This window comes from Anguilla rostrata, chromosome 4 (genome assembly GCF_018555375.3).
Source record: "Anguilla rostrata isolate EN2019 chromosome 4, ASM1855537v3, whole genome shotgun sequence".
Lineage (NCBI taxonomy): Eukaryota > Metazoa > Chordata > Actinopteri > Anguilliformes > Anguillidae > Anguilla > Anguilla rostrata.
The window spans coordinates 24216811-24339422 of NC_057936.1; the positions used below are offsets into that span (position 1 = coordinate 24216811).

At 43.2% G+C, this 122612-nt stretch overlaps 8 protein-coding genes across 14 annotated transcripts; 2 read left to right on the forward strand and 6 right to left on the reverse strand.

Moving 5' to 3' along the window:
- The first annotated feature begins 9245 nt into the window (after window positions 1–9245).
- On the forward strand, window positions 9246–12018 carry klf2a (Kruppel like factor 2a). Its single transcript, XM_064331638.1, has 3 exons — window positions 9246–9659; window positions 9925–10843; window positions 11050–12018. The coding sequence occupies exons 1-3, from the start codon at window positions 9582–9584 to the stop codon at window positions 11223–11225; spliced, it is 1173 nt and encodes a 390-aa protein (XP_064187708.1). The 5' UTR covers window positions 9246–9581; the 3' UTR covers window positions 11226–12018.
- A 5084-nt stretch (window positions 12019–17102) lies between these two features.
- On the reverse strand, window positions 17103–61054 carry eps15l1a (epidermal growth factor receptor pathway substrate 15-like 1a). Of its 6 annotated transcripts, none has more exons than XM_064331640.1 (25): window positions 60955–61054; window positions 55424–55465; window positions 54131–54220; window positions 53568–53615; window positions 53377–53472; window positions 53174–53239; window positions 52785–52910; window positions 52439–52498; window positions 51184–51426; window positions 49797–49951; window positions 49285–49441; window positions 46836–46898; window positions 44678–44763; window positions 43281–43353; window positions 42426–42587; window positions 41904–42101; window positions 37146–37310; window positions 35208–35313; window positions 34363–34413; window positions 33551–33690; window positions 33377–33437; window positions 28589–28671; window positions 27498–27588; window positions 23977–24182; window positions 17103–19787 (listed from the first exon to the last, which is right to left on the reverse strand). In XM_064331640.1, the coding sequence occupies exons 1-25, from the start codon at window positions 60979–60981 to the stop codon at window positions 19641–19643; spliced, it is 2742 nt and encodes a 913-aa protein (XP_064187710.1). In that variant the 5' UTR covers window positions 60982–61054; the 3' UTR covers window positions 17103–19640. The 6 variants fall into 6 exon arrangements, 5 of the variants coding, with proteins under 5 accessions (XP_064187710.1, XP_064187709.1, XP_064187711.1 ...); XM_064331639.1 differs by having other exon boundaries at window positions 49797–49954; XM_064331642.1 differs by having other exon boundaries at window positions 19644–19787; window positions 24024–24182; window positions 49797–49954.
- An 815-nt stretch (window positions 61055–61869) lies between these two features.
- On the reverse strand, window positions 61870–71397 carry rad23ab (RAD23 homolog A, nucleotide excision repair protein b). Its single transcript, XM_064331644.1, has 10 exons — window positions 71118–71397; window positions 69547–69628; window positions 69360–69439; window positions 68782–69161; window positions 68231–68277; window positions 68007–68134; window positions 66980–67091; window positions 66396–66556; window positions 65233–65379; window positions 61870–65089 (listed from the first exon to the last, which is right to left on the reverse strand). The coding sequence occupies exons 1-10, from the start codon at window positions 71184–71186 to the stop codon at window positions 64976–64978; spliced, it is 1320 nt and encodes a 439-aa protein (XP_064187714.1). The 5' UTR covers window positions 71187–71397; the 3' UTR covers window positions 61870–64975.
- A 227-nt stretch (window positions 71398–71624) lies between these two features.
- Window positions 71625–77355, reverse strand: calr3a (calreticulin 3a). Its single transcript, XM_064331646.1, has 9 exons — window positions 77143–77355; window positions 76066–76167; window positions 75525–75728; window positions 75260–75354; window positions 74626–74835; window positions 73832–73945; window positions 73540–73683; window positions 73339–73431; window positions 71625–73074 (listed from the first exon to the last, which is right to left on the reverse strand). Exons 1-9 carry the CDS (start codon window positions 77231–77233, stop codon window positions 72850–72852), a joined length of 1278 nt encoding a protein of 425 aa, XP_064187716.1. The 5' UTR covers window positions 77234–77355; the 3' UTR covers window positions 71625–72849.
- A 1974-nt stretch (window positions 77356–79329) lies between these two features.
- Window positions 79330–81165, reverse strand: chmp2a (charged multivesicular body protein 2A). Its single transcript, XM_064331649.1, has one exon. It carries the CDS (start codon window positions 80992–80994, stop codon window positions 80332–80334), a length of 663 nt encoding a protein of 220 aa, XP_064187719.1. The 5' UTR covers window positions 80995–81165; the 3' UTR covers window positions 79330–80331.
- On the forward strand, window positions 81157–85318 carry c4h19orf44 (chromosome 4 C19orf44 homolog). Of its 2 annotated transcripts, XM_064331648.1 has the most exons (9): window positions 81157–81271; window positions 81590–81721; window positions 81924–82601; window positions 82885–83239; window positions 83328–83407; window positions 83498–83966; window positions 84060–84149; window positions 84675–84841; window positions 85003–85318. In XM_064331648.1, the coding sequence occupies exons 2-9, from the start codon at window positions 81611–81613 to the stop codon at window positions 85090–85092; spliced, it is 2040 nt and encodes a 679-aa protein (XP_064187718.1). In that variant the 5' UTR covers window positions 81157–81271; window positions 81590–81610; the 3' UTR covers window positions 85093–85318. The 2 variants fall into 2 exon arrangements, with proteins under 2 accessions (XP_064187718.1, XP_064187717.1); XM_064331647.1 differs by lacking the exon at window positions 81157–81271 and having other exon boundaries at window positions 81284–81721.
- An 832-nt stretch (window positions 85319–86150) lies between these two features.
- cherp (calcium homeostasis endoplasmic reticulum protein) lies at window positions 86151–96925 on the reverse strand. The gene is given in 20 exon segments (XM_064331650.1): window positions 86151–86587; window positions 86912–87097; window positions 87243–87337; window positions 87508–87618; window positions 87730–87876; window positions 87978–88064; window positions 88404–88537; window positions 88953–89194; window positions 90819–90841; window positions 90843–90951; window positions 90954–91182; window positions 91735–91898; window positions 92253–92556; window positions 92954–93065; window positions 93337–93488; window positions 93592–93729; window positions 94157–94320; window positions 95495–95533; window positions 95870–96043; window positions 96759–96925. Coding segments are annotated over 20 exon segments (2673 nt in total). The 5' UTR covers window positions 96784–96925; the 3' UTR covers window positions 86151–86549.
- Window positions 96926–101601: 4676 nt separating this feature from the next.
- Window positions 101602–113387, reverse strand: rx1 (retinal homeobox gene 1). The gene is made up of 4 exons (XM_064331651.1): window positions 113095–113387; window positions 110343–110844; window positions 106762–107012; window positions 101602–106242 (listed from the first exon to the last, which is right to left on the reverse strand). The coding sequence occupies exons 2-4, from the start codon at window positions 110632–110634 to the stop codon at window positions 105799–105801; spliced, it is 987 nt and encodes a 328-aa protein (XP_064187721.1). The 5' UTR covers window positions 110635–110844; window positions 113095–113387; the 3' UTR covers window positions 101602–105798.
- Between the last annotated feature and the right edge of the window lie 9225 nt (window positions 113388–122612).

Below are 122612 nucleotides of genomic sequence, written 5' to 3' on the forward strand. Positions count from 1 at the left end.
AAATGCTTATTCACAAAGAACTCCTTGAAAAGCAGGCGACAATTGCCTTGATTGATCAAACAATGTTTACCAAATTCTTATCAAATTTCATTTTTAAGAATTTTGAAAAAATTATAAAGAAAATTCCAACTAACTTAAAAATCCATTCAATTATATTTAACATCTCTAAGGCTGGCCTTGTGGTCTTTAAAAAGCTTACTCGTATTAACATTCTTGATTGTTGCTGTCTATGTAATTAGAATGTCATTTCTTTATGGATGTGTGTGCATATGGAAACGTCTGTGTACATGTTTCAGAGTGCTGTACGTGTACAAGCTTGCCGGTGTCAGTAAGACTCACCAATCAGCAGATGATGCCATGTTATGTAACTGTTGTACCATCATTATGCACTGTATAGGGACTCATTATATAACAAGAGCAAATTAAATAATTCAGATAGAAAAAAGATTAGCTGAATTCCATTTTTATTGTAATTTCTATTTGTAATTATTTCCCATCCGACAATGGAAACAGTGACTGCTTTTTCATTTACATGACACATAATCCAGGACACATAACAAAGCATGTGACGTAAAGCAATCTCACAACACTTTCTGCTGGTGGAGGAAAAACACAGAATAGAGTTTGCCAGAAAAAAAATTAAAATGCACACACAGGCAGGTAGCGTGTGAGCAGTCTGTGGCAGCTGCTAAGAATCCTCAGTGACATTCAGGTTACTCTTAAAACAAGGTCTGGAAGAGGCCCAGACCTTTGAAACCCATTTTGTCAGAGTCTGTGCATGTGCCAACCTTACTGTTTTTTTTTAATTTATTACCCCCACATTTTTTTCTGTCGCTTTTTTTTTTTTCCTTCCTTAGGAGCCTGGCCATCTCTGTGCTATCGCTCGCTGACTCCCTTTGAATGGCCCGCGTGTGAGCAGGAAAGGGAGCCAAGCTTGCTTCCTGAGCAACTCGGAGAGGAAACGTTGTAATAAGCACGGAGTGTGTGGTTAAAAATAACCTGGGTATAAAAGCCCCGAGCAGGATCCCACTCACTCTCAAACTCTCACTCGCTCAGGCCCAGGCAGGGCCTCTCTCCCGCTCCCTCCCGCTCCCTCCCTCTCCCCCTCTTCCCAGCACACAGAGGGGGGAGAGCTCGGCCTTCCTGCTGCCCAGAAAGAGCAGGTGTTTCCAGCCGACTTAACGCAGCCACATAATGCGAATCGCACTGCGCTAACTCATCCAAAACAGGCACTGACTTTCTGAGAGGAAAAGATAACTGCTTTAACCAAAGAAAATACGCACTGCAAACAAAAACGTATGTGAAATAAACCAAGCATTGGAACACTGATTGCAATCAAATTGTGGAAAGTTTTGATGGGGGTTTTGAAGAAAACCAGTGAGCTTTCAACATTGTTTTTCCCGTAGACCTTTTTACATTAATCCCATTGTGCCTTGAAAACAACCATGCTTTAAACATCATATGAAGCCTACCACTGATCTGGAGCTAACTCATGAACATTGTGAATTACAACTTTATTAGAAGGAATGAAAAAATAAAATATATAATTAACATCAAAGAAGTCAAGGTGACCATTCCATAAACTGAAGTGTCTTCAGTCTTTTTTATTTATTTATTTATTTATTTTGTTGGATACAGTGAATACACTGTTCTTAAGTGAAAATAAAAAAGTCATTATACTTGGTGCCATTGACACTGTGGCTGATGGTTTCAATCAACTGTGATATTCAAAGACATGAAAGTGTTGTTTTTTCTTCACAAACACAGTTTGGCAAGTTAATTTGTCAAACTATGTTCATCCAGAAAAAATAAACACTCTTACACTCCGTATTGTAAATCACAGTGAAGGAATGTTGATTGAATCCAGGCTCATGATTTCAAATTAATGTTTGAAAATGCTTTTTCGCCATATTTGTCCTGCAAACAAAGAGCACGAGAGACTTTCGAGGCAAAACAAATACCGTTCACCAGATTTATTACCTGACAGAAATCTCCCTCAAGTATTTTACTCTGTGAAGCTGTAGCACACCTGTGTGCTCTGTGATATCATCACTGGCAGTTCCATTTTTCTGCAAATAAACCAATCAATCAAAGCATTGATTGCCCCCTTAAAATGTACAGTCAGAATATAATATTTTGGAATTACAGGTTACAAACGGGTGACATAGCAGTGCAGTGAATAGCACTGTTGCTTTACAGTAAGAAGGTCCACCATTCTTTGTGGACTTTGCATGCTCTCCATGTGTCCACATGTGTTTCCTCCCACAGTCCAAAGGCATGCATGTCAGGCTATTTGGCGGTATGAGTGTGAGTGAATGGTGTGTGCGCTTGTGATGGATTGCCCAATGCATGCTGGGATAGGCTCCAGCCTCCCCTGTGACCCTCACCAGAAAGAAGTTGGTTATTGGATGGATGGATGCATGTCAACTCTTCCACACTATCCATACTCTTTTCAGACTATTGCAAAATAACTGAGCAGTTGTTGTGTAACATCTTCCATTTAAAATGTCTCGTCAACAGTTCTCTGGAAGTATGATTACACATAACACCACCTGTCACTGGCCAACAAAATTAAGTTTACATGTTCTTACGCTGACATTTTCATACTGATTTCCTGAACAGGGCGGTGTGTGGGTGGCAGAATAAAAAATATTAAAGGCAGAAAAGTAACAATTTTTCGTTTGGATATTTAATTTTTACAATAACAAGGATGACAACAACAAATAAATAAAAATATATCATGTAAGATTTGCCTCACTGACGTATGTTCCAAAGCCCACGCAGAGTTTGAAATGTGCAGATGCCTCACTCCAGCCGAGAGCAAAGACCAAGGACCTAGGTTGCACCTATCTCCCACTGGGGACTGTGCTGACATCACACCACCCCTGGCCAATGGGAACCTGCGCAGGCACCAACATGGCTGTGACCTCACGCGGAGACAATCCCACCTCAAGACTTTGCTTATACAAGACATGCACAGGGAACCCCAGTGAGGAGGCTGCTGTCTTTGGTCTGAACACATGCCCAGAAATACGGAGACAATTACTGGTGCGTGCTGCGAGAACACATGCAGGTGGTTATGATAGAGGATATGCTCTTTCACTGTAACGAGACACATCATTTCAAAACAAGGAGAACTGGGATTTGTTCCATTTGCAGTATATTTCTTCCACATTGTATCAGTGAGCTGGGCTATGGTGATATGTTGCGCTATGAAATTTAAATAACCCTGGCTCTTAAGCGTATACTTTCTCCAATTTCAGATACTTATGGCCAACTGGGAAACAAAGTACAGCATACTATCAGTTATAAACTATTTAAAAAAATACTAAACCTAGATGTTACACTATATATGGAATATACAATATTTTATATTAGAAAATGATTTGAATAAAATAAACCATTTGTAGGGTTTTGACTGGGTTTCTGACTAGCGAAAGGTACTGTTTCCTCTAGTATAAGATAGGACATGCCAGACAGATAGCATAAAAGATCAAGTTCATCATCCATGCAGTCACGTTATCACTACTCAATTCATTTATACTAAAACTAAATATAAAACTGTTTTCCACAAAAGTGAAACATACTCAGGTCTTGTAGACATGCCTTTCAGATTTTTCTTTCATCACATCATCTGTAAAGAAAAAAATTTGATTTTAAAAAATATATATACATTATGTAAAAATATATTTTACATAAGAATTCTGGGGGGAAAAAAAGCAGTATTGCCCAGAAACATACTACCTAAGTGGTAAAAAAATAATAATAAAAAAATGAAGTAAAAAAGGCTAAGAGAACAGACTATTGTATCAGCTAATAGATACTGAGGCAGGAACTATCATGCAACATCTTCAATCTACACAAGCCTAATGACATACAACGGGAGGTGAGTTTGAAACCCCTACGGAATTACTAAGAGCAATTCTATGAGCAAATAAAATGAAGTGTTTGATTGTAAGTACCATTGTGTTTGTGCTCTGTTCTTTGTCCTTTTTTCATTTTCACTTACTGATAAAAAAAATTAAGTAAAAAGGCTAAGAGAACAGACTATTGTATCAGCTAATAGATACTGAGGCAGGAACTATCATGCAACATCTTCAATCTACACAAGCCTAATGACATACAACGGGAGGTGAGTTTGAAACCCCTACGGAATTACTAAGAGCAATTCTATGAGCAAATAAAATGAAGTGTTTGATTGTAAGTACCATTGTGTTTGTGCTCTGTTCTTTGTCCTTTTTTTCATTTTCACTTACTGATAATAAAAAAATTAAGTAAAAAAGGCTAAGAGAACAGACTATTGTATCAGCTAATAGATACTGAGGCAGGAACTATCATGCAACATCTTCAATCTACACAAGCCTAATGACATACAACGGGAGGTGAGTTTGAAACCCCTACGGAATTACTAAGAGCAATTCTATGAGCAAATAAAATGAAGTGTTTGATTGTAAGTACCATTGTGTTTGTGCTCTGTTCTTTGTCCTTTTTTTCATTTTCACTTACTGATAAAACTAATGCTGAGAAAACACCAGACAGGACAACAGCTCCCATGCAAATGTCAGACTTGTATGTATATAATTCTATTTTTTCAATACTAACAAATAGAATTATATACATTCTCTAAAGATTTAGGCTACACTCCAAATGGCTGCTTCAAACCCAAACTTGAAATATACTGTGTCAAAGCTGTACAATATATTTACTCAGGCTTTAAAACCACATCAGAATAGATAATGCGAGTTGTGTTGTGGCAAGACTAAAATATAATCAGTAAAACTCTGCATTGATTTTTTCAAGGTTGTCAACAGTGTATCTTAAATGTGCTTCAAAGAAAATGGCAATAAAATAAAATAAAACAATACAGCACTATACATCATTAAACAACATCTGTTTGTGGGGCCTGGAGAATTTCTGGAGAGCAATCAGAACATAAATTGGAGTAAAATAAGTGATTTGTTAAGCATTAAAAAATTGTAGATACATGACTCAGGAACCACAAAGTGACTGGAATTCCATTGATCATCAAAGAACAACATATCAAGACACATTAAAACATATAAGATACAAAAACATTGCTGGAAATTAAATTACATAAACAAAGGAAAGCATTTGGTTATGTGCCTAATTTGCTTTAAAGATGACTATACACTGGTTTAGAATCTTTTGAAGATTTGTCAGATGTAAAGTTAAAAAGCATGGCCTATCAATGAGGCTTTTTTTTAATGTCCCCAGCATTAGGAAACATATCGGACGTTCCGTTTTCAAGAGTTCACTGCATCCCACAGACTGGAGACAATGGCTGGCAAGTGAAAACTCCACTCACGTCACAATGCTGATTCATCCAGCAAAGGGAAGTGGACTCATGGTATTCCTGAACACACTCTTTCACTGATCGCGGGTGACAAGTGAGGTCTGAGGGTTGGGGGTTCAGGTGTGCCAACGTATCCAGGCACAGTTCCGCCAGGTATCCAGGAAACTCCAGGGACCCTTCCCTCCTCTACATAAAATCTTTGCGGCACACGACAGTCACACTAGGGTCACAGTGGTCTCTAATTAGGCTGCAATGAGGCCCTACTCTTGCTCCATACAAGTTAAAGACAGCAGTTAAACTTTAGTAAATTACTGACCATTTTTTTAAAAAGGCCTATTTTCACCCACATTCAGAACAAAATTCTTATGCTGTACGATTGCCTGTTGTGGATTAGAAACATGTTCTGTTGAAATTCCCAAAGATTGTTGAATGTTTTTTTTTTTTTAAATGCCAGCATCAAATGACTGTGACTATGTATTTCAAATACATATTTATCTAGACGCATTTCATAGTCATTACTTTAAAGTGTGTCCAGGTAAAGGGGAAAAAGACTAGTCAGAGGAGAACAGACATCACTTTTTGTTTTTGTCAAGTGTTGTCAAAGTATAAGTAATTCAGTCATTTGGAAAGCAAATACACCATCTAATTGAACAAAAAATATGAACTACATTCCAAGAATTGTATTAGCCCCTTCCTTTCAATTCTAAATTATGGCACTGTTATTATTTCTTCACAAGGACCGATCCTTCATGCAAATAGCTTTAAGATATGGTCAGGCCCTCAGACTTCATTCTGGAGGAGTTACTGAGCTCAAAGTAAATACAACTAATTAACATTTACATGTTTAACCCCAGGGAGTTTCTCTTGTTTTTATAAATGGGCTTTGGCTTTTAAATTTATCTGCACTGAGGCCTGTGGATAGATTTGTATGTTCGTATGAACATTATCCTCCAGTGTAAACCGTTCACTGATATAATGATCTTTTAACTGATATTTGATGTGTTAGATAGGCTCACTTTTATAATAATTTGGGGTTCCATGAGTGTGAAACAGTAACTTTCACCTCTCTTGGTGTCTAATTGAAGTTTTGATATTAAAAACTGAACACCACAATAATGCTGAAACACTGATGAATTATTGAAATTATCATCAATGTCAGTTATACATTTAATAATAAAAATTGAAAAAAAAGTGCTAATGAATTACAAAGAACAGCAAGAATGACGAAACACATAATCAAATGGCGTTCAAGGCGTCTAATCAAATATTACCATGGGAAAAGTTCATTTCATTCCAAGATTACAGAAGGCCATAGAGAACACGGGAAAGATGCACAAAGTAAGACTTGTGTACTGGCAGCATTATAATATCACAGGTGCACAGACAACTCAAACCACAAAATCTGATCCATAATAATGATCCAGTGAATTACAACACCAGGGCAATACATTCCATAGAATATTACGCTTTTATGAACAAAACATTACTGATTGGGAGTAACTAAAAACTTTCTGTTAAGCATGATACAGAGAACACGCTCAGACAAATAGTGCTTCAGGAGTAACTTAAAGGGCCATAATAAATAGCTGGTGCAGAAACTTGTCTCCTTGGTTCCTGGAATGAATTACTGCCTAAATATCAGTTGCCTGTTTAACTTTAGCCACCTATGGGAAATTGCACTAAATCAATAGATTAATACTATAACAACCGGGGCACACACTGATATACAGTGGACAGCCATTAATGGCATTTTAATTGGGATGAAATTCATAACAATAAATAGATAAAACAATGGAGTTTGTTGGTGTATATTTAATCATTACCACAGATAAAAACTTTTATAGCCTCGGAACTACCATTTTTGGTAAGGGGATTGGGAAAGCAAAGATTAAACATTTTATTGGCCTCCAACAGCTAACAGCCGCCTTGTTTGTTGGAATTTATGATTAAGCAACACTGACAGCCATAATAAGGACTTCAGGCACACCACACAAAAGACCACATACTCACTCTCTCTCTCTCTCTCTCTCTCTCTCTCTCTCTCTCGCACACACACGGAAAAGTGCTTAATATGGGTTGGTCATGTCTAACATCTTAATTGTCAAAAGAGGCCTGCATTCATCATTACATCACTTCTGATTTTAATGAAATGACATATAGAACTGACTTAAATGACATTTACAGATTGGTTCTGACTGTTACAGTACTTAAAAATAAACATTTCTTGGGAACAACACTGAGACTGAATGAGGTTGTGTCATAAACGATAAGGATGGGGCCTGTTAAACAAAACACTTTCACAATGTAACTATGCTTCTGACATGTGTAATAGGGCAGCATGGTTGTTGTGTAAATACAGTTAAAAAGTAAATTTGAATTATTCTTTAAAAATGCTTTCCTTTGAAATAATTTAATAATCCATGCTTTTAAAACTAAAAAATAGGACATTTTAAATTAAAATATTTACACATTCACTGAAGTTATTTAAAAGGCATTGTCAAATTATGTCAAATGTGTCCAATAGTAGTCTGTTACTCCCATCATTTCAGGACTCGTGTATTCATTCCCTAATAGGTCTATGTGTGAAGCTATTATAAAAACTTATCCAGAACTGCTCCACTACATCTGTGAATTTCCCAGTCCTGCGACCTCTCTACGAAACGTTTTAAATCTATTGCCCTGAAACCAATATGAATGCGTTGGACAATTAGAGAAACCTCTTTATTCCGCGTTGCGATTTGCACATGAATGTGGACTCAAAACAGAAGTTAAATACTTCTATAGCACGTGCTCTGGACCGCGTTTGAAGCACCCTGTATGTCAAGATACATTAGGCCTACCTGGCGCCTGGTGGCTGCAAGGTTTTGAAAAGCCTGCTGTGCGCAGTCAATGGTTTTTATAATGCGTATAGAATCAATGAAAAGTGGTTGCATCTCAAGAAGAACGAGTTTTAAATGGTTAGTCCTGTTTTTACATTTTGACATTCCTACATAACGTTGTTACAATGGCTTCACCCTGACACAACAAAGACAAAATAAACTGCTGCAAATCATAACAGCATTGTTGTTTCCGATTTATTTAATTTATTTTAACTTACTGGTGGTCCTTGAAACAGTCTGCCTAATCAAAAACATTTTGCAGTAACTATATCTATCTTTCTTCAGGTTAAGTTATTTTTTGCAGAACATTACTGCACATAACATTTCTGTAATTTTTTTTTTACTATTGTAAGACACCGCGGCTGACGTTAAAAAAATGTCGTTGTGTTCGGTATTCACTTAAGAATAAATAAGTTCCTTAGTTACCAAATGCCTTTCAGTCAAAACATTAGCCTACTTCTGTTGTAAATTCCATACATCTTTGACGTAAAGAAAACTGTCATTGGCCGACAGCCATACGTTTCTACCGTGACAATCGACGTTGCAAATTATATTATTATATATTTATTATTATATGTTGTAATCATTATATGTTACAATTGTAAGCATTCCCAGCGTGTATAGGCTACCCACGTTAACTATGCCTAAGTGGCTGTATGATCATCATAACCTATTCGTGTAGAGATAACAATTAGAATAGCCCCATAATCACTGCAATTAAAAACGGAGTGCGGTTAGATTTTTCATGTTTCTCCGTCGGATTTGTAAGCTACTATTATATGAATTAATATACAGCGCATATTACTTTGTACAGACGAAATAAAACATGGTTTATTTTCTCTATATACTCCCTTGATCTATATTGAAAGTCTTGTTAAAACTTGTCCTATGTAGCCTCTCTCACTCTCTCTCTTTCTGAGTGTGTGTGAGTGTGCGTGCGTGTGCTTGGCAGATTTTTTTCTAAAAGGGGTGGTTCAACGCGTCATCTATTTTAATTGCTGCTGGCTTGAGCCTCTAAGTTCCAACGCTTTAAGAAGCCCGGGTGAGTGTACAAGCGAGAGCACAGAGAACTGCATTAAGAAGCCCTTTATATACCAGGGCTAAATTTAGGGACGAGTGGTGGTATCCTGGACGTATTTCCTCCGCTTCTACAATTGGTCAAGCCTTTCAGCTACAATATTTATAAGGTTGGATCTCCTACCAATCAAACTTGCACATGACTTTGAAACACTAGAAGAGAAACATAAGAGAAGAGAACCCTTAGCTTTACTACTTGAGAGTTTCTCGCTAGGAGTAAGGAGGTCTCGACGTACGCCGAATATACAATTATATTTGAAAAGATCAGAACAGTTTTAACGAAAGGAGATAATCATTTGCCCTGACAACGTATGGAAATGGCCTTAAGCGGGACCATTTTACCATCGATTTCTACGTTCGCGAACCAAAATGAGAAAAGTTGGGAACACGTAAGTACATTTTTCGAAACTTTCTTGTTTTCGTTGCTGGTTTTGGTGAATGGGACTAATGTTTATATTGTTATTTCTTTGTTTCAGTTCTTTCGTTAGACTAAATATTTGCATTTTATTTAGGCTAATTGGTGCATTGCTTAACTGTCCGACAGACCATCTCTCAAAGGCACACATGCTCGTACAATTTAGCGTAATGTGGTAGCAGAATTTGATTAATTATTGTCATTGTTTTCTAACATGTTATCTTTGTATTTGTTTATAGAGGTGGAAAAACGAAATGGACAAGTCCGTGCATTCCAGCTGCTCCGTGCTTGATAACTGCTCCGGCAGAAAGGACGACGAGGATCTCGGCAATTATCTAGATCTGGAGTTTATTCTTGCTAACACCACCGGCTCGGAAATCCTTACAGCGCACGGAATAGAGTACAGGTCTTCGGAGCAAAGCAACATGTACCAGTCGACTATGCCCCCGACTACGTATTCGGTGCCCGAACAGAACAATCCACCTCCGCCGTACAGCACCAGTCTCATGGCAGAGCTGCTGAGAGCAGAACTTGACAACGGTTACTGCATGTCCAGCAACAACATCCAGGGGAGATTCCACGTGAGCTCTTCGGCTTTCACAAGTCAGGACTTTGTAGACAGCGTCAAAGTCGAATCACCCATGGACAGTTATGGACCAGTAATGGGCATGGTTCCTCAGAGTTGCCCAAAAATCAAACAGGAGGGCAACGTTTCCTGCATGATGTCTTTCGAGCAGCCAAGGCTTGCGAATTCCCCGCAGGCAGCGGGGAACATGACACCGCCGCTCAGCCCAGACGACCTCATGAGTTCCGACTGCCAGTCTCAGATGTGTCGCTCCATGGCGTTCCCGCAGAATTATCACTCCGCCGCGGGATTCCCCCATCCTCACCCACCTCCGCCCTCTCAGATGCAGCTCCCCTACCAGAGCGCGCACCAGTTTGGTTTATACGAAGATGGACTTGGTATGCAGCCTACGACACAGAGAGTACTGCTCACACCACCGTCTTCTCCGCTCGAGATGCTGGACAACAAGCCGAAGAGAGGTCGCCGGTCCTGGCCAAGGAAGCGGACGGCTACGCACACCTGCACTTTCGCGGGATGCGGCAAAACATACACGAAGAGTTCGCACTTAAAAGCGCACCACCGTACGCACACGGGTAAGAAGCGCTCTATACCACTATTTAAGTTTATTATTATTATTATTATTATTACTACTATTTAACGATAAGTCATTGTGGGTGTCATTTAATTTCGTATAATCGATAGGCTACAAGTAACATGTAGGTTACGACGCGCTTTAGACATAAGCAGACATAATGACAAACAGGTGAACTAATGATTTATTTGTCTTTTTTAAATGTAGGTGAGAAGCCTTACCATTGCAGCTGGGAAGGTTGTGGTTGGAAGTTCGCAAGGTCCGACGAATTGACCCGCCACTTCCGCAAGCACACTGGTCATCGTCCATTCCAGTGCCACCTGTGCGAGCGCGCCTTCTCCAGGTCTGACCACCTGGCTCTTCATATGAAGCGACACATGTGAGGACACACATACGACTATGGACTATGCAACCAAAACAAAAAGAAAATCTCGGAAGATGTTTTCTTAAATATATTATTGTTATTATTGCTTCTATTTAAATGTTTTTTTAAAGCAGGTAAAGACAAAAAATACGATTTTACTTGATACTTTTATATATCAATATTTTTAAAATAACGTAGCTGGTACTACTTTGGTTTTGACAAAGATATTTTGTAAAAGGCTTCTGAATAGCATTACAGAGTGTTTGTTTTGGGGAAAACACAGCAACTGCCAGGCTGGCCCTCACGCATATGACGCAACTGGAACAAGACATTAAACATCTAATGAGCATTGCTTAAAATGATGTATTTTATTTTTCACAATAGTGCCTTTCTAATCCACACGTATCTTATGAATGCCATATTGTCTATGGGCTAAAAATTGACAGGTTTATATTTGGTAAAATTGTAAACAGCACATGAGTTTAAGCTTTAAAGACAATGTTTTGTACTTAAAACTGCCTTTCTGCCCAAAGAGGCATGGATTGAATGTTCAGCATATGTTTTTATGTATTGAATATGATATGAAGTCAGGGTCAGGTGAATCTGAAATAGGTTTTGCCATACAAAAACAGTGTCTTAAAGGTGAATATACAAAACTGTTTTAGCTAGTTCCAAGTTACACTATTGATACAGGGCTAGATGTCTTGTGTATTGAAACTGTTTTGAAACCAAAAATTATATTATGACGTGTACATATGTTGTATAATGTAAATATGTATTTTAATGTACATATTAAACTAAATTGAATGATATGTTTGGCTCCAGTTTCACATTTTTACATTGATGTTTTTATTATATATTCTTTTTTTTTTACCTGACTTGTTTTGCTTATAATGAAAGCCACCTAAATGTAAACCCTGCCACACTGTTGCAGTCAGTTCTGTTTTATGGGTCACTTTGATGCACATTGGACAAGTGCTCTCTGTATTTTAGCCACACACAGAAAACATTCAGCATTAGGCTATTCTAAGCCATAGAAAACCCTGGGCCTTAAGTTTCCTTGTTGATAAGGCTAAAAGTTGCCATTTCAAAGACCAGATCAAGCTTGTGGACTTAGCATTATTATTTAAAGTATAATGTTTTCCAGCTGCAAGAGGAAAACTGCCAGTAGCCTGTGGCTCCTGCCTTTAAATATAAACATTACATTTACATAATTATAGGGACTGAATATAGATATGTCTGGACATGGGGGCACATCACTACAGTAAAGAAGAACCCTACTTCCAAAAGAAAACACTGTATGAGACAATAATGGGAAGTTTGGTTAAGGAGAGAGGTGATAGAGGGGGTGACAAAATGAGAGGATTTAAAATTTTACTGAGTGATGTGCTTGATCCTAAAAAAAAAGGATTGATGGCTGAATTAATTTTCTACGTTCCCCATTTACATGAGTGGGGAGGAAGGGGGGGGTTTGTGGGTGGCACTAAGGGTTTCAGCAAAACCTCATTTTCACAGTAAGTTTTAATGAGCCCATTTTAAAACGTGGATATGAGTTACATTCACTCTGCAGAGCTAAATGCAGGAGATTGAAAGGTAAAGCAAACAATCAATCCAAATTTAAATGAAACGGACACATGTCAAAGTGTGTTCATACATCTGTTCGGTAATTATGAGCAAACCCAGGCACGACTAACTGTAACATAGTGATATATAAAACGTTTTTAAAAATGCCATTTTTTTCCATCATAGCTAGCTACTGAGCTTTTGATTGACTGTGATCCTGCCTGTGAGCAAACCACTGATACATTCATAGTCAAAATGACACAAAAATGCAGATCTAGCAAAGCATTGTCCCAGTACGATCTCTTAATAAGGGACACCTTTGTCAGTGCATTTGGGTCTCGAGTGTATTTCCTCACAATACAGTGGCAGCGCCTTGAGAAGAAACGACTTTTCACTGTGTTGTGTGTCTAATTATTCCATTTAGCTTTGTGTGTGAAAACAGGCAGTCTGAGCCCAAGGGACATCTTAATAGCTTGGAACAAACAGTACCATCATTCGCTTATCGTGTTCACCATCTCTTTTTATGAAAAATAAGGAAATAAATATCAGCTATTTATAGCACAATCAGTCATGTGAAAAATCAAACGTTCTCATTTCACTTTTTTTGTCTTACTATAATAATAACAACTTTTACTAGCAAGTGTTGAGGACGTGAACCGTGACTTACAGGTCAAAAACTGTGCACTCACTGTATTTATGACTATAGAAAGAACGGCAGCTCCTAAGAGCACGGAGACTTGCCTTACACATTGCTTTGCTTATGCAAATGTTGTTAAAGGAATTTCTTAAAGGAATGTACTGCTCCCCACTGGTAACATTTTGTTTTGTTCCTTACAACTTGCATCTACAGCAAAAGATTATTCATTCTAATTACATAAATTTATTTATTTTCATTAACAATATGCTAAAGTGCAAATTTGCTTTCTTTTCCAGAAGTCTAAAACAAGTTTAATAATTTTAGATTTGTCTCCCTAACTGTGTGTTATTTCTCTGTGAATCGTCGGCAAGCTTTCTCTGCTTTGTTAGTATGCATTAAGAAGGACAGCGTCAGATACCCTAAAGGATTATTTTTGTAACACCTCTCTATACAAAGTCAAAGTTAAATTGGCTCTGTGCCACAGGAAGCAGAAACCTCACATAGGAAGATAGAAGGCAAGATCCTTTTTAGAACCGTAAGACATGAAAGGTAGTTTTACTTTATTCAAATGAAAGTAGGTTGTAAGAAACTTTCCACAGTATGCTTAGACAGACAAGTTTTAATTTACACTTCAGCATAATGCACTTTGTTTTCGATCACAATGCTCTACACTACGGCTGCAGCCCACCCCAGTGCTAAGCCTTTCCACACCGTCCTCCCCAGCCTCAATTACTTCACTGTATCTGTCCAAATAACTATATTTCATCAACGTACAAAGGTATTTTTGTGGGCTTTGCAAGGCATGTAAATGCCCTGGTGTCCAAAGCAAACACCTAATATCGGGCACCAAACCAATTTGTGTGCACACGCTCACACAACAAAAGGGCCGATCTTGTAATGGAGTAATCAAACTTTCAGCGTTCAGTTTGGATATGAATTCTTTCACTCCCCAAATCTGCATTATCTGGGCTTCCGTTCCGGGAGAAGCTCAGCTCTCCGGGGACCACAAAGCAAGAACAGGGAGAGCCTTGATAATAGACTAAACTTTGTTACTCAAAAACCGCAAACCTGGAGATAATGGCTTTTTTCCCCACCTCCCTTAGGGGTTAAGTGCTGTAATGTCAACTTGGACAAAGCATGTAAAAGTTTTATATGGAATTCCTCAAAGTGGAAGACAGCAAATTGAGTCAGAATAAATGAAAAGAAGATCAAAGGGGTTGCGTATGTTGACTGTAGATGTCAATCACAGCGGTATCATAAACCATACAAACTGCAGCACACAGGAATTAACCCTTTGAAGAGTAGGTTTTTTGGAAAGTTTTTTCAATGTTAAGTCAGTGTTACAGAACTCTACTGCTTTCAATTACCAGTAGTGATGGTTACATCAGCATTAGAATGTTCATGACATATTTGTGATCTTACACATTAAAGGGTTAATACTCACATTTCAGACCTATACCATCTTCTCCTCGTCCCAATGCCAGTCAGCATAATTTAATAACATTTAATCTTCCCTCTCAAAGACAAAATTATGTGCATAATGTGTATGTCAAATAATAATACTGGGGAGAGAATCTATTTGACCTGAAATATGTTAGAAACATGGCTATGATATAATGGTATTTCTGATTTTTTCATTCTTTTTTCAAGTGCAGATGTGTTGGGTATAATATTACGTTCTACCCCAAAACAAACACACAATAAAAATCCTTGGGAATTTCAGATAACTTCAGAGCAAACTGCCCAGCAAATTCTGCATACAAATTAAAATCATTCCGTCTTTACAGACATCGGACTTGGCCTGATCAGACCCAAGAGCCTGATATGAAGTCAACATGTACCTACACCTAGGCACAAGAGGTCATGCATCTTTTTGTCTGGTGCAGACGGAATCCCATGGAATGAGCATGCCATCTACTGGATTGATCCTGGAACAGAACAACACAGGCTTTCAAAAAGAGCCTTTCAAATCTGGTTCAATAAACTGGCACACAGAAAATTTGATCTTTCCACCCAACAGGCTCAGAAAGAGAGGTCCATCTGGATGAATATATCCAGCTTTCTTATTTTGACAGTACTTTTGGAAAACAGCCATTCATCATCAGTACCACAGTATCCCAGGAGTAGTATTAATCAGCATAACGGTCCACTCCCTCGCACAGCCGATTAAATACACAAAGCCCAGTTCACCCAGTTGAGCGTTCTTCAGGACCAGATATCTTGCATATTACGCATGGCATATTGGTTATAAATGATGTTTTTTCACTAGTGCTTTTGTGACCAGTTTTGGAACAAAAAAGCATGTGCCGCCTCCCCGGGCGCAAAGTTGTTTTTTTTTTTTCGCGAGAGGCCACAAGCTTGTGCAGATGATACCGTTACCTTAGACAGTGACAGATACGACCTCCTCTCCTGGATCACTGTGTACACACGTGTAGAGAGCACGTCACTCCACTCCGCCCGACAGGTTGCTTAAAGGGAACAGCCTGAAGCCCCTGTGGAGTTTCGTGTTTAGACGAGATATCCTATCCTTACCAGGAATTTGGAAAAGGGCGCAGCGGAATGAGCCGCTGGATGAAAACACTGCGGAGTCAGTGCGCGGTACGGCGACACCCGCGCGGCTGGAAAGATAACCCGTGTTTTGAAACACTGAAAGTATCTGTTCGTTTATTTGTTCGCTTGGCAATGGCGGCAAAGTTCAGACACCTTATTCCCTTTAATAAGAAGACTGTGGGAAAATGTGCACACATTGAAAAATTGACATTAAAGGCCCAATTTGTGAGATCAACATAGCTGCACGTCTCTCTGACCCATATTCTCCCTTCACCAACGATGGCCATTTCATTTCTGCACTAATATTAACATAAGGTAAATATAAACTTACCTAGGAATTTCCTGTTATTTCAGACGGGGACAATTAACATTCTGAACGCGGGATTGCTCTGGTTTCATGCAGCACGTTAAGAGATGAGGTCTGTTGACTCAAAATTATTATTTTTTCACTTGCAGCTGCATCCTTGAAATATAGACTGCTGCTATCCACAGCACATTTCCTGGTCTGGTCTGGTCTGGTCTTTTGGCTGGTGTCGCGCATGGGTGGTGATCAATGCGCGTCTTGTTTGAGGCAAGACCGTGCTTACAAGTTTGTGGGCAGCTGGACTCTAAATGAAGGGTCAATGTGAACTTCTACTCACCTCAGTGTGAACAGTATCTTCATTTAATGAATCATTTTTGTCGCTTTGCTTTTGCCTTTTTTGCTGACCAATGCGAAATGATTACTGTAACACATAATTTGAACTGTCATGATAATGGTCTCTTTCTGGATATAAAAAAAAATCTACTCTAGATACATGCATATTGTGCAATCTGCTACAGGAAACCAGTTAAATTAGCTCAGCAGTAACGGTCCACCCACTCACAGTATAATCACTTTACAAAGGCATGAAATATTGAAAACAACAGGCCAAAAAAACCTTTTATGATGACTTATCATACACTGTTCTTTATATCCACAAGCTCTGCAACACATCAGTACAACAGAACTAAGCAGTTCCAGAGCCAAACATGGATGCATGTCATTTTCTAGGCTGTGATACAACAGGATTTCAACCTCCAATTGCAGACTCGCCATTTCTAAGTGAAGGGACACCAAAAATCTAGAAGAGTTCCACAGTAACAAACTAGACAGATGAGAAAACCCAAAATGTCACCTTGCTTTTATTATATTAAACAATAACCATGTACAGAGGATTAAAATTCTAAAGAAACCCAAGCTTTTAATTATTATAATCATTTGAAAAGTTAAGTTACACATCTGTTTTTATTTCCCACTTTTTATAAGGACAAATATAACACGTAAAATATACACAATCTGTATACACCTTATGCGTTGCGGTATGACACGTTTATTTGCTGTTTGTTCTGGACTAGAGGGGAGGCCTAAGGTGAGAGAGGGGAGAGGAATGCAGTAAGCTTCAGATTTCACCTGCAGTCGAACCCCCTGAACAAAGCTCAGAACAAAGTAACAAGGATAAACATTGTGCGTTTGGAAGAAATAAACCTCTCAACGTACGTCAACGTAAACAGTCAAAGAAATTAAAAAATGTATGGTGGTGGGAGGCTGGAGGGGGAGTTTAAAAGTGAAATTATAATTTAAAAAATGTAACTACGCTAAGTTCTGCAGCTATCCTTCAACGCATACACCTTAAAACAACTATTGCACAATGGAAGTACCAAAAACGAAAGAGGAAAAAGTCATATCTGCAGGAAACTCATAACAGTTTGTTATGGGGGGGGGGGTGTTGCAACAACCGAAACCCAAACTGCCTCTCCGTGTTCTGAAACCGGGAGAGGGGCAACACAGGGACATGACACAGTGCCACCTGAGCGTAGGGTCCCCCCTTTTCTGACCCAGGGGCCCTTCAGACTTTAAGGCAGGGTCAGACCAGGAGGGGCAGAAGCAGGGTTGCAGATATGAGGGGGCCACTAGGACACATTGGGGGGGGGGGGGGGGGGGGGGACTTCCAATGTATTTTGTCCTGGGCCTGTGAATCTATAGCTGCAGCTCTGGGTAGACGGCATTCACTGACTGAGAGCACAGAGGGGCTATGCCGGCGTTCGGTACTGTAGGCATCCTCTTGTGATTAAAACACCACAAGCAGATATTAACAACAGGCCACAGGCGAGGAGCAGACCACAGGTAAACGTAGCTATGTACAAATGCTGGGGGGGGGGGGGGGGAATGGTAGGAGTACCTGCACATGTCATTTATTATCTTTTAGTTTTGACAGCAATCGGAAAAACCCAGTTATGTAACCAAAAACAGCGGGAAGAGATTGTGGGCCACCATTACACCAAAGCAGCACACCGAAATTATGCTGTGCTATTCATACATCAGAGAAAAAATAGACCCCCCCCCCCTTCTGAAACTCAGGTGTTAAAACATTTTTTTATTTTTTTTAATCTACAATTTCACTAGATCACACATGGCTCAGGAAAGCTGCAATATTTCTCTTTTCTTATTTGAACAGCATGTAAAATGCATGGGTGGGTACACAATGGTCAGATATATATTTTTAGGGTCAACATACTACCTGGCCACAATCAGAAAAGGTATAGCGGGAAAAAACCATGACACATAACACTGGGGCAAACATCTAAATTTCACTCTTCAATGTTTTAAAGGAAATCACCTTTGCAAATTTCTACCTTCCATCAAAATTAAAAGTTTCAACCCAGGTTAAATGGCAACACGAATGGAAACCACAGCCCTCGATGTGCGAAGCAGTACCATTCGCTACAACTTTGAGTGACGCACAAATCGAGCTGGCCAATGAAATGGGATCTGGGTGCACGCGGTTATTTGACAAAAGGAAAAAAAAAAAAAAACCCTTCAATAAATCTGCAAACAGTTTCAAACGATAACGGTTTACAGGAAACACAGATCTACAGTGCAGTCGGTAAACGTTTAGAACTCAATATTCAAATGCAGCTACTCAATGTGATTATTAAGAGCAAAGTGTGTAACATCTGAGGGACGTACTCAAAATCATAAGAGTCCGCAGCTTGTGCTTGTCGTAAGTATGTTAGCCTGTCAGACTGGGACCACCAACTTGACATGGAAAATATATATATAAAAATGTAAACTTTCTCCTCTGTATTAAAAAAATGATACTTTCTAAAAAGAATATACGATTTTCAAGCTAAAATAAAGGAAAAACAGTGTTTAGCTTTAAAACGTTAAAACGCTCGAAAAATCGTCTGTTCGCCCAGGTCCGTTTCCTTTTGTTCGTTAAACATACCGGAGTACCTCGAATCTGTGTGGGAAACCACATGCTACTCTGCGTGTCACACACAACCTTCCAGAACCCTCCAGAAACGGTTCATCTGCACGACGATGGCTCTGAACAAGCGTACAAAGATTTTTCTTTTTCTCCTTCAGCCCCTCGGCATGCCCGAAAAAGCATTCTCTACCTCACCTACTGCCTGTAGACACATCCTCCGCTGGTTTCTGACACACAAATTCATTAAATAATACATCAGTCAGCCCCTATAGTACAGTTTATACAGTGCATGTACAGTTAATAACTTCATTGACAAACCACAGATTCCTCTCTCTCTCCTATACATGAAATAAAATAAAATGGGGGGGGGGGGGGCACAGGGGAGTGCGGCTTCGTTTGAAAATGGATACATATGAACAGTCCCGCGACGGCGGTGGCGGGGGGGGGGGAGCGGTCACGCGTTGGACATCTCGGCCTTGCTGAGGGCGATGGCCAGCTCCAGGTCCTCCTGCTCCTGCTGCCGGAGCCTCTTGAGCCGGTCCCTCTCCGCCCTCTCGCTCTCCCGCTTGGCCCACTCTAGCTGCTGTGCCTCATTTCCAAACTGGGGGAGAGAGACCCACGCTTTACGGAGGCCGCCGCGGGCGAATGCACAGAACCCCCCACCCCGTCCACACCCCCCTGCCAGAGCACGCTGACCCCGCCCCCTGCCAGGCTGAGCACTGTGCCACTGTCCTACACAGTACCCACAGCACCTGCTGGCACAACCGTAAAGTTAAAGGTGGCGTTAGGGCTAATGATGCTCCAGCTGCTTTCAATAAGTGCAATGCATCCTTTCTTTTTTGCTACCACCTGAACCACAGCATTACGAAGAATTCTAAGAGCATTTGTAATGTGCTTAGGTGGACTCCAGGAAGAGTAGCTACTGTTCTAACAGCAGCTAATGGAGATCTAAATAAACTACATCTACGGCACATATTCACATTGTTATTATGGCGTTTATATTCGGCAGGCATCTCACAAGTACAAAGTGCCACCTTGGACCTAGCGTTAAATCCTGTCTGGTACAGACGGCAAAAATGGCTTGAGGAAGCCCAAAGTTTAAATGAATTATTTCCCGTGTGAATGTTAAAGAGAATGCAGAAGAGATTTTACACTTTCATAAGGAATGACACTACACATCCTACTTTAAACAAGGACAAAGGACATTTATGAGGACTGTAAAAACAAATCCAAATTATCTTTCTTGTTTACATAAAACCAAACACCAAAAAAAACCCAAAGAAAGGGGCAAAATAAAATCAATAAATTACTTTCAATCAGCTGTATATAATATAGAAACTCTTGATATTAAACATGTACAGCTAAATTGACTTTGCTTCTGATTAAAATATTTGACAGAAATTGAAAACAAATTAGGAGAAAGAGGAACTTGTTAGACGCTCTTAAGTGAGAGTTAAATTAGTAGGTATTGACACACGTGCATACAAAAAAAAACAAGGACCCCATTTGCAGCTCATAATTTCATGAGCATAGATCAGACATAGATTTTATGAGCACACATACAAGAGATCAGACCTCATTGAGTAGAACGTTTCATCTGACAGAAACACCAACAAAAATCATTTGCATCATTTTGCTTACATTTTCTAAAAATTGTCCCACAAATAATGACAAATCAACCCTGAAGACATTCAATATTAAGAGCAATTTATTTAATGGTGAAGCCGTTACACTTGGTGCAACCATATCAGAACTATGTACCAAAGTTAGTTAGTTTTAGCAAGGATAAACATGCTACAGTGCCCAAAACATGGCGTGAGCATTTTATTTAAAAAAACATTCATAAACAGGGGACCTGTCTGATGTATCCCAGCAGACAGTTAAAATAAAGCTTTGGTCTGAAAGTTGGGGAACAATGTGTACTGAGTGGCCAAGAAAGTACATAGGACCTCCATGTTTGCACACAAAGGCAGGATTTAATTTGACTTTAACATTAAACAATCTTACCTTAATGTGTGCTGTTCCTGTGAGAAAAACAAATTATAATCCAAAACAAAAAAAAAGGAAATAAAAAGTACTATCGCCAGAACCCCCACAAATCAGCTATGTAACACTGGAGAACATCAAGGATAATATAAATACACCACACGCAGGAATGAACAAATGGCCAAAGCAGGGTGACTTTTTGTCACAAATGAAACGGAAAACAGAACGGGCAAAATCACAGTGATGAAAGGATATGGTAACATGCATGAATGGAAATGAATGGAAAATGTTGCCACATGGAGAAGTGGAGACAAGGTGTCCACACGTCTCTAGGGGGACACCACACATAGAGGGCACAGACACGTCCACCGTGCATGCAGGACAGATCCACCCGCACTAAATGGGAGGGATTTGCTTAACCGTTCTGGAGTACGCGGGAGTGAGCTTCCGGGAGGTTCTGGAACGTTCTTCACTGTCACAAGCAGACCTGGCGCTCAGTGTCGGCGCACGTAAAGACTGAGACGATGCCAGGACGCGGTCACGTACGAGTTCTATAAATGACGGTGTGTTTATTCTCTTCTCCACCCAATCCAAAGTTTGAGGAAAAGGAGGGTTTTGGTGACCACCATTTTCCACACACTCATCAACACTTCTTGATATCCCTTTCAGTTAAGCGACAAATCAAAAATATTTTTTTAAATTTGTAAATAATTCCAAACATTAGTACATATTAACTCAATTCTAGTGTTAAAGGAGAGCTCTGATAAAAAACAAAAATAAACCCAACGGGCTGCATACATGCACTAGCAATTAGCATTTATCTAAACCATGCCCACATCCACCCAACACCCCTCCAAGTGTGAACAAAAAAAAAGGTTAATAAAACCTAGCAGAGTGATGAAGACAGGGCTTAGTTCTGGACTTGGACAGGAGTCCACAACAGTGTGGGATACAAAGCTTAAAACAAAAAAATAAAACAGAGCTTTCCTTTACTCAAATTGTCTTCAAGGGTAAAACTAAAACAAGCACTAATTTTTTTAAAGTTTTCAGTACATTACTGTACATTTTAAACCAAAAGAAACTGAACCACCTCAGTAAAGTCTTCTATCTTTTTTTGACCAAATTGACAGTCGGTGGAACCTTCCGTCCTTCCTGACCAGCGTTAAAGCCAGAGTTCAGTAACAGTAAAGCAAGACCCGTGCCCCGCACACCATCCCCAACACCACAGGAGCAAGACAGAGGAAACGGAGGGGGGCGGCCGTACGGGACACGACAGGAGGAGCGGGGGAGGGGGTGTTTGAAGGGCTGTGCTTTTTAATGACACCGGAACGCACACCAATGACATGCTCTGTAAACCCAGGACTGAGAGCTGAGTAGTGATACTGCTGCTACCAATGTAAACAAGTCGCCAGGCCGTCGGCTTTGAGCTCTCTCTCCAAACCCACAGAGATAGCAGTCCCGCCCCCTCCGCCACCCAGCCCCAACTCAATCCTTCCGGTAATCTAAACGCAATTTAGCCTGCATCCAGCAGGTGTGGCCCAAACCAGCTCTTCAGAGACAGTGCTGGTTGGGGGGGGGCAGGCTGAGAGAGGAGGGAATTTAGCGCTCCCTTTGTACAAACATGCCAGAGGATTTCCACCCAGGTTCAGTGCCTCTGAAGACAGGTGCTGCTACCTATGCAGCTAGGGACGATACTTAAAATCATCGCTTGGCGAGGGACTAAGGGGAAACCCTTTTTTTGAGTTTCCCTTTCCCACAGTCGCGTTAGCTCTAAAAATGAAAAGACACAGTGACTCAGCTGAACTGACACTAACAGTTTGAGAGAGTCAGACCAGGTCCTCAGTGCTAATCTGAGAACCTGAGAAATGTGACAGAAAATGAGCGGGTAGACGCTGCCCGTGTGGTTTGGAGATGAGGCCCATAGGAGCAGCCAGGCTTGTTTGACACTGTCCCGTAAGCACCCACTAATTGCTGGAAAATGCTTCAGCGATTGCCCAAATCCCATTCTCGCACCGTCAATGGAGCAAAATGACCTTAATTTAGCTTAACTTCCATTAACAAAAATTAATACCAGATTGAGCCAAACCTGCTTTAGGATCTAGTTAAACATTACAGCTTAGAGCGAAACATAGGGGGATAAAGACTATTGCTTTTTTATTTCCACAACTGCAAATGTATCTTAAACACACCAATTACAGCCAGGCTATTGAATTCTAGCACTGGATGTTGGACTGAGCCTTTCAAAATGCAGTCACATCTGAAAGGAATCACAGAAAGTCATTCTGCAGTGTTCTCGTAATAAACTGCACTTCCATTGTTCTTATGAGCACTTATGTCGCCCTTTAAGAAGATCCGGTTTAAAATGTCGACAGGTAATGGACCTGGCAACGACACACTCTGGGAACTCGGTCTGAAAGCGACATTTTGACCAGCTGTTAGCTCATAACGGTCCCCTCCTGTACTGAACAGGCTACTATTCATCAGACCACAAGCAGCTACCTGACAGGCAGCAAGAAAAAGTATGTGGCTGAACTTCCCAACAATGGTCCGCCCAGGCTGATGTTTGGCTACATTTTTGTATTATTTTTTCAGTGTGCTCAATGTGTCGAGAGGAATCATGGGTAATTCATTAACAGCAATGTCTGGAGCATGGGAGTGGCCAGAATGAGGCGCAGCAAAGAGGTACAGAAGCCGGTGGTGCGATCTGCCGTCCGTCTCTCAGTAAAAAAAGTCACGATTAACTGTAAGCAGAAAGCAAAAAAGGGGTGGACTGGACAGAGAGAGTATCACTGAACTCAACTTACAGAGCTGAAGTCTGCAAAACCCAAGGAAGAGTCTTTAGAGGCTTTACTTGAGGAGGAAGGGGCGAAGGGGTCTTTGCCGCTGAAGGGGTCCCCGAATCCCTTTTTGCTCTGGAAGGGGTCACCGGTGTCTGTGCCGAACGGCTGGAAAGGATCGCTGGGCTTGGCCGAGTCGCCCAGCCCAGCCAGGTTCACTGGAGTGCTCTTACCTACAAAATCCACAAATACACTCAATTATTTCCCTTTCAAAGAAAAGCTAATGGAATAAACCAGCTTCCACACGATAGAGGAAAGGTTTAAAAATCTATTTTCACAAAGCAATGATAGGCAATTTAAATACTTAACATATATAAGCCAGAGTTTTTCTGGCTATCGGTTTAGTTTGTTACATTTTTTCTGCATATGTCTATCTAGTCAAATTTTATTTGTTTATTTTATCATCTTTTCCTCAGGCCGTAACCTCTGGCTAAAGACAGAGCCGTGTCATGACCGGCATTGTCAGAGTGGCTTGCGGTGGTTTCAAAGTCACAGCGAGCACTTGCAACTCCCATGAGGCACCAAAACCAGAAATGCAACAAATCAACCAGCAAACCAACTCTTGCTGAAACTGCTCCGCCCTAATCAAACCGCCTGGTGCACAAGACAAAGATAGGCTAAAACGGAATAATAAACAAACAACAAACACCACATTCAAGGAAGCCACGTCTGGCTTACCAGCAACAGTAAGGTGTGGGGAACATTTTAAAACATTAGATGTTTGTAACGTTCACATCAGGGGACTGATATTACATTCTAACTGCAGCCTTTGAAAACTTGCTTTAATAACGAGAGGCCCCAAGTGTTTCATGGTTAAATGATGGTTTTGTTGTTATTATAAGCAGGTCAAGGGTTCATCTGAGTGATCTTTCCCACAGTGAAGTGTTTTCAGCCCATGAGTGGAGATTGCACCGCACAGAGAAAATAAAAAAAATAAGTTTCCTAGGTATCTTAAAATATAGTGATGTTTATGTTCTAAAGAAAAAAAATTAAAGAGACTTCAAGGAGATGGCACTAGGTATCCGTGGGAAAGTCACACCGATAGCCTATCGTTGATAAGGTGCTAACCGCACTGCTAGCATGGCTGTCATTTATACACGCTCTTACCAGATTAGCGTTTCACAGCCCAGCGGCTCAGGCAGAGGCAATCAGTTTCTCTCTTTCGGGTAAACAGTGCGGGCCACCGCAACCATGGGCTCCACCCAAGCCCAAAATATCTACATAAAGCACATCCTCTATCTAGCATGCGCAAGCAGGAGGAAAGAGCTGATGAGAAGCCTAGATTATCGGCCAAACGCATCTACCCCATTTAAATAACCTCCATCGCGCAGGGAAAACAAAGCCCTCGCCGTTAGATTATTTAGGGGCACAATGGGCACGCTTTATTCTTTCCTGCCTGCATTAAGGAACGCAGAGGGAATACTTGAGCCCGGTGCTGCCAATGTTCCGTGCTGGCAGGTGGTTCGAGTTTCCATGACTCAAACAGCGCTGCTCGCTTGTGTGCGCTAACTGGGGAAGCGGCGCAGAATGGCCAGCGGTGCCGCGAGGTCGCAGCGAGCGGCCTGCCCGCGTCAGCGTGGCGCTGCGCGGCTGACCAACCGCCCCACGGGCGTGCATGTGCCCCACGCCCGCGCGCAGCTCTGCCTCTTCTCCGAAAAAAACCTGCCTTCCTGTTTTTCTGCGCTCGCTCCTCCGGCACCCAGGGTTAAAAGTTTAGAAAAGAAAAGCAGTGGCTGACAAACCAAGGTGGCCAGGGCAACGCCGGGGTGAAGAGAGCGAACAGAGAGTCAAGAGAAGTGCAGAGAGAAACCGCGCTGCGTGCCACAGGAAGTGGGGAGGGGCGGGGGGGGGGGGGGGGGGCACCAGCATCCCCGGGAGGAGAAGAGAAGCGCGGAGCATCTCTGCCTTCCCGCTGCCCTCAATTCAGCACGCGCGCGGCTTCCTGCCCCGGGTCCCCAGCGCTGACCGTCATCAGGGAAACCGCCACCGCTGCGCTCCCCGCTGACAGAGCGCAGAGGCCCCTGCAGGCACAGCTCTGCTCAGGGTCCCTATGTGGCTTTCACCTCCCTCTCACTTTGAAGAGCAGGTTTTTTTTCTCTCCAAAATTCTAAGTCACTGTTCTAGAACTCCACAGCTTTCAATCACCAGTAGTGATTGTTACACCAGCATTAGAAGGTTCAGTTAAGAACATTCCTATCTCCTTTTTGTGATCAAGGGCTATGGTACTGAAGTGTGCTTTCGTTTAATTCGCATTAGTCTGCTTTAAATTAATCATGCCAGGTTTTAAGATCCATATAATGTGAAAAACGAAACCATCTCAAAGAACTGCAGGCTGCAACTCCGTTACACTTTAGCAAAGTGCTCTCATGCAGCCACAACGCAGCTCTAACTCAAAAACACCTTCCCCACCCGCAAACAAGTTGAACTTTGAGCCATTTCCGTATTAAACGTATTAAAATGGTAAGAGCTCTAGAGCTGTCCAACTGAAACAACTGTACTGTGTACTCAAGTCAGAAAGTGCACTGAAGGCTCAGCACTAACCGAAAATCCAGTACACTGTGTGAGTGTGGCAGATATGCTGACCGTGCCAAAGTTCTCACAGTGAAATCGCACTATTCTGAAGCAAATGATGCAACCTTATCTACAACCATGCATCTTTCCTGTTGACAGCTTTCAAAGAAGGCCAGAGAGCAGCAACAATGTGCCTCCACGCCCTTTTACTGGCAGCAGGGCAAGAAAAGGAGGGTTAAGCAGCTGCTGCCGCGCACTGCGTGCGCCGCCGGCATCTGCCGTGCACTGCGTGCGCATACAGGCCCTCAGGCAAGGTGCTGCTTCACACCGGCGCCCGTGCACGGAAGCCGCGTGAAGACACTGCCGTGCCGCCATGTTAGAACCCAGCGGCTCACTCCCAGCTCACAGCAGGGCCGAGGAGCTGGACTTACTCTGCCGCCCTCGCCGTTTCGCTACAAACACAATACAAATGTGACACAGTTTACACAGAGCCATACTACTAGAGTGCAAATACTACTTCAGTGTACGCTGCAATTTACAGGGATGAGAAAATGCGGCCAGAGCACCGCATGAAAATGACAATGTCTGGCGAAGAATCTACTATGATTAGTCAGACATGGTTTTTCAGAAATCATGTGCTGTAATTAAGGAACAATATGCATACTGACATACACACAAAAACAAGGTCCTCAAAAATATGTTGAAAGCAAAGCATGTGTATTTGAGTTTGAGCACACAGTAAAGAGATCGGAAATATGCCTACTCGCCATCACACAAAATATCTTTTTCAAAACACAGACGCATACACACACACACGCATGCACGCGCGCGCGCACGCACACACACACACACACACACACACAAAACTAGCTGATGTACAGAAACTCTAATGGCGTATTTGGGCGATGGACGCAAATGGCACCTCCTGGGAAGGGCGCTTGGGAGGCGAGGCGGGGTTCTCACGGGACGGCGCTTACCGCTGGGAGGTTTGGGTCGGGGCGGGACGCTCTTCTTGGGCGGCAGGGCCGGCGTGTCCTGCTTTCGGTTGAAGGGGTCCTCGGGAAAGCCCTGTTCACACAAGAGGCGGCACGGACAGACCACATGAGAGGGACGGAACCGCCACGGTGTCGTCGTCGCCGCGGCGACTTTCACACCGCCGCTCGAACTCGGGCGGGGCTCTGGGGTCGAGGGTTACCACCAGTACCGCAGGCAAGATGAAAGGTGAAAAATCCTCAGTGCTGAGATGGGAACCTCCACACAACCAAAGTGTGAGAAAAAGTGCCCTCACCCTGGTACATGCAAAACACATTTCAAAAAGCCTACGAACCCATAAACTGACTGGTACGTAAGGTTCCCAAGCCTTTCATTCGTCTGTAGGAATCCAGCACTGTCCACACTGAGGAGGGAGAGCTTGCTTTTAACAAGTCAGCAAGTTATCATGGCCCAGAATTAGGCTTTTCTAAGTGTCTCTCGAACCGCTGCTGCCCCACCCGCACCTCCTCTGTACGACACTACACTATAGGCTACACAGTACTACAGGAGAGCTACTGCCAAAAGGAATGCTAATGACAGGATACACATTTCTAACTGACAAAACTGGTAGCCTGTATCCAACTGGTGTATTTTGGGTAAGAACTAAAGCAGCCGTAACCCGAGAAACCAACACAAGCACCTCAGGAGTACCCAAAGGGAAATCCTTTGAATAATACAAAAGCGCAATAGTGAAATGGGTGTGGCTTCCTTGCTAAGTAGGGCCCCTATTGTGTAGCGTGCACTTCGCTCAGTGCTCATTTACACAGCTGGGTCTGGAACAACTTTCTTGTCTGAGATGACAAAAGTAGCACCCTGTGAAAGACATGAACCTGAAATCTCCTGATTATAAGTCGAGTTCCCCAAGTACCACGCTACACTGCTCTACCCGGAAGGGCTGAGCAGGTCAGCTGCATGGTGCCTCTTTCAGAGCATACGGGCACCTGGTTGCTGTAAAGCACTCCGGTGTGATGCGTTTTTTCCACAGGTGAAATGCCTCGTTTTGTTTTTACCTAGCGGGGTGGGGGTGGAATCTTACCTTTGACATTTGGCTGAAATCCGCAAATCCGCTGTTGCTGCCAAAGGAGCTGCTTCCGAAAGGGTCTAGTGTTCCGAAGAGATCTGCAAAACAGCCCAGCATGACATGGTCATGGAAACCAACCACGGCCTTGTTAAAACAACACGCCAACTCAATACCGAGCTGTTCTTGCCTTCCAAAGAATGGAGGTACTATGAGAAGCGTGTGGCCTGACTATCCCGTATCCCGGTTTCCATGACTTCACAGGCTCCCAGAAAGCACAGGGCTTTTGTGGTCTAACATAAAATGTTTGTGTGCAACTGATTAGCCAATTAAATGCTTGAAAGACCTTTAGCTTCAGAATCCCTCCACTGGAGAACTGCTCTTTGCAAAAATGTGTTCACACACACTAGCTTATGTGACATCACTTTGGGGGCGTGGGGAGATCAATGACCGTAACAAAGTATGATTGTGAAGAATGTAGCCATCAAGCAGTCCATTTATAAAGCCTTCTGCGTAGTGTGGCTCACACATTTACACTCAGCTGTCATTCAAGTAATAAAAAAGTTAGCCCAAGGCTCAACTCCTGAAGCTAACCTTCACAGCGAACCTACTGTTCAGGCAAGGACAGGGATTTCAGCATTGCATGGAGCGCTCTGTTTCTTACGTAGCGAAGCAATTTCCTGGAAAAAACGCAAGTATTCCAGCGTAATACTGGAGAATAAACACGCGATTGAGAATAGCTCCACTGACTAAAAGATTCCATTGCTCAGGGTGTATTTCAGGTACTGCATCCACGGGCGGCCATCTCTGAGTTCGCTTGGCCACAATGCAGTGCTTGTTTTCACTGTGCCTATTTATAGACGGCACGTAGTTACCTACGTAAGAAGCCATCTAAATATAGAATTTACAAACCTTATAAAAACATTAAGCCAAAACCAAAAAAGTTCTGTTCTAGTTTCTCAAAAAATAATAATTTCACCCATTTAAAAAATAAAAAACTAGTCATTAAAAATAGTCATTTTCCGAGATGCATGCAACTCCTGAAGGTCTTGAGGAATTTACTTTTTAATGTACTTTATTAAAAAAATTTTTTTGTGTTTTGTGTTCCACAGAAATTTCTTTAATAATGGTTTCAAGAACAAAATTTTATTTTAATGTACGTCAACTCATTTTAATTTAAAGAATCATTGTGTTTTATACAGAAATTCCTTTGATGTGGTTTTTGTAACAAAATGATATTCAAATCGAACCCTGTGAACACACACAGACATACACACACACACCCACAGTGCATTCACTTCTGTTCAGAGAAGGGACAGGGACTTCTCACTTTCTCACGCTGACATGTGAAAGTTCCTGAGAGGCAGCTGAGAGCAGAGCTCACACACATGGGAACCCTCCTCACAGCTTCTCACAGCTTCTCACCATCTCTGCTTCTCACACCTCCTCGACCCGCGCCACGGAAACACCGGGCCCTGGAGGAGTGACCGTAAAAACAGTCCGCGTCCGCACCGCGGGGGAGGGGCCGGGCTAAGCCACGCCTCCCCACGAGGGCACCGGGTTGAGAGCCAGCTTCAGCAGGGCAATAACTAGGGCTGCATATCCAATCACGGTTTTTAAAGCGTAATAAGAATACCCGCCCCCATGGGGCACACAGGTGATCTTTGTCTTTTTTTCTCTTTAATCGTACCTGATGCGGTAGTAACAGGGTTCATACACTTTTTCACCAATGATTTTCAATGACTTTTCCATGAATTCTCCACAACCTTTAACTGAATTTCCATGACTAAAACAAATGACTTTATCTCAGCAGGACGATTTAAAATTATTTATTGTAACAGCTCCAACTACCCTGTACCCTCCAACAGACCCTGAATGGTCTTGATATCTGGGTAGAGGAGCACAAAATGAAACTCAACCCAAAGAAATGTCACCCACATGAGGCATCCACCCGCCCTGCCGACTCTCTCCATTGACCAGAACATCCTGGAAGTCTGTGACACTGTCAAGGTTCTGGGGGTCACCATCCAGAGTAATTTGCGTTGGGACAGTCAGGTGGACCACATGCTGACCTCAGCGAACAGGAAGCTTTTTGCTCTGCGTCGCCTGAAGAAATTTGGTGTCCGAGACCCAGAACTGGTTTCCATCTACACAGGCTACGTACGCCCGGTGCTGGAGTATGCCCCGTCTGGCACAGTTCCCTGACTACAGACCAGGCTAAAAGGCTGGAAAGCACGCAGAAACGGGCTTGTTAAATCATACTTGGCCAGAGGTACTCAGGGTACCCAGAGGCTCTCTGCACTCTCGGATTGTTCACTCTATCAGAGAGACGCACTCAACTGTGTCTTGGCTTTGCCAGAAAGCTGCTAAAGTCCAACTTCAGTGACTGGCTACCCCCCCCCCCCCCCCTCAGGGAGGAGCTCACAGGTCGTCAGACAAGGAATTCAAACCAACTGGCCATCCCAAGATGTCGAACTGAGAGATACAGGAGATCACCAATCCCCTATATGTGCAGACTCCTAAATGACAGCGGATTTTTAATTTAAATTTAGGATACGAGATTAGATCTCAGCTTAGATAATTGCTATATTTAAAAAATTTTGTCTACTTAGTATTGATGTTTTATTGTAACAGCAAAATAATTCAGTGTTTTTAATGACAACTGTCTTTATGAACCTGTAATAATGCTGAAAGGTCAATAAATAAATAAATAACACTAAGTAAAATTAGGTCTGCATCTGAAACATATGGTGCCTCTCAAAAACAAATAAACACCAGACAGACACACTTAGATAAATTCTCTCATATTTTAATTCGAATAGTTTAACATTTTTGTCAATGTCTCAAACAGGGCTCGAAATTGCGACCATTTTGGTCGCATATGCTCCCGAAATTTAATCTGTGCGATCTCGAAATATAATTGGGAGCATTTGTGCGAGTGCAAATAATTGTTCTGGTGCGACCTTTTTTTTCTTTTTCTTTTTATTTTTCCAGGCGAACGTCTCTTTCTCTGTACATTCGCTATTTAGTACACTCAGAATGTCCCTTGTGAGCTGACGGTGACCCTCCTAACCAATCGCGAGCTTGACATTCTTACCTTTAATGCTGATTTTAAATTGGTTAATATTAGCCTTCAATCACTCCCTTTCGCTGCACTCCACTGTCACGCGACACAGAGAGTTAACGCGTTAACTAATGTTACCTGAAGTTTATGTTCAATTTATTAGCGTTATCGAAAGCTGAAAAGTTGAAGCGGACGTTTTGTGTAGCGACCCGGTTGGAACAGCTAATTTCTCCGCTGCAGTTTACTGGCGGTTGATTTAATTAGCGGTATTAATGTGACGAGAAGCGCTTTGTCGTTTGAATGCATAACACGCAATTCCATGAAGAGTGAAGAGTCGACACATTTTATGCGTGACAGTTTAACTGTTACTTGTAAACCGTACTGTTATATTGTTGTTTTTTATTAATAAAAAATCTATTGCATATATTGTTGGTGCTCCTTACATTTCGGTGGGTGTTCCTAAGTTTTTGAAGTTGGGAGCACCAGTGCTAACAAGTAAAAAAGTTAATTTCGAGCCCTGATACATTACTGAAGCTGCACTTCCCTGGCATATTGTCGGCACAGTAGGGCCTACGTTTACTAACTGCTACATCAGCAGAGGCGTGCCTGTAAACAGACTGAGCCGGACCGAATTAACTTCTCACACCACCAAAATACCGCGAAGGTTACGTGCCAATTTACGTTTTATTACTATACATACTATTTTTATGATTGGATTAATTAGTAATTATATTTGATGCAACTTTAGCTATATTTCCATTACTTTTCAAAAAATATTATTTTCCATAACTTTTCCAGGGCCTGGAAATTGCATTTTAAATTTCAATGACTTTTCCAGGTTTTTCATGACCGTACGAACCCTGTAGTAAACAACCAAACAGCAGAGGCCCTGTGAAATGCTTCCGGGGAGAAAAAAAAAATCACTGATATCTGTTGGGTATTCATAAGACAGCAAATCAGCAGCAAGGCTGTACAGCTTCTATGTGATCATGTGACTTTCTTCAATCATATAGAAGCTGCAAGGTCTTAGCACCCAATAGATATCAGTAATGTTTCTTCACGGTAGCATTTTGCATGGCCTCTGACGTTTGGTCGTTCACTACCGCATCAGGGAAAAGGAAAGACAAAAGATCACCTGCACACCACATGGCGGCGGTTATTCTTATTACGCTTTTAAGAAAACTGCAATTTGATTTATTGCGCAGCCCTGGAAATAACATGAACGTAACGGGCCACCGAGCGTGTACACGGACCCCTGGCTGGGGGCGACGTGCGCAGCCTGAGCGTACCTGCGTGGCTCCTAGCCTTTAGCGTACCTGCGTGGCTCCTAGTCAGAGCGCATCAGCGCGACTCCTAGCCTTTAGCGTACCCGCGCGGCTCTTATCCATTAGCATACCCGCGTGGCTCCTAGCCTTGAGCATACCTGCGCGGCTCCTAGCCTTGAGCATACCTGCACGGCTCCTATCGTTTAGCGTACCTGCGCGGCTCCTAGCCTGAGCGTACCTGCGTGGCTCCTAGCCTGAGCGTACCTGCCCGGCTCCTAGCCTTGAGCATACCTGCACGGCTCCTATCGTTTAGCGTACCTGCGCGGCTCCTAGCCTGAGCGTACCTGCGTGGCTCCTATCCATTAGCATACCCGCGCGGCTCCTAGCCTGAGCGTACCTGCCCGGCTCCTAGCCTGAGCGTACCTGCCCGGCTCCTAGCCTTGAGCATACCTGCACGGCTCCTATCGTTTAGCGTACCTGGGCCTTTTGGCTTCGGGCTGGTGGAGGTGAAGGGTTCGCTGCCGCTAAAGTGGCTGGGCTGAAAGAGAGAGAAAGAGATGGGGTCACAAACGCAGGGCCAGAAGAGTGCGCCAGTCAGAGTGCACACTCAAACCCGAGAGGCTAGCGGGGCTCGCAGCGCTCCTGCGTCACCTTGGAGGGGAGCGTGGCGCTCTTATTGAAGAGGTCCGGGGATGTGAAGGGATCGGCCTTGCCCGTCTTTTTGAAGAAGTCTTCCGAGGACGACGTCCTGAACGGGTCACTCTCCTTGAAAGGGTCTCCACCAAAAGGGTCTGGGGAAGAGAGGGGAGTAAAATGTCTGGCAGAGGCGCCACCTCGTCCCACACAGGACCCCGTCAAGTGCCCCACCCACTTCAGCACCCAGCGAGGGCTTCTGTAAACTGTCAATCCATGATCGCACACTTTCGAGGACAGCCTCCACCTCAGCGCGATTCAGGGGGAAGCCCGATGCTCTTTTAATGCCTCAACATAAAATACCAGTAATTTCCGGAACATTCTCAGCTTCTACACGCCTGATGATACACACAGACTACAATGTGGCAGTCAATGAGGAGCTGGGGTTCAAAGTATCGCAGATATTTCCTTGGGCCATTAGACTTGACACGTTTTAATTTCTACAGGTACGATTCAAGCGCCTGCTTCTGAAACAGCTGCTGAGCTCTCACATGCGAAACAGCCACGGTTCACTGTTCAAAGTCCAGGAAACAGATAGTCACACAACACAGCTGAGAGCAGTCAAGCTCCTGGGCACAAGCTGCACTGAACCTCATCACTGAGATCGCGGGGCTCAGTGTGGCATGCGAATCGCACAGATCCAAACTGAAACAGCTGGGCTGACTATTTAAGCACTCACATTTAAATAATGATCGGTGCTAGCCACTCGCAGTTTAAACTTCCACTGCGTCTTAAACGGGGCTTTGAAAGTAACGGCTGGCTTCGAGTACCTGCGGTGGTAGGCGGCTGCTTCGTGAAAGGATCGTTCTGGAAAGGGTCACCTAGACAGGAAGAGGACAAGGGCGGGGGGGGAGGAGGAGGCGGGGGAGGAAAAGACATCAGTGAAAACAGATCTCCTGCAGACACTGCAGGTACCCAGCGCGTGCTCACCAAGAACAAGCACAATTCAGAGAAGTCACAAGGTCCTGACCCGTTTCAATGCAACGTACAGCAACAAGCATACATTCAGCAGTCCCCAGTGATGTGTGTGTGCGCGTGTGTGTGTGTGGAGCCAAATGTTCCTACTGCCATGGCTAGTGACAGGTGGGGAAGTTAAGGGTCGGGGCGTGAGAAAGTTGTGTGGGAGAAGCCACCAGCAGATCAGAACCTCCACAAAAGCACACGTACCCTAGAGTCAAATGTGGTTTTAACACCCACAGCACCGCCACGGCACACGTGCACACAGGTTTAGCGTACAAAACAGGTTCAGAAAAAGTGGGTCTGTCCTGGAAGAGTGATTGCGGGTGTATGGTCATGTGACATTCACAAGCTCACCGTGGATGATGAATGAGGAACTAAAACAAGCCCTCGCACCATCGCCCGACTCTGCAGTTTCCCCCTGAGTTACAGTTAGGTGCAGCAGCCGTGCACGCGCTGGCAACGTGGAAGAGTCTGTATGAGTGCCATTCATTCTGCATCCTCGCCTAGGGTTAACCTAGGAACGACGCAGCAGCGACTGCAGGCATAGACGTAATGAAGTTGAACGGTGTTAAACTGTGAACTTGAGCAGAGTTTGAGGGGGGGGGGGGCGCAGAGGCCTCTGCTGAGGTCGGCCATTAAGGGGAAGGATGCGTACCTTTGAAGGGGTCTGTCTTGAAGGGGTCTTCGGAGTGGAAGGGGTCAGTGTGCAGGTCCTGCGGGGTGCTGTTAAACACGGGCGTCTTCGCCTTGAAGGGGTCCTCCTGAGGGGGGGGGGGGGGCGGGTTTCCAGTAGTCAGTCTCGTCTGCGTCAGCAAGTACCTCATTAACTGCACCCAACTGCCTGTCTTTCACTTCTCATTGAGTCAGACGTGGGCTTTGACAGCCTGCGCCTTGATTTATTTTACTTTCCATAAATGCTTTCTCTTTAAAAAAAGAAATTCTGCTGATTTCAGTGCCCGCCAGCTCGAGCTGACGCGGAGGAATGCGAGCTCGGCCCGAAAGAGCGAACCCCCAGAAGGAAGCCCGCCATTCAGACCGGAGCAGCGCCAGCGCCGCGAGGCTAGCGTGCCGCGAGGCTTACGTTTCGTTTTAATAGCGCGCGCGGGGCAGCCCACATCCTCCATAACGCCATCTGCGCTCCTGCAGGCCGGGGTCCCAGCGGCACTCAGCTGTTCCTAATGAACCCCCGGTCCGCAGGAAAGCCCGCCTCGTGTCCCGTGAGGTGTTGGGTTTCCCCCCCCACCCCTCCCCACCCCCCCGTGCCACACGGCAGGCAACGGCTCTTTCTAAGAAAAACGCCGCGTGTTATGTTTTAATAACCGACGCCTCCTTTCGGCTCGGGGTCCGTCGCCTGACCCCGTTTTGCCGTGACACGGAGTTCTGTGAAGAATTAAGGAGCGTGACAGGGCCCCGCGAGACGGTCCCCCTCGCCCCGCTCAGGTACGGCAGCACGTGGAATAACACGGGGGCGGCCTGCTAAAATAACAGCACCCAAGCACATCTGAGCCCCACAGCTCAATTAGCCACGAGCCAAGTAGGGCACGACCGCAACCCAAGATCGAAATACCGAAACCTGCACGCGCTGCACTTCCAACCCTTTACACGTTTTCAGGGAAGTAAAAGTCGAGGTCTTTCATATGGTCACAATCTCCGTCTTCGTGATTCGCTCGTTGCTTAATCTGCATTTCTTGAAATCCCTTAGGCTACAAAGCAGAACAAAGCAGAACATTTCCAAACCCCTTGGTAAGCTCTGCTGCCTTCCTCCTTTCCTCTTAATTCAGAGTATTGGCCATTAAATCAACACTTCTAATTTGACTCCTTTTCGTTTGATTAATCTGAGGGTCTCCTCCAGGTGTTGGCCTTGAAATCAGCCTGTGTATTTCACTCTGCAATCTACCAGTAATAAATTTCACTCCATGACAACAAACAGAGGAATTCCCAAATGGCAGATGTCTTGCAGGGGTGCTATAAACACCTTCAGGCTTACAGGAGGATGGTATGTTCTTCAGCTTTCAGTTTGACTCAAACCTCTGTTCATTACATATGAGAAAGGAATTTGGGATGAATATTTATAGTCATATTTCAACATTTACCTGGCAGCTCTTATCCAGTGCGTCTTACAGATTACATTTTTTTAAATACGTTCATAGAGCTGGACTGAAGTAATTCAGGTGCAGCATTTTGCTGAAGGGAACAGAATCCACTATATTTGTACTTCAAGTCAAATTCCCTAACCATTATACAACACTGTCGCCCAAAATCCAGGGATTTCAGCAAGGGGTCCAGGGACCAAGTGGGTCCTGGAAGGTACTGAGGGGGTCCCTGGCCAGACTCGATATGCAATGGCTGTATATACATTTGGGAAAATATTTCAAAATATAAAACTTTTTTTTTCTTTAAATAAACCTTTTTAACTTATAAAGAGGGGTCCTCTGGATGCCTTTGAGCCGAGGTGGGGGGGGGGGGTCCATGTATCAGAAAAGGTTGAGAACCCCAGCCCTAAATATAAAATGGCATTGCACAAGCACAGACACTGAATGCCCTTATTGTGAGAACAGCAGGAAGCCTGCCGGAGCAGACAGCCACCCCTCACCATGGCGCCGAAGCCGCCGTTCTCCCGGTCGGGGAAGCCCTCGCTCATGTCGGCCAGGTTGGTCATGCTCCCGCCGTGGGTGCCGTTCAGCGTGCTGTTGTACTGCTCGATGCTCTTGCTCATCTCCTGCTGGTTGTCCTGGATCTGGGACAGCTTGCTGCGGGCCTGCAATGACAAGAGGGAGTAGCATTTCAGCGCTACCCAGCACACTCAGAGGGGGTAGCATTTCAGCGCTACCCAGCACACTCAGAGGGGGTAGCATTTCAGCGCTACCCAGCACACTCAGAGGGGGTAGCATTTCAGCGCTACCCAGCACACTCAGAGGGGGAAGCATTTTAGCGCTACCCAGCACACTCAGAGGGGGAAGCATTTCAGCGCTACCCAGCACACTCAGAGGGGGAAGCATTTTAGCACTTCCCAGCACACTCAGAGGGGGAAGCATTTTAGTGCTAGTACGGCGCCCGGCACTGAAGTACGGCTAGTACACCAAACGCGCATGTGCAACTCTCCTCAGAAAGGGAACACGAATCGACACACTGCCACTAAGCCATTAAATCAAATCACTTTACGTGCACTTTCATTCACTTAGCAAATGCTCTTACCCTGAGCAATTTACAACGTAGAGTACACAAGAGCATCCTCCTTATTTCTGAGTTAGAGGGCCAAAGCTGGTGAATAACAGTTAGGCCTGAAAGTTACCACAGCTGCCAGCGCCCTTAATAGGGCAGTCCTGATAATCCCCCCTGCTTCTGTTCTAATTCTTACCTGAGACTTTTAATGGTGTGTGGGCATGTGTGTGTGCGCATGTGTGAAGGTAAGTGGTCATGGGAATTTCAAATACCTTTATTTTTGAGCGCTCTGTATTTTTCCCGTTTTTCTCCACTGAAAAAGGGTCCTTGCTCTTAATGTTTGAACTGTGGCTGACCCACAGACACTTTAAAAAAAAAGATCTAAATTAAGCACGGTCTGCGAGGTTAAGGAATGACCCTTCTACAGTCGCCTCTACAAACAGACCCCTATATGCAGACAAAACCTGATCTCTGCAGGAGCTGCTGCACGTTACCAAACGCCATTTCAGTTTCCTGCAGTGTAGGTTTCATTGAGGCCGGTAATAACAACAGGTCTCCTCAGCAATGAAAAGAAACTAAAACAGAGGAGGAAAAAAAAACTAAAAGTTGTGAAAAGTGGTCACAAAAGTGTACGATGAGTAGAAACCAGCCAGCTCAGCAATGTGACAATGCAGCTCCTTTCCTGTGTCAAATAAGCTACGCTTCCAAAAAACACCGCCAACTGCACACGTACTTATCAGAAACAGGCTATGAAGCGTCCTCAGTTTATGTGGCCGTTGACGGTGACGGTGCATGTTACACGCGGAAATGACTGAGCTTACTGGTAACCAAAGCTCTTCAACGCAGGTTTAAAACATAAAATGGTCCATAATATTTGAACCATTCGGAAATCGTAAATGGAGGAAGCGTGTGATTGGGTGTGTATTTTAATACAGTTTAAATGCATTTAACATTCCCACATCTGTTTACTGGACAATGGACTTTCAAGCATGCATGTCTGTTTAAAATCTGAAAAAGGACATTTCAATCTTCTGTTAGCTCACTAGCTCATCAAAAAACGGTACCAGTGCTAGCTCGTTGAAATGTAGCCAATATCTCCAGATAGAGTCGATCGTTAAAGCAAACCTGCCAACATTAGCAAGGAGAAACTTGTCTACTATAGTGAAGAACAGGCACCATGTGCTACAATAGCACAGCTCAAAATACAATTTCTGTGCAATCAAATGTTGGCTTCGGACTTAGCCTGGGGTGCTCTTTTGGGCTGTAGAACCCCGCGCTTGCAGTCGTATTTTGCGTATTTCGCGATCGCTCACACGCTCATCCCCATCTACGATTAACCGTTACAAGTAAGGTTGAGCGGAAATACTTACATACTGACGGGAAATTTCAAGCCAAAAATACCCAGAATTACAGTAATCAAGGTCCATTCCTCCCTCCTAACTGCTCCTTCGTTTTAATGTTATAAATAAAATCGCCACTTTCCACATTAGCGACAAACCACGCCGTTCTTTATTAGTGAAAGCTGGGCTTTATTCAGTGAGGGTTTGTGATTGAGCCACACACCATCTAAGCCTCAGTTATTTATCTTGGCTTGTCCACCGCTCATGACTTCACTGCAGTGCCAGGGCTGGCCCTGAGCCCCCTTTCAACAAAAATGCGTAGCCGTTCTCACAAAACCCCTTTTGTGACGTGGACTGGACTGATGTTGCAACAAATTTCTGAAATCAAACGGTGAGAAAAGCGGAGGTAGCGAAGCGTGAGCGCTCATACAGAAACTGCCACACCCAGCAGTGAGAGACAAGGGCACACTATGCAGCGGAACGGCACGCGGGGACGCTGCGCTCGCCGCTTTGTATTCAAATGGAAAAACCCCCCAGACCACCTACTATCCACCGCTGTCATAACAATCAGAAAAAGACCTTGTGCTGACGCTACTGAAATCGCATCGGCAAAAAAACATTTTAACACGTACGCGAAAGGCGGTTGTAAAACTTTTAAGTTTGCAAATGTTACTGTAAGTTACCTTAATTCGAACCTATTTTTAATTTTATGTCTGTTTTAGTTCATTTCAAGGCGCAAAACAGTATTTTAAACATTTGACACCAAGCACACTGGCTTGCTCACTGTCAGGTGCTAATCAGGAGTCTCCCTCTAGTGGTTGTAAGTGAAATGTCGGAACGTTCCAAAACTGAACGCCCTACATGAACTATAAACTGCATCTGACACACAATGACTGGACGTGCTTGTTTAAAAGTAGAATCTATTGTTTCTCCATCACCAATTCCAAGAAATTGTTTTTGATTGGGGGGAAAAAAACTACCCTATTGTCTGTAAAATCTGTTCTATACCCTATTATGTACTACAGATTTGCCTCTGGATAAAATTATTCATAATGCATCCAACTGTCACAACTCCAAACATCAAGCTGTAAAAAGGCTTGTGATGTTTCTTCAAAATAAGGACAAGAGTCACCGACGGTTACCCATTTTTAAAAAATGTTAAACAAACAAAAGAAACTTCCAAATAAGTCAGTGGTTTGAAAAACAACAAATCTGAAGAGTTCAAATATTCAGTGCCTCTAGCGAGGCTGGCTTCTGATTGGACAGCGGCGAGTTCTCTCTGATCCTTCGCACCTGTCACATTTTCCTGCCCCTTCATCTTGATGGGGGCATCCTGTGCTGCCTGCCGTAGTCGGGGCAGGTGAGCGCCACGAGTGTTAACCACACCGCTCGCATCTCCGCTGCAGAGGCGGGCGCGGCTCCGCCGGCGACCGCAGCCCGCCCGGCCCCTTCCGCCAGCGTCATACCGAAACTGTTTTTGTTTACCGTTTTCTGACTGTTGTTGAGCGAGGGCTCGGAGCGCGACCCGGCCGCGCGCACCGTGGCACGTGGCGGCGGTTGAACGACCTCGGGCTCCTGCCGTCATACAGAGAGAGTCGTGGTCAGCGCGCGTTTCGCTCAGAGGCACACGCCTGTCCTCGAGAAACTCAACTGGGACAACCGTCTTCCAGATTTAAATCACGCCCGAGAGAAATCCTAACCGCCGTGGGGTCCCACCCACTCCAGCCAGAGCGCACACTTCATCTCTCTGTACTTCTTTTGTGCTTCTGCCCTTTTTTCTCCCCTACCTAGAATGCCTGACTGTACTCCTCAGCAGACGGGTGTGCGCTCTCCTCCGAAACAGCCCTCAGCTGCCGCCGATCGCAGGGGTCATCGAGCGCGTCGGGCTGGCGGGCTCGAGTCGAAGGGAGACGCTTCGCGGGCGGCTCGACGGGCAGACTCGCGTGCGCCCGGACGAGCAGCAGGGGGTGCTGCAGCGGGGCGAGACACCGCTATCCTGGCTGACAGGAACCCTCCCTTCGCTGGACGATGCTAGACCTGATTGTGCGTCGCCACGCAGGGCTGTCAGCCAGTCAGTACTGGCACAGACCGGATTTAATACCAGAGCAAGTTGAACTATGCGGTTGTTCCCTGCACTTGGACCGGTACTTCTCTCTAGGGGTTTCGTCATACTTGTTCCTGGTTATGGTTATACACTTTGTTGTACGTCGCTCTGGATAAGAGCGTCTGCCAAATGCCTGTAATGTAATGTAATGAGCACAGGTAAGCGCTAGAACAAGGCCTCGTCACAATGGGCCAGCTTGCAGCTCCTATTCTCTACTCTGACAGATCCCTCGTCTCATTTCTGCTACCATTCTCTCTAGCTTAAATATTCACGGGCCGGCCAGTGATGGATGACCCCCCCACCCCAATAGCCAGGTTCCTCTATTTCATCCCACTGAGGAGCTTTTTCCTAGCTTGAGTGTTTTATTTTCTTACCGCAGTTCTTTGTTGTTTTGTTCTTTAACCTCACTCCTCGCTTTTTGGGGCCTGGCCAAATTTCGCGTTTTGTTTGCTCGGTAAAGCGCCCTTGTGACAGTGTCTCTGTATAAATTGTTGCACAAATAAGACTGAACTGAACAGAATCAATTTAACCCTACATCTACCGCATGTGACAGTGTGACCTGCCTGCCTGCGCGCTGGAAGACGCGGCGCTCATAAGCACCATTTCCCCGGTAAGGTCCACCCGACGCCCCTGGTCACCCGGAGCAGCAGGTCTACACCCCGGACGCAGACCAGGTCCACCCCCAGAGCGGGGCCCGCAGAGTCCAGCCCCCCGGACGCCAGCGCCAGGTCCAGGCCAGCCCTACCTGGTTGATCTCGTCCTGGGTGGCCTTGAGGGACTTGATGATGGTCTCCAGCTGGACCTTGCCGGCCTGGATGCTCTGCTCCAGCTGGGTCTCCTCCTGCTGCAGCCGGTTGAGGTCGGCCTTGGCCCGGCTCAGCTCCTCCTCCTGGCCCTGCAGGTCCGACTCCTGCGAGTGGATCTGGCTCTGCAGCGTGGCGATCTGCAGGCGCAGAGACACGCGCGTTCACAAGGACGTGGTGCACAACGGAAAAATTTACCTCAAAAATTACACAACAAACCTGCTCTACCTTTTTTTTTTGCGCCAATCACTGGTGATGTTATTTGTTTTGTGCGCTAAAAGGTTTTGCACATGCTAGCTAAAGGTCTTAGTAAATCAGGCCCTGAATGTGCAGTCATTTCAGAACTGTGTGCATTTGGTCATAATCCTACATAGCCACACAAACAGCAGCATACTAATCTGCCCATTAACAGCATGCTGGAGAGTCAGTCACGCATGCGGGCTCCACAGCGCCCCCTGCCTCACCATGTGGGACTCCTCCTGGCACTTTTGCCGCACGTCGTTCAGCATGTCCTCCAGCTTGGCCTTCTGCTGGTCCATCTCCTCCAGCCGGTCCTGGGCATCCTGCTTCTGCGCCTCCAGCTCCTGCAGGCTGCTGGTCTCCCGGTCCAGGTCATTCTGCAGCTCCTGCAGTCAGGCGGGCCAGGGAGACGTACGCCATTAACATTAATGCAGCGCCAGCGTTCGCTGCCTGCACACTGAGCCCTGAAACCAGACGGCCATGGCGCCTGCGTACTGCACCGTACTGCTAATGATGGAAGGCCGCCCCTGTCACTCCCCACAGTGACTTTAAGCCACTTGTGACGCACCTCCTGTATGTCGTGAGCCTACAGCTGTGTCCAAATCCGCTGACTTGCCTGCTATTGAGTATACAAGGCGTGTACAGGCTGTAGGCAGCTTGCATACTCAACAGTAGGCAAGTGAGCTGATTCAGACACGGCCTATGATTTTGGGAGTTGAGAATTCCTTCGTGAAATTCTGTAAGAAAGATTTTTCGCTGAAACGTACAGCAGGGATACTGAAATCCGGCCCTCAAGATCAGCGTACTGCTGGTTTCTTTTATACCTGAAAGGTAATTAATCAAATAATGCCAATGATTGGCCAGAGATTTAACCTGCCCTGGGTTTAAATCAGTCCTGATTAGAGGAGAAGAGCAAAAACCAGCAGCAGTACTGGCCTGATTAGACCAGGGCCTGATTAGAGCATGCCTGACGTAGGGAGTCATTCCCAAGCGATTGTGCCACTCAGTGCAGCAGTGTCAATTCAGCATCCCGCTACGAAATGAGTCGACGCACTCCCAGCGAGAACCGATTCACTGACCTGAACCTCGCTCGACTTGTGCCTGATCGCCTCCTCTTTTTCTCTGATGTCTTGCTCCAGCGTGTATTTCTCCCTGTTCCCAAAGAAAACGAGAAGCGCGTTCAAATTCACGCAATGGAAAATGACCTCCCGGCCCCCTCCACAAAGAAACCCCCCCCACAAACCCCCACCCCAACACAAACGCAAGAAAGGACATCAACGGCGAGACATGGGAGAGAGGGTTACCTGAGCGTGCTCCAGTGTGTGAGAGCGAGTGTGCTGAGGCAGCGTGGGGAGCAAGCGACGAAAACAAGAGATTTATAAAATACACACAGAAAAGGAAACCCCAGAGGCCTCACAACGAGGGGGGGGGGAGGGGGTCCCCCAAAAACCCCCCGAGAGCCGCTCGCGGCCGCCTGGAAAATTCACTGTTACCTTTCTGTTCCTTTGAAGTGTGCATTTTATCACCAGCTCTCCGCTAAGCTCCACACATCTACAACCGTTATAGAGGGAAACGCGCCCACTTGTGGGGGTTCACTGTAACTGCAACGGCAAATGACTTTCAAGGCAAGGCAATTGCCGTACGCCCTTAAGATAACTGAAACCCAGTACACAAAGTATTAAAACAGTCAATAAAAGTTTAATAACATTTTGGTTGTGTTTGATTATGAGTGCAAAAACTGCAAATGTGGAATGTGTAAGTATGACAGCTTTCAGAGCAACGGTGACAGTATCTATGATACTGACCAGAAAAGTATAATCCTGCAGGTTGTTCATGAAGATGGTGCTTAATTGCAACAGGCTGAGTCCAAGCCACAGTCCTCTAATTTTAAACGGTTAATGCAAGGGGTATATGCGCGTTATAACTTCTATCTGTCAAACACTGCTCAGACCAGGTGACGTTATGGTTTGGTACAGCCTCCAAACACTGTAAATTCTACTCGCCCTTTGAATTAAATGCTAGTTCCCCTTAGAGATGCTTCCTCATTTTGGATCAAGACTTGTTTCCGTAGAAGTGACATGCAAACTCATTTACAACTAGTTCCCATGGGACTTACATAACTAAGTGAGGACTTTATTTGAATGTTCCACTGTTGCCTATAAATGAAAACAGCTAAAGCAATGTTTCCCTCCAAAACAGTGTCAATGTTAAATAAGGAGTGCACTATTTTTGCATACATATTAGCAGCAAGTAATGTGCATTATTTTTAGATTTAAAACCACGATGGTTCAACTGACAGGTAAATTGTATCAGGTAAAGTGACAGGTAAGCAGACACTCGAAGAGTTACCCATCACATATACAAATACCACATATACCTTAAATCTAAACCTTCAAAGAAAATCTCCTCAGCCAGTGAGAAATAAAAGCAAAATAAAATAAAAAGACAGGGCGCACATCACGTGTGACAGCGTTACCTCTGCAGCTGTGCGATCTCCTGGCTGATGTCATCCAGTTCTTTGATTCCAGTGAATTCCCCAGACCCTACAGAGCTGCTGCTGTCCTGTGGGCAGACAGTAGAGGACGCTGTCAGCCACGCCAATGGAGGAGAGACGTATTCCAAAGGGACAAGAGCCCAACACGACCACACAAGGGCAGGGCAAAGAAGAAAAAAACACTACCACAGAGGGGTCGGCCACTGCACAGTAACAGGGTTTCTGCGTACACCTCCACATCAAATATAACCAGGAATGATACGAGCACGCCACCGTTTACAGCACTGACTGGGTATTTCCACAAATGCTTTTCAACTTGGGACTTGTCAATTAAGCGGTAAAGGCATTTGTTAAACATTCATTTACATACCCACAACTTGAACATTACTGCCTGATACATTCATTTGGAACACAAACATCAGCAGCATTAAAAATTCAAATAAAGGAAAAAAAAAAAAAAAAGACATACTGAGTAAACCGTATTTGAGGCACTAGGAATAATGGTATCTGCTATGGAAATCACCTTGTTCATTTTGCCAAAGAGGTGGGACAGCTATATAAATGCGCATACGAAGGCAATGTAAGTCACCTTTTTCCCTTTGAAAAATATTCAGCAACCAGGCAGACGGACAGTGCTTTTAAAGGGAGAGGACTATGACAACTTTGCATGTGGTATTCAAGGTTTCCAAATCAGGGTAATCAATATGGCAGTGTTTTACCTCAAACACTATGTGGGTGTTTCATTGAGGATGAAATTGCAATCACTGCCAGGGAAACAAGTCAGCCTTTATGTATTATACTTATTACATTATTTTTGCTTTTAAATGTTGACAAAAGACTTGAGGACAAATCATTTTGTAATCAGATAGACATAAAAAACACACAACTGAAATAACATAAAATGTTAACATCGCATTTAAATGTTCCATTCTTTCAAACGGCTGTTAGCCTCCCTCTAAAGTGCCATTTTCCTCTGCAGTCTTCAAAATAGCCAATAAAATGAGACAAATCTGCAATGAGATTAGATCTGTCGAGTGTTTCTGTAGTGTTCAAACAGATATATACGAACATAAACAAACAGCGAGTCACTTACTGCACACAGGGAAAAATCACAAGAGCAAGAATAAGTTAAAACCATCTTTCACAATGCAGAAATGAAACGTTAGTTAAGCTGGCTAAACTACAGCCAACTACAGCCGATCAGTGAAATTTATCACTGAGTTTTCAAAGAGTGACCACCCACACCACAGTTAGCAGAAAAAATTACTTAATAAAAATAGAAAATAATTTTACATCCATGACTGCTTTTAACTGTTAATGTTGGTAAAAAAACAGTTTAGAACTGAGGAAATGACTTTAATGTTTCAACTTTAAGAACAGAGATGCTTCAAGGCAAACGTTAGTGTTACAGCTCTTAACTGGTAAAAAATTATACAAGACATTTATACACCGCTGTATAAATGTGGTAAGTTATTTTATCCTCTGCACACCGTTACGGGCAATGCCGACGGTGACGGTGCAACACTTTCTCATATGAAACAGGGTGGGGGTACTTAAGAGCAGGGATGGGTGATATATCACAAACTGTAATTTTCGAATGCAATAACGGTCGTAGCCACCGTGTAGTTTATTACCTTCCTATTTGCTGTTTTCTCTCTAATTATACCTGATGCAGTAGTAAACAACCATGCTTCAGAGGCCACTTGAAATTCTGAAAAAATGTCACCACTGTTAGCCATTGGGTGACCATAAGAGAGCCAATCAGCAGCAAGGCCTTGCAGCTCCATGTAATCAACAAAACCACATCACAAGATAACATGGAAGCTGTACGACCTTGGTGCTCTTTGGTGGTCTTATCAACATCCAGTAGATAACGGTGGTTATGTTTTTTTTATCCAAAAGCATTTCATGCAGCCTCTTCAGTTTGGTTGTTTACCAACCGCTTCAGGTATAACTGAAAAGAAAAAAACAAAAGGAAATGTAACGCACCATATGGTGGCTACGACCATTCTTGCATTCGATAATCATCCTCGCGATACATCGTCCATGCCTAATTAAGAGGCCTGCAATCAAGACTGTATGAGGGATGAAGCAATGGCTGGAAATACCGTGTAATGACATGAAGGACTTAGTTACTCACACGGCGCATTTCAGTTAGTGCAGCCATTTCAGATCCTACTGGAGTCATATACCCTGACAGGCTCTATGGAGAAAGATGGTTAACCGAGAACAAGACATGAGACAAGTATACAAGGCAGGAAATTACAGAAGCGCACACAATGACTATACAGAGAGAGAGAGAGAGGGAGGGAGAAGGAGACAGGGAGAGGGAGAGGGAGGGATTGAGGGGGAGAGAGAGAGAGACAGAGAGAGGTGATAACATTCAGTCAATAAGGCCAGACAATGTTTTAAATGATCGCATGAATACTCAGAACACGAAGATCAAACAAGCCATTTTGAAACTCAATTACACTGAGTGTTGAGTGTCATCAACCTCAATTTGAATTCATTCACACAGCTTAACTGAAATTTCCCGGAGAGTAAGATGTGGATCAGCGAAAGTCATAAATAATGCAGGTGACGTCAGGCCTAGAGTGAGACAGTATAGAGTACTTCCTCCTCTGCACCATCACAGTAGACACTAAAGGGTAGATGCAGTGTAAGATTCCCAAAATGGACACAAAAATCCTTTAAGAAGCTAAATGGGATTCACAAAATGGGCCAAATTCACAATTAAGAACAGTTTAATTGAGCTGTTGCCTTTTTAACCTTTAATTCTTACATTTTACATTCAATGACCTTCAAGGCCACACATGCTACAACATGGAGGGAGGCAACCCAGGTTAATCTAGTATTCCATTTAATTCACTAAAACCTGCATTAATTATGAGATGCATTTGCAATGGCGGACATTTGAAGAGCTTATAAATTCACGGACGATTTCATCTGCGGAAGATTGGGCAGTCGATTGAAAGTAGACGGCCTGAACGGCGGCCAGCATTCACCGCAGAGAGAAACAGACGCTGTCAATAGATGTACAGCTTATGCAAGACAGGCCTCACACAGTGTGCCCCCCTTTCAGCAGGGAGTTACTGGGGAGTTGGAGGGGGTTGAATAATTGGTTCAGGGGTCATGCAGCAATGAAAGAGGACCTGGAGCCCTGGGGGGGGGGGAACGGGGGGGGGACTGTCCCAGTCAGCACCTGAGAAACGTCCTGAAGCACCACCGCTCTGGATGTGACCGGTAGAGCCCTGTCCACCAGTCGCAGCCCAGGCACACTTAGTGCCACGCCAGACGGTGCCCAGCATGTTCTACGTGCCATTAAGACAGACCAGGCGACATTCTACCTCTGTGAACGGGCAGGATGTGCGGGATGCAGACAACCGCCACACAAGTGCCCTGCACCAGAGCACAATCACCAGGAAAACCTCAAAGGAATTTTGCAAAGATATTTGGAAATTTTATGTTGGCTCTGCATAAATCTCAGGGAACGGGTCAGTAAATGGTAGTTGATAGGGAACACATTTATGCTGCAAGAACCTTCGGACACCTGTGCTTGGCATTTCACAGTGGTTAGCATTTCACATTAAGGGAATCCACCCCATGAGCATAAGCTTTGCACGTAATCCTACGGAATAGTAAAGTCGAAAGGCAGGGAGGAGTATTATGCTTATGCCAGTCCAATATCCAGCACATACAGAAAAGTTTGTGAGGGATCCACTGACAGCAGCTTGGGTTTGACACAAATGTGAATAAAACTTAACTTCTAATCTTTCATCAATTGTACATGCATCTAAACACAATACTACAATTAGGATATGCAACACCGCAAATTAAAGAACTACCATAAGGTTTGTACTGAGGTGGTTTTGGGGCTGGTTTGTACTGAGGCAGTTTTGGGGCAGGTCTGTACTGAGGCAGTTTTGGGGCAGGTCTGTACTGAGGCAGTTTTGGGGCAGGTCTGTACTGAGGCAGTTTTGGGGCTGGTTTGTACTGAGGTGGTTTTGGGGCTGGTTTGTACTGAGGCAGTTCTGGGGCAGGTCTGTACTGGGGTGGTTTTGGGGCTGGTTTGTACTGAGGCAGTTTTGGGGCAGGTCTGTACTGAGGCAGTTTTGGGGCTGGTTTGTACTGAGGCGGTTTTGGGGCTGTAAGCTGGTTTGTACTGAGGTGGTTTTAGGGCTGGTCTGTACTGAGGCAGTTTTGGGGCTGGTTTGTACTGAGGTGTTTTTGGGGCTGGTTTGTACTGAGGCAGTTTTGTGGCTGTAAGCTGGTTTGTACTGAGGTGGTTTTGGGGCTGGTCTGTACTGAGGCAGTTTTGGGGCTGTAAGCTGGTTTGTACTGAGGTGGTTTTGGGGCTGGTTTGTACTGAGGTGGTTTTGGGGCTGGTTTGTACTGAGGTGTTTTTGGGGCTGGTTTGTACTGAGGTGTTTTTGGGGCTGGTTTGTACTGAGGCAGTTTTGTGGCTGTAAGCTGGTTTGTACTGAGGTGGTTTTGGGGCTGGTTTGTACTGAGGTGGTTTTGGGGCGGGTTTGTACTGAGGTGGTTTTGGGGCTGTAAGCTGGCTTGGATGAGGAAGGCAGGATACTCACAGGAACAGGGGTGCCCCGCTCTGATGGGGGGATCATTTCGGGGGTCAGTGCTTGGGGAGGGTCCACTCCTTTGCTGACTTTCTGCTGGATGAAGTACATGGCCAGAGAGAACTGCTCCCTGGTCAGCTTCCCAATCTGCCTGGTATCAGCTAGCGCCCTGGAGTGGACACAACCACAGACACATCGAAATGTACAGACACATATACCTAACATTTAACACGAGCACCAGACACATAATGTCAACCATTCCAACATTTAACACAACAGCACATCTACAGACACATGACCACATATGCCGGTACAGACACGATTACTCACACATTATTCACCAGCACAACAGTCAAAATGCGCTTAACACACGCACACAGAACTCCTAGCAAGTGTATATGCATGCCAGGGTCAGTGTGTAAGCGATTACTTGCAGCCAGTCATGAGTTTCCCGGTACCCAGGGCAAACAGGGTTAAACGGCAGGGCTGGTCAGGCCCCACAGTCACGGCTGAGGCTCTCTCACCATATATGAGCAAGCAGGTTCTGAGGAAGTCCCGAGTGCATGAAGATATCTTTCACTTCCTGGCCGCTGACGAAGCCGTCCAGGTCGGCGTCCGTCTTCAGGAAGATGTCGTCGTAGCGCCCCCTGTCTGCCACCGGGACCACCCAGTTCACAGACTGCTGAGAGACGCAGGGCGGACCACAGAAAAGAGGCGAGAAGCTTTCAGGCTAAGCTAGAGGACGCAACGCTTTTTTCATTTTATTACTTTTTATTTATCCTTCATTATTACAGGTAGTGTCATTCAGATCAAGACCTGCAAATAAAACATGCATAAAAAACTTAAGTACAAGTACATGCATTCAGAAAATCCATGTAGAACACCAACATTTTCTAAGAGATTCTAATTTCAAAGCTTTCTTTTGCAATTCATTCCATCTGTGAAGGGCATAGTACTGAAAGTTTTGCCCAGCACAGTGTTTACATGAGTGTTTGTGTGTGGCGCATACAAATGCTCATTATGCTGACAATCATTGTACCAATAGCCTTGAAATATCTGGAACTGAACAAACATATTTTCGCAAGAACAAACAGCGCCGTCTCTTAGATGGAACACGTCAAATCTCTACCTCCATCAAGAGTTCAACACCCAGGAGGAGATGAGAGGCAGGAGATTAGCATTCACAAGCAGAAGGCAGAAAATATTGCAGTCCTCTTTTTGCTGGGTTGCTGCAGGGGGATTATTCAACCTAAGCTCTAAGAAATTTTCAATAAAGTCGACCGGCAAATCACACCGAAGAATCACACGGCTCCACTGAGCAGTCAGGAAATGAGCAGGCCCGACCTCGCATGCCTCCGTACAACCTCACAGAGGATTCACCTGCACACCGCAAAGGTGTTTCAATATCCTTGCCGGTACATTTCCATGCATTTCCATATTCTATGCTGCAACCAACGGCTCAGGAGATAAGCCACCAGGAACGGTGTGGAAACAGCAGAAGAGAAAGGCTCCGTGCTGAAGTCTTACTGAAAAGGGGAGTCTGGCTTCATTTCAACAGATAACGCGTCCAAAAAGACACATCAATAAGGGCAATTAAACTGACAAAAGCAACATGCATTAAGATTCCGTGCCTAATGTGACACAGGGAACGGATTCTGATGTACCTGTGTGAATTTGAGCAATGAGTGTGTGTTTATTGTACAGAGAACCTCTGCGGACTACAATGTGTGTGTGTGAGGTACCCATGTGGATTTGAGCGTGCATTTTTTTTTGGGGTGGAGTGGGGGGTTGCGTACCTGTGTGGATTTGAGTGTATGTTCAGGGGGGAGATAGCGTACCTGTGTGGATTTGAGTGTGTGTTTGGGGGGGGGCGTACCTGTGAGGATTTGAGTGTGTGTTCGGGGGGCATACCTGTGAGGATTTGAGCGAGTGTTTGGGGGACAGGCTCCCGGCGCTGTTCAGGGAGTTCATGCTCCCGTGGGACGGGGTGGAGCGCAGGCTGTCCTTGGGGGGCGGGGGGCTGGCGGGGAGCACGGGGACCGACCCGGGCAGGACACCCACAGACTTCTTCCTCTTGGAGGGGGGGATGAGGGAGGAGGGCAGGACAGAGGGCACAGGCTCCTTCTCCAGGGCGCGGTACACCAGGTGCATGGCCTGGAGGGCAGAGGAGAGAGACAGCACAGAGATCACACCACACCGCTACTGACAGACGAATGCAGCACTGAGCACACATCAACCAATCACAGTCCAGTTTTACCAAGATTCCGTCACAATACACTTCACAGTACACTCTGGCATAATGAGGGTTACCTTGGTAACATGAATGTTTGTGCTGATGATGAGACAATGAACACAAGTTGGGAATCACTAGTAAACAGTGTCACACACAACGAGATGTGCCTTTCCATCATTACACCCTCAGCTGCACTGCTTACTCATAACCCCTCACTTTTATGAGACACTTGTTTTGCATAATAATCCCTCTGTCAGAGACACAGACAGCCCTCCACCTTTCATTCCATTACATTACAGGCATTTAGCAGATGCTCTTATCCAGAGCGACTTACACAACTTTACAAACTTTCCCTTAATGCATGTTAGAAAGGCAAGGGCATTGCCAAAATTGCACATATAAAAATGTTATCTGCACCGTCTAAGGCTGCTTGTAAATAACATGCACGTACGAGTGAGCATGGCCCCTTCGATACAGACAGGTAGCTCGGTGGTTGTCCCACTTTATTTTCTTCACACATCTCTGACTCCCCTCCTCTCCGATAATGTGGTGTCACAACATTTAGGTACATGACCATACAGTCAGCCCTTTAAGGTGTACAATCACAAATATGTGATTGTAATGTTCTTACTGGAACGGAACGTTCTAATGCTGATGTAACAATCACTGCTGGTAACTGAAAGCAATGGAGTTCTAGAACACTGCCTTAGAATTTTCAAAAAAACATTCCAGAAATCCTACTCTTCAAAGGGTTAATACTTAATTACTCCACAGCATTTATGGGATTCCAGAGGAAAACTATACCGCAATATAGTGCAACAATGCAACTATAATGCCACAACTGCACAGCATAGCACAACCACATGCATATGTGTTCAATCAACATTCGTAGTGAGACTATGGGACTATGGGTGTGTCGGCCAGAAAAGTTACCACAGCAAATTCATCTTTGTCCAAGTGTCCATCTTTATCTATGTCGCTGAGGTCCCAAACCTGCGTTATTTAAATAAGAACAAATGATTAATAGTGCATTCTTTAACATGAATGGATATCAGATGCACATATTTTTTATTCCATGTAGGAGACCAGTGTACGTAACATGCCTTTAATTACACACCTGTCATACATTATTCAACAATCCCAAGTGCACCCAGGGGAGAAAAAAATCTAAAATCAATAATAAAATGTTTTATTTTGCCCATTAAAATTATAAATGCATAATGCCTCTCTGTTCTGCCTGGGTAGGTTATTCCACAGGTTTGGCACTCTCCCCACTTACCCTTCCTAAAACATCCAGAGGTAGTTTGGAGTTTATTAGCACCGGTTTGACTTTCTCACCAGATAGGAGTCCATTCACCGGTGCCAGACTTTCAAAAATCCCATCAAACTTCCCTTTTTCTTCCGGCTACAAGGGCAAGAATTAACAACGGAGAAACAAAAGAAAGGTTAGTCAACCTAAAACTTCTGGAAAAAAAAAAACAATGTAGAATTTAGATACTAGTGTACAAGATTACCATGGAAGAACTGCGCTTAAAATATCGCCTCAATTATAGTGCTGCATTCAAGGAACAATTTTCCCATTTAAAGAAGAAGTGTTTTTTTAACAAAACGCTGCTGTCCCAGAAGAAGGCAAACCCAACACACGGTGTGACAGCAGAAAGCACTCACCCTCACAGCCCAATGGGAATCGCTCGTAGATGAAGTCACACTGAGTGACGGGCTGCTAGTGTCCATCTGCAAGAGCGGAAAAACAGGAAACGATTCTACCACTAAGCGGAGAGCAATTACAGTCAATGGAACAGAGAGCGGTAGAGACCGTTCTGAGGAGGTGTAGTGTGGCATGGAGGGGAGGGCTAAGGGGCGGGACTCACGAATTTTGGGGGCGGTACGGTCAGGCTCAGGCTGGAGAGACTGACGTCTTGACCGTTCTGTGCACACGCCACCAGCCTCAACGCCACATAGAAGCCCTGGGGGAGCACAAGCAGAGCAGGACTTAAGAGTTCAGCAGCACGCGTGGGGGGGGGGGGGCAACGCCATCGCACAAAACAGGACGACGTTCTACCTGTTTATCCAGGAAACCCTTCCCATCTGGATCTGCCAGGTCCCAAATCTGAGAAACAAAAGCAAACGGCCAACAAAACATCAGCTTAACATAATTTATCATATTTAACCAGGATAAAAAAGGATTAACTTTGCTTCAGTATAATTAAAATATTCAAAGTGGCAGAAATGCCTAATTCTTAAAAGATATGGGCAACCTTTTAAAAAAACAGCAAAGTGTCTATATACAACCCAGAATATGAGCTGTGAACGAGGAGAAGACCAAACATTCAGACGCCTGTTGATTTCCAGACTGCCAATATTTCACTCCTATATTTATTATTTGAGTTTTGTCTAATTACGTCAGACGATTAATGTCTGTCTGGAACATTAGTCTCTGTATTGTCTCTGTTATTTCCATTTCCCATCTCATTTCCCAATCAATGCTTTATCTCCTGCACCGGAAAGCACTCCGAACTGCAGTCACTTGTACGTAAAGTGTTACATAAATAATGCTTTGCTTGATTTGATCACTCTGTCCTCCATCTGGCCCAGCCCCACCGGTCCTGCCCCACGGCCACTCACCTTCCCCAGGGTGATGTCAGGGAGGCCCGACTTCTTCAGGAAGAGGGCGGCTTCGGTGGGGCCCACTCTCCCCGTGTTCCCGGGGTCCACCTGCGAGGGGGACACAGAGCACCCGTCACTCGTCGCCGAGCAGCCTCGCGACGGGCCCTCCTCTTCCTCCTCTTCCGTCTCCTGCGCGCGCCGCGTCACGGGTCGGCGGTGAGGGGTGAACGGGCCCCGGTTAGGGCGGCTGCGGGTCGTGCGGTTCAGCCTGGTGTCTCTGGTGTCGCCCGGCGAAACCGCCTCCCGGGCGCCTCTAACGCGCTGACGCACACTGTCCTGAGCCCTGCCCCCCCCCCCCCACCACAGCGCCTGCACGCACCACGGCTACTGACCCAGAACACAGCCTCTTCAAAACAGAGATAACTATGACAAAAGACCGAATGCTAAATAAATATTTGTGTGAAGGTACTAAAGATGTACTTGTATGCTGACAGTTATTTAGCCTCACAGTAACTGAAGTATACTCAAGAGATACTGAGCTGCTGGTAGAGACTGTTGTGGTCGGTGCTCATTATTACCATGTTATATAGTGAGTCAACTGTGAGCTGTGATCACAGGACTACCACCGTCCACAGTGTGCATAAGCAATGCCTTTGCAAAGGAGAAGGCAAAAGTAAGATGTAAGTAAGGTGTGTGTGCTCAGTGACCAAGATACTAGAGATACAGTAAAATCCCTGTGAACTCATTTTTTCAAAATCAAACATATTGCAGCTGAAATAGGGGAAGTTGCCCGATTCGTTTCTGATTAGCAAAGCATGTTTCCTGTCCCCAGTCACAGCTGTCCCCCCACCCCCGCCACAGCCTGACGGGAAGATTAGGGCAGGACGGGCAGAGTGAGCGTCTGACTCAGCCCTGCTGCCCTGCTGCCCTGACAACACACTAATCACACACAGGGATTAACAGCATGCTCTCACTGGGCACACCTTATGGCCCTGCGCACACACGTATATACACAAATGCGCACACACACACACACAAACACACACACACATACAGATGCACTGCACACACACATACATACATACACACATATACAGATGCACTGCACACACACATACGCGCACACATGCACTGTACACCCACACACACAGGCAAAGGCACAGGAACACACACACAAACGTGCACACACACGCACGCACATGCACATATAACTGCACACAAGCACACAAACACAGAGACACACACAAATGCACATGCGGGCACAAGCACAAACAACAGACAGACACTTGGGGTTGAGGAACCGGGCCTTACCTGTCTGTAATAGTTCTCATACACAGGGTTCCCACTTGCTAACTGGAGGGAGGAAACAAAAGAGTTATTAACATCACACAAATGAATACCAGCACAAGGGAAAGAAAGAAAAGGTGGCTGAAAAAAAGCTCATGGCAACACAGATTAAAGAGACAGATCTGAAACCATGGCCTGCTCGTGCTCAATGGCTGTGATGACAGAGAGGCGTGGTAACTGGAGTAACTGGAGAACCCTGGCAGGGGTGGAAGCTCCAAGCCCTGCTGAGGGCTTTGGTGCTGAGTGCTGTGTAGGCCGTGTCTGGCTACGAGCACGGATAACAGCCACAGGAGCCTCTGCGGGGGGCTCATCACCAGCAGGGCGAAGGCAGGCAACAGTGGGGGGGGGGGGGGGTGTGAGGGGGGGCACGGCACCTCTGTTGAGCGCACATCGCTCCGTTCTCCAGACTGGCTTTATTCACCAGTCGGCAGAAGTGTATCTCCAAGTTGGGTTTAATAGGGGAAGGTGGGGGTGACACTTATTTCAGTGAGCTGTGCTGTTGGAAACAGAAGCTGTAAGATCCAACAGAAGCCAGCGGATGGTTCCGGAGGAGTCAGTGGCCCACCTCGGCTCACCTGCTTAACACAAGCTTCATACCCACAGTCAGGCCTAAAGCTGGATGGAATTCATACTTAACCCTTGGGTTCTCTTTACTTATTAGCACCTGTGAAACTGTTAGCCAAGGTTGAATATACCCAGGTTATTATTGGGATTTTAAAGCAATTTAATATAATAAAGCAATATAAACTATATATATGGCTAATGACTGTCACTTCAACTATTTCACATTTAAAGTGTCATTAAATTTTTAATAGATAAGATTTATATAAATCAACTGTAATGAAGGCACAGTGTGCACAAATGTTTATCAGTGGAAAAATACAGGTTTTAACCTCTAACAAGATTTTCATGCAGTAGATCATTGATATTTATTGTTTTGAATGAACATTCTGAATTATTTTTCAACTTTATCTTATCATATTCAAAGAAACCAGACAGGCAAAAAAGACAAAGCCAATACATATGAACAATACATAGACACAAATATAGAAAAATAAAAAATAACCAAATTTACACTCAGGTTGGGAAAGAAATGTCTCAAAAGTGGTATTCCTCTATTACTGAAAGTTTAAAACGGGTTAACATGACCAGAACCGAACACAAAGGATAAAGCCCCAACTGGAAGACTCAGTCTGTAGGCCAGTCCGCTTGTCCACGAACACGCCACAGAGGTGCTAACATTGCTCTTCACATCCCATACAAATGCCTCCTTGGATTTAGCATAACCCCACTGAAAGAAAGACTACCAACGAATGCATTATGACGGCAAGCAGGGCTCTACAAGTGCTCCAATTTCACGAGCATTCGCTCCTGAAATTTGATGTGTGCCAACTGGAAAAATAACTTAGGAGCACATCTACTATTTGGGATGCATTAGTGTGCTCCTGAATTTTTCAACTGAGGAGCCCATGTTCTCTTTGGAAAAGATGTTAGAATAGAGCCCTGACAAGCCACCTGAAATAACCATCTTCAAATGCTGAACTACTATCCCCAGATAACTCCAATTACATTACTTTGTTCATCCACTATCACTCTCCCCAGTTTCTACCAAAAATATCCCCAACTGTATTTGCAGTCTAGTTCCATCATTGTAACATCCCCTGGCCATTTGGCAGGGTATATATAGGGAGAGTACATCAGGACAAACCAGCACACGTGTCCTCAAACACATCTAACCATCTACTGCCTCTTCTCAAGCTGCAATCTATCAGCTAAGCAGCACAGCAATCACAAGCTCTCTGTCAGGAACATGGTCACCCAGCAATGTTCAGTCATATGCAGTGCAATAAGGGAAGTCACATCTGTATCATCGATCCGTCTCAGACAGCTCTTCATTCCTCTCAATGAAAGCAACTACACCAGACAAGGGGCCCTGGGCCAAGCTGACAGGATGGCACCATTCCCTATGCAGCGCTTAAGATACAAGGAAAGACGACAGAGAGGAAATATGGTGCATCGTTACATCGGCAAATCGGTCTCAACCTGCTCAAAGCATACCGAACGGGTCATAAATCCCAATAAATATCTGTACACAACTTAACACAAAACAAATCTAAGAGCACGTCCATTTTAAAACAATATAGATATATGACTGCATTTATACTACACTGGTTAGTTCTGTCACCAGCCCAAAGCAGGAAAAGCACTACAGCATTCAACAAATTTCATCAGACAAACCGGTCTCTTTACACAGCCAAGGGGCGTAGGCTGCAGACCACAATTTACAGACAAATCATCATGATTTATGGTGTGGGCTACCTACAACATGCTCAAAATATTTTTTCAGATTCTTTATTGAACTTTCAAAAAGCCTGAAATAGGCCAAGATGGTGATATTCCTGTCCAAACTCAGGTATCATTAAAATCCCTTTAAATGTTTTACAAACTGAGAAGCAGTTAAAAACAAGGTAATTTTCTTGAAGCACACATCAAAGTAAAACATGATTAAACTGAAATAGGCATAAATTACTCGCACTGAAAATGATTTGATAGTTCCAACAATAAAAGGCCTGGTCAGTGACACAAATATACATTTTGAATGCACAAAAAAGTGGAGAGAAGAATAAGTCATATCTGGTAAACACATACTAGGGCCCTATATGTCACCATTCTTTGTAATATTAAAGTAAGAACAAAGTCAACAAATAACAACATTACAGCCATCAATGACGATTTACTTAAGTTATGTACACTAATAAACAACTGATATGGATTTTTCTACCACCATGTATTTTTGGTATATATTTCCAATTGAAATACACATTCTGAACACAAAAAGGTCACTGCAAAAAAGAACCTCGCCCACAGCTAATAGTTTCCCCGAGCAGATCAAAAGGGCCGGCAGTGTTTATTCCTCATAGGACGCCGATTCCACCAAAGGTCACAGCCCAACAGTGGCAGGCTCAAACCCTACTGCCAGAGATGCCCTCTTACCCTCTGACAGACAACAGCCTGAGCCAGTCAGTCAACCAGAGCAACACTAAGCAGGGCGCTACGCTAACCTTTTTTTCCAAGGAACACACGCTCCTAAGTAGAAAGAATTGTAATGCATGCACGCAAATGCATCCCAATTAGTAGATGTGCTGCTAAATCATTTTTCCAGTTAGCAGACATACATTTTCAGGAGCGAATGCTATTAAAGTAGGGAGCACTGTAAAATCCTGATAAGGATTTTTCACAAACCTGTGGCATGCACACATTCCTTTGTGTTAGCCTGCAGGGCGGGTGTTTCCTCAGCCACCGGCCTGCCGCTGACTGGCTTCATCTGCCAGACCGCTATCTTATCCCAATGTTACTTAGCAAGTCAGCATGAGTGGCCAATCCAGAGAGTTCATGTGCATAAGCAATAAGACATCCAAGACAATGGCCACATATACCCAACATGCAAGCCCCATCAGGTTATAGGAGCATCTGATGTGACAGACCTCGTTTTCCCACATCAGATAACTGGCTGAGGGGGAAAACAAAACTATTTTCCAGGCTTGAATAAAAACCACAGCACCATGGAGCCCTGCTGACTCATCTCATCAAAAACAGAAACTAGCCAGTAGTGATATAAATCTGACATTTATCACACACAATATGGCGCTGTGGATGTAAAATGAAAAGTTTGACCTCGGAGCCACAGCATGAAACACGTGCTGAATACAGATGCCCAAAAATAAATGGCACATCTGAACAGCTTTTTGCCTTCAATAAACGTGACAAGAGTTAAGCTAAAGAACCACACGTCACAAACTTGCTCAGTATACAATCATGAAACACTCATTCAAGGTCTGTCTGAGGAGCAAGGTCTCCCAACTACAGTAACAGAGATAATATTGCATTACATGTACATATAGCACACAGGAAAATATGCCTAAAATCCGCCTCCAATGGGTCTCCTTGTCTGTATTGTATGTTTGTATAAACGTTAGATTTGACTGGAACATAGTGGATTCGCCCGGTGTACAGGGAGGAAATGAGTCGATTTTAAAGCCGATATGACCGCTCCCAACTGTGGCCGAGGAATACAACCGGTCAAGTGCCATGTTGGCTATATGATATGCAAGTATAGGTTGTGCAGGTCATTCCGCACAGATAAGTCAGCAATGATGAAAAAGCAACCGCTGATTATCCAATCACGTTACCATCACCAATACAGCAGTGTCTGAACGATAACATGTCTACACAGATTATATGCAATATGCACAGCAATTAGCATTAGTCCTGCGGGTGTCCTCTAATTAGGCAGTTAGCTACTGCCTCCCGTAACAGCACGGGACTGCTATGTGTTGGTACCTGCTTTGACACGTGTCTCTAACTTACTAGTTTATCCTGCTACTGCTGGAAGTTTGCAATTCATTGACCAGCAATCGCATGGAAGCACAGCAGTTACAGTTGCCTACGACAGAAAACTACTTTCGGGCTCCCTACTCATAGCTAACTATCGGAAGATTAAAATAAACTGCGATACAAGTATAAGTGATTGTATGAAAATTGTTTGAGGAAAAATTAATTATAATCCGTTAATCAATGCTATACAAGACGCTCCGACTTTACGCGGTCCACGTAGCAGCAAACCATAGTCTAAACAGATCAGAAAGCCATCGCCATCAAGTAGCTGGCTAGCTAGTGTAGGTAGCTAAATAAACAATTTGCTAAGTTAGCTAACATACCCTATCCAAGCCATGCTAAGTAGAGGGTACCGGCACCATCAACGACTCTCACCGTTAGTATATCTTTCTTTTTTTGACAATCATGCCGAGCTCTGACTCGTCAACCTCATTCACATATCTGCAGCTTAGCATGGATCTATGTCAGCAGGCAGATAAATTCAACGCTGGCTAGTTAGCTACCAATCAAACCAATGATTTATTTATTAACATTATCAGAAGCTATCTCGCTAGCCAAATGGGGGAGGGGGTTAGACTGGGGAAATCAGACTGCACTGCAGATGTAGCTAGCTAGCTGACGAGTTAGCTAGCTACAAATAAGATTTTAGCTAGCTAGCTAACATTAATGTTCTCTATCCGTTAGCAATCTAGCTAGAAGCTAACCAATACACTTGTAATTATCCAAGTAAGGCAAATTATCGTTAGCTAAAATTTGTGCTTTGTTGCAATTTTATTTTACGAAATAAAACGAGCCATCTCCACTATGCATTTCACCTCTCTAACTAATAACGTTAGGACAGCTAGCAAGCAACACATTAAGTCAGTCAGTAATGAGGTACCGTTAGCTTGCCCGCTACATAGCCGCTACGTTAGGCCTTGCCCCTTCCAATCTACTCAACCTTAACAGCGCAGGGTCGTGAGATTTCCATACACTCAAAATGTAACGCAGTTCCCAAATAGTTAATAACAGCTTAGGACCCCTGCCATTTCGTATCTGTTGACTGCCCGTCTGTTTTCAAATAATGCAGTGACCAAATAGACAATTGTTTCTGAAGATACCTGAGTGAGAGATGTGAGCGCTGCCATCTTCCCTGTTGCTGCGGGAGCGCGCACACCGTTTCAGTGGAAACACGCCTCCAACTAAACGGGAACACGCAAGATGCAGAGGACAATTTTCAGTTGGGGTTTATTATGTATTATGTATACGCGCTGCATTGAGTCGAGCGATGATTTACCTCGAACGTGCATGCATCATTTTACTGTGGTGCATTTGAGTGTGGGGACCGTAAGTCCTATATTATACTCAAAATGATCAACTCAGATTATACGTAATGTATATGAAATGTCGTCATTCTTATGCAGTAGTAAATATTGCAGTATGGTTTGCACACTTATGTGACTACCTGTTCATTTAAAATTATCAATATAAATAACCCGTCGTTTTTGCATACTGATTCATATGCTAGGATACTTTTATTGTTACTGTGGAAACAACTTTCATGCAAATAATGTTTCATATAGCGTTTATCTGTGAGGTTAAAAAAATGCATGGGCGGAATTAAACATGGTCTTGTATCTGACATTGTGTATTACCCAAATCTGTCCAACTGTATTCATTTACAGGACTTCAGCGCCGTTGTGTGGACAGCTTCAGCAGTGCGAGTCATTTTGACAGATCGAATTATCTACCTACCACAACGAAATGAAATGCAATAGAAAGATTATTCATTACAAATGAATATAAGATATGTAATTACAGACCACTTCAATAACGTCTAACACCACCTGATTTTTTCAAATGAATTTTCAACTGCCATTTGTTACTGCCGATAATTTCCCATTCTCAGTGTAGACACCATCCGATGTGACTTACAGAATTCCAAGTGGCCCTCCTGTCTCATAATTACACTGTCCATTTTGACCAAAGCACCAAAGTAAGTATAGTAACAAAGAAAACCACTAAACAGCCTCATCTGAAAGCTTTGTAAAAGCTATTTATTGTACATAATGCTGAAACAATGAAACCCAGAAACATTCAGCAATCTGAGCCTTTGGGAAGTGATGCAATTAAGGCTGAAACATGACGTTGTTGCTTAATTTTATTTCAAAAAGGCCAAAGGGAAACAAAAAAAAGTTTAAATCAAGTAACATACAGAAATAAAAATTTAATGAAGACATCACCAATGTGATATTTAAAATGGCTTCTACAGCATGCTGACTCAACAGGAGCCCTAAGAACCCATGCAGCTCTACCATCTTCCGAAGTAACATTCCTCACTTGAAAGTGCCATCTTTACATTATATTACACCAATATCACTGGGGGAGAATGTAACTTACTTATTACTGCCAAGGATCAAACCACATTATGTAATGCAACTGAGCATCTGCTTTTTTAATTCAACCTGCCTGTACCAGACCCAGTATTTCCCCAAACATACTCTGAAACGTGTTGACACTAAACTGCATAATTAGAAATCAAAGTGCATCACCTCTTAATCAGCCGGTCAGCAATCTGTAGTCCTGGAAAGAATTGCAATCAAAAATTAAACTAAAAAAAAAAAAAAAACTAAATTATAAGGCATGTTGGATATAAATTGCAGGATACAGGAGAGGGGATGGGAGTGGCTCATAAATGTCTAGACAACACAGTTCAAATCACATGCAAGTTGTGTTATGAGGAGCAGGGGAAATGTACTTAATGTGGTTGTGAGCCATATGCACCACTGCCATTTTAGTTGTAAAATGTCTACTACTGTGGTTCATTTTGGTATCCAAAAAACATTAACAATGCAAAATAAATTTACAGTATAAGTGCAATTCCTCACACCAGAAGATCATTTTCAGAGCTTTGAGAGTCTCAATGACAGAATTTATATATATATTTTTTTATCTCAGAGCCCTCCAGACAACAAAGTTTTGGACTGCATATATGATACAAATACACAAACAATAGTACAGTAGTTTACAATCCTGGTTTAGTAGTTTTATAATTATATTTCTGTGAGACATCCTCACAAGATTTTGCTCAAATATTGGAGAAATTTGCATGATGCCATTACTGAAATGAACAGATTGCACTACCTCAGTAATTTCAATAGGTTCACAATTTTTTTTTTTTTTTTGGTTTGCCACTTCAAAATAAAAAATTTAATTCTATGACCATCTAGTTGCACAATTCGACTAAATACAAAACCTGCACACTAACCAACTGGAAAGGATACAGCCCAGATTCAGCACATTTTTATCAAGAATGTTGTGCAAGCATGTTTACCTAAATAATATAAGGTCTAGCAAAAATGTTAATTTTATGAAGCCATTTTGTCCAATAGCAGGTTTGTACGCAGTAGGTTTGTAAGAATAACTAGCAGGTCGGTCAGGTTTGCTTTACTTCCAGAATGATAAATGAAATGTCCTTGGAGGAAGGGGGTTAGATCCAAACTCAAATTATATAAACACACAATGCATTTAAGATTCTTTGGGTTAAAGTTTCATCAGTTTCATGCATTACAAACATTATTCATTACAACCTAGCTCAGCTTCATTATGACTCTGCTTTCATTTCAAAGCCAGATTTTTTTAACGTAACCCCTAATGGTGTACTTTCAGCACAGTGAAGCACAAGTCAGTTGAGTCAAAAGAATGAAAAGAGGAAAAATACTCTAGTGTGCAATTCAAATGGCTCTTTGATGGTACAGCAGTAAAACTCATATTTCCTTTCATGTGTAGTGTCACAAAAATAAAAGGCAGGAGCATACTTGAGTTCTAATATCGTAGACTATCTGCGTAGGTAGTTATAAGCCCATGTAATTCCTAAACTATGCATTTGCTCTGTGCTTTTTTAAAAACCCCATCAATGCCTGTTTTTTTTTTGTTTTGTTTTTTTTGCTTTTGCCTTCCGAGCTGCCAAATAAATACATGCATCAATAAAACTTTTTTTTAACGCGTCGATATAATTTTCCAAGGAACCTTGGGAAAAAATCTGCACAAGTACTTCAGTAAAGGAGCAGCACACATACCTAATGCCTCGGCCAGAGGTGGTCAGCCCAGGTCCTGGAGAGCTGTAGGGTCTGCTGGTTTTTGTTTTCACCTTAAATATTACAACGTATGCAGACCCAAGAAACCCGGTGAGGTATGTTAACTGGGTAATCAACTGCTTTAATTAAGTACCAAGTAAACCAAAACCAGCAGACCCAATGGCTCTCCAGGACCTGGTATGGCCACCTCTAGGCTAACCAAATCACACTGCTCCATATATCATCCAGAGGGATCACAGAACAAACTAAAATAATACCAACACTTTGCATAAGTCAAAACACACAGCATGTAAGCCTCAGCAACATGGTAAAGTGACTGGAAAAGCTAAAGCTCTGTCATCATTCAAACCCTGGCTGCTTCAGATATCCACTGATACCTTGCAATAAATAACCCTGTATATCTATCTTCTTTTCATATAGAATTAGGAAGTGTTTTACGGTAAATGCAATGAGTGGTTGGAATCGATACAAATTGCGAATGTACGCAGACCAAACAGCACCCACTGCCGGCCATACAAATACTGTACTTGTACGCTTGTCCAAAGTACGATTGTCAGTCCTCTGCCGATTCTTTATTTTGTTTGTTTTTTTGTGTTCATAATGTGGGCGCTGCTTTCCTGCAGGGGCAGAGCATAGCCCAAACACAAACCACAAACATACGAAACAAACCTGCACGTTGCTAGTTGTTTGGGGACGTAGAAAGGAAAAGTGATTAAAGAGAAAATAAACTGCCACTGTAAATCTAAAGACACACACGCACACGCACGCACACACAGCACAAGCAGCGGGTACAGCAGCAGTGTAACAGAGCGCACAGCGAGCGATGAACCCTCTCAGAGGGATGGGACAGGCGCCGCTCACGCTGAAGAATACTTTTGCCATGGCTTTGTCCAGTGAATGGCATTCCGAAAGGACCAGCCACGTTTTGTAAACCCTTCCCAGCCCTTGCAATACACACACAGTTCTCTCCTCTCGTCTCTCCTCCAGTGATCTCCTCCTCCTCCTCCTCATCCTCCTCCTCTTCCTCCTCCTCTTGGTGCATAAATCACTCGTCGTCAAAATTTTGCTGAAGCAGGAAGTTAGCAGCGAGATTCTCGTTCTTCTCACACGCAAAATAGGCTTGAATCACCAGTCCTTCTGGAAATCCCAAGGCTTTTAACTACAATGCAGAGAGAAAAGACAAGGAAATTCAATGCAACTGCACATAATTACTTCTATGTGCAATTCTGTAAGCTCACGCTTTTTAAAAAACTGCATCTTTGCTCTGATGGGTGTGTTTATTCATGATAATAGTAGTGGTACCCTTTCGATGGCCTCTTTCTCTTGTGGAGTAACCTGGATGTAGTTTGTCTGTGATGCTCCCTGGCCCTCTGCTTCTTCCCCTCCCACCTCCCCACCGTGGGGTTCATTCAGCATCTGCACAAATCGCTCCTGGTGCTGGGTGATTTGCTGCAACAAAAAAAAAAAAACTTTATTCAATTATACTGTGCCACCGCTCAAATCCCACAAATGGGGTTAAAATGCACACTGCTGCCCAGTGGTCATTTATCCTAAAATTCAACAAGTTGACTTGAGGCTTCTGATGGCTCTTTTCAGGTATATGAACGGGCCCCACAATCTGGTAGGTATCGAGCGCCCTGCAGCCCCACAGGGGGGTATACAATTGGCACGGACATTGCACAGGGTTTCAGCCAATCGGGGTTAAAGAACTAGCGACCCCTGCTGGTCGATCAGGCACCCAGGTCCACTGTTGAGCTGCACCATGAAGCGTCTTCCTCCAAATCATGTCAGTGCGAGCCCGACTTCTGAACTGTGGTGTGATAACAAGCAGCAGCTGACATCACATGCTTCAGAGGAGAGAACATGCCCGTCTGTGCTCTCCCAAATCGATAGCAGAGGCTGTAGCGCTGAGCACTGATGAATACAACTGGGCATTCCAAATTGGGGGGAAATGAGGGAAAACCCATCAAAAAACAACAACTAGTGTAGCTGTACGGCTCACAACAAATATACATTTTATTTTAACCAAGTTAAAGATGTGGTTTATAGTTGAATCAGTCAAGAGAATAATGACTAGGGTACAAGACCTCTGCTCAAAAATATATTTGGGGAAATAAATATATTGGGTGGCAAAATGGTTTAAAATCCAAATATAATAAGTTTGATTGTGAGCCTGTGCACACAGCTTTAACTTAAAAAAAGGTTTTCAATAACATAGGAGCTATACGAGTCTGGCTGTACTACCTACTTCCAAGGACAAGCTACTGAGGACAAGCAATCTCTTTATAGGAACCTCAGGCATGGTTAAAGGCAACGATGTAAGTTGGTAATAAAATACCAGGTCTTATTAGCAGGCTTGTGAGCACTACCGAGTGAGAGTGGGGATTCGGCCCTCGAGAGGCTCTGGATAAGGCTGGAGGCGGTGACTGGTGCATCTCTTACTCAGCCCCCCCCCCCCGACTTGCCTGGAGCAGCTGGGGGTTGTCTCTGCCTAGCTGCTGGAGCAGAGCGGGCAGGAGCGCCGGGTTCTGCTGGATGATCTGTCGCATCTGCTGGAACTGCGGCTGGTTCCTCAGGAACTCGAGGGGGTTCCCAGACGCCGGCGATGAGGTGGAGGACACCGTGCCTGGTTCCACCAAAAGATAGCACGCTTCACAAAGAGCCTCGTGCACGGGGCACTGGCTATTCTCCACCCCCAGAGCCAAAAACAACAGTGGGAATACTCCCGTGCTCTTAGGCCATTACAGAGGCACTTTCTTCCAGAGAAACAGAAACTTTACAGCTAAAGATAAAGGAGTTGGTAATAACATGGCAAAATGTAATAACATTGTAATGTTAAGTGCCAATTATCCAAACATCTCTGAGAGCAGCTAATTGCACAGAATCTAAGAACAAAGTAGCAATTACACTCAAAGTAAATGGTATCGGTGTTGTAAAATGCAACCAAGACGTCAAAGGTGAGAAAGTGGTGAGCTTTTAGTTGGGGGAAAGAAAGAGGTGTTAAGGAAGGAAGACTGCTGGAGGATGGGAGCGAGGGCGGGATGCTCACTGCTGGCTGCTGGAGGGGGCTGGGGGCCTTCTGTAACAGGAGCAGGGGGGTTCGTCGCTGGAGGGGGGCGGGCTACCTCCCGGGGGGGCAGGTCGGGCTCAGCAGGAATCCCCTGGTAACACATAAAGCAAACATGCAGGTTTTAAGCCTGACCTTTAAAATGGTATCACACATGGTGAGAACAGAAGCTGAAAATCAGATTTAAAAAATGAACATGGCATTGTTAAATAACTTTTTATTATTTCTATTAATTTATTATTAGTTATTTTTCGATTCAAAATGCCCAATCCTAACCAGACCACTGCAACAACACCCACAGGAGGGCGCTCTAGCCCACAAACCCACCAAAACGCACATAGCTGTCCAATCTTCTTTTTTCCACTCAGCAATCTGCAAGCCGAGCCATGCAATTACTGCTGCAGAGGACAGTGCAGACAGTGCAGGCAGCTCGCTGGTACCCATGCCACCAGAGGAGGCACTATTGAGTGATGGAGGCTGGGAATTCCTTTCCTACCAACACCTCCACCCCCAAACAATGCTCAGTTTGTTAAAAAAAAAATTTAATTAATTTAAATAAACACATAAATCTTGTGATTAAATTCACAACATTTGTAAGTTTGTTGCCAATCTGTGGGGTTGCCATTTAAATTTTCACATGACACTAGGTTGACTTAAATGTCTGTAACTACTGTCTGTAATGTCTGTCTACTGTCTTGCGTAACTTTGTAACTTTGTGTTTTACGTCAGGCCCCCTTGTGCAAGAGATAATTAATTTAATTGGGGTTTTCCTGGTTAAATAAATGTTTAATAAACAAATATGTTGTGGCGATTTCTCCATTTTCTGAATCCCAATTGTACCCTCTACAGTGAAGCTACTTATCACCTTTCCTCAACTCTCAATTTCCCATAAAATACCTGGGATTAGCAATCAATATCATATCAAAAAAATGAACACATTTTATGCATACAGTTCCAGTTTAAACAGTCACCAGCACATAAAAACTACATTTAGTCACACAACTCTCACCATGAGAAGGTACTCCACTGCTCTGTCAGGGTTATTGTAGCTTGCTCGTAGCGCTGCAATGACTTGTTCTCTTTCATACCCCATAGACATTATTTCCGTCACCAAGTTCTCATAAGCCTGCCCTGTAACTGATCAAAGGAATGGACACAAAATCAACAGTTAAATCCCAATAATACAAGATTGTACAGTGTACCATTGGACAGATGAATGGGAAAATCTCATACCCAGTATCGATGCCGCTTCTTCTAAAAGGCTCAGGTCATCTACAATGCTGAAAGAGAAATGGAGAAAGAATAAATAAAAACTAAAGCAAATATACAGCGCTGAAATTTCTGATCCACCATGTGTCGCGTGCAGCACCCCTCCTTCCAGGGGCAATGTGACTTCTCACATCTCATTGCTCTGTGGTTTATATTTAAAGTTTAATTAGGATGGAGTTGGCTGTTATCAGCAGCACACTTAACAGCAGGAATACTCAAATCTGGCACTCAGTGCCAGTCATACTGCTGGTTTTCATTCTTCCTCCGTCATCAGAGACCGATTTAGACCCAAGTAATCAACGGAGTGAAATCTGTGGTCAATCAGTGACAATAATCAATTACCCATTTGTTAATAAAATAAAACCAACAGTAAAAGTGGTCTTGAGGGCCAGATTTGAGCATTACTGCTTTACTGCATGGCTAAAATTGTGCATGTTGTGTTGTGAACAAAAAAAAGCAAAATCCATAAAAGCTGGACACGCTGATTTATGAAAGGAATATTTTTTGTTCTGTACCTGGAGGAGGAGAGGGCTGGTGGTGTGGCCAGTGGTTGTTCCTGAGGCTCCTCCTGGGGCTTGTCCTCTGCAGGAGTATCTGGGAGGGTGGGGGCGGACAGTGCTGGAGCAGCGCCCCCTGCTGGCGCTGCTGGTGGAGTGGAGGCCTCAGGCCCGGTTTCAACAGCAGGACGCTCTTCTGATGATGTGGGGGTGGGGGCAGGGGTGGGGGCAGTTGCTGGAGCAGGGACAGAGGTAGGAGCTGGAGCAGGGGTGGTTGTCGTAGCAGGGGCGGAGGAGGGAGCAGGGGCGGCAGGAGCTACGTCAGGTAGTGGCGCACTGACCGCAGCAGGAGGCGGAGCCACCTGCGCAGGAGGCTGTGCAGGTGCTGCTGGTTTTGCCTTTAAGAAAACAAGAAAAGACACCACTAGCCACAACAAACAAAAAAGTACACCTCTCTGCATTCACTGTAAGAATAAATCTGAGAAATATTCATACATTTCACAAATTGCAAGGTAATCTGTAAATAAAATTGCATATCTGTATTTGGGCCATGACCAATAAAAATACTAATGTTCCTTCATTCAAGAAATGCCTACCTTTGATACCATAACCACGACAAAATTCTTCTCATCTATTTTGTATTCTTTTAAGGGTATGTCATCATTTAAGATTTTGCCTGGGGGGATAGAAGAAAGACAACAACCACGTCAAAATATAGAGACTTAAGCCTTGAACGAAGATAGCCAATCAGAGAAAAGGAGATATCCGGACAATGTCTCTAACCTGCATAGATAAGCTTCTGCCCTGAGGCTGGATATGTGTCCGGTCCCTTCTCTGCCTCAATCTTCTCCTTCAGGGCTTTCACCTGTGAGTAAAACAAAAGAACAGCTACCTGCAGGTGCACTTCTCTGGAGACAGTACCACTCTGACCCTCACTTTGGCGTCAGGTATGCTTTTCCCATTTTTTGCCAAGCTGCACCTTACGTGCGAACAATCATTTACTACGTGGAAACCGCACAAATAAGAGGACAGAAAGACATGGGGGGCCGTTATCATGTGAATGATTTAGTGTCATTGGAAAGTGTATTTTAACAGTCTATTTTTAACAGGAATTCAGGCAGCACCAGCTTAGTTGTTAGGAGCCTGATTTCCAGCAGGCTTCTGAGGGAGTGATATTTATTTTGCCCTCTCGCTGCTAGTGGTCTCAGTGAAGTGTGATCACCGGCACTCAGGACTTGCTGATAATCATTATGCCATTACAGCAGGAAAATGCAATATAGGGCTGTCACACTGTTTACACCTCTATATCTGGGACATCGTGTATGCTGGTAGGAACACGGATTCACAGCTGCACACCGTCAAAAACAATGAAGACGTCAAAGGCTATAAATGGACCAAAAACTACTGATACTTTTCCAGCTGTGGTACTTATCAAAGCAAGGACAGGCAATAAATTCCTTCATACACACTTGACAAAATTGACCATACAACTTAAAATAACCATTCTTTTATATATACATTAGGGAGTTGAAAATTGTCCACTTACATGATTTTAAAAAAAATCAACTGCAATAACACAATGTATGCTCTACTTTGCTTTGTTACGTTTTCAAGTTGTCAAGACAAACTAAAGAATAACTGTCATTGACAGTTTAACTAACCATCCGAGTTAAAACGTGGTTTCGTATGTATCAATGTAAACTACCATTTAAATCCAATGGAAACACTGACGTTCCTAATATTTTTAAGGGAAGTTCGCTAATGTTAGCTAATTTAACATATGCCTTAGTCAACTACAATAGTAACGTTACACGTTAAAAAAAATACTATAATCTAACTACAAATAAATAGCACAGGATATTTAGCACTCATTAACCTCGTTGTTTTTAAACTGATCAGCAACCACAAATGCTAACTTAGCAGCTGTTACTTTTATTGCTAAACATTTGCTAGCAAATTGAGTTTCATATCAGAAATGATCTATATCTAGCTACTAAGCTAAAATGTCACGGGTGAAGCTAACCCACTTCCCCCCGTTTTTTTTTTTTTTTGGCAGGTGTGTTTAGCTGAAATACAGAATCTGACTTAAGAAAATTGTCCAGACAAGGCTCAAATTATATTGCACTGTCATTCATAGGCAAACATAAGGAAACCCATATTTACATCACGCAAATCGCGCGTGTTCCTTCTTAGCAATCTGTTACTGTCACACATTTGAAAACACAACACCATTTAAAATAGCATCGCCCCCCTTCCCCTTCCCAACAAGTTGCCTACGCCAAGGCCCCGGCTTTTCCCAGCCCTCTCCCCCGGCCTCCAGCGTATTTACTTGGGCTTAACTTCCGATGACTTACCGTAAGCTCTTCGTCTATCTGTATCTTAAACGTTTGCTGTTGGAGAGTTTTTAGCGTGATCGTCAACATCTTCAACAGAAAGATAAATATTGATAAGCTTTCAGAAACGTGCACACAGCTCCTTCGCTGTTACCGTTACCACGGCGCCCCGTTGTGTGACTCAGCTTTCTAACTAGAAGATAGTGAACCGTAGTCAGACGCCATCTACTTGCTGCCTGAGACAAGACATGGACAGAGAAGCGAATACTGGTAGGCGTGCTGTGTTTTTTCATTCATCGTCAGCTGATTTCACCCAAACGTTGCGCTTACTCAATTGGCATGTGTTATTCCAAAGAGAGTAGTCCGTATTTTTGTATCTGACCCCTCATTTTAATAAACCGAAACACATCCTGTTTGCAAGCCGCAAAGCTTCTATGCCATGGTTATTCATTACAGTTTTATCATGAGTCAGAAATTCATCCTTAGTGACTTAAGATTACATAATCAAGGAAAAGAAAATACACAGTATGATTTATACACACTTAATTTTAATTAAATTTAGCTATTATTTATCACTTTCTTGTTGCAGAACAAAAAAAAAAAAAAAATGAAATGTATGACCATTGTGCTGTTTGGGGGTGGGGTTCCGTCTCATGTCCAAGCTAGAATGCATAACTTACCATCTGTAAAACTGTAACCGTGAATTATATTTATTTAAACTACATTCAAATACTCTATTGGTCACAAAAAATAGGCATCAGACCCGATCAAGGAATGAAAATTTATATATATAAAAATTTACAGACAATGAAAACAAAGTACTTCACACAGTGTGCCAAGTAAAAACCTTATCCATCCCACAGGCCCAAAGACATTCATAGCCATGGCCGATTTCAAGACCCGTAAAGGGAAACTAATCTCATGAACATAAAACAAGAAATAAAAAATATTTAAAATTTTGGGGATTAGTCATGTAAGAAAACAAATGATTCCATATATACAAAATTGGAAGGAATGATTCATAGAGAACCAGTCCCTCACTCAGTGAATCAGTACTTTGTGTGAAGGTCTTGAGTCCTCATAATCTTTATTAAAAAGCCTTGGATTTTTCACATGGTAAAGACTAGCTCCGACAGAGTTTCTGGGAACGGCTGCAACAAACTGAACTGGCAATGTTCATTTAATGTCCTGCTAGCTCATTTACTAAAATGGACTGTGGTATGGAGGAAAAAGTTCAACATTTGCAAATCGATGGGCTTGACTTCTGCACTCTGTCAACAGATAATGGTTTTGAGTAATCTCAATCTACGATCTGCCACCTGCAGCCACCAACACACATGCTGGTGAAAACAGACGAGCCTCAGCTCTGAAACCAGGGCAGTTTTTATTGATGGCAGCAGTCATGCAGAGGATAATGGAAAAGCAGAAACAGCAGCACTGACATGACTCTTTAAATTTCAGGACACCCCAAGGCCTTTGGAGGAGGACAAAGCACTGGTTTAAAAAAAATAAAAAAGACAAATCACTTCAACTCACCGACTCCCACCCTCCCAGCCTGAATGTAATTTGTATAAATCAATAAAAAATACCAACATTCTGTACCCTACCCTATGCCTTCCCTTTAAAAAAAAAAAATTTGACTGCCACAGGAAGGGGCCACATCCAAATAACATTAGTCAAAGTGTGGATGCACAGCAATTGTTCCCCTGGATAAGAGAAAATGCCACTGAAGCTCCCCTCTGTCTAGGCTATTTTAGAGTTCATCTTTTACTTCTTTGGGTGAAAGTTCATCTTCCTCATCTTCCGTTGGACTGGGCTCTTCAGTTGTATCCTCTTCCTCTCCCTCTCCCTCCTCCTCCTCCTCATCTTCCCCTTCATCGTCATCGTCATCATCATCTTCATCCTTCTTACTCTTCTCCTCTTCTGTCTGTTTCCTCTCTTCTTCCTCTTGTTTCTCTTTCATTTTCTTTTCTGGCTCCTGTAATAAGAGTAACATAAAAAATATGAGGTACAGAACACGTTTATCAAATCAATCTAAAACATACTTACGGAGCACTGGGCAAAAGTGTGATTATAGTTTGATGTACCAGTGTTTTTTCTTCTCAGCCTCTAACCTGATCCATTCTAAGGACCTGACACACATCAAAAACTCTGGTTTACTTGGCTAATGTATTATCTGAAAGTGTATGGTGATCAACATGCGTAAAATAACCGTATACACCTAATAATGAAAACAAAATACCTTGGTAGCTCCCCATGTCTCAGTTCCAAACTCTTCTGCAGTTTTTACATCATCAGTGATGAGGAAATTGTCAAAGATGGTGCCAGACTTCACCTAAAGATAAACCAACAATATTAAGGACCAGCATTGGCAGCACTAGGTCTTAACCTCATCACACAGTAACCATTCCAGTAAGATTCTCATTCAGTGAATTGAACGCACTTGCCACAGGTCCAGTCCCAATACTCCAATGCTGTCAAACTTGTAAATGGAGGAATCGGGTGTGTACTCGGGGTTATCAATTTCAGGATGGACCCAAACTCCTTTGTAGTTGGGATTATCAATCTGTTTCGGTCTCCACTCCCCCTGCAAAAACAAAATAGTCAAAATGTAAGTGCAACATAGTATTCAGATTTATTATAGAAGGCCAAATAGAACACCACCCCTCCCCCACCTGATCTTCCCACAGCTGGTATAAAAACGGTTCAGGGGTAAAATGGCTCCCACTCCTTACCTTGTACTCTGGATTAGGGATCATGGGTGGCTCCCATTCACCATCCATTTCCTCATCCCAGTCGTCAGGCTTTTTGGCATCAGGATCCGGAATGTTCTCTGGCTTGTCCCAGTCCTACAAGTGAATATGGAGAGTTACCTGGCACTTGTGTTCAGAGACAATAAGCACTGTGCTGCAATAAGGCCCTTATGTAACACAAGAGTGGCCACAATACAAAAAGAGCCAGCAGGTGATATTACCCACTGCAAAAACAAAAACGGCCTACCAACTGTAACACATGGTTGTGCAACACCAGCCCTCAAGGTCAAATTTAAAACCCACATGCAAATGCCAAGTTAGTCACTAAGTTCAATAAAGGGTTGGAGTCTGGGAGAGAATTATTGCTTTAAGCGCAAGTTTGTGACAGGTTAGAATTATATAAAACTGACTACTATGAGGATTTATAAATCTGAAATTTGACAACGGGCTGCTGCATATGAAAATGGATTTAGGCCAATTATCATGTTAAAGATTTAAACTCGTTCCTTTTCAAGCTCACAAACCACTGCTGTATTTAAAAGTCCAGGTTTCCATGTACTGGTAATTATAATCTGTTAACCAGTTATATCATTATGGTATACCCCTCTGGGTAATATAACCTGTTAAATGGATGTAATGGATATGGTTTATAGTATACATAAACACTGCAAATGGTTTACTGTCCTAAATGACTACATATTTATTTTTAATTTCACTGAGATATTAAAGTAAAAGCTGAGCTGGCTGTTGAAAATAAAGACAGTGCTCAATCTGACCTCTGGTCTGCTGTCCTCAGGGTCATCAATTTTGGCACGGTCATCCCAGTCCTCTGGCTTCTTTGCCTCTGGGTCTTTGATCGTTTTTGAGGGCAAAAAGTCCCAGTCTTCCTCCAGGGACCCCGACTCCACCTTCTCATTGTCAATTTTGACCTCATAGGTTTGGTCAGGTTGCAGGATGAGAGTGTAAAGGTGTGTCATCTCATCATCCTGAGTGTAACAGATTAGAACCCCAAATATCAGAACAAGGCCACACACAGTGTACACATACACAATGAACACACAACAGCGAGCACACACATACATACACAGCGAGCACACACACACACACAGCAAGCACACGCACACACACAGCGCACGCACAAATACAATGTGCACACACACACGCACAGGGAGCGCACACATACACAGAGAGCACGCACACACACAGCAAGCATACACACACAGCGCATGCACACAGCGAGTAAACACACTGCGCAGGCACACAGTGCAAACACCACAGTGCGCGCGCACACGCACACATTGCACAAAACATACACACACACACACACACACACACACACACACATAGTGTGCACACACAGCGCTCAGTGTGCACACACATACACAGCGCACACATCTCTTCTGTACTTGCCTTGCACTTGATTTCCTTCTTTATGAGATGATTCTTGCCTTTGTAGTTAAAGATGACGTGAACCTTCTTTGTGCTGTAGCCACAGATATCAGGCCCTGTGTAAAAGCAGGGACAGTCACTGAATTTACTTGCATTTAACAAGGTAACTCCAAAAGTGACGAGAGCAATTAGTTCCATTACCATTCTTTTTTAAATGTTCAGAAGTAGCACCCCAGCCAATGACTTAAACTGAAAAAATAGAAATGATATAAACGTGGATGCTTACCAAACATGATGTAGTACTGGGAGTCTCCATGCATGTCAGCCTGATCCAAGTCTGCAGGGAAGACCTTGACATACCCACCCCCGCAGTCAATCTTCTGTTCATGTTTGACAGTGAACTGGATCACAAGCGGCTTGCCTTCATTACTGAAAGGCTCAAAGCGGGAAGAAACAGCGTAGAATCGGGCATCCTGGCTGGTTTGGAGACCTAAAGAATAGCCAAATAATGAAGAAAATATTACCTTTTCTTACAACAACACTCATAACACAATGACATTTATGTTTCAACAGATTCCACCAGGACTCTTATTTTCCTGTAAGAGGACATCAGTTTTTCCTCACTTTCATTCCTGGCCCTCATTTCCATCAGCTCCTTGCATAATCTGGGGTGCAATTTGAAAGCAATTTGAATTATACAAAACTGAAAGGCGAGTATGGTCAATCTCCTTTTCACTTAAAACAAAGATTAAAACAGGCTTTTAAAAACTGTTGTTCAGTGGAGCCATATTTCTAAACTGCAGTTTATGAGCAGCTCCAATCCTTACCTTTATCTTTCTCAGCATCCCCAAAGAACTTTCCAGAGGTCAGTTTCCACTTCCCGTAGTCTGATTTGTGTTTGGATTCCAGCCAGCGACTGCTCCATGCATCTGAAAACAGGATTAATATTGATACAAGGCCTTTCAATCGTACAAGGTCATGGCCTCCCGTGAACAATCATATACAATCATACACGGCTACAGGAGAGGTGGCAAGAAATCAGGCTATCCTTAAAAAGGTCCTACAGAAGACAGGGCCCAACTTAGTTGCATTTTGAAACCAAAAGGGCAGAAATATGACTTAAACCAAGAAACAACTCAGAAACGGCCTTCATATGTTTCATATTTGGGATGAAAAATATCAACATCGCAATACAGAATGTAGCTGAATTAAATGGACAATCTGAAACACACACACACATACATACATATTCAATCAAAAAGAATGAACAGATGTGATTACAATGCATGTTTCAACAGGCAGGACACAGAGGCAAATACAAAGTGCCCAATTTGTCCTATATTCGTTGGCCAAGTTATTGCATTTTTAAACCTATATTATACACCATAGCAATGAGGGAGCTAGTACATTATACAAATAATATTTTCAGATAAACCGACGAATATTTTACTCCTTGAAAACAGAAGTTTATTTCAGTTCAGGTTATATCATCATCGGATAATTTCGCTAGTCTTTGTGTCTAGTCTAAACCTAAAAACCCCCCAGTGCCTCACCTGCGCTTCTAGAAAACTGCTCCTGTTTCTTGCTTACATTTGTGAACATACGTTTGGCTACTTACTACTACAAGGTTTGAGTACATACAATAATAGAACATTAACGAAGGAATTATATGAGAAACTGCCAGCTAATGCATTAAACGTTAACTGGAATGCAAAATGACTACAAATAATCTACTGTAAATACTGTACATTACGTAGCCTGTGCATTTACGAAAATAATAGAAGGGGGGAAATACACACAGCGCATAAGATACTGAAATTATCACGTTTTTCCGTCCGTACAGTAAGCTCGCTAACTAATATTTTAATTAGCTCTCTAGCTAATCAGCAAGACTAGCAACTTACCTCCATCGAGAAATTGTTCTTTAAAGTAAACGGTAGCGTCGGCAGAGAATCCGGCTAAAAGTACCGCAAATAATGCTACAGCTACCTGCATATTTGCCTTAGTTTAATCTTCGGGTTGTCTATTCGACCCCCTGATTAGTACCTTTGATTTTCAATGCTAGGAGTAGGAAGCAAGTCGGCAATGTGCGAATTTTTTATTGCTATTCCTGAACAGATGGCCGTCGCTCATTGGACTTTCCCTTGACCAATGAAAGGAGACCACGAGTTCTTCCTAGGAAGTGCTCGGATTACATTGTAAGAACCATAGAACGCGGAAAAGACAGTAGCAAGTGTATATCAACAATTGTTTTTCTAGGACTGTCAATGGTAGCCAGGCCCAAAATCGCCTGGTGTTGTCTGTAAGATAATGATGAAATTCATTAAAAATGTTATGAAAGTGAGCATGAAAAATGCCAGTGAGGAAAGTAAATATTTATGGGATGGTGATTTTCTCCATGTTTAACTCTACGAATTGAATCTTCCAGAGTGCCACACCCTGTTAAGAAAGGAAAGTAACATTTAATGAGTCGCCCTGACGAAGGCTGTGTGAAGCCGAAACATGTTGCTGTAGTTTTTAAATGTTTCTATATTAACTAGCCCCTCATTAAATGCTTTTTATTCTAATAAGAGTGCCTTGGACTTGCTGTACTCATTTAATGAGTCCATTTGATATCCGGTTGATGTGAATAATAATACCAGTCCACAACTGTATTGATTGAATTAACATTTGGTTAGCATATGTTTATATTACCAGTGTATCACTGTAACTAAATTTGAGGGATCTTTTTGCATTTGAATTACACACCCATAACTACAATGGTAGTGGCATGTCTAGTCTAGTACACTGCAGGGAACTAGTATAAAGATTATGCTCCCTTATCTGATTTTTATGCTCTTAAAATGTTATACTTTTGCACTTCTGTTGTCCTGTAGTCATTTTCTGAGGTCTGCCAAGTGCCATTGTAAGCAAATGTGAATTGTAATATTCACTCATTACATTACATTACAGGCATTTGGCAGACGCTCTTATCCAGAGCGACGTACAACAAAGTGTATAACCATAACCAGGAACAAGTATGACGAAACCCCTAGAGAGAAGTACCGGTCCAAGTGCAGGGAACAACCACATAGTTCAACTTGGACCCTGAAGGTTAAACTGATTAACACTAACACAACGAGAACGGCAACAACGCAGTCTATGGAAAAAATACAAGCAGTAGTTTAGACAGTTAATGCACCTAAGTCATCTACGAAACAGCTGTCTAGTTACAACCCTAAGCTTACAGTCTTTACAGGGGGGTAGGGAGGGATGGGGAGAGGTGCAGCCTGAAGAGGTGAGTCTTCAGTCGTCGTTTGAAATGGGTGACTTAAAACATGACTTAAAAAATTGTTGATTGTGCATTGTGATTTACCATCCTGTCAACAGTTGGAATTTGAGCATTTTACAACCTACAAGGCCAAAATGGTAAAATGGCTTAACTTAACATACTAACTAGATTTCCTTCAGCAATGTAGCTATCTCTTGTTAGGTATACAGTTGTGGTACAATACATTGTCAATAGCAATTCATTTGATTTACTGTGTAATCACTGCTATCAAAATAATTTACTGTGAAGGGTACCCACGTGTGACATGGACAATCCTGTGTCAATTCAGTATGGCAAGACTGGTGTAAGAAACCCCTCAGATACACCAAATGATGCAGTAAGGTCACCAACAGCAAGAAACCAAAACTTATTATGTCGAGGCTACCAACTGTAAGAAAGCCCTCCCCAAACCAAACAGCAGAAGTATTTGATTGGCGAAGGAACACATGTAGCCTTACCAGGTGCTACTGGAATGGGACTTCTTTCATGTTATCTCAGTTATCTGACAAAAAATGTTTTAACCTTTCTTCTGTGCTAACAGTTATGCATAGATGGAGGAGACTGCTGTCCACCAGTAGTGTGGTTTTATACAAATCGCTATCTAGTTGGTAGATGCGGACCTGTCTTTGGCTTGTGTAGCCTGCATAAATACAATTGTGTATTCTGCTACAACACAATAGGCGAGTGACTACAGGTTGTTGATATCCTACGTTTTATGTGTATGCTAGGACCTTAAAACTGCTAGGTGTGCAGCGGTAAGAGCGAAAGAGGAATGACAGGCTAAAATAAATGCAGTTTATTGTTCAGTTTGTCTAGTAATAATGACAATATACAATGGTGCAAAATGTGAGTGATTAAACAGCTATACGCGTAAATGGCTTATATGTGTAGGACCTGTGTTGATGAGTCTCCTCAAACCACTGTATGTCTCCCCTTATATACAAAATGATAAAAGCAAAACCAAAGTCATCAAATAAAGACTCAATCATGGCAAAACAGTATTGATCAATAATCTTTCTTGCACTACCACTGTAAGCATGTCACACCAGGTTAACCTTTTTATCTGGCTGGGTGCTGACCCATATGTTTCAAGATCTTCAGTTGAGCATAATTCTGTGATCAAAATACCAGACCAAAGGGTGAAGCTTTTTTTTTTTTTAAATGTCTGAAAAAGTTTATTGAGCAAAGAACAAAGCCTAAACAGTAAAGCTGTTTTATATAAACCCAGGAAAAACACCACCATCCCTCTCCATTTAAGCAAATCATATATTACTATAATATCCCATGGGGTACAAACTGCAACTTAAAGAAGGTCTTTACTTCTGTCATTGAACAGAACAGAAGTCTGAAATCTTTCATAAATGTACATTGATATCATAAAAAACAAGGCTGTGCTACAGGATAGGTGAATTTAAGCTTCACATCATCAATCAATAGTGTTTTCAGACAGAACCTAATTTTAATTTCAAATTTAATTAAAAGAAAATTGCATAAAAAGACTTATCACAATCAAAAACTTTTTGGTGTTCTGCAGAATAGATCGCCTTTAGATAAGCTCACAAAAGGCTCTGAATGTAAGTTTTTCAACCCAAAGAACAGAACATAAGAACCCCTTGAAACTACCCTTAGCTATCAGTCTATATAATTACTGTTTCATTAATAAAACTGTATACTCAGAAACAAATATATTTTCTGACAAATTTTCCTTAGAGGCCGGAATTTCCTTTACTACATTGGAAACTGCAACATCTGTAGTAACACCTGGCCAAACACAGCATCTCTCTCAGTCTCTTCTGAGGTTGTTAAGTCTCTCCTCCAGGTCAGCATCTGCGTCGGCCAGCGCTGCTTGCGGTTCAGCCTTCTTTCCACCAGCAACTGAGAGACTACCCCCCGTGGATGGTAGGTTTGACAGTTCATCAGACAGATTCAAACCAAGTTCATCCAATACCTGGGAGACAACTGCATCGCTTTCTTCCTCGTCATCTTCATCTCCCATGGCATCATCGATCGCATCATTCATCATCTCTTCTTTCATGTCCATGATTTCACTCTGTCGCTCAAACTCCATCATGATCTTCTGAATCTGCGGCAGCTTCAACTGTCTGTTCATGGTTGCCATAGCCTTGGTGACTCCCTTCATTGCTTGCGCCATACTGTTGTTGGACTTCAGTGTCTGAATCTTCAAGCTGACAGCTTGAATGTTTGCCTTCATCATGATGAACTTCTTGACATAGCGCCTGGTGCGAACAAGATCCTTGGCCATTATCTTCACTGCATCCATCTGGCCCTGTTTAGCCATTTTCTTGATGTCTGCAATGATTTTCTTCTCCTGTTGCTCCAGCTTCTGTCTCTCTCGGTCGAGATCTCTCATGGCTCGATTCAGGGCTCTCTGGTTCTGCCTCAGCATTTCTTCCGGGGTCTTTCTCTTTCCAAATAGGAACTCCATTTCAGATTTGACCGCTGATTGACTCGGTAGAAAACAATGTTTTAATGCCCTCAGTAAAATTCCACGAGACACCTGTTTTCAGGTAATTCTTAAAGTTTCTAACAAACCAGTTTTATTTGTTCGCTTCGGTTCGCCTTTTATTTCTGCGTCAACACCCGACGAAGAATACCGACGCAATAAAATGATGTCATGGCGCTGAATTGTGACGACCGCTATGGATACGAGGATGCTACTGGTCGTTGGTTTGGCGTCACCTTATTGTTATGGTGTTTCAAAGGTGAGTCACTGAGTTGATTTACCAGTTTAGCTACATAGCTATCATGTTTGTAACCTGTGTATTTTATGTCCAAACAAAGCCTAAATTTTTTTTTTTTTGCCAAATAGTTGTCACACAAGGATCACGTAACTAAGTTAACGTAGACTAACTAGCTAGCTATGGATTTGTCCGTTTTTGTGCGCCAGAGTTAGCCATCGTACAGTAATACACCTAACGAGTCAAACGCTGTGTTGGCTGGTTAACGCACGTAGCAGTAAATGTTCCGAAAAGATTCAGTTTAAAAATGTTTCTCGTGTTGTCTTTCTGATTGTTTCAAAGAATATTGCGCGTGTTTAGACAATGTGGAATCACACCGGGAGCAGGAGTTCTGCACTGGAGAGGGCGCAGGCGCAGCTCTCAGGGCGGAGATTTTTTAACAAGTCGGACAACAGTCCAGCAGATGAGCTTCAGGTAACGTTATTTGACTATGGAGAAAAAGTTACTAAGTGCCTCTGTATAAAAACAGGCGATGGCAATCCATATATATATATAAATTATAGATTAATATAATTTAACAGTGAATGTGATATATAATGTACAGTGTATTCAAGCAGTCGTCCTTAGTGAAATTAGATGCACGTGAAGAACCGTATTAAATTTTTTGTGTCCCTAGGAATACATGGATGCGCTGATCAAGAAGAAAACTGCGCTACAAGTGAGACGCACGTATGATGATCTGAGTGACATCTCCTCAGATGACAGAGAGAGTGAGCATAATAATCCTGTGACTGGCATTGCTGAGAAAAGACTGCTGGACAGTCCGACGGTAAGGCCAAGGGGTGGCCAGGGGAGCAGGTTTCTCAAGAAAGTACCACCGAAAGCTGTGACCAGTAGCCAGTCACCAGCACTCAGCAGGGCAGGCGCGCAGAAGGAGGAGCCCAGAAGCGTGGCCTCCTCTCGGCAGGGCTCACAGAGCGCAGCCCTGACCAGACTGGCACTCATCGAAGACCGCTTCAAAAACCGCTTTCAGGCGAGGGAAGGCCCGGTCACAGATGCGCCGGACCGTGAGGACACGCCCCTGACTGCTCAGTCTCACGGCGAGCTGAGCGTTCAGGGAAGCCGTTTCCTCAAGAAGAAGAGCGCTTCTGTTACTCGGCGGCAGGATCCGGAGCCAGTTAAGGCTAGCAGGGCCAGCGCTCCTCAGCTGAGCTTTTCTGCTAAGGGTGTGAGCCTGGACAGCGACGAGGAGGATATGAAGAAGCTCCTCGGAGGCCCCCTTGATTCATCTGATGAAAGCTTGCCAAAAAAATATGAACTCCCTGTTCAGGAGACCCCCCCTCCTGTTAAAAAGGTATCTAGCGACTGCCTTAAGAGGCCCCAGTCTTTTCACTTCATACTTAAGACTTGGGCAGTGGTTTTGTTTTGACGGGCTAAGTGTTGGGGCATTTCCATGCTTTGTACATTTATTGTAGTTTGAGTAATCAAAAGAAAAAAGAGTAACTTTTAACTGAAATTTTGATTTGCCTCCTTGGTGGTATTAATTTATTTTGTCACATACATTAATATAATGGAATGCATCTGTTTTTTCCCAGTGTTGATGTGATTGCTATATCTATCTATATATTCTCTTGCAGTCATACATAAAAAGCAGTCAGACGTTCACTCCGGAACACCCCCCCTTCGCTGACAGAAACCCTCCATCTAGAACAAAATCGCCATCGCCCACCCCTCCCAGCCGGGGGTCACCCAGGCGTAGTGGCATCCGGAGGAGCCCCTCTTACTCTTTGAGAAACGCCTCCATGGTTCTCTCTCCTACCCCTTCGCCTCCAAACATCCCCTCTCTCGGAAGGACTGTGTCCCCCAGGGTCAAGTTCCTGAGGCCCTCCCTGTCTTCTGTTTCGGTGCACAGTGAAATCCATTCATTGGACGAGCTGTTCCCAGATGCCCCACCCTCTGATGACACAATCAGTGAGCAAAGTGAGACATCTGGTAAGCCTTGTAGGTCTTGGAACACAAATTTTCCTGCATGTTTTGGTCTCCAAAACGTTTGTGAACAAAATTCCTTTGTCATCTGCAGAGTTCAAGATTAACATTATGAGTTTGGATGAACTTGTTCCAGACACCTTAGGAGCAGTTAAGAAACCAGTAGAAAAGAAAGTAAGTGAAGCCTTCTTTGAACCGGTCTTAATTCATATACCTCCTGCCTAGGATAGTTTATATAACTAACAATTTTTTGTGTTACAAAAGAAAACTAAGGAAGATTCGGTCAAGAAGACAGAATCCCCTTCGCTCAGCTTAAACGTGGTGCTTGCTGATGACGTCTTGAGCGAGGAAGAGATCCAGCCCGCTGAAGACAAAATGGAATACGAGAGCGACTTTGAGAGTGAGATACAGACCGAGGACCACAGTGTGAGCGAGATCTCCGAGCACCTTGGACGCGGGGATAAGGACACGTCCACAGCCTCTGAGGTGTGGGATGGGTCCAGGAGAGCTGGCGAATCCGAAAAATCAGTATCGTACTCCTCCCGGTCAGAGTTCAACAGATCAGATGGGTCACAAAGCGGCAGCAGAAGGGGTTCGTATTTGCGATCATCCGCCTCTGCCTCCCTCTCTGACACCATCACACCGCCCCACGAGCGACGCAAAGCCCGTCAGACAGCGCAAGAGGCTGGAGTACAGACGCAGATGGACGGGCTCTCCTACACCTGGGCTTCAGGTTTGTTTCTTAAAAGTTCCGCCCTTTCCCACCTTTGTTTTGATGCACATCCTGTCAGTCCCGATAGTTTGACTACTTGTGGTCCTTTGGAAGGTTGGGCTGCTTTGGGTCCCTCAGTCGGAATGTCTCACGTGGACCCCACTCCAATCGCAAGTCACATCGTCAGCGCCGAGGCAGTGGAAGGTGAGTCACCCGTAGCAGTTTTACTACAATAAATTCATTAAACAGTAACTCTTATCAGAGTTAAGAGAAAATAAGTGTGTGAGTTATACAAGCAACAGTGCCGGACCTGGCTAACAACACTCAGACCAGCAAGTACATTATTAAAGCACTAAGGGCTGTTTTCCCTGGCAAGGATTAAGCCTAGTCTTGGACTAAAAACATTTCCCCAATGGCAATACCCACGAAAAAGTAAACTTAGTCTTGGACTAGGCTTAATCCTCGTCTGGGAAGCCAGCCCTAAATGTATATGCAAGTGTGTTAAGCTTCACTTGCGTTTATCAACATGTTGCACTCATTTTGAAAACAGCTGTTAATGTTAGAACCACTTAAAGTGGTGATTTGCTGTTCTCAAAAAACGCAAGTCACTGAAGCTAAAATAGTTTCAGTGGCATGGCACAGGCTCAAAGAGGACTCGACACTGAATTCTGTGAATTTCTTTTACACCAGTAGCCTGTGATCTGAAAGACTTTCTTTGCTTTCTCTCAGCCCTGACGGCATACAGTCCTGCAGTGCTGGCGCTCAACGACATGCTGAGACAGCAGCTGGCCCTGACCCGGCAGATTGTGGAAGTCAACAGGCACCTTCACTCTTCACTGCTCGAGTCCCTGGGCCCCGCTAACTACAGCTACACAACCCTGGAGGATACGAAGGAGGTAATCCCGCCTCAATCTTCTAAAATATCTCACAGATTATCAACATTTTGCCTGGATAATACAAGACTTGTCTGAATGCTCAAGACAGTCATCTGCCCAGCGTTCGGATTTATGTCTTAAAATCCACCCAAACTTGTTTAACTCGGTTGTTGTTTTCTCAGTTTATACGTCGCCACAAGTCTCCCAAATTGACAGTGGAGGAGGCTCTGGAGGAGGTGCTTCAGGAGATGAGGGAGTACCACTATATCTGACCCGGAGCAGCAGAAACACTGAGAAAGATGGAAGAGTGGGACAAGCATACTGTACCTGCTCAAGTGAGAGGGATAGTTCAGCCTAAAAATGGCCGTTGTCCATAAATTCTTTTCACCTCAAGAAATGTCAGAGATCCCTCAAGAGTGGTAATTGTCAGGTCAAAAGACATTTCAGAACAGAAGTAATTCCATTTACTTTTTGGGGAAATTATCCCCAAAAGGTAAATTAAGGTAAAAAAATCACTGGAAAAAGGTTTGCGATCCTACAAATTCATTTTGATTAACTGCATAGCTGAATTTTCACTGTACTGTACATAAGCATGGCTGAATACCATGTTTATATAAATATTCAGAAATATAATTTAATATTTTTGTACAAGTTTTATGAGTGTTTTTATACAGCTTAGTAAAATACCTTCCATACAGAGAAATTATCCCTTGTGACTAATGGAAATTATTTAACAATCTGTGTTCTGTACCCAATCCCCATTGCTTCAGGTTTTACATGATCAGTAGCTATGAATTATGTATGTTTTGATAACATTTAGTTTTGACAGATGTTTTGCCAAAAAATAATATTTTTCCTACATTAAACTTTCCCTGTGACAAGCAGCATCCTCAGCTGGAGAAAGCTTTAGCACATTTGCACGTGGGGAATATTGGAATGAAGCATAACTTTGTCACTACACAGACATATTGCAACTTGCCACCAACCTCCCTGAGCAGTGACAGTACTCCAAAATGTGGCTACATACAATGGCTCAAGACAACTTTATTGAAGCCAGCTAGCAAACAGAGTTGCTACATCACTACAGAACTTAAAATTGCACTACGTACAGTAGCTAACCAACTAATGACGCTAGCTTCATGGTCTTTTTCATGAAGTCAGACCAACTGGCCAGTCTCCAAACACCAGAGTAATCGTGTGGTCTTCTGCTAGAGTACATGCATTAATTTGACTGGCATCTTCACAAACAATTTACAGCAGCCATGTTAGAAATTCTCATCATTGGCACAAGTTTTTTAGCATTTTCATTTGCAAAGAAAAACACTCCATCAAGCCTTTAAAACCCTTTATTTATTGACATTTTATAGTCTGGATGGTGAAACATACAAAGATTACTGTGGAAACTATATCCTCAATGTTTGAATATACATTACCATATGGTTTTTAAAAAGAAAAAGTCACAGTACTCTACATTATTTCCAGGCAATCAGGCTAGAATTTTCTAAAAGAACAGATGTTTTTTTTTTTTTAAAGAAATGGTCTAGACTACAAAATCAATCTTACTTAAGGACCTCTCTGAATTTTGGTTCTTAGAAAGATGCACATCAGACGCAAGACAGACAAAAATACTGCCGGGCCTCGGAGTTAGTTACAAAAATCACATTTATTTGAGCAGGATACAATCTGCTGATGCATTGTGGGAGTTCTGGAATCTGAGCGGAGTCTGCGATCACTCTGCAGGAGCAGGTTCCGAGGGCTCCCGATTCACTGTACAGAAAATAAACAGTGAACAGTTTATACCTGCATACAGTGGTCATGTTAAATCTAAATTACTTAACCGTGGTGCAATGTGAATCACAGCATTATACATTACAAATTGATTGCCTTTTCTTATAGCATCATTTAAATTAGACTGATAGGGCATTTTCCAGAGGGGGAAATAAAATAATGAAATTGACGAAAAACCAGAGAGGCAAGTTGCTCTTCTGCAGGCAAAACTCATGTAAAATAATAAGATATTACACATGACTATGGTAGCAGCACACCAAACATGAAGCAAAACATGAAAAAAAGGAGTTTGACAGCTCATACCCTCCTCCCTTGCCTTCATACGGGCGACAAAGTTGTAACTCTTGTTCCTGCGGTAATTTTCGTACGGGTCATCCAGTGACACGCCCACTCCCTTGTACTGGTCCCACTTGTCCCGGATGTCTCCTCCCTTGATGGGATCCTGGATGCCCTGCTCCTTGACTCCCAGCCCACCGGATCCACTCCATCCTTTTGGGATTAAAGTAAATAAATCTCTCCAGAGCAGGAACACAGGCCTTTACATTGGAACACATCATTCTATGGAAACAGCTTAGCTAAATCGAAACTGTACCCATAGCGAGTTGCAGTGTGAATAAATGTGCGGGGAAGGTACCCATTTTCATTAGCATCTGGTGGCCCTTGTTCTCCTCCCCCAGCCTCAGTTCCGGTGGGATGGAGGAAGCTGCAGACCCGAGCCCAGAGGTGGAGCTGCGTGCCAAGCACACACAAAGAACTCAGTACCAGTATCTTTAGATGAGCCCGGATGTGTAGCAGGTATTACGAGTTTGTTTTTAAACTCGCAAAACAAGAGGGACAGTTCCCCAGAGCAGCTAGTGCGTGCTTTCCAACAGTCTGGGGCTGTGTCCAGGGAGACTTACGGAGGGGTGGGGCTGCGGGATTTGGTGCGACGCCTCTTGTCCGGGGAGCGAGACTTGGACCGGGACCTGGAGCGGGAGCGGCTGCGGGACGAGCGGGACCCGCTCCTGCTTCTGGAAAAATCCGCACAGCTCAATGAGCAAGCGCTGCTGTCGCCAGGGCCGTGAAGCAAGCAAGCATGTCTATCAGAGCAAGAAGACCACAGCGAGCGGCGGCGGCCGTACCTGGACCGTGACCTGGAGTAGGACCGAGACCTGGAGCGGGACCGTGACCTGGAGGAGGAGCGCGAGGACTTGGAGGACCTGGAGCTGGAGCGGGACGAGGACCGGCCCCGACTTCGCGAGCGGCTGCGTGAGCGGCTTCCTCGGACACTGCGGGAGGAGAGAACGGTGTTAGCACGACGTTAGCGCGGTGTTAGCGCCTGCGCGCACAGTCAACGCCAGAGCGCCGGGACGCCAAAACGCTTCCTCACCTGTTCCTCTTCTCCTGCCCCTTTTTCCTCCTGGCTCTCATCTTCGCTCTGAAAAACTCGTACAGGCCGTTCTGTTCCCAGCCCTCACTGGGGGGAAGGAGAAATCATAAAAATAAATTAAACATTCAATACACCAGATGAGCTGCATTTACTGAGAAGAAACACAAGCACTGGAGCAATGAGTGAGGAGAGACAGAGGTTTCGAGAAAAAGAAAAAGCGATGCACATTGATCCGCATTCCATGTGTGCAAGCAGCTTACGATTGGTTCAAATCGGAGAACGAGTCAAAGCATGTTGCTCTGTCAATTTTTGTTTTCATGAAACCATCAATGAACAACGCAAACACTCACCCACTCTCCAGACAGATGAGCGCAGGCATGCAGTGGGATGTTAAAGCAGGCTGTGCCGGGCGTAGGGAGGCGTTACCTGTTCCTGGGCCTGTCGTGAGAGGGGGGGCTGTAGAAGGCCTCCACAGCTGCCAGCAGACGGTCACTGGGGGGCATGGGAGGAGGCAGGCGGATGTCTTTGGGGTCCAGGGGCTTGTAGTCGTGGTCTTCAAGCTGGGCCGAGCGAGGAAGTGAGGAGACAGGGGAAATGTGTGAGCTCAAACCATCGCTGTGGCTACTCTGTGTGTTCAGCTGAAGCCAGTTTAAGGCAAACCAAACCACTGCTAAAACATTATTTGGCCCTAGGGTCAAGCACTCATTAAATTTTGCCCATATCTTTAGCTGTGAGAGAAACATCTCTTCTGTTGCTCTAGGGACACAATATTATCAGCCATGAACAAGGGGCACCACCAGGGATTTTGGGCCCCATGAGAAAACCTCACATTGGGACCCGCCATCCCACAAAATCCTACATTCTATTATTTTTTGAGGGCCCCAGTCAGTCAGGGCCCAGGGCCATGAAAGCTCACACCAGAACCCTGCACAGCACCGCATTACCCAGAGTGCACCAGTCTGCTGGCTTACTCACTTTCACTAGAGGGGCCATGAGTCCGGCGGGCAGGTCGAAGTACGGGACGTTCGGCACCAGGCTGGGGTCGTCCTGGTTGACGTGGGAGGGGGCCTGGCGTCTCATGTGGGGGGACTGCCCGTTAAAGCCGTGCGGCGGGGGGCCGAAGTCGGGGTGCTGGTTTCCCCCCCACGGTGGGTGCTCCGACATCCCCGGAGGGGGGATCCTCTGGCTGGGGTGGTGGTGGGGAGGAGGCCCCAGCTCTGTGAAAGAGGAGCACAAACGTACACGCGTGCACAAGCCTTCAGAAATCCCACTCTCGCTCTCAAAAACCACTATTCCCTTAAAATGTACGACTGGAAAAAGAAATATCTGCTTGAACCCGTTAGAATGGAAACCCTGGGCTGGGTTCCATGCAGTTGAGAATTCTGCAAGCCAAGCTCTGCACAGGTATGCATACAGCAGCATGAGTAATATGAACAATAAAGGAAAGCAAATAAAATATCAGCCACTGTTTCCACTGACCCAGCTCCGCCGTACACCTGTCATTTCAATGCAATCAAATATGCGCTCAGAATTTCACCCAATCGTGCCCCACACACTGCTCCCCAAGGTGTCCACTCACACCCTCCTGTGCTGCTTGTAAATACACCTCATCTACCCACAATTAGAGGTATTATTTGACAGCAGGATAAAGCTTTTCATAATCACATTTTGGAAAAATAAAAAGACTGGCAAATACAGCTTTGTAATTACGCTACGTGATGCAAACAAGATGTTACGTAGCTAGGAGTAAGCACTGAGATGCTTTCTGTGAAGACACATTCCCAGAGCAGCAGGTCTTCTTGAGTCTGGGTGAGTTAACAGCTCAAGCCCAGCAAACGCACAGCGGAGTCGGGTCAAGGGAAACACCGCGGGCGCCACACAGAAACCCCAGTGACAGTGACGGGGCCAGCGCTACACAGAAACCCCAGTGAAGGGGCCAGCGCTACACAGAAACCCCAGTGAAGGGGCCAGCGCTACACAGAAACCCCAGTGAAGGGGCCAGCGCTACACAGAAACCCCAGTGAGGGGCCAGCACTACAGCACAGAAACCCCAGTGAAGGGGCCAGCGCTACACAGAAACCCAGTGAAGGGGGCCACACAGCGTACCAGAACAACCCCAGTGAAGGGGCCAGTGCCACACAGAAACCCCAGTGATGGGGCCAGTGCTGCACAGAAACCCCAGTGAAGGGGCCAGCGCCACACAGAAACCCCAGTGAAGGGGCCAGTGCTACACAGAAACCCCAGTGAAGGGGCCAGCGCCACACAGAAAGCCCAGTGAAGGGGCCAGCTCACAGAAACCCCAGTGAAGGGGCCAGCGCCACACAGAAACCCCAGTGAAGGGGCCAGCGCCACACAGAAACCCCAGTGATGGGGCCAGCTACACAGAAACCCCAGTGAAGGGGCCAGCGCTACACAGAAACCCCAGTGAAGGGGCCAGCGCTACACAGAAAGCCCAGTGAAGGGGCCAGCGCCACACAGAAACCCCAGTGAAGGGGCCAGCGCCACACAGAAAGCCCAGTGAAGGGCCAGGCACACAGAAACCCAGTGAAGGGCCAGCGCTACACAGAAACCCAGTGAAGGGGCCAGCGCTACACAGAAACCCCAGTGAGGGGCCAGCGCCACCGAAACCCATGAAGGGGCCAGCGCACACGAACCAGTGAAGGGGCCAGCGCTACACAGAAACCCAGTGAAGGGGCCAGCGCTACACAGAAACCCCAGTGAAGGGCCAGCGCACACAGAAAGCCAGTGAAGGGCCAGCGCCACAGCTCCAGTGAGGGCCAGCGCCGGAACAGTACCCCTGGGGCACGTGTCAAGCGAGGCGGACGAGCGCCGCTCAGTTACTCGCGGGGAAGTCCCCTGCGGGTGAAGCGGTGGCGGGTAGGGCGGCCGCTGCGGTGTGGCGGGGGGAAGTCCTCCTGCATGAAGCGGGCGGGACGGCCGGTGGGGGGGTGGGGGCTGTAACGGGGGGGCTGCTGTGGGGGGGACGGCCTCGAATCGGGGGCGCTCATCGAGGGCGGCTCTCCGCTGACCTCCAGGGCGGCTGCTCGTACTGGCCGCTCCAGGACGGCGGGGGCTCCGGCGCGCCGCTCCAGGGGCCGCTCTCCCGCGGGCCGCTCCAGCTGGAGTCCCGCTGCTCGTTCCACATGCCCTCGTGGCTGTTCCAGGGCGGGCACGGGGGCGGGGCCTGCGTAGGGTCGAACGGCGGCTGGAGGACAAACGTGCGTGTTAAAACCAAAAAAGCACAGCCGTACGGTCAACAAGGTTCATCTTATTCTGTTCATTTAAATTCCCATTTGATTGCTTACAATTCTATCTTAACTGTAATGTAATCCAACGTAATGTAACTAAAGAGTAGGTTCTTTCAAAATTCTAAGGCAGTGTTCTAGAACTCCATTGCTTTCAACTGCCAGTGATTGTTACATCAGCATTAGAATGTTCAGTTAAGAGCATTCTAATCACGCATTTGTGACCTCACACCTTAGAAGGTTAATTGGAACAGTCACATGAATAACGTCTGAAACTGTCCCCAGAACATTCTCCTATCAATATACTGACCTTACAAAAATATTTGCCTTGTTTCTCTCTTTTTGGAAAACATTCAATCCTGTACTGTACTTTTGGGGTACTGTAGTCTTTAAGACATGACCCTAGTTGTCCTACTCTTGTTCAGTGAAGCTGCAGTTAAATGTAAGTGTGTTTTGGTGCAGAGGGAGCATGCTGTTCACGGTGGGGGGGGGGGGGGGGGGGGGGGGCCTACCGGCTGCTGCGGGGCCCATGCAGAGATGTTGTGTTGGGGGTCAAACCAGCTGGGCTTAGAGGCAGGGATTGGTTCATTGGGGCCACTGGGGGCGGAGTCAGGAGGCCTGGCCGGAGCCCCATCATAATCTGGGGGCGGGACGGCCAAGGGCGGCTTCACATCCCCTGCACACACCAGCAGACACAGGCGCCAGGTTTGAGTTACAGGTACAGATAATATCCCAGTCCTAGTGTGCTCACTATGAAGACCGGAAGCTGTTAGTGGCCATTTTAAAATGCATTCAATCCTGAAGTAAACAAATCACAACCCCTTCAAAGAGGCTTTCTGAAGTTAACAATGAACAGACCCCTTTTCATTAAGTGTTTTGAGCTCAAGGATCAGACAGCACTGAGAGTGACAAACAAACCTAAAGCTAAACAAATGCAAACACAGCTAAACGATGTTAACAAGCTCACGTACTGCAGTATGCTCGTTCAGGCTGTATAAAGCGAGATGGTGACCGGGCGGGTGTGTCTCACCAGGCTGTGTGGTCACCGCGGCGACCTGCGACGCAGGCTTCACCTCGGCGTCCCCCGGCGGTAACTGTCCGGCCGCCACCGCCGCCGCCGCGCTGTGCTGCTGCTTCAGGTTGGCCACGAACTCCTCGTGCTGGGACTTGAGGGTCTGGATCTGCTGCTGGAAGGCCAGCTGTATGGGCTGCACCACGGCGGCGTACTCGGTGATGAGCGAGGCCTGGTACTGACCCAGGCCCAGAGCCGGGCTCTGCAGCTGCTGGATCGTCACCTCGTCGAAGTAGCCGTTCTTCTCCCACAGCTGCAGCAACTGGGGCCAGAGAGAGGGAGGTCGTTACGGCTCTCACTGTGGCCGTTATATATGCTTCAGTAATGTGTATTTCAAAATATGACATGCTAATAAACCATTGTGAATCCGAATCTGAGACACAGAGACAGAGAGACATAGGGAAAGAGACACTGAGAGACTAACAGAGAAATAGAGAGACAGGGAGAGAGGAGAGATAGATGGGGAGAGATAGAGACAGAGAAAGAGAGAAAAAAGACAGAGAGAATGACAGAGGGGGAATCAGCCAGGTCATTATGCAACAGGAGTCGACTTGGTTATATCCACAACAGACTTGGTCTCAATGCTGAGTTTAAAGCGGAGGTTCTGGTTATTTAAAGAGAAGGTGGAAAAGGAAGGCAGCAGAAGCAGGTAAACTCACTCTGGCTATCTTCTGCTGCTTGTCCTCCTCCACGGCCAGGAAGCTTGTGCAGTAAATGGGCACCACAACCTTCTGCAGAGCAGCCAGCAGGTCCCTCTGCTGCTTCCTCTGGCTGAAAGAGCCACAGGGCAGACTGCACTAATGTTCAACTGATCAGGGCCCACCACAATGCCATTCAAACATTCAAAACACAAAACTTTACTCCTTTTGAAAAATTCAGTAATACAACCACCTTTCATGACATCATGCCCTCTCTTAAATCCCCACATTACAATGTGAAGTGTACAACTGTGTAAATGTTACAGCAAAGAAATTTAAAGCACATCATTTCTCATCGTTGCAAAGCCGTTGCGTCCGGTGTTGGACGGCGGCCGAGTCCGTACCAGTGGTGCAGGACGTCGTTGGTGAGATAGATGAGGTGCAGGCGGAGCTCGAAGTGCGCGCCGTCCGTGGTGATGCGGTTGCGCAGGTGGCGGGTCATCAGCTCGCAGTGCTGCGGTGACTTAGCGTTGTTGAACATCCAGTTTTTCCCAGCCTGCACAAACCAACAGGGGCCATTTAAAATACAGATCACATAACGCCAAACGCAGGCGATCCAGCAGGCCCTCTGGTACTCGGGCGGCTCTGCTCCTCCCTACCGAGATGGCGTCCTTGGTGCAGGTGTCGATAATGGGCTGGAGCAGGCTGTCGAACTCGGCCATGTCCAGCTGCGTCTCCACCAGGAGCTTCTGTGTCTGCTGTTCCATAGCCAGCGCAATAGCGGCAGTCACTTGCTCCTAGAATCACCAGACGGCAACACATCTTTTAGCATGGCTTTTAGCATACCCCCTTTTTCATGCAGATTGAACATACAGCAGAGCTGCACAATCCTGTTCCGGATGATCTACCATCCCCTAAGTTTTTGTCTCAACCCTAATTTTGCATACCTGATTCGATTAGCAGCTCAACAAAATCTTAGCCATTGAATGAAGCATGCTTTGTTGGGGTTGGAACGAAAACCTACAGCACGGTATATCAGCAGGAACAAGACTGGGCAGCCCTGACATACAGTACAACATGGTACGGTGCAAACCCTGAGCTGTATACTTCACTTATTAACTGTAATAAATGCATGCAGCGTTTCCCCACTTTCAACCCATGGAACTTTCCATCCAGGGCTAAAGTTGCCATGGCCACGTCCTATTTGCATGCATAATCACACACCTGTCTGAGACTGTGCAGATGCTGTTCCTGCTGCTGCAGGTTCCACTGGCTCTGCTGGATCAGCTCGTCCACTGAGGGCGTGGCCGGAGGGATGGGGGGCGGCGGCATCATGGCCATTGGGGGTGGGCCATCTGGAGGCTCCTGCCCTGGCTGCTTGCAAATCACTGCCAAAAAAAAAGAGAACATCATGCATAATTACTTCATGACATCGATCCAACGGTCACTACAGAGCCCAAGAGATGCCTTACCTGCCAGAGAAAAGGAAAAGCCCTTCTGACAGCAATGACCCCACCCTGCCATCCACCTCACACACTACATGATGACTACAGTAAGTCCACAATAACTTCTTTCACATATCCAACAATAAACAGTTCATTCTCTACTGCACTGGCTGTTAAGCAAAACTGGCTTCAGCAATGGTGCATACTTAATGCCAGGCCCACAAAGGAAAACAATGCTAGCCATGGAAAATGGACGTTTTTCCACATGCAAACAGATTCATGCATGCGACCTTATGCCCTCTTCATGTCATAGAATTTATGTTCACTGCTACACAGTATGCCTTGAAAGGGGAAACAAAAAGCTGCTAAATCTGACTCAAGGACAGCATGTGGAAAAAAACAGCATAGCATCAAGACAAGGCATCTTAAATCCATTAAAACCAAACAACAAGCAAAGACAAAAAAGTAAAAAGCAAGAATAAATATTTTCTGTTTTACTGAATAACCCCTCTAGATATTTAAACTAGATCTTTCAACAAGAAATATGAAAGTTATACTTTTTTTCCATGATATATACAGAGGATGCATGTCCACTTGCCATTCTGACAGAACTAGCATAACTAGTCGATGAGGACACAGCTACCGTTATCCATAGCAGACTAGTCGCATTTCATTTAAACACAAGTAAATGGGCACAAAAATATTTCAACAAACACCCAAGGTAAGCACTATGAAGTTTAGTGTTTGGTAGGTTTCAGAACTCTTGCCCTCTGAGGATCGGACTATAGACAAAGCACTTTCATTGACAGTACAGTGCACCTCATCACTCAGGTCTGTTCTGAACTGCTCAGGTACCAACCAAGGTCTTTTTAAAAAACTATGGCTATTTATTAATCGCCAAGTGCTGTAAGCATAGGGGCTTCTTTTCATTGGCTCATTCAATCAAAAGTAACAAACAAATATCCGAGTAAAGCAAGACAAAATATAAAGCGGAAATAAAACTAAAAGAAAAACCAAGCTTTCAGGCTCAGATGATGCCAAAACACTGAACGAAATGAGCATGTTTGGATTCCGCTTCCAAAAAAAGAAAATTTCTTGGTAACATTCTAGTAAATACCTTCCAACTTATACTCCTCACATTCCTGTGTAGTAGAATCTATAAGGAAAGAAGGAAACCTTTAATACAGTATATAGGTGCACCTTCTTTGCTTCAGAGAAACCAACTACAATTATGATAATTCAGTTAGTTTTCAGTCTATACATAGTTAACAAGTGTGATACACCATTTAACTTAAATCGCTATACTTTTATTTACTCTAAATGGACAAAGCGTCACAACTCCCCATTATGCTGCATAATCTCCGACGATATTTTTGTGAAATCAATCAGTTAAGGAAACACATCCCGTTTAATACAACTACAAAGAAAAATTCAAGACCTGAACATCAAAGCATGTTATTAAGCCTATAGCAGTCATGACATATGTACGTACGCTGTTGCTGCTCAACGGCCAACTTGTACTTGTAGTAGTTGAAAAAATCTCCGCCAAATAAGAAGGAAAATTTGGGATTGTCCTTCTGCTTCTCCATTGTCATCTTCTCAAATTCAGGCCCATTCCGGGCCACAAACTGGGCCAATTTGTCAATGACATTCCTCAGTTCTTGGTCTGCGGGGGAAAATAAATAATCAGTCAACACGATAACTTGCGATCTGTTAGTAACCTCTGGTTCTTTCATGTCTGACAACATGCAACCTTTAGTGATTGCATTGCATGTTTACACTCATGCAACGTTATAAGTGGTGCAATTAACTATTCAATATACCGCTTTTAAAATCAGGAGTACACATCTATCTAATGTTAATACCTAATAGCTAGGCAGCTAGTTTGTGATGGGAGGTATACAGCTGCCAAGACAACCAACGTCCAGTTGTCGACCATTGTGTGTACCTTTAACTTACTTTTCTTGAAATTTAATTTTTTTAACGTCGAATGAAAAATAAAATCAATCAATCAATAAAAATCAACCTGCTGACGACCTACACAAGTGGTGAGAGCTCGCTAGTCTAATTAACATAAAGCCTAGCTTTGTTAAGTTATGTTAACTTGCTAACGTTAGATGTATCGTACACGCCATTATGTTGCGTGCAGGTTATGTTATCATAATAGTTATTCTGGCTATATAAGCTAACTCTATATTAAATACAATGTGTATCATATCGCCGGTATTGATAGTCACCATCTATGAAACTACTCTGCTTGCCAACATCAGTTCAGACTACCTGCCCGATAGCTAGCTAGCCTACAAAGTGGGCCCGCGTAATGCAAGTGAGCACACATGTCTAACGTTATATTTATGAGCCAGCTAACGCTAGCTACTCACCCTCTGGAGGCGGTGGCATATCCATGGCTTTATGGCCACGAATTCCAAACAAAACTTCGATCAATTAACACTTCGATCAAATTACAGACTAAATTTATAAGAATTGGCGTCTTGCACCAAAGACAAGAACCAGAATATTCCCAATATACCGGAAATGAATTGTCTTGATATATTTTTCGTCGGCGTTCAGCAATGATATTAATGCAGCTTAAAAACTAGCAGCGCCACCTTTAGGCGGCTGGTTTCTGGAGGAGTGACAAACAGCAGACGAGCACTTCTCTGCCATAACTGTCTCTGTGCGGGATTAATTAAATCAGGATCAGTTAAAATTGCCTGGCTTTAGACCGCCAGACTTGCGTAGTTAACTGTTTCATCGGGTTAAGAATGATCTGATCAAGCTATTTTAACCCAAGCCGTATTTGTCAATTCAAACTAGTGTAAAACACAGCACACCACAAGAATTTAGCTGTGGAAATCAAATAAAATTATAATTGTAATGTAATAATTACAAAACACTTTTTCATACGTAATCAGCTTTTGAATCGTTCGTATATAATATATAATGATTTTAAATGACTGCTTAAGATGATAGGGTATTACATATAGGGTTTTAAGATATTTAATAAATACTCATTAAAAACAGTTCATGGAAATTCTGTAAAAAGCAAGTTAAAGAATGCCCATTTAAGATGTTGCTAGACTAGTTTTGGCATTGGCTCTATTACAACGAAATGCCAGACATTGTAATTAATAAGGGCAAATCTGAATAATTCACAAGCAGATTTTTTATCTTAATTTATGGAAAAACTGAAGTGTATTAGCCATTATTTTCCTAATCACCATTTAAATGCATTGCAACCGTAGTGAAATACGTTTTAGGTCATAGTGTATTTAAAGAGTGACAACCGAGGAGGGGAAAAGTCTTTCGGTCATAATCTGCAAAAAATGTTTACTTTGGTTTCTCTGTTTATATTACAGTGACTGGATGGCATCCTTAATAAATCTTTAAGTTCACACCTCACTGAGAAGTAATACCATTGCTTGCTCATCTCATGCAATTCTTCTATCCCTCTTTAAAAGAGGTTTGTAAAGCCTTCACAACTTTACTGTCTTGATGCAAACGTTTTACTACACAGCGCAACCATTTCCATGGTACAACCACTAGTATTGTATGATGTATCAGAGAATACCATTGTAAAATCTGGTTTTTATTTTCTTCCACAAGGGGGCGGAAATTCTTTTGGCATTGCCTTGGTGCCCCATTAAATAATTTTATTTATTTATTTTTTAATTAAAAAAAAAAAATATATATATATATATATATAAAACTGGCTTTTGTTGGATATGTACTGCCTGTGATATTGTCCAATGCTGCTTTTGCTCCTGTTTGTAACTTATTGGGCCTGCTAGTTGTGATATATATGCATTAAAGTATTATGACTATTCCGAGAAAACATTAAAAAGCATATTCATGAACTGCCAAAGAAAAAAAAAACACTTAATTTTCATACCTTGTGTAATAAGCGCTGTGAAAGTAATCATGCATCTTACAAATTCAGCCACTCCATGTGAGATTTTCCCCTAGGATTCACCCATAAGCTATTACATATGAAAGGGCTCCATACAATTGGCAACAAATAAAATTAAGTGCTAGCAGCACTGTATAAAACATATCTGGTGCACAGCTCTACTGTCTATTCAACTAGAAATTAAACTATGGGAAGAACCCTGTGTGTAAGATTGGATGTTTGATTGGATCACTTTATGTGAGAGGTCAAAACATAGGCCATGCCATGGGAATCCTATTTTGGGATTTTTTTATATCTGCACTATTGAAATAATTCACTTGATTGCAGTCATTTCCCTACTCTAGATTCCAGAGTAACAAGATTATACAAATAGAACATGCAGACAGATTACATCAGGTGTGTCAACATTGTCAGCTGTTCTCTGTGTTCTCTCTTCTCTGTTTCTATATTGGATACTCCCTATATTTACAAAGACACAAAGTAACAGAGTGAATCTGGGTCATACTGCAGATGTGTGAAGAGGCTGAAAATGTTCTTCAGAGAAAAACGGCCAAAATAACAGAGCAGATGCAGTTGTTTTGCATTGGCGAGTTTGCAAGTCACTACTTTATTACCCCAGACAGACACCATGTCCTTTTTCACCAGCACACACACACACACAGACACACACGAAGGACACAAAAAAGCTGGCGCCAGCCAACAAACCCCCCACCCCCCTTCACTGACCTCCAATTATGTCATGCGAAAAAGCTACGTCCCATTGAAAAGCTTTCTTAATCAAACCCAATTAATTCCGCTCCTTTCCCTTATTATCCCCAGCGAGGAACGCGTCCTCCCAATCAGCCTGTTAACTCCAGCCTGGGCCCCATTAGAGGCCAAAGAGAGGGGAGCAAAATAATAGATTGTGCAATTAATTAGTCGTTAGAGACTTAATTGTTCTTAATGAATCCACAAGTCCATGAGTACTCATGAGTGATTCGTGGAGTAAGCCATTTTCCCTTTAGCTCCCTACTAATTAATCTGGTTTGTTAGTCATCTTTGTCTTTTCCCCTTGTCTTTCTCCCATTTAAAGTTTTTTTTTTTTTTTACAGTCTACAGCAACAAAATCCTTCTTTGTTTTTATGGGCCTGAAATAACAGAACAAGCGGGATAGAGGAAATGATTCTCCGTGCTCAGTCGAGCAGTTTCAGGGAATGTGGCAGGGGTACAAAGCAAAACTGGGCCTGGACACCTCCTACACTTCCATTAACCATTCCTCCTAAAAAGCTGACTTTTCACTGGCAGAGGTGGATAGGAGCATCCTCACGTGGGATTCCCTCCTATTGTCTGCTTTGTGTTGGCACTGGCAGAGCCGTTCTCCGCTGGCTCATTAGATAGCAAATGAAAAATCCAGCGGGCGCAGAACTTAGTCGCATTCCAGCAGTGGCCTTCCTGGATTAATAGTCACCTTGCTGAGGAAACAGCATGAGAAGGCACCGCGATGCCAAGCCTCAGAGTGTTCAGGAACTGAGGTCACGGATTAACTGTCAGTTTATGTACAGATGAGTGACTTGCACTGTTCATGGCACTGTTATTTAGTGTTCACAATACTTGCAAAATGGCCACTTCCAGGGTAATGCAGAGCTAGAGATTAGGTACACAAAATACTTTTTGGAGGAGAGTATTCACTTGACTCTTGATGGTACAAAAAGCTCTACTTTTTCTTTATTTGCTATGACTAGTTCTAAAATAAATAGTGACGATTAGAATGTTATGTCATTTGAATGTATTTTACACATACAATAGTGACTACGACTATACTCGCTCAAAGTATCAACAGTTTTTTTTAGAGTTGATAAAACACTGAATGTCTTGCTGCATAAGATTGTACCAAACACCTCTTTGAGTGTCCAAATATAAAATGCTTCACTCTGCAGCAGAGGCAGAACACCACCAAGGGATATACAGTATTTTTAAAGCAACTTTTGTCCTAAGTGCAGATACAGCCACAGGGCCCAGATTGACCACAGAGGAAAACAGGTTGTTGTGTTTCCGGACACAGACCCAGAATAAGCTTTGGAGTTGATCTGCTGCTCCTTTCCCATGCTTTTACAATGTCATCCCCCTTGTGGAATTAAAAAAAATTTTTTTTACACCGCTCGAGCTCAACGCATGCCTACCTTGGCCCCAGCCACGCTGTGCCAAGATGTCCAGCAGTCAGTGTCTGCACAGTCCTGGACCGGGCACTAATCCCTGAGCTGTCAGAGGACCCTGCACTGAACTCATCCTGGCCTGCAGGAAAAGGCTCTAATTGGGGGATTTTCTACATCATTAACCCCGATGAGCAGCCATCCTGCCCTGGCTCCCACCCCTCTTTCTCCCTTACAATGGTTGCTACTTTTCCCCAAACTTCCCGAGCAACTTCATCGCGCTGTCACCTCATTTAGGCCAAGTGCTGCTTGTTTGTCTCAGCACTCATCTTTGGTGCCCAGCCTCAGAAGATAGCCTCCATGCAAATCAATACCAAAACAGAGAACAACAACTGTGATCCCTGAGTCTTTTTACTCAGCTATATGGGACACTTTCATTAAGTACATCCCACCAATCCATACAAACACTGCTGCTCTAAATCTATGACTCAGTAATTAGTGACCCATTCATTAAATTAAACATACAGTACACTAGTTAGCAAGAAAAGTTTTAATTTAGCACAGGTAAAGTTATTTAGTGTAAAACAGGGATGGCTTGAACATTTAGGTCATTCAAATTTCAATTTGATTGGATATCCTAAATGTATACCATTCCAAGTTTGGATGATATACATTTAGGATATCGGTAAACTATACCTGTTATTCAAATTCATACACGTTCCGGGCGGAATTAGAGCATACTTGACGGATCTCATTTTGAGACGTGCCCCGCACGCAATTGGCGCTCCAGACCCAGATGGCCCTTGATAAGAGGTCTTCCCGGTGTCCCATCTGTCCGGGAGTGCGGTTCACACGCTACTAATGCGAACGCGGCGGGACCAGCCCGTTTGGAACATGTGCTGCTGCGGCAACGCCTGGGGGCAATTAGGGAGCAGTGAGCCCCCAAAAACCCCCCACCCCCTAGACCAGTCTGATTGATTGGAACCTCATCTTCCTAACGGGCTGGCAGGGTGCCACATTCAGCCCGGGAAGGGGAGAGGTAAGAGGGGGCCATTGGGGGGGGGGGGGGGAGTGGAGGGCAACCCATCATGTTCGTGTGTCTGTGATCCTCCCCAAGTGTGCGTCTGAGTGAAAACTTCTCACATTTTGTGCACAAAAATGAAGAACGAGCCAGCAGCATAGAACTCTATCAAACTATATTTCTTTATTTAAAGTTTATTCCAACTTTATTAAATTTCTTCCCATAGAACATGGAAGTCAGTTCAAAGAAAACATCTAAAAAAATTACAAGAAACATGCAGCAGAAATGATGGCCATACAGGAATAAAATTTTACCTGTACACTTTCAGATATGAATCACAAATTAATTCCCCAGGTTCTAGTGCATTTTTCTCAATTAAAAAAATATCTATACTTTGGCTTATTCTTAGTCCAGTATCAAACGAGTCCCCCTGCACTATATCATTGAATGAACATTTTATAAACATAATCTGGAATGAAAAAAGAAAATCAGCCTGTCCAGAGTGGCAATTAATCACATATTTCAGCCTCTATGTTCATCAATCACCAGGTGCAACTAGGTTAGTAAGTGTTACACATGATTGTCGAGGTACAGAATTCCAGCAACAATTAATAATTGTGAATTAGACGCACAAATTAAATTATTATTTTAGGATTAAATCTTACAAAAAATAGTTTTCTTACTTCAGCTGTACTATGTTAATCCCAGCAGCACATGCTAACACGCCCCCTCCCCCTTCCCCCCACCCTTAAATCCATCATTTAAGAAACAGACATTTACCAGAGCATTCAATATTGCAGTGGATCACAAGCATAGCTGATCAGCTCCAATTGACTGTTGCTGAAGTGCTCCTTCAAACACCAACAAGCTTGCTGGACAGCTAATTACTTTCATGAGAATGTGTTATCATTATTGTGTATGATACAGCACAAAAATACTTGAATGCTCCATTCCACCAACTCCATGACAACGTGTCCTTTTGTTTTAGGAGTAGATCTATACCTTGTGCCAAGCTTAAATTTCCAATGTTTTTAAAAGAACCAAAGACTTTTAACCGGGACTTTTAATCAGTGTTTTCATTAGTGATGGGCAAAAAAAAGAAAAAAGATTTGAATATCCTTTCAAAGTATACTTTTGAGTATCCTAACAAAAATTGCACTTTTGTGAGAAGGAAACTGTCTTCACCCATGCAGTAATATACTACTAGTTATGAAATTTAAACCATTTGCTTTTGAATAAATTCAGTGTAAACTGGAAAAATAATATTCATGCCTACAAAAGGTTGTAGTAACAATCCAGATGCCAAACTGCGTTATATCTTAACCTTTTCATTCTATATCTAAATCATCAACCTTAACATGTGTGCTGTACATATGTAAGGTGAACAGTCATTTTTAAACCACGAAACAAATATGTTTAGCATCGTTAGCATACATAACCCAACACATTCTCTCTCCAAACAACATGGCAAATACTTAAGAGTACTAAACCCAGAGTATTTATAATGTACCCGTGCAGATGACCATTTGAAGGGAAAAAAAATCTTTCACAGAGTAAATAGATAACGATTTTTTTTTTCATTGTTAAAGTGGTTCAGGGTCAGTGTTTTAGCGGCGACGCCTATTAGTCCACTCTGTGACCGTTTTTCCTCAAGAACTTCAGACAAAGAAGAGGGGGCTTGATCGGTTGTGCAGAACAATGGGCAAACTTAGCGGGGTGACACATCAGTCAGGTCCCCGTCTGCTGTTCTGCACGTACCCGCAGTGACAGGCGGCCAAGCTGCAAATGCATTTCCTTTCTCTGACACTCACTGAGGCAGAACAATGTTGATCCAGTGGCTCCTGGTGCCCAGTCCCCCAGCTCCACCCCCCCACCCCCCCAAGTAAGGACATGCTCCTTCGTATGTGAGAATGAACTCCACCCACAGATAAACAACTGTCGTGTCACACTGCCGTTCTCTCATTCTGTGAGTGCTATAACATAACAACAACAAAAACAACAACAAAAATTCTATGTCCCAGAATTTGGGCTGAGGGCTTTTATTTTGGTGTGTGTATTTTTGCACTTTTTCCCCTTCCCAAAGTGACCTATGCAACCAAGCCACTGCAAGCCTTTTCAACAAACTCACAGTTGAGGGTAAGGGAATAATTAATATGTAATTTAAAAAAAAACAATTAAATAAACAAATCAAAAATACAGCCAGACACCAAATTCAAACATGCCATGCTGATCAGGAGCTCAGTAAACAAACATGCTATTGATATTATTGTTGTTGTTGTTGTTATAGGTTATTATATAAAATAATAATTTTGCTGATAGCTTTGGAGTGTTATACTGTGCTTACATTTGCAAAATTACAAGACAGGATAGTATAAAAACTGTGACCTCCTGGGAAATGAACCAGTAATATTTAAAGTTCCAATGCCACTCTGTCTCACTGTCGTCCAGCAGGGTAACTGCATTCAAGGGGGAGATCCAACCCCTATTTGCGGTTCTTTATCATTTGACTTTAAGCACTGAAGGTGTGCACACCAAAAGCGAGAACAAAAGTGTATACTTGCCATCAATATTTTTTAGTTTTGAGATTATTAGATATTGATAATTGTCATTCCTCATTCCCAGCATGCACCAGCTTCTCCACTCCCAGGGAGCCTTTTAAAAATACATTTTCATTCATTTAATAAAATTTAATTCATCTGGTTGGCCTGTCTCCTTCAGTTCAGTGGAGGATGGTACTGATTTCTGTGGGCGAACACAGTCTGAAGTTTTCTTAGGGCAGCTGTCACTCAAATCAATTAGAAGCAGGAGTTAATCGCTTTTAAAGCAGTTAATTAGGTGTTAAGAGCTGTTCACGTCTGTCCAAATTAACCGGTCTGACAGATTGTCTTGCACATCCTCCCCTTCCAGACACCACTAGACTTTTTCCAGGAAATCTCACCCTTGGGATTAAACCACTCTTAAACCAAACATGTAATATAGATTATAAAAAGAAAAACAGAAGTTAACTATTCAAAGCTGACAGTATTTCAAGTTTTTCAAGCTGGCAGAAATACTGTTAAGTTCATTACTAGTGAGCCTGGGAGTACCCTGAATTCCCCCATTGCATGGACAATCAAATAATTATGATGTAACTTTTGTATTCCAAAATGTAGCATACTTAACATTCTCTACATTTATAAGTGAAGTCTAGAACCTTCTTAAAGTGATTCCTACATCCTTTGCTCTTTTGTGGGCTACAGTGAATTATATAATAAATGGTGTGCTGTAGGTGTGTGCATGCCTCACACCACAGTCTCATACATACAAATGTGGCGAGACAGGGCAGAATGGGCATCTGAAATGGAAACTATGAACACATATGTGTAATGTTGAAAAGGATTCTGCAGGGCACCCCCTTTTGCATCCTCCTCAGTGCAACCTTGGAAGTCTATCACAATGTCCAGGTAGAAAACTGAAAAATTAAACTGCAACCATAATATCATTGCTAACACGGTGAATATTAAAACCCTCAATTAATGTAATTAATACATTTCACATTTGTTTTGTTTCGTGAACTGTTTGGGGAAATATATGCAGGTACATTTTGTGTATAGTGGCTCTAAAACAATCATGAAATCTGCCATTTCTCCTGTCAATCACTGGAGCCGTCTTCCTGTTTGGCCCCAAAAACTGACAGCGCCCAACTGTCTTTGGGACATTCTGATTCAAACGGGGATCAAAAGTGGCCAGCAAGTGAGAGTAGAGATGCTCCTTAGAGGAATCCATTGGGGTCTTCTTCCAGTTTCTTCAGGTCAAAATGAAGATTCATGTGGTTAACTGGACTCATCTATCTCCTACTCAAAGGTTGCTTCATCAACAAATATATGTATACTTTTTTATTTTATTTTTTTAAAACAAGATGATTTCTATATTCTTGTATTTGATAATAATGCTTTTCCAGCCAAATCCCACTTATGTGATTAGCCATTGTTGCAGGTAATATTCAGGGATTCCTTTCCCAGAGTGAGCAAAGCCACCGTTGTTCTCACTGTGGATAATGTGCTGTTTATTTACAGGGGTCAAGAGGATGATTGGATCTGAGGGTGTGACATAGATATCCAGCGTGAAACACAAGGCCTCAAGCGGAACAGGAACATATCCCGATACGTCACCACTCCGACATCAACCAGGCAGTTATTACAGCGAGCGTAACCTGGGTGCGAAATGTCACTGCTGAACAAAGAAAAAAAACAATATCACAATCACTTATATCTACGTAGTGCTTCCAGTCCCGCGTCCAGAAGGTTGTTGAACCAGCTCAGCGAAAGCAAAACAAAAGCAAGAACAAAAAAGGAGTTTCAAAGCAGGCCGTCTCCAGTCTGTCACATGGGCTGCCAGGTTTTATCCATGGACTGAATGTGCTCCTTGGCCTTCATCCTCAGGGAGGCGATGCTGGAGGTGCGCTGGTCGGCGTCCTCCAGTGGGTACTTGTCGGAGAAGGTGGCGGGACACTGGTACGGCGGAGGTGCCATGGGCTGCATGCCCTGTGGCATGGCCGGGGGGGTGTTGAGGAAGCCGTGGCTGGAGTACCCGGGCTGCAGGCCCTGCGCGGGGCCCATGAACCCAGGCAGGCTGTGGACGGGTGCGGAGCTGGACAGCGGGGAGGTCAGCCAGGGGTCCAGTGGCAGGGAGTTGGTCATGGGCCCCACGTTGGCATGCATGGGCGGCCGGTTGAAGGAGAGCATGGGGGAGTCGTGCAGCTTCATGGTGCTGGCGTCCATCTTCTCCTGCCGTCGCCACTTGGCTCGACGGTTCTGGAACCACACCTGAAGGTGGACAGACAGAAATATTCAGGCACGGCACCCTGAAAAAGGTGAGTGGGAGAAAACTGTGGCACTTTCATTTGTAGTATTTATGCCTGATGAAGGTCTATGTTTTCAAAAAAACACTCTTGAGTAAAGATGCAGAGAAGTCCCTTAAACCTAATTCATAATAGCTGAAATGATGCTTGAGAGGAGAAAAGTTCTTCAACTTTAATTCACGTGCATTGTTTCTTACTGATCATCTCAAACCTATGCACTCATGTTAGATGATTAACCCTGTAACTACCCTGTCTAAAGTAAATCTGTGTATTGCAGAATCAGCATCTGTTTTCACCATATAACAACATTCTAGTTCTCTCACCTCTTCCCTCAGTGTCTTTGTTTTTAACCAACAACATATAAGCTACTATTATATTTAAGCTATAATAATAATAATAATAATCATCATCATCATCATCATCATCAAAAGTGCACTTTGACACTTGAGCAAATTGGAAGGTAACAGAGAGGGGGGGGCCGTACCTGGACCCGGACCTCCGGGAGGTTGACCTTCATGGCCAGCTCCTCGCGGCTGTACACGTCGGGGTAGTGCGACTTCTCGAAGGCACGCTCCAGCTCGTGCAGCTGGTAGGTGGTGAAGGTGGTGCGGTTCCGCCGGTGCTTCTTCTTGGGCTGCTCCTCGTCCAGCGGGTCGGGCGACTTGCCCTCGCTCTCCATGCCCTTCTGCAGCTCACTCAGGTCCTCCTCGCACTTGTTGGAGAACAGGCCCGAGTCTAACCGGGGGGGGTAGAGAGCACGGGGGTTAGGCTGGGTATGAACAAATGAAGTAGTGAGATGGAAATGGAATGGAGCGATGTACACTGCTGTGCACTGAAATATAAAAACATTATGATTATAATTATTATGATGATAATACTACTACTACTTTTACTACTACTAATACTAATTAAAAAAATTATTATTATTACAGTACAACCTCTATTATCTGCCACTTTACTTCCCCAAATTGTATTATTATTATATAATAATAATAATAATAACAATATTTATTATTACTGTTGTCATTGTTACTATTATTATTATTATTATTATTATTATTATTATTAATAACATTTATAATAATAATAATAATAATAATAATGATTTCATTATTATTATTGCATTAATTTTAAAAAATGATTTATCTTAGTGTTCACATTTTAGAAAAGTAGGTTCTTTCAGTCTCTGTCCTCAGTTGCACCAACATTACATTTCAGCATTTGGACAGCACCTGCTACATCGCCATTACTCAAAGCTTCTTTTCTTTTCTTGATCTTTTACTTGGCTCTGATTTCAAACTAATCCTTAAACATTATAGGGAATTTTCAGTTACAAAGGACTGGGTCTAAGATAATTTCCCCACTCCTGACCATAAATAAGAACAGTCGTAGTGGGGACAAGATGTCCGTTGGCACTTCGCAAAAAAACAGGTAGTTAAGACGTTACTTTAATGTCATGCCAGGATTACGCCGCTTACAGTATGTCACAGGACCGCACGTCTACTCTTCTGGGAAAAGGCATTTGCCTACAGGTGTCTGTGTCAGGGAGCATATATGCCTCGCCAGTAGCTTGGCCTCCCCCTGCCAGGTTTCAGTTTATCTGCTTAAGGAAATGCTTACCACACTCAGCCTCATCTCTTAATGATGAAGGGCCATGATGGAGGAGCGGGGGAACACAGGCACTTGTTGGCAACATGGCACCATAGGCTTTCACTACACGTTTCCCTCGCGCTAATCTCCCGGGAAACAGATGCTGCCCGGTTAAGTGGCCTCAGCCTTAATCTACCTAAAGGCTTCAACTGTGTCTGCAGCATTCAGCGGCGGCCCAACAAAAACTGGTTAATATCGCCGGGAAATTAGCGGTGTAAACACGTTGCATGTCAGGCTTGATTGGAGCAGATCAAAGGTAAATCAATTAATATAGCACAGAGACCACCGTCAGGTCAATGAACCTGCACAGGCATTCACAACAAAAGAGGCAACATCCATGCTTCTGCGTTCTGGTGTTCATCCATGCTTTTTATGAAGCATTTCTTCTGTTACAGACAAATGTCGTCCCGTCAATTAAGTAGAGAATGTGATTGAATTCCCTGCTAGAAAAGTCAAGGGAGGACTTTGTTTTAGAAGTGTGTCCTAGAAGTTCTAGAAGTCTATTCTCTTTGCCCTAGAAGAGTGACTGTTAATGTAGAGAATTTATACTCATAGAGTGTGTCAAGAAGGCCACCCATTAAGGGCTGAAGCTCCATTTTTGGGGGTCTACGTAATGGGACTACTGGGTTCAAGAGGGGCAGAGCACCAGGAGGGCTGACTTAGCTTCACCTGAGCCAAAACTGTACACAGTCTTTTGTGAATTCATGTTTGTGCAGCTTCAGCGTCTCAAAGAAACAATGGAACTCAATTTCCTTGATCCATTCAGTCCAGAGAAAAGGAAAAAAAAAAATATGGGAAGCCTCAATTAACTAACGAGAGCAGGGTTTTTTGGGCCCGCTGATCCCCCTCTCATTAACAGACAGAGCCAGAGCCCCCCTGGAAGTCTGCGGACCATTCTGCTCTCCAGCAGGGTGTGACATCAGCACAATGGAAAGGTCGCTTCGGGGTCACGGACCGCCTCACTGCCTCTCAGCCTGTTGGAACACTCTGGGACCCAGCGGAATGTTTACAGTCGTGAAATGCTTCTTTGTGTGAAAGAATATTGGGATGTAATGACAAGAGTGGGGGAGTTCAAAACAGAAACATTGCTTTATATTGACTGGAGGAAGACACATTCATGTTCCACCCTCAAGATCACAGACACTAAATTCTTGGTTGAAAAAAGCACCATGGATTAAATGCCTTGGCAGAAATAAAATGTGTGCCAACATACCACTGTGCATAACTCATATGTGTAGCAGAGAAGATTTGTGCAGTGCTACGGATGGATTATCAAAATGGGGTTATCAGGCCTCCCAAGCTTTTTCTGTGTGTTTTTTTTAAATCTGTGAATGAGCTAACAATATTTCGGTCAACAAGGATGACCATATTAAATGCCATACATTATAGATCATTTTTCCTCTGTGTTACAGAGTGACAGAAAGGCCAGTGTTACATCAGGGTCCTTAGAGTACTGTTTCTTTGTACAGCTACATTTGTTTTGCTTGGCTCAATCCAAAGCATCATCAACTGTAATTCCTCACTCCAAACTGCAAAGGCTGCCAGAACTCATAATGGGACAAAGGATAATTAAGGATGTCCTACAATGCTCAGCTGACAACATTTATGTTTTGTGCCTAATTCTGTTGTTCTTGAGGCTCAGAATCTAATATAATACCCACCACAGTTTTTTAATTGTCATCAGCCTTTCTTTAACTAATTTCTCCAGTAATAGTCCTCTTATTATATTTTACAAATTTCTTGTGGCCATGGTACTCATTGTAGACTGACAACACATTGGCTACGTTCAGACTGGAGCTAAATATGGTTGTCACTCCGCTTAATCCTGTTGCGTTCACACATAGTTAGGTTGAGAAAGAGAGTGACAACCGCATTCAACAACCAAAGTCACTACTTGAAAAATTCAGGAATTGACTGCTGAATTTGAGTGTGGATACAATGTGTATCAGAACTGGACTGGACGACTAGTTTCGTGTGATGCAAGGCACTGCATGCGCAATTTGGCTCCATTGTTCACGCAAATGCTGCGGTCTACACAAAGTCGGCTAAAACATATATCTGTTGATGACAATTTGTCATGAACAGACGGAAAAACTCATGTCTGTTTTTTTATTTTCAAATGAATTCAGTACATTTTCTAAACCTGCTAAATTGTGCTGTCCTAAATGTTGTTCTGGTTACAGAGAATATTTACAGCTGTCCTAATTAGGACAGTGGCTCCTGTTACTGTAAATACACAGTCAGCTCATTTCACTTCACTCTGCTGTAGTGTGTGCAATACACAACGATATTCTCTCTCCAAAATGAATACCGTTGTCACTCTCATGAACTGACAGTGTGGACGTAGGCTTTCAGAGCATAACAGGAAACAGGGTCTGTGGGTGTGGCTGACTTCCTGTCTTATGAGAGACTCACTGTGATAGGCAGGCTGCTCTGTGCTGTCTCTCAGGGCGGGGAGGTGTCCATAAGGGTGCGAGGGGTCCTGCTTTCCAGGGTCCCCCAAGCTCTCCACATCAGCTTTGTGGGGCCCAGCTGTGCCCGTAGGGTTGAGCAGGGGGTCCTGGTCCTTACTGAAGCCCAGGATGACGTCGATGCTGTGGACGCGGCCGCCCACCGCCGCCCCCCCTCCTTTCACCATCTCGTGGAAGTTACTGGGCGAGAGGCAGCCGTCGTCCACCATGCTCATGGTATCCAGTGACAGATGCATTCGAGCGTCGGGGTTCGTTCTCTCCTCCGGCCGGGAATGAGGGTCGATGATCGCTGTAGCGACTGAGGTTCCAGGCTCTGGTCTTCTCACAAACCCAAGGGGAAATAAAGCTAAAATGCTCAAATGAGGCTAGCGGAAACCATCTGCTGAGAAACCCCCTGGAAATTACAGCTCTTGTGTCCTTGCACTTCAGAAAACAGGCCTTTGCACCTGCAAAACAGAATTGAAAGAAAGTTCTACATCTTGTGACCATTGTCATTTTTTCTTCTCTCCACAAGTTCATGCTTTAAGAATCTTTACCCTCAAGTTGACTGACTTGATACCAGTAGACGCCACAGTAAATATAAAACGTCAAATGAGAAATTCTAAAATTGGTTTAAGGGGTGAAAATACCTATTAAGAAAGGACTTTCTTTCTTATTATGTATTACGGTGAACAGTACATGCAGTAAGTACTTACAGTAGGTTACATGCCAGAATTGTAATCTCAAAGTCTTGAAAGCCTAGAAACTAAACCCACTCCTTCTATAAATGAAGTAAGCCACCTTAAAACCAGTCAGAGCTTTTCTTTTACTAAACTGAGAATGCATTGATCATCTTTTTTAGGGATTGCTTTTTTACCACTTAAGATCCAAAAATCTAGTGAGTCTGATCATTTGTCGTTTGTGCAAAGAGATAATTTGATGGTTTAAAAATTAAGTGAGTCATCCTCCTCTGAAATATTTTGAGCATCAATTAATTTTTTCCAATAATTTAATTGTAACTATATATCACTTTTTAAAGTATATGCTGCATGTATGCTTTTAGAAGCTCTGGCTGGGTGTAGGGCCAACCTGCCATGCGTTACAGGAGGAAGGTTATGTTCTAGTCACATGTAAAAAGCAGGAATAATGTACGGTCATGCAGGCAAACCCTTGTGACATTGGATGAAATATATGAGCATACATTAATTTTCAACCGTATGAAGTGGTGCTAGAAAAATTCTAGTGAACCAATTTGTTCTTATTTACAATTATCAAGCTGAAGTAATGGAGTATTTATGTTTTTTTACTAAGAGTCATATGGGCTAAAAGCAAAATAGCTATGCTATATTATTGTTATTATTAAGAAGAAGAAAGAGAAGAAAGATAGTAATACAGTTACGACATAAAATAGTTTTTATCTAGAAAGATTTACAATGAGAAAAAGGCCAACCGTCAAAGAAATAAAGACAAAAGTTGTGCATTAGCATAGCACATGAAGCTGAATTACTCAGAAACATCTATTTCAGGTTGAACATTGATTGACTTGTTTGCTATTTCTTTATTGATGTGAAACATTAAATGTTCAATACATCTTAGAATATATTTATACAAATCTGACCTTATGAATTAATTTGATTCATTTTCATGAAATACCTGTCAGGACTTACTTATTTATGTGTGCAGTACTCAGTCAACAGTTATTGAAACAAGTATACATTTTTACGTTTACGTTTACATTTGAATTATAGAACATCAACCTGAAAAACAAATGGCTGTTTCTTTCCATTTAAAAGTAGTGCGCAACTTGAGTAAAATCATTTACATGTAAACATGCCACTCACGGAAATCATGCCTTATCAGTTAAGCAGAGTATTTAACATACTTTCAAGTATAATAAATGAATAACAATGTTTCTAAATAAATATTAAACGTACATAGGATATCGCCAATATTTAAAACAACTCAGCAGATCAGTCAACCTTTCCTACATTTGAATTTGGAAAACCGTGCATCACTGATTGCGTTTACATTCAGAAATATAGACTGAAAAATATTTTATTAACGCTTCTTTACTTTATATTGTGTTCCAAATTAACACAATATGAAGTAAAATATAAGACGTAAGACATAACTAGTTCAATACATAAAATATGAAGGCAAATATATGAAATTTAATTGTGAATGTATCAGATTCTGGTTCTTTTAAAATTAATTTGTAATTTCGGGCCAGTCATAATTTCTTAGCTCATAATTAAACATAATTGGGCTACACATTGGGCAGACACCACGTTGCATGTACAAAGGTTATCCTGTCTTAGTATATAGAAATATTTATTTTTGTTTATATTTTGACATATCAACCCAACGGACAGAAAAGTATGTTTTCAATAATGAAAGAAACATATTCAGATCACTGCATGTGTATCAGACAATAACGAGCACCCCTGAACTATCGTAATGTGACATGTAACACCATGTTCATCGTTATTAATATTAGCGGTATACATGTCGTTTCGGCCTACATATCGCAGAGATACAGTTTGCATTTTGGACATTTGGGAGGAATAGTTGCTTTAATGTACATCCCAGCCTTCATATGCGTAATGGTAGCCTACTTCATATAGTAAAAGAATTCGATAGAATTAAATAAAAATGTAAAATACAAACTTGAATTTTCCCCAAAAAAATATGAGGAAAACAATTAACTCAAAACATACCTTTCAAAGAGGCTACTTGCTGTCTGCCTGAAGGTTCTGCAACCGTCAATATTCCACCTGTTTTCCCTCAACACGACAGCAACTGTCGAGACTTTCCACGCGATAGTCCTGTGAGTGAAGCAAAGTTCCGTTCTGCCTTGATTGTCAACGCATTTTATGTTTACATTTGGTTAAACTAACGAATAAACAAATATAATAGATGAAAATTTCATTGAAAGAAACGGTTTTCCTTTTTTGTTTAAACTCTTTCTAAGACGTGCAGACGACAGAGGTACGCGGAAGAATGGACATAAAACGAAAGGATTAGAGAGGTTTATTAATTGGAATCCTTCCCCTTTAAGAATGATTGACAGTTGTTTTCTGGTCAAGTAATTGCTCTAAATGTAGCTTGCATTCACCCCACAGGAGGAGGCCGGAGCTAATGAAGCCGGGACAAGACTTTCTTTCAAAAAACTATTGTTTTAAAGACAAAGGCGTTCTACTGAAAGTTTTCTCTAATCCCTTCATTATTCCAGTGAAAGAGTATATTCAAAAAGGAAAACTTTCTGAAGAGATAACTTGTTTTTTTTTTGTGTGTGTGTGTGAATGTTTAGCCAATGTTTAGATTTGTATTGGTCAGTACATTTCTGTCAATTCAACTGCTTTATTGTCTTTCTTTTATTTTTGTAGTTCTGAATTTTTTGACCCATACTAAAATAAAGTCAAGTTCAGTGAGAGAATTTGATGGCACGTGAAATTTTAATAACAGTGGACCAGCTTATACATTGTTTGAAGTTTATGTCCTTCATGCAGTTCCAGTCAGTAAAAAACATGTCTCAATGTTAGAAATAGCTCTAATTCTCAACTGGAATTAGCATCATATTTTTGGGAACTTTTAACGAAGCATATTACTTGTGGCCTAATTATTGATCTAGGAGTTGTAGTAACTCTATTAATTCCATATGTCTTAAAATCTGGAAGAGAAAACCACGTAATCAATTTAAAATAAAAAAGGTCAACCAGGAATGACCTTAGCAATACTAAATATTGACAAAAAGACTTCAAATTTCCAGTACATTTTTGTATCCTCAATGAACTAAAGCCCCGTCCTATGAATGTGTTAATATTAAAATGAATCAAACACTATAATAGTTTGAGATATAATACTGAAAAATGACAAGCTCCTGAACCCATTTTTTTCATAAATAGCCAAATGAGTGAAAGAAAAACAGATATTAAAAAGAATTATGTATGTTTGCTTCTCCAAACAGATTTAAAACATGCAATAACATCAGCAGAGAAAATGCATAATAAAAATTATTATTATTATTATTATTGGCCACAAGATTGCTTGGTCAAATGTCAATCAATTTTCACATCCAAACACAAAATAATTATTCACTTTAAATTATGTCAGATATGTGAAATATTACAGAGCATCACAATTAAGTAATATTACAGAAGATCACAATTAAAGATCTAAAGCAAAACAATTACTGACATAATCAATTCAAGAAGAATGATCTCAGGTCTGTTTAACTGCCCATTAAGGATTTAACCCTGCTTTTGTAAATTGGCTTTGACTAACAGTTGCTGGAAGTATACATTACATACAATGGACTTGCAGCATAGATTCAGATCCAGATGGCTGGATGGTTTAAATGAGATAGATTGCTTCATGCAACACTATTTAGGTCTAATGTCTAATGAGTTTCATTTAAGTAGTATCAAGACAGCTTCATTAGATGCCTCTGACATCCCTGAGCATGTGAAGACAGGGGGCCTGTTTTTGAATTAGAGGAAAATAGGTATGCGATGACTCTGGCCTGTATGACAGGTCTCCCTCCTACCTGCTTCTGTCTATCTTTCTGCACTTCAGGCAGAGCGGTGACTTTAAGATACCCTGTTCTGTGCAGCCAGAGGGACATTAAAGCCTGGTCTGAAAGGAAAGAGGTGTCACGGCGATCAACCCTACCTTTAATGAGGCTAATGACTTCTCTGGAGATTTCCTCTGACCTCAGAGAAATCTAAAGATAAATTTAAGAAGCTCTGTAAGGAAGTCTGATATGAAGGAACAGCTAAAAAGGGTGGTTAGCCGTGATATATTGCCCTGACAAACGCTCCGACTACATGGGTGGCAGTTTAGCCAAAGCACAAATAAACTGTTTTTCCCTAATTTCCATGTCTTACAAAACTTTTTAGTTCCATTTCAAGCCACAAAAACCACTATAAGCAATGGCAGAAACTGCTGCCACAAAATGATATGTGATAATAGCTACTTTCTTAACAAATACCTTTATGTTTCAGTACAGAACAGCAAGTTAAGCTTAATTGTACGTCCTTTGAAACATAAAGTTTGCAAATACACAATGTTTCAGATTTAATTTTGCATGTCACCTGTGCGGTCTGACACATGAGATCCCTGTGTCATTCACAAGAAAGAAAACTGTATTTTATATTGTTATGCAGTTTGACTCTTCTAGAAAGTATGTAACTATGAAGTGTAGAGAGGTACTTCTTTACAAAAATCTCCTGTCTTACAGTTCCTCTGTGCGTGGCTGTCAGTGGATTTTAGAGGATTCAGATGCTTAAATCCTACATCTGGGCTTATAGTCACACAAGCGGTATTTTTAACCTCAAGCTAAAGCATAATCTCAAAGTGTAACATTGTACATTTACATTTTTAGGTGTTTAACTGATTCTCTTATCCAGAGGGACGTACAAACGAAGAAAAGGCCCTGATTCGTAAATCCCATCCCAATTAGCAATGAATGAGAATTGCAATGGTCAAGCCATGACATCCCATCAAATTCTGGAAGGGGGGGAGATGTGGAAGAGGGGAATGGGAATCAGGGTAGAGAAGGCGGGAAGAGGTATTTCCTGAAGAGATGTAACAAGGGTGTTCTCTTAAAATATCACCATTTTATCTTGATGAAGTGTACAGTTTAATATACTTTGGGGGCAAGCTGGCCCCAGGGAAAATGTTTATATGAACACCTCAAGCAAATGCCAAATAGACATCCATACCAAAAAAAAAAAAAAAAAAGTTTTCTTTACAGACACTTACACTCACCTTTAGAGCCACTCTTATGCACCTGACTAATTACGAAGTGCAGAATTCAATTGATGAAATTATTGTTAATTGAGGGAGGATTTCAATCGCGCCATGTCTGGTCTACTGAGTGCCGGCAAACGGCTAGACTAAAATTAAGAGGCAAGGCTGCAGGCTGCACACACACTTAGAGACAAGCTGGCTAGCCTGGCCTCTCTGAAAGGATATCACAGTGATGGGCTTAAAGAGATAAAATGCAGTTTAAAATGAGAGGAAAAATAAAGATGGGGCAAATGTTTGGAAATAGTGCTGGTATTTATACACCATAAACAGAAGCATAAAGTTCAGCAATTATAGAGTTTTGGTGGCCCTAAACAAAAAAGCTGTCGTGGCCCCAAAGTTCTCCAGCATAAAAATACAAAATAATTATAAAAACTTGACTTGTATAGTCCAGGAATGGTTTTGGCCCTAAATGACTGCATTGGGTGTCTTCTTCCTGAAACACTTCCTGAAGCTTTTCTAGAAACTAGTGCACCAAGAAAAGGGAAGAGTATTCCAGGATCCGAACAACGTAAAGCGTGGCATGGACTCTGCCAGGCTAAAGAACTTTCGCTCCAAGAACCAGCTAAGTGGCCAACAGTTTTTTTTTTCTTCTCAGAATTCCATCCAGATGGTCATTGAAACTGTGTCAGAAACACAGCAGGAAATCACTGTAGAGGTCAAGGATGTTCCACCTCCAAGCAAGGGCTTTAGCCTACTGCTCAAAGCTGACCATCTGGCCTCCTGTACAGTGGAACATTCCTTTGTTTCACTGTCATTTCTACAGGGCTCTACAGAAGTTCAGGTTCTCAGTCACAACCAAGAAAGTACACCAATAGGCCTTCCTTCTCATACTAGGCTCTCATTTACTAACTCTCATTTACATATGGCCCTTTATTATTTGGGCGAACAGACTGACAGGGGTATATACTCGGCCAGTAGAGATCAAACACACAGCCTGGTACAAAAAGGAATTGATTTGTTAATAGTCTTACTGAAATGACACCTCTGGGAGCATCACAACATGGCAAGGAACTATTCAGGAAGGCAGTCACTCATAATTTTGAGCACCCAGGCCAATGAGTGTACCCTGGACGGCATTCAGTGACATGCTGTAGATATTCTAAAATGGAACCAGGCTGAACATGAACAGTTTTATCTGAAAATCAGTCCTGTTGTCAATAAGCAAACATTTCAGCCTGACATTTATCGATCTATTAAATGTATAGATTTATTAAATAAATAATACACTTCAATTTTAAATAATTGGCCATTTATAACATACATCAGAAATCACAAGAAAAATACAGAATAGCAGAAAAGGGTAACAAATGTCTTCATTGCAGAAATTGTTGTCGTGAAATAGTGAACAGTGAAAAGGGCCAGGAAAGTTAGGGAGGAGGATGAAGTAGTGTGCCTTAATGTAACAGACTTTCATTAAATATAACCAAGCACTCCCCTTATTAAAACACGCACTATTCTTCAGTACCATAGCCCACAGAGTGTAGATGACAAGGTGATTCCTCCTCAGCCAGCCAACGAGAGGGCTGGGGATGAGAGCAACAATCATTTTTATCATGTTAATATGTTGTGCTTACTATACTTCTTTGCTTGTTTCCTCATTATCCTAATTGAGTCCAAATTGGTTAAGAAGGTGCAGTGCAGCTATCAAGCTGCTTAGTTTTATCAGATGACAATGTAAGCCCCTCTGATCCTATTAGAGACAAAGCAGCTCACGCTTAAAGGCGCTGTGTCAGCTTACTGGGGCAAGGGGGATGGTTTGGGAGGGAAGAGGAGGGCCTTTGAGGTGGGGGGCAGCACATGTGATCATCTGGTCCCTCTACTTATGATTCAACACTTGTTTTTTTAAACTTCCTTTACACTATAAGACTGTGACCAAGTTTAGGTTTGGAGTGGGTTTCAGGTGCTAGCCAAGTCGCATAAGAGGTTACTGTGCCAGCTCAGCCTGCTGTTGTCACTGACACTGGCCTACTTAGAAGGCAGCCGCAGTCTGAACGGAGAGTCACAAAACTGGTGATGCGCAGTTTCTGCACAATTTCTTCTTTTCAGAGAATGGTCAACAGATTGTGTTGGCTAATGAGTGATGCACTGCATGTTGGACTACAGAAACTCACAAAACCAAAGGTTAAAGAAAACTTTTGTGTGAGGTCATCTGCTGGCAAACCAGCCAATAAAGCTATAATGATCACAGAGCATGCCCACAAGTGATTAGTTCACATGATGAGAAGGTGTAACTCAAATAATAATTTTATGTCATGTGGTGAAGAGCCAACTCACTGAACACTTGTCTCCGTGGAAAATCTCTGAGAAGATGTGAGTCAACTATGCAAGGCTAATATCAGAATTACACAATATATTACTTTCATATAGTGTGTAATTTACCCGCTGTATAAAAACTTGAATTATCTGCAAGAAAATCACTATCGGTACTATGGTTTTTAATCCCGCAATTTTATCTCTTGTCTTGAGCTCAGAATTGCAGAAACTGAATAGCAAATACTGGCCTGAAATGTCTTTGACAGGCCAGCTTCAGTGTGAATATAGACCACTATGAGTGTAAAATAAACAAGAACACAAAGTCTGGTGCCAGAATTAATGAAATGTGAATCAGCGGTGAGCTTCATAATTCACCAGTAAACATTAAAATCAATTCATATGTGAATAATTATTCATCATAATCTAATAACCAAAAGTGATTTAAATTACTTGTTATTGTCCAATGAATTGTCAAAGCTTTTTTTTTTAAACGTTGTATGAAGTAATTTTTTAAACAAACAGTTCAACTGCTCGAGGTTCAAATCATGAACCTCAATCATGAGGTATTTTGGCTTAAAGCTTCATTTAGATAAACATGCTGGGCCAGCTTTGACACAAGTTGGCTCCAGCCTCCACAGAAGAAATGGAGACAGATCCCTGACAGATGTGACAGACCTGCTCCTGCCAAACAGTTCCTACAGAATCTCCAGTTGAGAGGCCAACTTACTAATTGAGTATCAATCACCAGGTGTACACCATGAGTCCCTCATTGGGCCATTACTGATTTCCTTCAAATTCTCCCTGTCTCCACATTGTGATTGCGTGCAGTAAAATGTAGACTATGCTAAGGACTGAAGCTTTGTTATCAGTATAATCAAGCTACAATATGTCTCTTGATACTAACATGATCAATTGGAGTCATGAATTTAGTATGCAGTGCAAGTCAATAAAGTGATGTGCAATACATGGTGATGTGACACTAAGTAAACTGAAAGATATGATGCTGAGGTTGAGTAAGAAGAATTATGTTGGGATTATGGTGGTCAATTTGCCACACTGAGAAATCATTGTAAAATACACTCACTGGCCACTTTATTAGGTACACCTTGCTAGTGCCAGGTTGTCTTCTGCTGCTGTAGCCCATCCGCTTCAAGGTTCGACGTGTTGTGCATTCAGAGATGCTCTTCTGCATACCTCGGTTGTAACAAGTGGTTATTTGAGTTACTGTTGCCCTTCTATCAGCTCAAACCAGTCTGGCTGTTCTCCTCTGACCTCTGCCATCACCAAGGCATTTTCGCCCAGAGAACTGCCGCTCACTGGATATTTTCTCTTTTTCGAACCATTCTATGTAAACCCTAGAGATGGTTGTGCGTGAAAATCCCAGTAGATCAGCAGTTTCTGAAATACTGAAACCAGCCCGTCTGGCACCAACAACCATGTTCAAAGTCACTTAAATCACCTTTCTTCCCCATTCTGATGCTTGGTTTGAACTTCAGCAGATCGTCATGACCATGTCTACATGCCTAAATGCATTGAGTTGCGGCCACGTGATTGGCTGATTAAATATTTGAGTTAACGAGCAGTTGAACAGGTGTACCTAATAAAGTGGCCAGTGAGTGTATATACAAATATGTCTATGCAGAACCTTGAAAAATGGAAAAATGTGTAGGGTCATACAAGAAGGTCATTCTTGCCAAAGCAAAGGGACATAAGTGGTTCGAACATTTTTTCATGGGCTGGATTTATGGACTCTCTATTTAGCATTCACACTCCCAAAACATATAGGAAAATATAGTCTCTGCAGGTTCTGCTTGGTTGGTACTTGTTAAAGAATGGTCAATGCACATTCATTTTGTTTCCTTTATATGTTTGCACGATATTTTGAAACCCAGTTTATCAATTGACCCATCTTAAATGTCAGCAATCCTCCAGCAGTTAGTTGGGTTAGAGCTAGCGGCTGAGGAGTCACAGATATTTGCTATGGTGTCCCTCCCCACTGTGATATCTGCATCTTTTGGAGGATACGCATATTAGCAGTCCTACCAGGCCCCATATTGTAAACATATGGGCTCAAGACATTCATCCAAACAACCAATTAAACACAATTTCTCCAGATGGCAACCAATACGTTATATATGACAAACAGGCTTACAGTCAGTACAAAAACCCTTTTTTCACTGAAATAATGAGTGGGGGTGGGGAAGCTTCATTGTTGGGTGTTTGGATAATGTTTCCGAAAGGTGGCATTAGGCTGTGGCGTGTTAAGTGTGTTCTAGATGTGCTTCACTTTGAATAATACTGGCTTGAAACTCCAAATGAATGATGCTATCTTTCATAAGAAACCAGGGACCGCGGACAGATGGTTTGAACATTTGAACTTAATTCACGACACATATTTTAGCGTAAGGTAACTATAGCCATAGCTGTAATGTTTCAGCACACCTTCTCCGTGATATGATCATGCAGCCAATATCGGAAAGATTGCATAGTGTCTCCATTACTCCTTGGTTTCTACGGACTCATTTCTCAGGGGTTGAAAAGAACAATTAAGTACTTTTCTGATCTCATTCTGAAGTGTATTTAGAGAATCTTTATCGTAGACTCTTTTTTAGTTTTCTGCAATAGGACGTGAAATGAGGTGTTCAGGGGTGATCAAAGGCCAAACATAAACTGATAAAGAAGCCCTAGATGTACATCCATGCGATGCAAAAAATGCCATAAAATAATCATTGGTGCTTCAGGCAGACCTGGAAGAGAACTGGAACATCTTACCAAATTAGAAAACATGAATTGATTACATACTCACTGAATTATTACAATTATAATTAATGTCATTTCTGTGAACGATCTAAACCATTTTGTAGAGTACGTGTCAATTATATTGAAGTCTGCCAAGTAGAAAGTTTTTGTGTGTCATTACAGTGCGCCCTCTAGTGGTAAATTTCCTTACTTACATACTGAGGTTTAGTATTATTGGAAAATTACATGAGCTATATTATGTTTTCACCGTCCTTTTGATAGGTTGTTCCAATGGTGAAACTAAATTATTTAAAATAAAATTAATCAACTTAAGGTCTGCTGAATCCACTGGAAAATATTTCAAATTTTTAAATTTATTTAGTTATATGTGTATTGTATATATTTTGTGTGGAAACCATTCTGTTTTAAAAATGATATTTTATAAATTCAGTACATGAAAAAAGTGGCAGCAGCAGCTTAAAATATAATGTCAATCACCTCAAAGACAAGCAGTTAGAAAATAGTTACATAGGGGTAGTGCATATAAACCAATTTTAGGAGGATGTGTCTGCATTAAGCAACACTGATTTTCTGGCAGCGATCTCTAATTACATTTAAATGTTTTCAGTACAACAGATCTTAGTTCTCCCCCAAGAATAATTTGTTTAGCAGGAAGAAATAGGATGAAGCCTTCACTGGCATTAATAGAATGAGGGTACTTCTCTCTCAGTTGGGTAAGCTGGTTCTTATCCTGTTACACAGAATTATATGGTCCTGACCCAACCTAAAGACCCATACTCAAGGAAGAGACCTTGATTGAGTTGGGTCTAGTTTGAGTATGAATATGTACATGGATAAATATGCAATAGCGCTTACATAAGGATGAAGGTCTGTTTCCAAGGTGCTCAGGTTACACAGCATGTACATGTAAAAGCCAAGTGCACATCATCATGATCATAAACCCACCCAACTGAAACAAGACAGTCAGCAATATTGCATTTGGATTAGTCCTGAGGAATCCAACTTGCTCTTTCCAGAATACAGCATATGTTATTTTGGCTATTTTAATTTTTGACAACTGTATTTTGTCCCTTACTTCTCAATTTTCAGTGTTGCCACTCTGCGATAGATTGGCGCCCTGTCCAGGGTGTATTTCTGCCTCTCACCCAATGCTCACTGGGATAGGCTCCAGCACCCCCAGTGACCCTGACTAGGAGTAAGCGGGTGTAGATATTGGACGGATGGATGGGCGATGCCAGTGCAGCACTCTCATTCAGATAGGGCCAGTGAAGCCACTAGCCAGTCATGGCTTTTCTCACCAGCTGAGTTGCACTGCTGTGGCAGTGGAAGACTGCAGTTCTGGTGCAGCTGGTGCTGGTAGAGGGGCCTGATAAATCAAATGTACAGTAAGAGTGGGAGAATCCTCTCGTTG

Bases quoted from the DNA above. Each gene is read 5' to 3' on its own strand.
- klf2a (XM_064331638.1), top strand. From the start codon at position 9,582: ATGGAAATGGCCTTAAGCGGGACCATTTTACCATCGATTTCTACGTTC. The intron at 9,660-9,924 runs GTAAGTACATTT...ATTTGTTTATAG, and splicing joins ATGAGAAAAGTTGGGAACAC to AGGTGGAAAAACGAAATGGA. The intron at 10,844-11,049 runs GTAAGAAGCGCT...TTTTAAATGTAG, and splicing joins GCACCACCGTACGCACACGG to GTGAGAAGCCTTACCATTGC.
- eps15l1a (XM_064331639.1), bottom strand. From the start codon at position 60,981: ATGGCAGCGCTCACATCTCTCACTCAG. The intron at 43,354-44,677 runs GTAACGCTGTCA...CTTTGGGAACAG, and splicing joins GAGATCGCACAGCTGCAGAG to GGAGAAATACACGCTGGAGC. The intron at 34,414-35,207 runs GTACGCATCCTT...CTTCCTGTCTAG, and splicing joins CAAGACAGACCCCTTCAAAG to GTGACCCTTTCCAGAACGAT.
- rad23ab (XM_064331644.1), bottom strand. From the start codon at position 71,186: ATGTTGACGATCACGCTAAAAACTCTCCAACAGCAAACGTTTAAGATA. The intron at 69,162-69,359 runs GTAGGCATTTCT...GTTTTCTTAAAG, and splicing joins TCGTGGTTATGGTATCAAAG to GCAAAACCAGCAGCACCTGC. The intron at 65,090-65,232 runs GTACCACTACTA...TCTGCATTGTAG, and splicing joins AGAAAGAGGCCATCGAAAGG to TTAAAAGCCTTGGGATTTCC.
- calr3a (XM_064331646.1), bottom strand. From the start codon at position 77,233: ATGCAGGTAGCTGTAGCATTATTTGCGGTACTTTTAGCCGGATTCTCT. The intron at 75,729-76,065 runs GTAAGGATTGGA...GCTATTCTTTAG, and splicing joins GGATGCTGAGAAAGATAAAG to GTCTCCAAACCAGCCAGGAT. The intron at 73,432-73,539 runs GTGCGTTCAATT...GTTTATCTTTAG, and splicing joins TGGGACTGGACCTGTGGCAA to GTGAAGTCTGGCACCATCTT.
- chmp2a (XM_064331649.1), bottom strand. From the start codon at position 80,994: ATGGAGTTCCTATTTGGAAAGAGAAAGACCCCGGAAGAAATGCTGAGG.
- c4h19orf44 (XM_064331648.1), top strand. From the start codon at position 81,611: ATGTGGAATCACACCGGGAGCAGGAGTTCTGCACTGGAGAGGGCGCAG. The intron at 81,722-81,923 runs GTAACGTTATTT...TTGTGTCCCTAG, and splicing joins GTCCAGCAGATGAGCTTCAG to GAATACATGGATGCGCTGAT. The intron at 83,967-84,059 runs GTTTGTTTCTTA...GTCCTTTGGAAG, and splicing joins CTCCTACACCTGGGCTTCAG to GTTGGGCTGCTTTGGGTCCC.
- rx1 (XM_064331651.1), bottom strand. From the start codon at position 110,634: ATGCATCTGTCACTGGATACCATGAGCATGGTGGACGACGGCTGCCTC. The intron at 107,013-110,342 runs GTGAGTCTCTCA...CCCCCCGGTTAG, and splicing joins AGAGCAGCCTGCCTATCACA to ACTCGGGCCTGTTCTCCAAC. The intron at 106,243-106,761 runs GTACGGCCCCCC...GTCCACCTTCAG, and splicing joins TCCCGGAGGTCCGGGTCCAG to GTGTGGTTCCAGAACCGTCG.